Source organism: Eublepharis macularius, chromosome 19 (assembly GCF_028583425.1).
Source record: "Eublepharis macularius isolate TG4126 chromosome 19, MPM_Emac_v1.0, whole genome shotgun sequence".
In the NCBI taxonomy this organism is placed as follows: Eukaryota; Metazoa; Chordata; class Lepidosauria; order Squamata; family Eublepharidae; genus Eublepharis; species Eublepharis macularius.
In genome coordinates, this window is record NC_072808.1 from 21,344,300 (window position 1) to 21,453,989 (window position 109,690).

General features: G+C 48.2%; 4 protein-coding genes across 4 annotated transcripts; 2 read left to right on the forward strand and 2 right to left on the reverse strand.

The window, feature by feature from the left end:
• The first annotated feature begins 39,049 nt into the window (after positions 1–39,049).
• On the forward strand, positions 39,050–45,431 carry LOC129346121 (eukaryotic translation initiation factor 3 subunit G). The gene is made up of 11 exons (XM_055003412.1): positions 39,050–39,148; positions 39,821–39,870; positions 40,761–40,853; positions 40,943–41,031; positions 41,311–41,370; positions 42,498–42,602; positions 43,082–43,271; positions 43,358–43,465; positions 43,642–43,778; positions 43,898–44,004; positions 45,330–45,431. The coding sequence occupies exons 1-11, from the start codon at positions 39,129–39,131 to the stop codon at positions 45,343–45,345; spliced, it is 975 nt and encodes a 324-aa protein (XP_054859387.1). The 5' UTR covers positions 39,050–39,128; the 3' UTR covers positions 45,346–45,431.
• A 5,817-nt stretch (positions 45,432–51,248) lies between these two features.
• Positions 51,249–53,861, forward strand: LOC129346535 (kinetochore protein Spc24-like). Its single transcript, XM_055003877.1, has 3 exons — positions 51,249–51,340; positions 53,594–53,670; positions 53,755–53,861. The coding sequence occupies exons 1-3, from the start codon at positions 51,249–51,251 to the stop codon at positions 53,859–53,861; spliced, it is 276 nt and encodes a 91-aa protein (XP_054859852.1).
• A 351-nt stretch (positions 53,862–54,212) lies between these two features.
• Positions 54,213–79,304, reverse strand: KEAP1 (kelch like ECH associated protein 1). Its single transcript, XM_055003705.1, has 6 exons — positions 79,183–79,304; positions 68,437–69,098; positions 64,143–64,828; positions 59,139–59,344; positions 58,481–58,657; positions 54,213–55,163 (listed from the first exon to the last, which is right to left on the reverse strand). Exons 2-6 carry the CDS (start codon positions 68,977–68,979, stop codon positions 54,976–54,978), a joined length of 1,800 nt encoding a protein of 599 aa, XP_054859680.1. The 5' UTR covers positions 68,980–69,098; positions 79,183–79,304; the 3' UTR covers positions 54,213–54,975.
• Positions 79,305–88,357: 9,053 nt separating this feature from the next.
• Positions 88,358–103,713, reverse strand: LOC129345960 (interleukin-4 receptor subunit alpha-like). The gene is made up of 7 exons (XM_055003196.1): positions 103,580–103,713; positions 102,846–103,000; positions 96,617–96,767; positions 93,639–93,738; positions 92,472–92,547; positions 92,043–92,128; positions 88,358–91,848 (listed from the first exon to the last, which is right to left on the reverse strand). The coding sequence occupies exons 1-7, from the start codon at positions 103,680–103,682 to the stop codon at positions 90,876–90,878; spliced, it is 1,644 nt and encodes a 547-aa protein (XP_054859171.1). The 5' UTR covers positions 103,683–103,713; the 3' UTR covers positions 88,358–90,875.
• Between the last annotated feature and the right edge of the window lie 5,977 nt (positions 103,714–109,690).

Below are 109,690 nucleotides of genomic sequence, written 5' to 3' on the forward strand. Positions count from 1 at the left end.
TTGAAGCAGAACACAAGTTTCCAAGTTCTCTCAAGGAAAGATGCAATCAATTTTTTGCACCATTTAATCTAATAGTTACCTACAAAGAACCCTGACCTGGACAGCCCAGGCAAGTCTGATCTCATCAGACCTTAGAAGCTAAGCAGGGTCTATAATAGAACAAAAAAAAATATTAAATAAGAAAAGGAAGAAAAATGAGAAAGAAAAAAAAGAAGAAAAAGAAAACAAGCAGTGCTGAATGGAGGACATTCAAATTTATCTTGGACAATAAAAAACAATCTTTTTTTGCTGTATTATATGCCCACTCCTTATTCTTATATGTAATATTGTATGTTATGTATGTGGTTTAGATAGTGGGGTTTTTGTTGTTATTATGTGTGAAAAATTAATAATATTTTTTTAAAAAAGAAGCAAAGCAGGGTTAGCCTTGGTTAGTAATTGGATGAGAGACCTCCAAGGAAGACCAGGGTGGCAGAGGCAGGCAATGGCCAACCACCTCTGATAGTCTCTTGCCATGAAAACCCCACCAGGGGTCGCCACAGGTCACCTATGACTTGACAGCACTCTCCACCACTCTAACCTTCAAAGAACACACAAAGAGCCCTGCTGGATCAGACCATCGACTCCAGCATCCTGTCTCACACACAGGCCAACGAGTTCCTCTGGACAGCCAACAACAAAGTATAGAGGCTGCCTTCCCCTGAAGTTGCATTGCTGTTCAAAGGTTGACTGCCTCTGTATGTGGAGGTTTCCTTTAGAGTCACCATGGCTAGCAGCCATTGATACACAAATCTAATTCCCTTTTAAAATTTACACTCATGGCAGTGAATTCCACAATGTAACTACTTGTGAGTAAAGAAGTATTTAATAGTTTTGAATCTTTTGCCCATCAACTTCATCAGGTGCCCTTAAGTTCTAGTATTTTGGGAGAGGGAGAAATATCTGGTTTACAAGATCAAAACTACATGGAAGCGGAGGGAGGTATAAACATATCATTATTAATAATATATAGCCTTTTAGATGGGTGGTGGGTAGGGGGTAAAATTTTCACTGTTATTTTATAGATAGATAGATTTCTTTTTTAAGGGTTTTTGTAAGAATGTAGAAATTCTGTTTTTATAGGACTACTAATTTAAGAGAGAGTCACAAATTTATAAGCCCTACTAAATGTTGCACTGTTGCTAATTGTATTAGTTATTTAATCTGGCGTCTAGTATCTTTTGAAAAACTAAGCAATTGTTATACTGCTAGTATAACTAATCTATCAAGTTTAATAGGAACTGATCACTAATATTGTACTATCACAAAATTAATAATCTGTTATTTTTACTACATTCACCGTTTAATATGTTGTTTGTTTATGAAAAATTAATAAAAATAATTTTTAAAAAACTACATGGAAGCAAATCTCATCACATTTTCACATACAAAAACATACACATTCCTGACAATACCTTAGATAGAGTTTGAAAATAATTAATAATAATAATAATAATAATAATAATAATAATCGATTTATATACCGCCCTTCAGGACAACTTAATGCCCACTGAGAGCGGTTTACAAAGTATGTTATCATTATCCCCACAACAAAACACCCTGTGAGGTGGGTGGGGCTGAGAGAGCTCCAGAGAACTGTAACTAGCCCAAGGTCACCCAGCTGGATTCAAGTGGAGGAGTGGGGAATCAAACCCGGCTCTCCAGATTAGAGTCCTGCCGTTCTTACTGATCCAAGGTCACCCAGCTGGCTTCAAGTGGAGGAGTGGGGAATCGAACCTGGCTCTCCAGATTAGAGTCCTGCCGTTCTTACTGATCCAAGGTCACCCAGCTGGCTTCAAGTGGAGGAGTGGGGAATCGAACCCGGCTCTCCAGATTAGAGTCCTGCCGTTCTTACTGATCCAAGGTCACCCAGCTGAATTCAAGTGGAGGAGTGGGGAATCGAACCCGGCTCTCCAGATTAGAGTCCCGCACTCTTAACCACTACACCAAACATGAGGATAAGTATGTTTTTGTATGTGAAAATGTGATGAGATTTGCCTCCATGTAGTTTTGATCTTGTAAACCAGATTATTTATTTTTTGGATGACTGTCACTTTAAATCATACCGATGCTGCTTGTGTATTTAAGGCTGCAGATATGGGAGGGGTTCCTAATCATTTAGACCGTTTTGTAGTGCGTAGAGCTGTGAGCACTAGAGAATTTTGAACTTGCTTCACTGGGTGAGTTTCATTACTATGAGAGAACAGCTGCTTTTGATGTTCGGGTAATTGTAACAGGAAATTTACACTGCTTCATATTCATATATATTTTCATTTATAGAAAATAGAAAGTTTATTGCTTTGGTGGACAACACATCGGCCCCTGAGGAAGTGGGCATCTGAGGAACAAGCTGATCTATTCTTGCCGGCCGCTTGTAGGGCAAATAAAGGGGGGACCCCCGTGGGTTCGTCTTCATCTTTACTTCTCCACCTATAAGAACTTACGAGAACTTTACTCATTCACGGGTTTTTGCTGCTTGACTCATCTGTTCTTTGCTCCCTGCTACACCGAGCAGGGAGAGGTACGGCGTTACCCGACAGTGTTTCTTTACCTTCGTGTGGACTACGGGCCCTTGTTCTCCGGTGTGTTAGATACTTTGAATAGAGGACTGTGTCTATACTTGAAGACTTTGAGCAATACACTCTGTGAGATACAAGTGACGTTATACAGTCTATTCTCTGTATACTGAATGTAGAAAATGTGTAGAGTTGCTTGTTCACTTGTTATGAATTGAATAGACAATTTTGTATTGACACCACTGTATTTTGAGAGCTTCATTAATCTGTTTTGAATTTTGTTACATAGTTTGGTGGGTTTCATTCCCGGGAACTGAGTTTGTGGTACAAATCAAGAACAGAGCAGGAGTCAATGCTTGCCCCCTGCCTTCACCCAGCTGGCATCAGGAACGCAGCAGGTGACAATACCCACCCCCTGCCTTCACCCAACTGGGAATAGGAGCAGATCAGGCGGCAATGCCCACTCCTGCCTTCACCCAGCTGGGATCAGAAGCAGAGCAGGTGGCAATGCACACCCTGCCCACCTTCACCCAGCTGGGATCAGAAGCGGAGCAGGTAGCAATGCCCACCCCCAGCCTTCACCCAGCTGGGATCAGAAGCGGAGCAGGTAGCATTGCCTACCCCCTGCCTTCACCCAACTGGGATCAGGAGAGGAGCAAGTGGCAATGCCAGCCCAACCCCAGCTAGGATCAGGAGTGGAGCAGGTGACAATGCCTTCCCCCCCCTTCACCCAGCTGGGATCAGGAGCACAGCAGGTGGCATTGCCTACCCCCCCTTCACCCAGCTGGGATCGGGAGTGGAGCAGGTGGCAATGCCCACCCCCTGCCTTCACCCAGCTGGGATCGGGAGTGGAGCAGGTGGCAATGCCCACCCCCTGCCTTCACCCAACTGGGATCAGGAGAGGAGCAAGTGGCAATGCCTGCCCAACCCCAGCTAGGATCAGGAGTGGAGCAGGTGACAATGCCTTCCCCCCCTTCACCCAGCTGGGATCAGGAGCACAGCAGGTGGCATTGCCTACCCCCCCCTTCACCCAGCTGGGATCGGGAGTGGAGCAGGTGGCAATGCCTGCCCCCCTTCACCCAGCTGGGATCAGGAACAGAGCAGGTGGCAATAACCACCTGCCCTTCACCCAGGTGGGATTAGGACCGGAGCAGTTGGCAATGCCCACCCACCTCCTGTTCAACCTGCCGGAATCAGGAGCAGAGCAGGTGGCAATGCCCCTCCACTTCACCCAGCCGGAATCAGGTGCAGAGTAGGAGGCAATGCCTATCCCTTCTTCACCCAACCGGGATCAGGAGTGGAGCAAGTGGCAAGGCCCACCCCTTCATTCGGTCGGGATCAGATGCAGAGGAGGTGGCCAAGTCCGCCTCTCTACCTTCATCCGGAGGAGCGATGGAGCAGGAGGGTATGCCCACCCACCCTCCCCTTTCTAGGGTCTGTTGTATTTTTCCCCACAACGGGCTTTGTTACTAGTAGTTTTATAAACCTCTATCATTCCCCCAATCCCAGTTGCCTTTTTTCCCAAACTGAAAAGTCTCTGCCTCTTCAGCCATACTCCAAAACCCCCACGATCCCCTGCAAAATCACACAAGAGTTGACAGCTGCTGTCTCCAGCCTCTTCAGGGACACTGCAAAGGATCCTGGGGAGCAACTCTCCTTGCCCGGGGTTCTTCAAAATCTTGCTGTATATACAGCCGCAAATCCTCTGCCAAGTATGCAACAGTGCACCAAACCTGAGCCTCAAAGAATCAAGACTATAGTTGCCCCAATGCAAGTGTTTCATTCTGACAGCTTTCAGTTCAATGCAGAGGAGCAGAAAAAATCCAGATAAAAGTGTGGTGGTCTGAGTAGGAGACTGAGGCCAAGATGACTTGGGTTCCACATTTCACAAAATTATTAATATATGCCAAGTGGTAAATTCAATATACGCTGACTGATAACTTCAATAAGATGTTAATGCTTTGTAGTAGTCCACATTTGGAATTGATAGGTTCATTGGTTCATTATCAATAAGGAATTCAAGCACAGGTAACCACTGATTGAAAATGTTATCATTATATCTTGCTGTTTCTAATTGTTGTATGATTTGCTAGCTTTTCTATTTTAAAGTACTCCCATAAGTGACTGTACCATGTTGTGGTTGTTGGATTTCTAGTTATAGCCCACCCTTCTTCAAAACCAGACTGGAGGCAGATTATGATTAAAAGGTAAGGTGCAAACACTGAGCCATTACTGACCCAAGGGGGAAGGTTGCATCACGACATTTTCTTGGCAGACTTTCTGTTACAGAGTGGTTTGCCATTGCCTTCCCCAGTCATCTACACTTTACCCCCAGGAAACTGGGTTCTCATTTTACCAACCTCGGAAGGATGGAAGGCTGAGCCAACCCTGAGCCGGTTATCTGAACCCAGCTTCCGCCAGGATCGAACTCAGGTCGTGAGCAGAGCTTGGACTGCAGTACTGCAGCTTACCACTCTGTGCCATGGGGCTCTTCAGATTATGATTACAAACCCAAGAAACCTAACAAACCTGTGGGATTCTCTAAGTTGTAAGTAAAATAATAATCACTACATCATCAAAAGTGGAATCAGCTGCCTAGGGAGGTGGTGAGCTCCCCCTCACTGACAGTTTTCAAGAAGAGGCTGGATGAATATTTGTCAGAGATGCTTTAGGCTGATCCTGCACTGGGCAGGGGGTTGGACTAGATGGTCTGTATGGCCCCTTCCAGCTCTGTGATTCTATGATTCTATCACCAGGCTCAGAGAAAACAAAGGCTTAAAGCTACAAGGTAGCATGTGGCAAAAACCACAAGTAGCATTATGGTAATGCTGCCCAATTTCCCAGACAGCATTAACCAAATTAGCCATAGACCAAAGGGTTAGAATATGGGGTGGGGGGAATGCTTACTGTCTTGCCAGAACTGCTGGCGGGTTGGGCCCCCAAGGGATTTCCTTTAAGTGCTCTAGCAAAGGGAGGTTTCCATTGCAGACGCCTGCTGCTCATTGTTTCTCCAGCTACGCAAGGGTTGTCAATAGAACACGGTCACCAAGATGGGAAACATAAAGATGTGCTTTGGGGGACACAACCACAGCCTCCAACCAACAGATTCCCAGCAACAGGCCCAGAGAAAGCAAGCACGCTTCCAGCTTAGAAAGAAAGCCAGAACAGGAGACGCACAGAGTTAAAGAACTGCAAGCCGAGTGGAATATTTAAAATACGCAATCGCTTTTAAGGGGCAGGCTTGGAACCGACGGGCAGAGGGCTTAAGACAAGCAAGGAAGCAACATTCCTCTTAAAGCTGAATTTAACCAAGGGGCATTCACTGCTGCAGGGTGCTCTTAGGCATCCATAGGTCAATTCTTTTAAAGAAAAGGAGACCCATCAAGACGTTCGCTTCTGGTGGGCCTCCAGTGCCTGAAGGGAATCCCCGGAACACCCTCAGGGTGCTCCTGCCCCTGCTTCCCATCACATCGCTCTGCCCAGACCCAGCAGCCTTGGCAAACAGAACTGCATCTGCTCACCTCCAGGGACGTCTCGCTTCTCTCACTCCTCCTTTCCCTCTGCAGTCCTCATCCCATTTACACGCTGACTCCTCGGGGTTGGGGCCCAGCTTGTTTACCTGCCTGTTCACGGTTGTCCAAAAACATGGACCCCAGAGCCAAGGCACCCGTGCCCAGGATAGCACAGTAAGGAGTGCCAATGCACCACAGAGACTCAGCTTCTGCCCAGGTATCAGCAGCTGAGATGTTTGGTATCCCTTCCTGGGCCCAGATTGGTGCTGGCCAGGTTCGAGGGGGCTCGGCTGGGCTGGTGAAGGCGTGGGCCCAGGAAGGCTTAGGGGTGTGCCTCGCCCCCTCCTTCCAGGGCTCTGCTTTGGGTCTTACAGGAAGCCCCAGCCAAGGGAGAACTTCACTCCCTCTGCTTCCAGCCATAGGATGGAGAAAACAGAGCTGGCACCCCAGACCATTTTCCTGGGAGCGTTGGTGGAGAGTGCCCTCAAGTCATAGCCGGCTTATGGCAACCCCAGTGGCGCTTTCATGGCAAGAGACTAAGAGAGGCGGTTTGCCACTGCCTGCCTCTGCAGCCCTGGTCTTTGTTGGAGGTCTCCCATCCAATTCCTAACCGAGGCCGGCCCTGCTTAGCTTCTGAGATCTGACCAGATCGGGCTGGCCTGGGCTATGCAGGTCCGGCCTTTCCCGGGAGTAAGGATCGCTGAATAACACGGGGCTTACTTTGGAGCAGACCCGCTCGGAACCGGTCCCTTGGCACCGGGCAGGGCCGCTTCCCGCCCTTACTGATGTCGCCTGCGCGGATCGCTTCCACCCTCCGCGCCCTCGGCGGCCAGGCGTCGGCTGGGGGCCGGGGGGGGGCATCACTGCCACGCCGGCGACGCGCCCCCCCCCCCCCGTGCCCAGCCGGGCCAGCCCTTCGCCTTCCCCGGAGCAGCCCTTGCGGCCGCCGCCGGGTTCGATGCGCTCCGCAGGGCGAGCCCCCAACGGCCGCCTTCCTGCCCGGCTGGGCTCGGGGCTGTCTGGGCCGAGCGGCGGGGAGGCGCTTACCTGCAGGCGCCGGCGGCGGATAATCCCCGAGTCGTCCATCGCTCCCCGGCGCGGGCAGGGCTCACCCCATCGACGCGCCGCGCCGCCCGCGAGGCCTGCCTGGGCTGGGCTGGGCTGGGCTGGGCCGGCCGCAGAGGCTGGAGCGCGGGGCGAGGCCGCCCAGGTGGGCTGCGCCGACCAGGCGCCCGACTGCGGCGGAGCCCGACCCGCTCGCCCGCCCGCCGACTCCTCCTTCCTCGCTCGCTGCCTCGCCCGCCCGAGGCGCGCCCGGCTCCGGCGGATGGGGCTGAGGGCGCCGGCGAGGCTCCGCTGCGCCCCCCTGGCGGACCGGCAGCCTGTGTGGCCGAGGCCGCAGCGGCTGGAAGGCGGCCCGCGAGGAGGAGGAGGAGGAGGAGGAAGAGGTCGAGGCCACCGCCCCGCCTGCCCCCCTCGCCGCGGGAAAGCGGCCGGTCGTGCTCAAGCGGCCGGCTGTGCGTCCTGGCCGCGCTCTCCCGCGCCTCGCAAGCACTGGGCACGGGCTACGGTTGCCAACCTCCAGACGGAGGCTGAAGCTCTCCCGGCATCGCCACTGTTCTCCAGGCGGCAGGGTTCCCATCCCCTGGAGGAAGTGGGTGCGTGGGAGGGAGTTCTGGGGCATTTGGTTCCCCCTCCACTTCCTCAGCCCCAGGCTCCAACCTCACAGCTCCAAATATTTCCCAAGCGGGAGTTGGCAACCTAGACCGGAAGCCACTGCTGTGCCGGTGGACCTGGTGCCCTTCGGGGGAGGCTACCAGGGCGGATCAAGGCACTGGGTTGCCCCACAGAAGGGGCGCCCTTCCCTTTCTGGACCCACCAGATTTGCATCCAGCTGCTGGAACTTGGACCCTGCCCATAGCATTACAGCCCCAGGTAGGGTTGCCAGCCTCCAGGTGATGGCTGGAGATCTCCTGGAATTACAATGGATCTCCAGGGGACAAAGATCCCTGGAGAAAATGGCCTGTGATGTTCCTTTCCTCCCCAAACCCACCCCTCCCCAGGCTCTACTCCACAAATCTCCAGGTATTTCCCAATCTGGAGATGGCAACCCTAGCCAGGAGGGATGTGGCCAATCCCCTCCAGGGCTCCTGCACTCTCGTCCTTGCACGGCATGCAGCCTCTGAGGCCTGTCTCAAGCAGTGGCTTGCGTATGTTTGCGTGTGTGAAGGTTGTGTCCTGCCATTTGCAAGGCAATCCTTCTCGCACCCTGTTCACAAGTTCATATGTTACAGTGAGCATACATACATTCCGCCTGGACATGCCATGCTTATAAGAAAGAGCCAAGGCACATACAGTTTGCAAATGAAACAAGAGACCTAGATAAATTTGGGAAAATAGCATGTTCAACCAAATGTACCCTGTACATGGAAAATATGTGCATTCACTTGTGAACAGGGCCCTTGAACACTTGATCGCTCTTTGTGTGCATTTTGAATAATTATCATGTTACATTGAATAGATGTAGAGCTGAATATGTGCTTTAAACCCCACATTCATCCCAAGTCCTGGTCCCTCATTTAATTTGTAAAGTGAAGGTTTGTTGACTCTTTCATATAAACAGGTGTGTGCACATATATGCAGGATGTACACACGTTCACTGTAATACGTAAACAGGGCTTTAGCATTATGAAGTGACTAGCAACAAAGCCTGTTGTGGGAAAAAAATACATGAGCTCTAGAAAGGGGAGGGAGGGAGGGCAGGCATTCTCTCTTCCTCTGTCACTGATCCCGGCTGGATGAAGGCAGCGGGCAGCGCCGGATCTAGGGTTGCCCACGCCTGGGGCAACCCTAGGCCGACCACCTCATGCTGCGTGCCAACGTCACTTCAGTGACATCATCACGCAGGGCGGAATGGCGGAGGCAGCATGCGGGGCTTGGAAGCCGCCCACGCCATTTGCCTCCCCGCAGGCGAATGGCGCGGGCGGCCTCGCAGCCCCCCGCGCTGCTTATGCCTGCCCCGCAGGACGGGGCGGCTGGCTTGCCGCGCACCCCCTGGCCGGCAGGACAGGCAAAAGGCAGCGCAGCCACCCGCGCCATTTGCCTGCCCCGCAGGACAGGGGGCGTCCCCTTGCCCCCTGTCCTGCCGGGCAGGCGAACGGCGCGGGCGGCCCCGCAGCCCCCTGCGCTGCCTTTTGCCTGACCCGCAGGACGGGGTGCGCAGCAAGCTAGCCGCCCCTGTCCTGCGGGGCAGGCAAAAGGCAGCACGGGGGGCTGTGAGGCTGCCTGCGCTGCTGCCTGCGCCCTCTGGCAGCTGGCAGCTGCTCCTGCCGCCCCCTCCCTGGTGGCGCCGGGGGCAGACTACCCCCCTGCCCCCCCTTGATCTGGCCCTGGCAGCGGGGCAGGCATGGCCACCTCCTCTGCACCTGATCCCGACCGAGTGAAGGGGTGGGCCTTGATGCCTGCTCTGCGCCTGATCCCAGCTGGGTAAAGGGTTGGCAAGCATTGCCACCTGCTCCACTCCTGATCCCGGTTGGGTGAAGAAGGGATAAGCATTGCCTCCTACTCTGCACCTGATTCCGGCTGGGTGAAATGGAGGGGCATTGCCTCCTGCTCTGCGCTCGATCCAAGCTGGGTGAAGGGGGTGGGTGGGCATTGTCACCTGTCACCTCATGCTCTGCTCCTGATCCTGGCCAGGGGAAGGGAGGTAGGCATTGTCACCTGCTCCTCGCCTGATCCCAGCTGGGTGAAGTTGGGGGCTGCATTACCTCCTGCTCTGCACCTGATCCAGGATCGGTGAAGGGGGATGCACATTGCCTCCTGCTCTGCTCCTGCTCCCTGCTGGGTGATGGGGGCAGGCATTGTCCCCTGCTCCTTGCCTGATCCTGGCCAGGTGAAAGGGGGTGGGCATTGCCATCTGCTTTGCTCCTGATCCGAGCTGGGTGAAGAGGGGATGGGCATTTCCATCTGCTCCGCTCCAGATCCCAGCTGGGTGAAGGCGGAGGGCAGGCATTGCCCCCTGCTCCGCCTCTGATCCCGGCCTGGGCTTCCTGCCGTGGCATGCTCTCTGGAGGTCTGGCTGCCTCATCTGGGCTTCCCTCCACAGCAGTGCCCTCTGGTGGCACACCAGGGTAGGAAGTGAGTTGTCTTGAATATGGTTAGCTTTTTATATAGCAGGATGGACACCTGTTCACACATTACAGTCAATGCACATACATCCTGCCTGTATGCACATTCATCAGTTTGTAAGAAAGAGCCAGTGCACATTCACTTGGGAATTAAAACACAGAACACAACTTAGATAAGTATGGGGCTTGTATCACACATTCATCTATACATGGACTGAGGGTAACATAAGAATTACTCAATACATGCATTTTTTAAAAATTAAGTGTACATTGTACACCGATTGTATGTGCAATCAATGTAATTTGTGAAGAGGGCTTTAATTTATAATTTATCTTAGCCGTTTCTGTTTAAATAAAGGATTGGCCCTAACATTACCTATTCAGTGGGTAGGTATGGTGTCTGTTTTTCCATTACGGGCACTGATACAGAATGGCCCTCAAGAGTGAAAGGAGAGCCCTGTTTCTCCCCAAAGAAGGCAGGTATTCCCTCCAGAGCAGACAGCTTGCATTGATCCCCGAACCAGAAGCATCCCTTCCATAAGAGGAGACACAAAGGGGCTGCTGACCCATGTCTGCTGCTAAGATGCCCTTGGAAAGGGTGTGTAATGTGACATCGTTGTGCTAGCATTTTTCTGGGGAGATGCCAGGTAATAGGTAGACGTGGTTAGGTGCTCTTGAGGCTTCTTGAAAAATGAACCTTAGGTGACGGATTTGGCATGACATTAAAGGTAATGGAGTGGGTGACAAGCTGATTAGATCCATCAACTTCTGGAAGTTGTTATTTATAGTCCACCTTTCTCGCTGGTACCCAAGGCAGATTACAAGTAGGATAAAGACTGTTCAGTCAGAAAGCAGATTACAAAATATAATAGCAACAATATTTAATTCTAACAGCAAAATAATGCAGTGGGGCTGGGATTGAAGAACTGGGGGCGGGGGAATAATGCTAGCAAAGATAACTGGCTAAGGCAACAAGACAATGTGGGGAAACTTTATCCCTAAGAATATTCACCTCTTGAGTTGATCCATTGCACCACAGCTCTGCTCCCTCTATGGGAATACCTCTTTGAAAAATCCCATTCTGCACATTTTGCAAAATGATAGAAGTGGGGGGGGGGGCTTAATGGCCTCAGGCAGGTCATTCCATAATGTGGGAGCTGCTACAGAGAATGCCCATAAATGGGCAGCTGTCGATTTTTCCTGTTTTCGGGGTGACACTTGGGAGAAGGCTATGCTCAAATGAGCAAGGCTGTTGCAGTGGAACATAGCAGGAGAGGCAGTCCTACAGCTGTGCAGGTCCAAGGCCATGGAGGGTTTTGTAGAGGATAATCGATCCGTAACTAATGGAATGTCTGCAGAATGGGTGTGGCACACATATTCCATTTAGTGCCAGACAGTACTCAAGTTGACATGTTTTGTATCAAGCTGAGTTTTTGAATTGTCTTTAGCGGGGCAGACCCACGTAGAGTATATTGCAGTAGTCTAGCCTTGAGATAACCACAGCATGGATCCATGTGGCCAGGTCAGTGGAATAAAGGTACGGGACCATCTTCCGAGCTAAGTGAAGTTGGTAAAATTCTTTTTTCAGCTGCATTAACTTGTTTCTCCAGCAAGAAAGCTGGACCCTCTAGGCTCTTAGCTGAGTCCGTAAGCATCAATTGGACCCCATCAAAAGGAGCGCCATGTCCTTTAAGACTTCAGTCTTCCCAACCAACATTACCTCCTTCTTGTCAGGATGCAGTTTCCGCTTGTTTACCCTTTAGCCATTGAAGCTTAGCAGTCAGGCATTGCTTCAATAGTGTCACCAGGCAATTTGGATAAATGTAGAGCTGGATGTTGTCAGCATATTGATGACACCGTATTCCAGAGCCACAGATGACTTCTCCTAAGGACTTTACATGGAAATTAAATAGCATGGGGGAGAAGACTGAGAGCCTAGAAAACTGATCCCCAACAGCTCTGTCCTGAGTTCTGGCCCTTTGATCCAAACCAAAGTACATCCTTTAATCCCTGCTTGCAAATGTCGCAATGGAACGGCAGAGTCCGCTATATCAAAGGCTGCTGATGTCTAGGAAAAGCAGCAGAGAGGCACAGCCTTTCTACATAGCCTTTCGTCTCCAGAGTAGCCATTGTGGTTTAGCAGTTCTATTTTGGGGGTATGGCTGATCTTTTTGAATGTTTTGCTGAATCTTTTTGAATGTCTATCAGTGCAAGAGTCAACCTTAGTTCCCCAAATGGACAAATTCTTAATTTGTCCATTTGGGGAACTAAGGTTGACTCTTGCACTGAAGATTGGAGTTCTTTACAAATATTAGAGATCATCAGGGCTTTTTTTCTGGGAAAAGAGGCGGTGGAACTCAGTGGGTTGCCCTCAGAGAAAATGGTCACATGGCTGGTGGCCCTGCCCCTGATCTCCTGACAGAGGGGAGTTTAAATTGCCCTCCATGCCACTGCGCAGAGGGCAATCTAAACTCCCCTCTGTCTGGAGACCAGGGGGCGGGGCCACCCGCCATGTGACCATTTTCAAGAGGTTCCGGAACTCCATTCCCCTGCGTTCCCCCTGAAAAAAAGCCCTGGAGATGAAAATGCAGTTGCACGCAGCCTCCTTAACAGATTATTCGGTCCATAAGTATATTCCTAGAGGATTACGTCTCCACAAACCTCCAGGCATGTTCGTGGAGGACAAGAGTTTTAAGACCAGCTGGGCCGCCATACTAACTAACTGCTCATTTGATCTTATGTTACTTTTGATAGAAACAGCAAACACAGAGGCAGAGAAATCGTCGGCTGATATCACCAAGTTTGAGGATTCTATTAAAGCGACAGTAACAACAGAGGAATTTGTACCACCCAGTTCCAAATGATCACTAAAGAGCACTGAAAGTGCATTATCCTACGAGTGTGGAAGAAGGCTAGGGCTGCAATCCGAGATCTTTTTAATGGGAGATGGATGCTAGGATGTCCCACCATGTGTCTCTCTAGGTAGTAAATATTGCAGAATGGCTTTGAACCACAGCTGTTCCATAAGTGCAACCAGATCCATTGTGCAACTTAACATCTTTTGAAAGAGTCTTACGAAGCCATTAGGACCCATTTACTCATAACACTAGCCTTGTTTCAGATTCCAGTTCAAGACGGATACAGCACACAGCCACTGAAAGGGAGAAGGAGTGAATTTCCATTGTCCCAAGGCAGGCATCATTATAGCTAAGCATGGGGAAATAGAAAAGAGTCCACTAGCACCTTTAAGACTAACTAACTTTACTGTAGCATAAGCTTTCGAAAGCCACAGCTCTCTTTGTCAGATGCAAGATTTGGGGAAAGGATCCTAGCAATGAAGATCCAGAGTTTTTGGAGAGGGAAGGGTTTCTAACTCTACAGCCGTGACCAAGACTTGGTTTAAATATCATGAAGTAAAAGCTCTATACCATAGGACTTTACACTCATGTAAAGTGGGCAGCAAAGCACCTATGTGTGCTTAGACGGCAAAGCAGTAGGAATGCTTGAAAACCCATTGGCTTGGCTCTCCTTCTGTTTGCCTGTGGTAAATGGAGCCAATTATCCATCTCTCCATTGATGACATGTGAGCCATTTGAGCCCGTTTGTCAAGTTACTTTTCCGGTATTCAGACAGAGCAACAGGCAATGCTTCAGACATGCATGTTGTCACAGGGCCTGATGGCATGCCTGCTTGTCTTCTCCAGGCCTTTTCCACTTGGCAATGATACGCAGATTAATCAGTCAGAAAGCAATTATAAGTAAGGACTCTTTTCAAAGACAAGTCTTTCCATTTAGTATTCATTTAACTCTACTAAGGGAGCTTTGACTCTTGAAAGCTTATTGTCATGTCTGTAGCCCTACATTCCTGCCATTGCTCTAGGTGTTAAACCATTGCTAATACTGTGCTTTGATTTCATTTTGCAAATGCTCTAACTGTGATGGTTACTTTCATTTCTCCCTCTTGCAGCCTGAGAACACAGCTGTCTGATCTCTTTTTCTTTGAGGCTCACAGAAGTGACCTTGCACTGTCTGAAATGTTACAGTTCACTCTCATGCATTCCCAGACCCTTTCCCATGCAAACCTGTGGTCTAGCTGGGAGGGGGGAAATGAGTGGGTATTTAGAGTTGTACTTTCCTCAAGTCTCTATTCCTATCAAGGAAGCATGTACTGTTGAGATGCTTTCTTTCCTCTGAGTAACTCTATGGAAATATATATGGAAAAGATTGGATTTCTGAATAAAACCATTTAACCAAGAGATTGGACTTCTTGTTGCAATGGTGCAGGGACCTGTCTACCATATCCTGCCATCCGTAGCCTGACACTTATACCCTGAAAATCTTGTTGGTCTTTAAGTGCTACAGGACTCAAATCTTTCTCTTCTACTGCAGACCAACCCGGCTAACCACCTGACTTTAACTCCACATTGCAATTGTTTTGCACTTGACACATTTTCACATAGCCTTGCAAAAAGCATAGTCCCCCCAACCTATGTCATTGAAAGACCTGGTAGAATCAATCTCTCAGTTGCTGCAAAGTTTTTTTTTAAATAAATTTTTATTGGATGGTTAACATAACATACATAACGTTATTACATCTTACTTATTAATTATCCCCTATATATATAGTGTATGCTCCCCACCCCCTCCCCTCCCCCTTTCCTCTATTGACTTCCAACAGCACTACAACCCCCCGTTTCTGTTACAAATAACTATCTCTTAATTGTCATTTTGAACTTAATGGTAAAGATTTACATTATATCTTATCTTACTTAAGAACACCCAAAAGTCCTTTAACATCCCATCTTTTTTCTAAGTATTTTTTCAATTTCCCCCAGTCCTCAAAAAATTCCTTTAGATCTTGCTCTCTCAGTTTCCTTGTTAATTTGTCCATTTCCGCCATTATATAACACTTTTTGTATCCACTCTTCAGTTTTCGGTATTTCTTCTTTCTTCCAATATTGTACATACAAAGTTCCTGCCACCGTTATCATATAGTACAGGATTACTCTATCCCTACTATTAATGTCCTCTAAATGCAAGGATAACAATAACATTTCTGGATTCTTAACTACATTCTTTTGGAGTATTAAAGACATTTCAGTACATATTTTAGACCAAAAGTCTCTAGCTTTATCATTTGCTGCAAAGTTGTAGAAGCTTCTGCAAGGAAAGAAAATGAAACTCCACTGCTGCGACAAAACAACAAAAACACAGCTACTACATGGCTGCCACTCAAGGTGGTCACCGAAGAAGTGAACGAATCGGACATTCAGTTTGCAGATGATTGCAGTTGTTGAGCAAGGTAAGCCCATTCAACTATCAAACATGTTGGCTGTGAAATTTGCAGCATTTCTGCACCGTAGGGCAATATCTTCAGGGCTGCAGATCTCAGGCACACATGATGAGCACACAGAGGTGATTTATGCAGGTTGGAGCACAGTTTTAAATGAGTCCGTGCAAACTTGCAAGGTAGTACTATCTATGTGGGCAGCTTTATATTTGTATCAGACCGTCTGGATGGTCCATGTGTGTTGGATCCAGTGCTGGATCCAGTGGCCCAGTGTGTTGTGTTCAGTGGCCCAGGACCTCTTTATCAGCAACATCAACCCAGAAAGCCAAGAACAAAACTTGCTTTATCTAATGTACATTATTGTCCTACAATGTCTTGATTGTTCCACCTATACTCAATGGAAACATAGAGACATGGTAAGTAAGAAAGAAATGGGAGTTCAGAGAGTTGAAGATGGTCTGAAAGAAGGACCCTTTCCCAGATATGCTTCAAAAACCTGTAAAGCTAGTTTGATGAAAGATGACACTGAGACAAAAGAAATGAAGTGTGTACATTACACGTAGTGCATCTACTATGCTGCTTTACGTTTTCTTAAAAAATATCTATGGCTCACCATGAGTTCTTTTGAAGCTTGGCCTTGCAAGGTCTATGCAAAGACTCTATTTTCATGAAAAAGGAGCAAAGATCTGCATGGATTAGACCAAGAGTCCACTGAGAATGTTCCTCAATTTAAACAAACCCTAGGAATAGAGACATAGCATGTCAGGGTAAAGAGTTCCAAGCTTGTCTTCTCTCCATCTCACTAATTTTCTGTATGCAGTGATATATTTGGAATGGAGGGCCATTCCCCACCTGTGTTTCAATGGGGTATGGCTTAGAACCAGTTTTATCATCGGTGAGAACTGGGCACTGGTGAAGCAGAATTGTTCTCCAGGTATTAATTGTTTTAGGAGTAAAAATAAAAATAATCCTCAACCCTTTTGCTTCTAGATTTCCATCCTCCTCCTGCCCTGCCCCCAATATTATGGATGATCCACAATCTGTTATTATGCTAAGGGTAACGTCATAAATGAGTGTGTGTGTCTGTGTGCGTGCACTTAAAGGAACTTGAAAGACTAATGTGTCTGGAGGGAAAGATGCCATAAAAGGAATGTAATAAAATGTTAATTTTTTGAAAAGCCCATCTCTGTCTTGTTCTCCTATCACAATAACCTGACATATGGTCAGAGCTTTGCTGCATTATTGATCCGTCCCTGATTCCTAGTCCACAGGGAAGCAAAGGCTGAGCTAAGAGGTCCCAGAACAGCCAGCCTTCCTGGCTAATCTGTCAAGCAATCTTACAGGAGAGGGGCAGCCTCAGAGGGAACTGAGCATTTTGTTTATCCTGTGTTACCGGCTCTCTCCAAAACGGTGTGCGTCTCCGTGTGGGGGTATCCACTTGACAGTTCGTGCCTTGGTAAAGAAGATAGATCAAGATGGGTAGCCGAGTTAGTCTGTCTGTAGCAGTAGAAAAGAGCAAGAGTCCAGTAGCACCTACAAGACTAACAAAATCAGTGGTAGGCTGTGCTTTCCTGAGCCACAGCTCACTTCTTCAGATACAGCTAGAATGAGAGTCCATCTCTCCTTATATCTTAGAGAGTGGAGTGATTGCAGAAGCCGAATGATAATAGCCAGTGAATGACAATGGCAGGTGTGATTGGATAGGGTGGGGGTATGCAGAGGGGTAGTGGGTGTGGAGAAATTAGCATTGATAATGAGACAGGAAATCAATGTCTTGATTCAGTCCAGGTGGATGCATTGTCTTGAACTTCCTTATTGGTTGCAATTCAGCAAATCTCCTTTTGAAATTCCTCTGCAGGATAACTGCTGCTTTTAGTAGCAGCAGCCTTCCAGGACATTCAGTTACTGACCTAAAAGACCTGTATCTGAAGAAGTGAGCTTGTGGCTCACAAAAGCTCATATCTGACTACAAATTTTGTTAGTCTCATAAGTGCTACTGGACTCTTGCTCTTTTTTATTGGTAAAGAAGAATTGAGGAGGGCATAGACTGAAGCACTGGCTTAAGGAATTAGCTGGCAGAAGTGAATGCAGGCAAGACAGGTTGGTGATGAGGAAACGCCCAAAACATAAGAAAGTATTCTACAATGACCAAGGGCTTGGGCAATTCGTGGAGGACTTTCATCCAGTTCTCTATGCCAGGCCACATTACGAAGTTTATCCCACTGGTAACACAGTTACTATGAGACATGGCAGGACAGAGGAAAAGCATGAAGCCAAAGCCCCATTAGACACATGGATCTTGGCCAGAGAATACCCATGGGAATAACAACAACAACAACAACAACAACATTCGATTTATATAGTCCCCTTTGGGACAACTTAATGCCCACTCAGAGCGCTTTACAAAGTATGTCATTATTATTATTATCTCGACAACAAAACACCTTGTGAGGTGGGTGGGGCTGAGAAAGCTCCAGAGAGCCATGACTAGCCCAAGGTCACCCAGCTGGCTTCAAGGGGAGGAGTGGGGAATCAAACCCGGCTCTTCAGATTAGAGTCCCGCACTCTTAACCTCCTTTACATTGGAAGGGTTAGAGCCTTTCCATCTTTCACAAAATGTGGAGCAACAATTATGCCTCATCGAATTATTTTCTTGTCAGGACAGAGTCTTAGGTACCATCCCAATATTGTCTTATACCAAAGCTTTAAGTGCAAGAATCCAAAAATGAAATTGTACTGAACTACTTTGAAATCAGATAATCTGATAACACAGTTTACCTGGAAATATGTCTGCATCAAGCATTAAGATATGGTATAGCTATTGTTAACCCAGGTCTCTGTGGTTAACAACAGGTTAACAAAGGGTATAAGTGTGTGGACATTGGGACTTTCTCATTTTAGAGTAGCTTTTTTTTATCTCCTTCTGCCTTTCTGCTTCTGGTCCCCTGCACACACATTAGCTTTGGCTCCACATCTAAGCTATGCTATTATCTTTTGGACAGGATGGGCTGTTCAACCTAATATTGTGAATAGGAAATCAATCAATTTCAGAACTGTCCTCGATTGGGATGTGCTGGACAAGTGAGTGAATGACTGGTCTGGGGTGGTGGAGCTGTCGGCTGCTGAGGGCAAGGTGGCTGTCCCTCCCACAACCAGTAAATCATAGAATCATGGAACTGGACGGGTCCTCCAGGGTCATCTAGTCCAACCCCCTGCACAGTGCAAGAAATTCACAACTACCCCCCCACACATACCCAGTGACCCCTTGCCAGGCCTGCCTAGGGGATTCTCCATTGGCGTGCAGGCAGCCCCTACAAATTTTGCAGCCGAGGCAACCGCCCCTCTCGCCCCACTCCCCACCCCCACACTACACCACTCCTCCCATCTCCTAATACTGCCTCTGCTTTGTCATTCAAAAAGAGTCCAGTAGCCGCTTTAAGACTAACCCACTTTATTGTAGCATAAGCTTTCGAGAACCAGTTGCATCTGATGAAGAGAACTGTGATTCTCGCAAGCTTATGCGACAATAAAGTGGGTTAGTCTTAAAGCTGCTACTGGACTCTTTTCTATTTTGCTACTACAGACTAACACGGCTAACTCCTCTGGATCTATGACCCCAAATAATAATATCCATAATTTATAATATAGTGAATTCCGAGTATTCAAAAGCACTTCACAAGCGTACTTCCCAGAGCTCTGGAGGACAGGAAAGGGCGATACCTGCAGGGCCGGTTCAAGGTATTTTGCTGCCTCAAGCAAGGTACACTCATTCTGGGCTCATGCAAGGTGTGCCACTGACAGTACGAGCCTGGGGTGGGGGGATGCCTGCTAGCGCCCTCCATGTCACTTGGGTAGCCCACCAGCCCTGATTAAACCTACATTGCAGATGGACGCCTAATGATTTCTGGGAAAGAGCAACTACGGAGTTCTTGGCTGGGGCGAGATGTGAACTGAATCAGAACTCACATACTTGGCCACTATCCCTTATCACGCTCCTGCACAGGGTGTCATAACATCCAGAATATTCCGCTTCCTGCCTGCAGCAACATCTTGCAAATGGGAGAATTCAAGGGCAGTGGTAGGAGGGGAGAAATGCCATCGCCGCCTGGTGCTTCTTCTACCCACTTTGATTTTTTTGTGCTTTGCCCCACAAAAATCAAGCCGGTAAGCCCCTAGCTAATGGAGGCGGAAGGGACCTCGCCATGTTTGCAAAACCAGCTTTGATGAAATATTCATGCAGGTGATTTATGACTGAAGTCTGAAGGGCAGGCAGGATAGACTCCATAGCGGAAGAGAGGGAGTTTGGCCTGTGACCTGCCATTAAGCAACAGGGGAAGGCAAGCAGGCAAGGCTGCAGCCAGACGGCCAGACTCGAGAGTGTACAGCTGGGCATCGTTCTCCGACGATGGAGGCTGCACAGTCACCACTGCAGCTGCTCCACTTTCCCGGGATGGCGTGCATTTGGAATTCTGAAAGCATGTAGGGTAGAAATTAAATTTTTAGTAGAGCACATAAAGTCTAGACTACCACTCCGTTCTATCAAGAGGATATGAAGATGGGTACTAATGGATGGCTGTGCAATGAAGCTTGGTCGGTGTTAGCACAGCAAACCCCATTGACTTAAGCTGCAATCCAAAGCACGTTTACTTGGGGATGAGCTCCACCAGAATATCAGAAGAGCCCTGCTGCCAGGATCAGATCAGGAGTCCCTCTGTTCCAGCATCTTGTCTCACACCTGGTCAACCAGTTACTCTGAAGGGCCGGCAACGGGCATAAAATCTGAGGCCTTCCACTGAAGTTGCCTGCTGGCCCTGGTATTAAGAGGTTCACTGCTTCTGGATGAGGAGCTTCCCTTTAGTCACCATGGCTAGTAGCAGCTGACAGATCTCTCCTCCATGAATCTGTCTAATCCTCTCTTAAAGCCCAGCAGTACTTAGGAAACCTGTGTAGGCTGTCCATTGGCCAGGAAAGTTGCAAAAATAAGCTGTACGTTAGATGTAGAGGTGCTAGGGAAGAGTTTAAGAACTAGATACACAAATCTCTGCCAGGAAAATCTGCTTCTGAGCACATACAAAGTGCTTTCCCCTATCCCTGATGAACCACTGGAACTGACCCTTCAGCTGTCTTCAGAAATTAACCCATGGAGTTTGACAAACAGTAACGAAATGTTTGGCACACACCAAAAATGCTACGCAAATAAGGGAGAATGGTCAGATATGGTCAGCCAGGGGGGTGAGAGACTGGAGGTTGCTCTTTCTAAATTGCTCTCTAAATTGCTAAGATGTCTGTTCCGCATCTTATTCTAAATCCTGCCAGCTCCAAGCCTTCCACCTGTGCATGCGGCCCATCTCTCTCTGTAAACTCCTCTTTCTGCTGTTGGGCAAAAGCATCGTGGACAGCAGCCTCACATGGACATATGAATATCACCTGCCTTCTGCAGTCACTCCATGGGCGACCTATCAGTTGCCATGCTCAGTTCAAGGTATTGGTTATCACATACAAAGCTCTTCACGGCCTTGCTCTGGCATACCAATGGGACTACCTCCCTCCCTATGCTCCTCCATGGAAGCTTTGCTCCTCCGAACAGAGTCTCCTGCAGGTGCCACCCAGCACATGGGCGAAATCAACAGCAACCCGTACATGGACTTTCTCTGCGGTGGCCCCTACCCTGTGGAACGGCCTGCCTGAGGATGTCAGGAGGACCCCCCCCCCTCCCAGCTTTCCACAAATGATGTAAAATGGAACTATTCAAAAAGGCTTTTGTATTGTAGGGAGATGCTTCGCTAATGAGTTAGGGACCATAGACTTCACCACTAGGTTGCATTATGTACTATCTGTTGCTTTAAATATGTGCTCCTATGTCAGCCCTAAACTTGCTTATGCTCTGTTTCAATATTTTTTCAACTCTATATTGGATTCTTGCTAATGTTATGGCTTTGTAAACTTGTGTTTATTTACCCTATGGCATTGTTTATGAAATTGTCCTTGATACTGACTGTACTAATCTCACACTGTGTAATCTGCCTTGAGTCGCAGTGAGAAAGGCGGACCGTAAATGACATAAATAATAAATAAATAATAATAATGCATCTTGAGCTCCCAGACGTGTGTATGCAGTGCTGCAGTATATGCTCAGCAACTGCATGTAACATCCATAGTAACCCTGTATATCCAGAGAGCAAACCATGTAGCCTAGGTGTGAATTGACCAAGACTGATTTAGGGGAGTTCTCTTTCTCTCCACACAAGACCTTTGGAATCATGGCCAGAGTAAATAAAATGAGAGTAAATTCTATCAGTACATTTTTATCCCAACCCTTCTTCTAAAGAGCCTTGTAGATGGCTTTATTTTGTCTTCACAACAACCCTGTGAAGTAGATTTGAGAGTGTGACTAGCCCCAAATCACTTGGTGCTCTTCATGGCAGAGTTGGGGTTTGGATGCAGATCTCCCATATCCTGGTCAGACATTCTAACCCCTATACAACACTGCCTATCAGGGCTCATTTTGAGGGGGAACGAGCAGGAACGCAGTTCCAGTAGTTCTCTAAAGAGGTCACATGTAAGGTGGCCCCGTCCACTTGATTTTTGGTCATTTGGGGCCCATTTTGGCCTGGATTGGGCCCAAAATGGCCAGGATTGGGCCTAAAACAGCCAGGATTGGTCCCAAAACAGCCAACATCAGGCCTCTGATGGGTGGTGGATCACTCTTCCATCAGCAGCGGCCCAATTCTGACCATTTTGGGGCCCCTTTCAGCCATTTTCAGCCCCTTTTTGCCATTTTGGGCCCAATTTCGGCCCTGGATGGCCAGGATTGGGTCCAAAACAGCCAGGATAGGTGAGGTCAGGGGGTATGGCATATGCAAATCAGTTATGCTAATGACACACTTCCGGTGATGGCAAGGGGTGTGGCATATGCTAATGAGTTATGCTAATGAGTTCCTGCAGCTCTTTTTCTACAAAATGACCCCTGCTGCCTATCAATGTAAAACATAACCCTGTAGAAAGTAACCTTGGCTGCAGGCAAACATGTCTTTCTTTTGAGAGGCTGAGCTCAGCATTCTCAGACCACCCGCTGAAATATCAACACTGGTCTTTGTTGGAGATCCAATTACTAACCAAAGTTGACCCTGCTTAGCTTCTGCAATCTGATGAGATCAGGCTCTCCGAGCAAAAATATAGTCATGTGCTAAGTGCAAGCTGATGTAAAGTAGGTACCCCAAATGTTGGCTGTATGGTGTTTTCTAATTCCCAAACATATACTGTAATTATATGCAAGTGCCAACAAGATGCCACCGACTTACGACAACCCTAGCAAGGGGCTTTCAAGGCAAGTAAAAGCCTTCCTCTGCAGAGTCTTCCTTGACAGTCTCTTATCCAAGTACTGACCCTGCTTAGACTCTGATATTTGACAAGATCAGGCTTAATTAAGCATGCAATAAAACGTGAGTGCATCTCAGCAGATAAAAACTATCCCTGCTTCAGTCCCCCAAAGACAAGATGGATGCCGTTTAGCCAGTGACTTTCCACCCCGTCAAAGCAAATCAAAGACCGTGTCACAGTCAGGCATCAGCCAAACGTTTCTTTAAAAATAATAGCAACAAAAGCACAGGAGAGGGACAGGGTGACATCATTTCCGACCAATCCCAGATCTTTCTTCTCAATCGATCTGAGTATTACGTTTCTAAAACACACACTAATTTCCAGTAGAAACTCAAACGTGAACAGGATTACATGTCTAACAAAGGGGCTAACCTGAAACTCTAGGCAGGTGGTTTATCTAACATCACTTGTACAAAGGAAAGCTTCATTGGATGGGGTTACTGATTTTGGGGAAGAGTTTTTTATTTGAATAAGGGAACACTATTTATTTTTGATGAAGATCATCGATGGATGTTAGCTGTTCAGGATTTCAATAAGAAAGTGGCTGCCATTTTCCTTGTAGCAAGACAATAATAATTCTAGCATTATACCACAAGGATTTATTCTCACACAAGTGGAGGAAATGGGACCCATTCCAACTGACATGTGGTTACACATGTGGTTATAGCCACAGGCAGGGCCGTATTAACCCATGGCCGGGCCCCTAGGCTTTCAGGTATTTCCAGCCTCCTCTGGCACTTCCATCTTTCACCCCACTACAGCTGACAGCCTGACCCTGACTCCCTCAACGGGACATTTCCAGGTTCCTGGACTCCCCTGGTGGGGATTGTGAGCTGGCACTTACTCTGGCTTCCTTCTTTGCATGCGTGCTCCCGGCTCGCATGACGATGTCACTTCCAGGAGTGACATCATCATGCAGGAGTCAAAGGGCACCCCAGGTCAAAGGGGGCCCTTGTCCTCGCTGGTGTGGGCTGCTCTCGCCACAACTGCAGCCTGCTCTTGCCACCACCACAATGGCACGTTTTTGTTTGGCAAAAGGGGCTGTGGCAGTGGCAGCGAGAGTGAGTGGTGGCGGCAGCGGCAGTGAGAGCAGGCGGTGGAGGCAGTGGCGAGAGCAGGCTACGACGATGGCAAGAGAGGCCTGCTTTTCCCACCGCCGTGGCCCACTCTCGCTGCTGTCGCCACCTCCTGTTTTTGCAGCGTGGGAACACCTCCCCCCGCCCAGAGAAAGCGCCCCCTCCTGGCCAACTAAAGTGGGCATGGGGGGGAAGGGTGGGATCAGGGGGTCCCCCACTCCGGGCAGGAGAATGGGAACCCTATCCTGGTATGGTAGGTACTAGACCGCAGTACATAGCCCTATATCCGTTTTGAGGGTCTCCTGAAGAATTCTATTCACAATTTTTAAAACATTTTTATTGGGCAATTAGAATTCTTCAGGAAAGCACATTTTGGGGGATATAATTGTTCAATACTGTAATATTTTGAAATGAATAAAATTGTTATTATTTATTAAAAATCTATACCATATGGAGAATTGTTTTAATATAAGAGACAATTTGTTTCACTTCAATAAGGAAGCAGTTCATTATCTTATTAATAGAGGTTATATAAGAGAATCAATTATCATTTATGTGTGGGTGTGCCTCAGCAAAAAAAATTGACAGGCCCCTAGTCCCTGTGGGGCCCCTAGGCTTCAGCCCAGTCAGCCTTGTGAATAATATGGCCCTGGCCTCAGGAGATAAAGTGTCAGGGGTCCCAAGCCAGGGACTGTGCAGGAGAGCATAGAGCAAAGGTGCTTGGCTCTTATCCCACCATGGTAGCTTGGAGAAGGAGCCAGTCTGCTTTCTGCAGTGTGTCAATGACATCATTTTGATGAGTTGGGTCCAGGATTTTAAAGTCCGCAGGGGCCCAAGTGGGCTCATGAGGATGACGTGGGGAAGAGTGGCTCCTGCCTTCCCCTACTGCCATTTTACCAAGCTAAAAAGGCCATAGAGAGCCATTAAGAGACAGAGTTCTGTAGTGGTTAGTGTTTAACTAGGATTTGGGAGACTCAGGTTTGAATCCCCACTCTGGCATGGAAGCTTGCTGGGTGACCTTGGGCCAGTCATGCACTCTCAGCCTACCTACCTTACAGGGTTGCTGTGAGGATAAAATAGAGGAGAGGAGAACAATGTATGCTGCTTTGAGTCCACTGGGAAGAAAAGTGGGGAATAAATGATGTAAATAATTAAATGGCAGAAGTAATTAACCCATCTTGGGAGATCATGTGAAATATTCTGTGCATGTGCAAAAACAGGGCAGATTTGGCACACACGCACCACCCCATCTTGGATATTGCATGTCTGCAGAGAAAGCTAGTTCCCAGGATGCTAACAACAACAACAATAATATAATGTAGTTTGGCAGCCAGCCTGCCAGTCCTGCCTCTGGGTGTGGAGACAGCTCCCAAGGAGCATACCTCGTTCTCAGAACTGTTAATTGCCCTTAAGTGCTGAGCCAGGCCTGAAACCTGCCCCTTAGTGCTTGCTTGCTGTGGGCTCATAGTGTCTTAAAGAGGCAGAACCGTGGCCCAGAGTCTTTGCTGCAGCACTACTGAATCGCCTCCAGGTGGAACTTCAGGGGCTTATGGAGAATGTGGGGTTTTAGAAGGCTGGCATACTGCCAAGTGATTTGCTTGCAAGGTCTTACTTATTGGCGTCGAAGAAGCAGTCAGATATTGAATCTTTATCCATAGGCCTAGTCTGTATCTTGTTCTCCTCTGCAGGGACAGGGGGAGGCCTTCTTTGAAAACCGGTGGCTAGGACTTTGGAGCTCCTCTTTACTTCTTTACTCAGTGAGGGATTAAAAAGTGGAATTTGCTGTCATAAGATGATGTGATAGCCCTAGGCATAGTTGGTTTTAAAACAAGATTAGAAGAGCCTGATCTCGTCAGATCTCAGAAGCTAAGCAGGGTCAGCCTTGGTTAGTAATTGGATGGGAGACCTCCAAAAAAGACCAGGGTTGCAGAGGCAGGCAATGGCAAACCATCTCTGTTAGTCTCTTGCCATGAAAACCCCAACACTGGCTGCCCTACATCAGCTTTGACTTGAGGGCACTCTCTATCCCCACTAGGGTTGCCAGCTTCAGGTGGTAGCTAGACAGCTCCCGGAATTACAACTGATCTCCAGGCTAAAGAGATCATTTCCTCTGGAGAAAATGGCTGCTATGAATTCTATGGAATTATACCCTGTTGAGGTCCCTCCCCAAACCCTGCCCTCTCCAGGGTCTATCCCCAAATCTCCAGGAATTTTCCAACCTGGACCTGGCAACCCTAATCCTCACACTAGCCATGGTGACTAAATGTAAACTTCTGAATACCAGTGCCAGGAAGCAACATCAGGGGAGATACCTGGACCTATATGCCAAGTTTGGCCAGTTTGAGCCAGTTTGGGAGACCCAGTTTGATGTAGTGGTTAAGAGCATGGGACTCTAATCTGGAGAGCTGGGTTTGATTCCCCACTCCTCCACTTGAAGCCAGCTGGGTGACCTTAGGTCAGTCACAGCTTCCAGCTGTCTCAGCCCCACCCACCTCACAGGGTGTTTTGTTGTGGGGATAATAATGACATACTTTGTAAACTGCTCTGAGTGGACATTAAGTTGTCCTGAAGGGTAGTATATAAATCGAATGATGATGTTGTTGTTATTTGGCCTTCCGGAGTAACTGGTTGGCCACTGTTTGAAAAAGTTGCCAGACTGCTGGGTGGACCATTGCTTGGATCCAGCAGGCCTCTTCTTATGTTCTGAACTCCACCTCTGCTATGGTACAGTGTCCAACAACTACCGTTGTGTTGCTGCCAAACAAGTTTACACATAGCAGCCATTTTAAAGCTGGTGAGTGCCAGTATATCACATTCAAAATGGCAGCTAAAAAGAGTCTAAAAGCATCTGAAAGGAGGCAAGCCGTCATGGCAAGACTGAGAGGACGGATTAGGCTCCAAACTTGCTGCAGGCCTTCAGGGCTTGCAACTGGCGTGTGCAGAATCCTGTTATCTTCCTCCTTCAGAAAGCAGGCCCTGCCATTTCTCCAGACCTCATCAAAGGAGTGCTATGACACTGTAAGTGTTGCTATGGAGGCAAAAATATAATGCTGGAGCCCAAGCTTTCCATGGCCATCACAGGATTTTCCTCACACATTTTTGTCCAAGATTCAAACACATGAGACCTAGTTGTCATGGAAATTCAAAACCATGGGTCTCTGCCTGAGGAGTAGATTTGAGAACACTGACTTCTCATTGCCAAGGAGACAAGAGGAAATGTGTCTCTGTTTGCAGGCAGCCTCTTGTCCCCCAGGGAAAAGACAGTAATAGGCTCGCCAAAGACATCTGAGACCACAGATCTATTGTCACTGCAGAGCCTCAAGCTGGTATTATGTCTCATATAAACTACAAACCGCTCACCCTGAGGTTGTATCACTCATGTCAGTGGGTATAAGACATTTGACAATGGCAGCCGTAGCATCTCTGAGTTCTGAGCCCTGCTGCTTATTCACGCTGGCCAGCGCCATCCAAGCAGCTAAAAACAACACAGAATTAATACAAAAAGGCACATAGATAGGAAAACCAGAACGAGAAAAACAGCGCCACCCTAAGCACACTGATACCCTTCTAAATCTAGGCATATTTAACCATGTTTTTATTTTAAATTTTTATTTAAAAGCAAAGAAAAACAATAAACAACAAAGACAATAAACAATGGATAAAATAATATAAGCAAGATATATAACAATACATAAAAATAATACAAATATAACAGCCTATTATAATACAAAACTATTTCTCCTCTCCAACCCCTTACTTACTTACACTCAACATTTATAATCAAAGTTTTAAAATGTTAATTTTACAGTTGGTCTACTTTAACAATAGCCATTCTTAGTTTTTCTTAATTTTCAGCTATGTAATCAAAAGGTCTTTCCATTTTTTCTGAAATTCTAAGATTGGTCTATTATGTATGTAAGAAGTTAATTTGGCCACAGACGCATATTCAAACCATTTGTTCAACCACTCAGTCACATCTGGGCAAGATTCTGTCTTCCATTTTGCTGCATATACTACTCTCGCCACTGTCATCGTATATTTTAAAAGTTTAATAACATATTTTTGGGATTCAGTTCAAAGCAAAACTTTTAATATCTTTTGCATTTTTTGTCCAATATTTTCTTGCCTTCTTACATGTCCACCACATATGATAAAATGCTGCATCCATATATTGACATTGAAGAGAATGAAAGAGATCACCTTGGATAATGTCTAATAAATCAATCTAGGCTTTCTCAGAGGGATCCTTCTTGTGAGAGAGAGTGAGGCTATCTCCTCAGGTCACCATAAAGTGAGCTCTGATTCCTGAAGGTTCATTTATTTTTATTTTACTTATTTACTATATGTAAAGCCCACTTTTCTCACTGAGACTCAAAGGGGATTACACAGCGTAAACAGATGCAATCAATATTGGTGGTAGCGGAGAGTGCCCTCAAGTCATAGCTGGTGGGGTTTTCATGGCAAGAGACTAACAGAGGTGGTTTGCCATTGCCTGTCTCTGTAACCCTGGTATTCGTTGGAGGTCTCCCATTCAATTACTAACCAAGGCCGAACCTGCTTAGCTTCTGAGATCTGACAAGATTAGGCTCACCTGGAATATCCAGGTCAGGGTGCAATCAATATTATGAGACCTCTAATAAGCAATGCACTAGTAGTAGGATTACAGAGACCTCATCAAGCGTTGTGTATTAGATGTGATACAGACAGGGCTTTTTTTCAGCAGGAACGCGGTGGAACGGAGTTCCGGAACCTCTTGAAAATGGTCACATGGCCGGTGGGCCCGCCTCCTGATCTCCAGACAGAGGGGAGTTTAGGGGGCGGGCCCACCGGCCATGTGACCATTTTCTCCAAGGGCAACCCACTGAGTTCCACCTCCTCTTTTCCCAGAAAAAAAGCCCTGGATACAGAGTGCAGATACAATGCAGGAAAATGCTATCACACCAGTAGAAAATAATTAAAATAACAAGAGGGTAATATATATGTGGCAAACAGATAATACATCCAATAGACAGTGGTTTAGTCCACAGTCCCTTTCCCTTTATAAAGTGCCAGCTGGAACCATTCTGTTGTAGGATAGCCCTATTACCTTTACAGAAAAGCCCACCTCCTAAAAGAAACATTTGTTAGTCTTTCAGGGGCCACTGGACTTCTGCTTTATTTTGCTACAATAGTCTATTGCCCCTCTGGAATCACCATTAAAGACAGCTGCCTCTGGGAGCTGCAGCAACCTGATCCATGGGGCGCAATACGCCAAGAGTTTTCCCTGTTAAGCCTCATTGAAATGAATGGGAGGCTCACATGAACACAGGGTGGGTTATGTGCCATTTTCCTTACTGGGAGGTGGCTTCTGTCTGGAGTTTCCACAGCAGCACAAAAATGTGTGAACCAACTATGCATGTTCACATAAATCATGTGATACATATTTCTAAGGGAACCATGTTGAGGGGGGACATGATTGCTCTCTTTAAATATATGAAAGGCTGTCATTTGGAGGAGGGCAGGGAGCTGTTCCAGTTGGCAGCAGAGGGTAGGACCCGAAGCAATGGGCTTAAATTACATGCACAAAGGTACCGGCTGGATATTAGGAACAACTTTTTCACGGTCAGAGTAGTTCAAAAGTGGAATCAGCTGCCTAGGGAGGTGGTGAGCTCCCCCTCACTGGCAGTTTTCAAGAAGAGGCTGGATGAATACTTGTCAGAGATGCTTTAGGCTGATCCTGCACTGGGCAGGGGGTTGGACTAGATGGTCTGGATGGCCCCTTCCAACTCTATGATTCTGTGATTCTATGTTGGAATGTTTCCTGAAATTTAAATATTACCTGCCTCTGAAAACCTAGAATATCAGTGAAGCTGCCTGGTGGATAATGTGTGTGTGTGTGTGGGGGTGTCTAATAACATTATAATAACATTCGATTTATATACCACCCTTCAGGATGACTTAACACCCACTCAGAGCGGTTTACAAAGTGTGTCATTATTATCCCCACAACAAAACACCCTGTGAGGTGGGTGGGGCTGAGAGAGCTCTGAGAGAACTGTGATTGACCCAAGGTCACCCAGCTGGCTTCAAGCGGAGGAGTGGGGAATCAAACTCAGCTCTCCAGATTAGAGTCCCATGCTCTTAACCACTACACCAACCTGGCTCTACAGGGAGGGCCCAGGGGAGAGACCTCCCACTGAGCATGGACACTAGATTGCCAGCTCCATTTGGGGGCATTCCTGGAGAAGAGTGCTGAGCTTCAGTAAAAAAATGCAAAATGCACTTTGCAAGATTAATAGTGCAATCCTAAGAAGAATTACTCCAGTCTAAGACCATTGATTTCAATGGGCTTAGTCTGGAGTAAGTCCATTTAGGATTGCACTGAATATCATACAAATGTGTTGATTTGTAAAACAGAGATCACAGAATTCAGATCTTCATGTTGATGCATTTTGATTATCCAGGAGCAACAATTTTATTTTCTAAAAATGAACAATATAAAGAGCTTTGTTATTATGCCACACACTGGACCGTAGCTAACTCTTTCTCTTTTGGGGGGAGAAATCCACAGACCCCTTAGTAGGCAGGAATCAGATGCATAAGCCAAAGGAAACCACCAGTGGGGGCAACTGCTAGCAGCTGCCACGCCAGTCCTGAAGGTGCATTGAGAGCCACCAGTGGTCTGTAGCAGCACATTGGATGAGGGCCACACACTGATAAATGCACACAAAAGAAATGATTTCTTCTATACTGCCCTCCAAAATTTAAAAAAAAATCTAAAAATAGATTTCTGCCAAGTGCCAGTTTTATACTTTAAGGGAAAAACACAAGTGTACATTTCCAGAGAAGCATGAATCTCCTTGGCAACCACGCATCCCTGTGGGTTTGGAACTTGGCAAACAGCAGCTTTGAGAATACAGACCACTAAGGATCAAAGACGCAAGAACTACAGAGGCTGACCACTGCACGGGCCTCCAGCAAGGAAGACCCAGGCTCTGGGCTTGCAGCCATTCAATTTCTTTCTTGCCTCCATACACAAGAGCCAGAAGATGGTGGAGATCAATACAGCAAATGGGAATTACCCGGGTGAGAAGAGTAGACCTAATGCAGGCCGTTTAAGGAAATCAATTGGCATTGATAGGTCCAAGAGGCACAGCCAGCTGGAGCCAGCTGCCCAGAACAAATCTCCAGTGATAAAATCTCAGCATGCAGGCAGGGCGCAAGCCAGCTCTTTGTGGCGGCATGTTGTGCAGCTCCAGGGCAAGGTGCCCGTCTCGCCATTGCTGAGGATGCTTTCTGCCTTTGGGCGCCATGCATTTAGAATCACGGAGGCTAAGCAGAACTCTCAGTGGAACTGTGGATGCCTGTGGTGGCAAGCTGCCCTGCATGGTGCTCTTAGGCTAACAAATCTGTGGCAAAGTCTTTCTTGCAAGCGTGCCATGAGTCAAGCCCAGTGTATGAGATGGCACTTACTGTGCTACATGTGCATTGCCTCCGGTTCATGCCTTAGTGCGGGCTTGTCTTGAGCAGGCTGAACTCCAGAACAGGTAGCAGCTTCGAAGCACAGAAGGGAGCAGAAGAATGTAGCTAAACAGAGGTAATTTATTCTAGTTTGCACAGTGGATTTCATCTGCGGCGTTTGGGTTTCCTTGGTATAGAATTGAGGCATATAGGGGTTCCCAGGCCTATGGAACCTTTAGGCACATTTAGAATGTTGCAGAAAGGTATTGTGCGCTGCCACAAAGTGGCCATCTTGGGGAGGAAAGCCAATAAAAGGTCACTGGGTCCGAGCCAGACATAGCTGTTTCCAAATGAGAGTTTCCCTGGAGACATGAAAGGGAGGTCTCCTTGTGTTCCAGAGAGGTGAAGGAAAGCCAGGACTGGCAATTTGGGGAAGAAGGAAGTGGGTGGCACCATCCTTCCAATGGACGTCATGCTGGAAATCACTAGCATTTGCTATATGGCAGACCTGGCCAGATTTTAGATAACAGGAAGGGTGGGCCACGTCTTTGGCTTGCTAGCCCTATGGCATCCATATACCCCATCTCTCCTAAGGTACGCTGACCTAGGTATTTGCTTGTTTCCAAATTTCAACCACTTGTTGAAAGATTGAAAACCAGATAGAAAAGCCTGGAAGACTGACAGCAGGGTTCCCACAAAGTTGGGTGGTGGCTTATGTTTGGGGGCAGGGGGGAGAAGACAAAGTATAATAAAGCCCAGGCATTTAGATTCAGCATATTTATTGTTTCCAAATTCACATCAGCAATGGCAGAATGAATGCCTGCCTGCCCGCCCTCCTCTTTCTAGATCCCGTTGTCTTTCCTCCCACAATGGGCTTTGTTGCTAGTCCTATTATATAAAAGGCAAGCCGTATTAATGACAACTCACCTCTTATTCTGGTGCACCTCCAAAGGGCGCTGTTGCAGCGGAAAGCCCAAGCAAGGCAGCCCGTCCCTCCAGAGAGCGCACCGCAGTGGGAAGCCCAAGCCGGGATCAGGCACGGAGCAGGAGGCAATGCCCACCCACCCCCTTCACCTAGCTGGGATCAGAAAGAAAGAAAGAAAGAAAGAAAGAAAGAAAGAAAGAAAGAAAGAAAGAAAGAAAGAAAGAAAGAAGTTCTGAATCAGAAAAAAAATAAAGGAAGAAAGAAAAAGATTCCAGATTGCAAAAAGATAACACAACAAAGAGGAGAAGGTAAGTCAGGAGACAGTAGAATTGAAGCAAAACCTGCTGAAGATGAAAGAGAAGCACCAACATGGGCAACCTCAGAAGAGAGAAACGGGCCAGAATTCGGGGGAGAAAACTAGTATTAGAATATATGCAAAACACAATACCTGTTGTTCCCATGGAAACCACACTTGCAGACCTTTTCTTAAATACAACCAAAAACTGATTCTGTCCCACAATGTTTGTCATTCAAGTGCAAACCCTACACTGGCTAATAACTCTTTCACTTTCTGTCCCAAATGACATAGTGCAGAAAATTCCTTACGAAAAGTCCCAGCATTTGTACATTGTTCTAGTTTTAACAAGCCTTCAGACGCAGGGAACTGCTTTGTCTTGCAAAGGCAAAGGCAAGACATTGGCCTGCCGGGGAGCGCTCGTCCCGCTCTTTGACTCTCCTTAGTCGCTGTCCATGGTGACTAAACTGTTGCTCTATTTTCCTGAAGGAGCTCTCCAGCGAGAGGCAGCCATTCACTCGCACTAGTTTGCCTGCTTCTCCTTGAAGTGGCGGCTACTGCAACCGACTAGCAGGGCCAGCACAAGGCGAGAGTGCCTGGCCTGCCCCCAGCTAACAGAGCCACGGGAGAGGGCTGGCTTCCCTTCCTGAGCCTGTGCTGCCCCCAACTGCCTCCAAGCCAGTGGCAATTCGAAAAGAAATGTGTACATTCCAGTTGCACGTCCAGAACCCTCAGTTGCTGTTTCTCAGCATTCATGAAATCCTTTCTCCTTTGTTCACCTTATTGGCTGGGCTATCAATATCTTGTTCAGGCCACAATTTTCTATTTCTTCTATTTTTTCTGTGTATGTTTCTGAGCATCGTCTTCGTTTCCTGGCAAGACCCTCCCCCTCCGTTGGGCTTCCCTTTTACAACATGGCTCCTATTGAGCGTTGCATTATTGTTCCCTTCTACCTGCCCAGTTCCTCCCTCTCCATCTGCCAATGCTATTTCTGCTTCTTCAACTTTTGACCACCTGTCTCCAAACACTGGGCACAGCCACACTGCCTGGCTACATCCCAAAAACGGTGAACTCCACACTTGGCAAACTTGCATTCGGTCTAAATATCATTTGCCTCCTGTAACTTAAGGTCATGCTTTGCTCTTCCAATCATGCTCACAAAAGGATCGCTCACCCTTCTTTCTCTCATGCACAAAGATTGCGAGGGGCTGTGTTGGTCTGTGGACCAATTTTCAAAACAAAAATTACATAAGACTTTTTATTTTGACCAACCAAAATGTAACACAATCACACAACAGAGAGCAAACTTTGGAGCACTCTCACATTCTTCCTCAGCCCAGAGTGCCAAACAAAAAGGGAGAGAGGTTTCTTGGGCCTGGTGACAAAGACAGCCACCACCTTCACGTCCCCTGCCACTGTTTAGTTTTCTCCCCAGAGCTCCGGCTAATTTCTGTCTTCTGAGGTTGTGCTTCTCTTTCATCTTCGACAGCTTGTGCTTCAATTCTACTGACTCCTGACTCACCTTCTCCTTTTTGTTGCTTTATATTTTTGCAGCCTGGAATCTTTTTCTTTCTTCCTTTATCTCTTTAATCTGAAACGGCTTTCAATTATTTCAACTCTCATTTTTGGCTGGATGTGGTTCTGAACGGTTTTCATTTGGGATTTGCAGCTGTGGTTTCCAGTTATTTATACTTATTATTCTAAGTCACCTTGCAAATATTTATATAGCGATTTTATATATATATTCACTTATAAGTAGCCCACCTTTCTCACTGAGAGTCAAGGTGGACCTTGCAATGTAAATCATAAATTTAAAACAAAGTGTTAATACATAAGCATTAAACATGACATAGTAAACAATGCCAAACCTAGAATCATAGGGTTGGGAGGGACCTCCAGGGTCATCTAGTCCAACCCCCTGCACAATGCAAGAAATCCATGACTATCTCCCCTCCTCACGCCCCCAGTGACCCCTGCTCCATGCCCAGAAGATGGCAAAACACTGTCAGGATCTCAAGCCAAACTGGCCTGGGGAAAATTGATTCCTGACCCCAGCATGGTGATCGGCATTGCCCTGGGCATATAAGAAGGGGCCATAAGAACTAAGGACTAAGCCTAGTATTACATCAGTAGAAACACAGTGCATTTTCCTGGGTCAGTCTGCTGCCATTTTCTTTTGTAAAAATGCCCTCCCAAACAATTCTGTTTTCCATCAATTGCAAAATGTGAGCCTGGCCTCATCATGTCATGTGAGCCTGGCCTCATCAGTCAGGCCACTCCTCAAGTCACAACAGAGGAAGTATGTGTATGGACAGATGTTGATCTTGCCCATCTGTAGGGTGGCACCTGTAGGAGAACCTGCTCAGATGAGCAAACTTGTTGCAGCAAGACAAAAGTGAAGAGATGGTCTTGCAGATATGAAGGTCCAAGGCCATGGAAGGATATATATGTGACGGCCAGTACCCTGAACAGAGCTCAGCAACAGACCAGCAGCCCAAGGAATTGACTGCAGAAAGGGTATAATGTGCATGCTGTAGCTGGCACTGAGCTGCGTCTGTTATCAAACACACCTGAAGAATATGCTCCTTTCTTCAGTTTTGACATACTTGTGGGGGGGGGGGGAGCAGGGCAGCCGCACACAGCAACAGAGGGGCAGAGGGCCACCACATATAAGCTAGCCCCTGAAGTAGTGCCTTTAACAATATGTGCACTGGACGACACTTTTAAGTTGGTGGTGCAACTTAAGTTGGTGTGCTCCCTTGGTGCTGGTGTCCATGCCTACCGGCTTGGATGCAATCAATGTCAGAGGGGCTTTAAAATTCAAGGTGGGGCTTGGGTGCAACATGTAGGATGCGGCATAGAAATGGCCCAATTTCTCTCCCTGCTCATGTTCCAGATTCATTTGTGAAATCCACCTTACCACCAGCAGCAGCAGCAGCATCTGTCTCCCCCCTCCATGTTGAAAGTGAAGAGAGGAGACTATTCTTCATCAGGTATGCGTGGTGGCAGAGATGCAGCTCAATTATTGTAAGGTTTTTAGGGTGCCATTGGATCCGGATCTTGCTCAGCAAAAAAAAAGAGAGAGAGAAGTATCTTAATATGGGGTTGGGGTAAGGTTACCAGTTTGGGAAATTCCAGATATTTGGGCGTGGAATTCAGGGAGGCTAGAGTTTGGGGAAGGGAGAGGGCTCAGTGGGGGGGTGTTATGCCGTAGAAGCCTTGCGTTGAAGCTGCTGTTTCCCCCAGGGGAAGTGCAGTCTGAAGGTCAGTTGCCATTCTGAGAGAATTCCTGCAGCCTCCATCTGGCGGGGGGTGGGTGGGGGGTGGGCAAGCTAGGTTTTGGGGTGAGGGCGGTAATTGCACACTTTGAGCTTGGTTGTGTGAAGGCACAACTATGCATTGCGTTGAATCCACATTTAACAGCCATCTCATCTGCTACAAGCCACATGTGAGGAAGCAAGGCCATTCTGGACTGGGGCAGAGAGTTTATTTCCCAGCTCTGCCTTGGGAAAGTCCTGGAGGTTTGTGGGCAGAACCTGGGGAAAGCTAAGTTGGGTGAGGGGAGTTGGCTTGCTGGGAATGTGATACCACTGAGACTGCCCTCTGAAGCTGCCCTTTTCGCCAGGAGAACAGATCCCTATTGTCTGGAGATTAGCTGTACTTCCCGGAGAGCTCCCGGTCCCACCTGGAGGTTGGCAACCTAGTCTGGCATCATCTTTTGCTCTTCCTTACATATCGCTTAGCTCCCTGCCATGCGAGGCTGCGGCTTTCTTCCTATCAAACATAATTTTAACAGGCATGATCAGGCATCTGACGAAGAGAACTTGATTCTCGAAAGCTTATGCTATAATAAAATTGGTTAGTCTTAAAGGTGCTACTGGACTCTTTTTGATTTTGCTACTACAGACTAACACGGCTAACTCCTCTGGAGAAGTGAGGTAGGCTCTGGTTGTTTTCTTCCTAACAAAAAGAAAACCCGAATTAAAAGCAAGCACAGCGCAGCTGCCCTATGCCAATGGGAAACAGTGGCTGATTCCGCACATTGGATAACGCACTTTCAATGCACTTTATCAATAGTTTGAGGTGGATTTTTTGTTCCGCACACAAAAAAATCCGTTCCAAACGATCTATAAAGAGGATTGGAAGTGCATTAACCAACATGTGCGGAATCACTGGCACTGGCACACTGCACGGAGCCCCCTAACGTCTGCACAAGGTAAAAGCAACACTGTCCTTGCTTGGAAGGAACTCGCCCCAAGCATGCGCGCCTGCGCTCTGCAGCGAGTAGACGGATAAGGAGAGGGAGGCGGCGCATGCGGACAAAGAAGAGGCGGTCCTTCAGAAGCAGAAAACTGACAGCGAGGGAGAGCGTGCTGGAGGTTGAGGATTACGTGACCGAAGCAACCAATCAGCGCCTCCGGAATTTGCGTGGTGCCCAATAAAGGAAGAGGGTGCCCGACTCGGGATAGGTAAGGGTTCTTCCTCCTCCCCCTGCTGTGTCATTGGGGGCGGCTGGATTCGATTCCCGCTTTGGCCTGGATTACGGCGGGGCATACTAAGGGCTCCAGGCGGTTATTGTGTAGCTGCTAATTCCAACTGATCTCCATGCCACAGAAAGATTTCCAGAGCATCTGAAAAAAAGAGCTGTGACTCTCAAAAGCTTACACTCTGAAAATCTGGGCAGTCTCTTCTGTTGTCACTGGACTGAATTCAAATGTGAATAAAAGATAAAACCAGTGTTACCGTTTCCTAAGTTTCATTTGCATACACATTTGATACATTTGCATAAACACCTGTCAGCCAATGTGCTGACAGACCAGAAAATTAAGATTTTTTTTTGCCACAGCACACAAATGCATCTAGATTGATCCGCAGAGAATGCAATCTTCTAGTTTAGTGGGAGGCAGATCCTGTAGAAAGCCAGGGTTTGGGATAGGCTTGCCAACCTCCAGGTGGTATTTGGAGATCTCCCAGAATTACAACTGATCCCCAGAAGACAGATCAGTTCCCTTGGAGAAAACAGCTGCTTTGGACATAGACTCTATGGGATTATAACCTGCTGAGCTCCTGCCCCTCCTCAAACCTTGCTTTCCCTTAGCTCCACCCCCGCCCCCAAATCTCAAGGTATTTCCCTCCCTGGAGCTGGTAACCCTGGTTCAACTTTGGGAGGGCCAGGGGAGAGTTCTCACTGAGCGCCAACAAAGCCATATAGGTTCCAGGTGTTTGCACCTCAGCCCCCTTCCGGAGGGCTGCCACTTGGATCTACCTCTAAATCTCCAGGAATTTCCCAACCTGGAGTTTGCATTTGCAACCCCCCCCCCGGCCTGATCCTGACCTCAGCATCCCTCCTTTCCTTGCTGCGCTGCTGGAAAGGCTCCTGCTTTCCCTCCCTCTGCCATTAAGCAAGACGTCTGGAGGGGAATCCTCTACAGCCTTCTGCTGCAACATCTCAAGAAAAAGGATCACCTCCTCCCTGCACTCCCCCCCCCACACCAGATTTACTTTAGCAACACGAAACAAGTCGGCCAACTTGTCCCGCACCATAAACATTCCATTTCATTGTGCATTTGTTTTCTCTGTCTACCTACAACAAAGAACATTAGTGCAGGGCAGAGCCGCCAACCCATAACGACTGGGATGCCTTACAGAAACATGGATGGCGCTTACAGGAAATATGACACAACATGTTGAAAGATCAAGATGGGTAGCCATGTTAGTCTGTCTGTAGCAGAAGAAAAGAGCAAGAGTCCAGTAGCACCTATAAAACTAACAAAATTGGTGGTAGGGTAGGTACTTTTGTGAGTCACAGCTCACTTCTTCAGATATCAAATTTTGCTAGTCTTAAAGGTGCTACTGGACTCTTGCTCTTTTATTTTTATTTATGTCATTTATAGTCCGCCTTTCTCACTGAGACTCAAGGCGGATTACATAGTGTGAGATCAGTACAATCAGTAGCAAGGACAAGGGTAGACATTTCCATACAGTGTCAAGGACATTTCCATAAACGACTGGTCATAGGGTAAATAAATACAAGTTTACAGACACGTAACATTAGCAAGGATCCAATGCAGGGTTGAAGGACTGCTGAAACAGGACATAATCCATTCTAGGATTGACATTTGACAACATGAAGCACAAGCAGTATATACAAGTACACATTCAAAGCAACAGATAATATGTAAAGCAACATAATGTTGGAACCCATGGTTCCCAACGCATTGGTGAAACATCCGAGACCCCCTCCCTACAATACCGCCCTCCTGTACTTCATGTTGAAAGTGTGGGGTGATGCTTGGAATGTCTTCCTCTCCCTTTCCTCCCACAAGCGAATTGTCACGGATATGGCTAGAAATATAGGATATGCGCCTGCGCAGTCCTCATCTCCCTCCAAGAGCCGCCGGCGGAGGAAACGCGCTTGAATTTGATCCCTCGGAGACGCCGTCCGTGAGCGGAGGGGTGGCTTTCCCAGCGTTCCCCGCGGCAGGGAAGTCTCCTGCCCGACGCGGCTGGGCTCCTGCGGCGGGCGACGATGCCGACCGGCGACTACGAGTGAGGGAGGGGCGGTGCTCGTGGGAAGGGGCGCGCGCGAGGGACGCGTGTCGGGGCTGGGCCCGGCGGGGCAGGACGGAGAGAGGAAGGGGGCGATGCCCTGGGTGGGGGGCGGTGGGCGTGCCTTACGGGGGAACTGGGGATTTCCCCAATGATGATTTTAATAGCTAACCTAATCCTGTCAAAAGGAGGCAGGGGCACCGTAGGCTCGGGTTCGGGAATTCCTGAAGGTTTGGGGTGGATCCTGGGAGGGAGGGGCGGGGATCCGATCTCCGCTGCCTGGAGGTAGATTGTGATTCCGGAAGGTCTCCAGCCACCCCCCCCCCCTGGAGGTTGGCAACCGCAATGACCCGTGGCAAGCTTTGCAGCACAGCCGCCCTGACGAGTGTGGGCAGCGGGCTGTTCTTAGGCCATCTTCCCCTGCGCAAATGCAGCACTGGAGGATTTTCTGGGAAGGCTTCCATGTCCAGCCGCGTCACTGGCTGAAGGGCTGGGTGTGAAGAGACGCCCCGTTGGGCAGGGAGGGAGGAGGGCGGCCTGGCAGCTCGGCTGGCTGGGCCTTCTCCAGGCAAAGGCGGTTCCCTGCGTGTGACACTCCCGCCTCAAGGGGACGAGCCTTCTTTCGGGGTGGTTTGTTTTCTGTGGGCTGTTGACCTCCTGCCTCTCTTGCAGCTCCAAGCCCAGCTGGGCAGACCAAGTGGAAGAGGAAGGGGGAGACGATGGTGAGAAAGTGCTTTTTGTGTGTGTGTGTGCGCACGCTAAGCTATAGAACAACCATATCCCTTTGAGGCCTTTCCCCAAGCTCCCACCCCGTTTGCCCTGCAAAAACTCCCCAAAGATCATCTTCCACCTCATCGCTTGCTATTGGTGCACATTTCTGGCCAGGAACAGTGTATTGGCTGACATTACCTTTTGGAGGGCCAAATCCTGCATCCAGGAGAACGCGTTCTAAACTGGGGTGGGTGGGTTGCTAGCCCCTTCGTTGCTTGTTCCCTGTCTGCTTCTGCAGTTTTCTGCCACAGGGCATGGGAACTGACGTCCCTCTGTTCTGGGACACATGCAGCAGCTGTGGGGACCATATTCCCCACAGCTGTGTATTCAATGCCTAGCCCATTCTGGTGCTTTCAGGCTATTTTTGCAGTGCTGTTAATAGGCAGGCAGCTGCAGTCTTCCCATCCATCATGTTTTCCAGGCTGACCTGCCAAACCACACTGAGGTACCCTAAAGAATTCTCCTCCTAAGACACAAGTCTGACCCCCAACATCACAAAAAAGAGAAGCAAGACAAGAACTGCAAAAAAGTTACTTCCGTGTGCCCCACCCCTGGAGGGCTCTTTTTCCTCCCAGGATCATTTGGAGAGGGATTTGGGTCCTGATTAGAGTACTAGATTTAGAGGGACGAGACGAGGCTTCAGATCCCAGTTCAAGCATGGACTGAACTGGTTTGCCCAATGCCCTGCCACTTCTGTGCCTGACGAGGACATTTATTCATATCCTGTTTACTCATTCTGGAAACTGGAATACTGGTAGCTAAAGGAAAGCTGAGCGTTATCGAACCCGTAGTCGACTTTTTTGGGGTGCTGCAGCTGATGCTCCCTTGCTTCCCCACACAGACAAGTGCATCACCAGTGAACTGCTGAAGGACATTCCCCTGACTGAGGTGCTGAGCGGAGGGCTAAGCGCTGAGCCAGAGCTGGTGAAAGGAGGTAAGAACCGGTTGTGTCTTGGGAGGGGGCTGAGCCCTGGGAGGGGTGGAGACTGTCCTCACCTGCCGCTTCCCCCTCTGCATTCACAGAACCTCTTCCATCCCCCAAGGAGCTTATTAATGGCAACATCAAAACTGTGACTGAGTACAGAGAAGAGGAAGATGGCCGCAAGGTGAAGGTGAGTGAACTGGTTCTTTGTGCTTTTGAAAGCGCTGGGCTTCCCATGCTTTCCCTACAGCCCCCCGGGGTGCTTACGTTCTTCAGAAAGAGGGAGGTGGTTCTAGCAAAGGCAAGTGGGTTCGGGGCGGACATTGTAGGGGTGGGGTCACAGCCTCCATGAGGATAGCCTGGCCTTGAACAGTGATGAGCGTTTTCCTGGAGCCCATCCCAGGAGGGTTTTGTTTCCACTCAGTTCCCACCCAAAACACAGTGTGACCAAGTTGCTGTCGTTTGGCAGATCATTCGCACATTTCGAATTGAGACCCGGAAGGCGTCCAAGGCCGTGGCAAGGCGAAAGGTGAGTGGGGGAAGCAAGAGTGGCGTGCAAGGATCTTGCTGCGTATTTTCAGCCCCACCTATATAGTATAAGCTTGAATGACAGGTAAACTCTTTGGGCTCCACCAGACCAGCAGTCAGTCAGCTAAATATTAAACAGGTGGTCCGTACACACCAATACCTGCTGAGGGGGGAGCCCCCAGTAGTATCTGTGCTTGTTTAAAACGTGTTTCTTGAGCATCTGTGTTGTTTTTCAAGTGCACTTGAAACTCTTCTGCAAACCCTACCTGCCTGCTTTGTGGAGTTATTTCATTTCTAAATGAAGATATTAATTTACTTCTGATCTTAAGACTTTGGGAACTAGTGGAGCCTTGTGACTGGCAGAAGAAAGTTTCATGCATGAACTGGAAACTTACTTGGTGTCATAGCAGCTGATGTGCTATAAGCTGCCCTTCCTCCTGGCTTCTGTCAAAGCTGTCAAAAGAGTTTATTGTCTATAGCCATAGGCCGTCACAATTCACCAAACATTGACTAATAAACAATTAAGTCCCTCATCACAGCTTATCTTGGCTTCTGTGCAAGCTACTGAAGGTCTAGCTCAGTGGACGGGAATAGCCTTCAAGATTCAGTTCTAATATAAAAGAGGAACTTCATTGATATTGCAAAGTATGGAAGAGTTTCCAAAAGAGAGGGGAGGAATAGATCCTCTTTTAGCAGCGTCTTCTGGGGGGTGCAGAATGGGGCTTGGTGTACTGACCTGCTGGGAGGTACTGAGTTTGTGTCCATAATGAACAGTGTCCATTTCTGATCCTGGTAGCAAGTAATCGTAGCACGGTGTCAACTCTGTTCTGCCTGTGCTGGACTTCAGACTGTTTTTGATAGGGAATCGTGTACAGTTTCATTAACGTGAAACTTTTCTGTTACTTTCCCCACATTGTGGGACACTAGACATCCCTTCCTGGTAGACTGTTGCATCGCCCTGCCTGGTGTTTTCTCTCTGTTTTTTGCCTGGGACTCTCCTTTGTGAGCTCCTAATCGCTCATGCTGCATTTGGGATCTGCTGGCCAAGGGCTTCGGAGTTCAGCTCTGAGGTCCTTCCAGCCTTTCGATGCCAAAGGCTGCGCTCACTTCTTTTGTTCTGTTCCTTAGAACTGGAAGAAGTTTGGCAACTCAGAATTTGATGCTCCTGGCCCAAATGTGGCCACTACCACTGTGAGCGACGATGTCTTCATGACTTTCATCACCAGCAAGGAGGTGAGTGCCGGAGTGGAGGGAATGGAGGATTTTATTTATTCGCTTGCAAACTTCATTTATTGTCTGGCTTTCTTGCTGAGAAGGGAGCTGTGATTCTTGAAAGCTTACACTATGAAAATCTTGTTGATCTCTAAGGTGCTACTGGACTCTAATCCTGCTGCCTTACTGCAGATCAGCATGGCTGCCCATCTCAAATTATAATACATACAGTCCTTAAAAATGAATTACAAAGCTAGAGAATGCAGAAGGAATAATGCATGAGCTGGTATTTTGGAGAGAGCCGTGTATTGCGAGGCACAAGATCCTCAGCCATCTTTTTTGCATCACAGGGCAGAGGCCAAGCTCTCTGTTCTTCCCTTTGCAGCAGAGAGGCACACCCCTCGGACTTAGCTGGCAGGCTTGGCCAAAGTTTGGCTGTGTGACCACTGGGTGGTTGGAAAACGGGCTGTGGATCACTCACTCGATCTCTCTTTTGCCAGGACTTGAACTGCCAAGAGGAGGAGGACCCCATGAACAAGCTCAAAGGGGGGAAGATCGTGTCCTGCCGCATCTGCAAGGGTGACCACTGGACTACTCGCTGCCCTTACAAGGACACGCTTGGACCCATGCAGAAGGAGCTGGCAGAGCAGCTGGGGCTGTCCACAGGCGAGAAGGAGAAGCTGCCAGGAGGTGAGCGAGGACTGTGGAAGGGGGCTGGGGTGGGAAGGAAGACAGGCCTCCGCCCCTCTCTAAAGCCATCCCTCTTCTCTCCACAGAGCCAGAGCCAGTGCAAGCCCAGCAGAGCAAGACTGGGAAATATGTGCCTCCCAGCCTGAGAGATGGAGCTGTCCGGAGAGGGGAGTCGATGCAGCTCAACAGGAGAGGTGGGTTGCCTCTGAGCAGGAGCTGTGGCTGACTCCACTGTCTCCAGGTAGAGCTCCTGTTGACCAGAATTTCCTATTCTTGTTGGCCAGAAGTTGAGTCTCCCCTTTTCCTTTGCTGTGCAAGCCTGAGTTTGCTTGGAAACAAACTGCGATCTCCTCTCCTCCCACCCCCTTAGCTGACGACAATGCCACCATCCGGGTCACCAATCTGTCTGAGGACACGCGAGAGACTGACCTTCAGGAGCTCTTCCGTCCTTTCGGGTCCATCTCCCGCATCTACCTGGCCAAGGACAAAGCCACTGGCCAATCCAAGGTGAGGCGCAGGAGGGGCTGAGGATTGGGTGAGGCATGTGCTGGGGAAAGACCAAGGACAAGCAGTGTTTTCTCCGTCCTTCCTGCTGCTTCTCACCCTCCCGGTCTGTTCCGTTTCAGGGCTTTGCCTTCATCAGCTTCCACCGCCGCGAGGATGCAGCCAGAGCTATTCAAGGGGTGTCTGGTTTTGGCTACGATCACCTGATCCTGAATGTCGAATGGGCCAAGTAAGTAGCGTGAAGAAACCAGGGCCCTCTTTCCAAACATGCAATGTCTATGAGCAGGATTGGATCCTTAACTCCTGTTCCCTTCTTGCTAGCCACCGTGCGGCTGAGGAAGGGGGAGGGGCGTTCTGCTGATTTACACACACAAACACACACACACACGGCTCTGCAATGAGAGGATGTGACAGAGTTCTCAGGGGCCAGACCCCGCTGCAAGGAAACCTCCCTGTCACAGTTTCCCACCTGTCCCACTGCGCCTGTCCCTGGTGTACTATGGTACACTGGCAAGAATTTAAAAGGGTTCGAACAGAGAGAATCTGGTCTTCCAAAAAATCCACCTGAGCCTGGATTGGTAACTGAGGGGTAATGAGGTAAACTGACAGGATTGAAGTGGTTTAGCTTACTCAGAGAGAAACAAGCAACTGAGGAAAATTGTCAACAATTAGCCAAGAAATGTGGGATGTTAGGTTTCAAACAGTGCATGCCAAAGGAAAGCTTTCTCCCGGGCAGCTTTATAATATATCAGCATCTGCTACGAAGGTCATTAATGTGTAACCCTCACTTCCCTGGGCCTGGGAACTAAACCAGAGATCTGAGATCTCCACAGATCTTTAATTCACGCTCTTGTCAAACCAGCCCTTCTCTCTCCCTCCTGACATATAAATTGAGCTGTGGGTATGGTGCGAGCCTAGCTTCCTTCCTGACATGCTAGCTTTCTGTATGCAGGAAATTATTCTGTATAAAGGATCATTCAAGTCCAAAATGCTGTGATCAAAACAAGAAATTTACCATCTTAATGAGAGCAAAGCCTCAGGTTGCACTTGACTACCACAGTGAAATGTTCTAAGAATCCTGGTGGAGATTGGAAGGAGCTTTGGCATGTCTGCCTGTTCCAGGATTTTGAGGGCCCTCCGGGGTCGAGGCACGCTCAGTAAATCCCTGTGCCGTGAAAGGGAGGCAGCCTTTCTCGGTGCCTGTGGCTGTTCTGGGTGCTGCTTACCACGTGTAGTGGTGGGCAGCTGTTGAGGAGAGTGGCTAGGATCCTGGTGGATGCCTAACATGGCTGGTTGAGAAGAGCAGCAGACTTTGAGCCTCTTTGAGAAAAGCAGTTTATAAGTGAGTAAAATAAAGAGAAAGCAGGTACAGTGGAGTCCAGCTCCTAGGAATGTAGTAGTGGAAGCACTGCATTCTTCCAGCTTTTGTCCCCAATCAGAAAGCTGCTTTGCTGTCTTCCAGTGTGATCCTCCAAGTTCTGTACTGGATGCTGTGTAGGTTGTAGGATATCCCTGCCTGTCGACATGCTAATGGTCCCCCTCTTTCCCCTCCAGGCCTTCCACCAACTGAGCCCTGCTGCCTTGCCTCAATCCTCGGAAATGACCTTCCATTTTAGCTGGACACGTTGGTTTCTAATAAAGGTTCCGCTCAGTTTCTTCTGTGGCTTCTCATTGTGTCCAAGCTGACCTCTTACTGGGGTGGGTTGCCCTTGAGAGATGGCCTCCCACCTTTGACCTGGGGAACTCCTCCCCAGCCCTTCTGGTCCACTGACCTTCTGTCAGGTTTTTTTGTGCGTGTCATGAAATGTCATGTTTGCAGTGTTAGCTTTTTGCAAATAATAGGCCATGTTTCCTGGCTTCCTGTTCAACAGTGAAGTTAACAGTAATATCCAGAACTGATGCCAAGGTCCAGCTGAGGAAGAAGGAAGCTGCCATCATCTGAAGCAAGGATGCCAAGATGATTTAGTGCCAAATGCTTGCTGGCAAAGGATCATCTTCACCAGCTGCTCTGAAGTTGTGTGTGGGGGGTGGGGGGAGCTGTATAGACTTTTCTGTTGCCATCAAGAACACACTTTTCTCCTGGACAGCAAAGCAGATAATGGTAAACAAGAATATCCAAAGCAGGCATCAGTCTACAGCACCTTAAGAGTGCCCGCAGACACTGAGCTGCGCATGTACAAAGATAGTAAAGAGTCCAGTAGCATCTTTAAGACTAACCAACTTTATTGTAGCATAAGCTTTCCAGAACCACAGCTTTCTTTGTCAGATGCATGGAGGGTATGAAGAAACTGGCCAGAGATATATAGGTGATGATGGGAGGAGATGGTGCAGAGACTGAGGACCATGTAAATCAGTTGCAAAATGATTTACATTTATATGGGCCTCACTCCCTGCACCCTCTCCCCCCTCCCCTCACCACCTATGTAGCTCTGTCCAGTTTCTTCATGCATCTGACGAAGAGTGCTGTGGTTTTCAAAAGCTTGTGCTATAATAAAGTTGGTCAGTCTTAAAGGTGCTACTAGACTCTTACTATTCTGCAAGTACAGACTAACACTCCTTCTGATCCTTGTACAGAAAATCTCTGTAGGGAAGTGTCAGGCTATGGATGACGGGCTATGGCAGACAGATCCCTGTACCATTGAGGCAAGAATCCAGGCTCTTGGTTAAAAGGTTTTATTCAGAAATCAAATCATTTCCACAGATATGTCCATATGGTTACTCAGAAGCAAGGTAAGCTACTAAGCAGTACGGATCAATTTGACAGGAATGGCAACCTGTGGGAAAACCCTCTTAACTCGCACATTTGCTCCTTCCCCCTCCCATCAGCCAAATAGGACTTTTGGCGCAAACGTGTCCTGAGAACGTCTTACACAGGGCTCATTTTGAGGGGGAACACACCGGAACGCTGTTCTGGTAGTTCCCCCAAGTCAGGTGCCCCCGCCCACCTGACTTTAAAACATTTTGGGCTGTTTAGACCTTGATTGTTGCCAAAATGGCCACAATTGGGGTCGAAACGGATTGGATCGGGTCGGTGCTGGGCACCGACCCGATCCCGGCCATTGTGGCCCTGATCTGGGCAGCAACGGGCCTAAAATGGCCATTTTGGGCCCGTTTCAGCCAGGATTGGGGCCAAAATGGCCCAGATCGGGTCAGTGCCGGGTGGGGGGAAGCTATCCGGTCCCTGCCCTTTCGGCCCCGATCCTGGCCGAAACAGGTCCAAAATGGCCATTTGGGGCCTGTTTCGGCCTGGATCGGGGCCGAAAGAGCCCAGATCGGGTTGGTGCTGAGCGGGGAAAGCCTCCCCTGCCCGGCACCGATGCAGTCCCAGCTGTTTCAGTCCCGAAACAGGACCAGTCTCAGCCGTTTCAGCCCCGATCTTGGCCGAAATGGGTCCAAAATGGCCATTTGGGGCACTTTTGGGCCTGAATCTGGGTCAAAACAGCCTGGACCGGGTCAGTGCTGGGCAGGGGACGGTTCCCCTGTTTGGCTTCGACCAGATCCGGTCCTTTTTGGCCCTGATCCTGGCCCAAAAGCCGAAAATGGCCACTTTCGGCCCTTTGGGCCATTTTCTGCCAGGATCAGGGCCAGAACTGCTGGGATCTGGTTGGTGCCAGGTGGGGGAACCCTCCCCTGCCCAGCACTGATCTGGTCCAGGCTGGTTTGGTCGTGATCTGGGCCCTAACGGGGCCCAAATGGCCATTTTTGGCAGTTGGGGGCCTTTTTTGGCCGGGATCAGGACCAAAACTGCCCAGATTGGGTCAGTGCCTGGCAGGGGACCCCTCCTGGCTGTCCTTACTTCCCCTGTCAGGGCTCTTAGTCTCCCACTGGAGGGTGGGGCTGGCTGGCTTCCACCTGCTTCTGATCCTCTGGGGCAAGGGAGCTGCTCCACCTCCCTGTGGCTGTGTTGCCTCTTCCTCCCCTCTACTATTGGTCCATCCTGGCTCAGGGTGTCCGTTGGGGTGGCTGAATTATGAAAAGGAGATCTGAGGAGTGCAGTAAAGTACACTGGCTGGGACTGACAAACAAACCACTCTTCCTTTGAAAAGGTAAAAGCCAGCAGTGAGTCAAATCTGTCTCTGACACACATGAGTCTCTCAGAAGGCAGAGAGTTCTTTTGAGGGTAACTGAAGTTGGAACAACAGTAAAAAAATTGTTGAAAATGACTAAAAATACAAATTAAAAACACTGGAATAAAGTTTAATCGTTTTGTTGTCTTTACCAGGAAGTTCTTGTGACCCCCACACACCTAACAAACACAGTCTAACTAATAAAGGTGACAGCAACTCTGTGCAGTTACTCAGAAGAAAACCTCACTAAAATCTGCAGAGTTTATTTCTAAGTAAAGGATTGAAGTTTAAGTCTGCAAAAGAAACTTAAATAAAAAATTTAAGACACCCATCATGTCTGGCAACAAACTTTGTTCCCCTCCCGCCCCCATTTTGCTTAATATCCAGCCCGCAAAAAATTTCTATGGGGCCTACAAACTGTTATTTTGTACAATGTGAGTCCTCCCTCCGATGCAGCCATTTTCTCCAGGACAACTGATCTCTGTAGCCTGGAGATCAGCTGGAATGCTGGGAGATCTCCAGACCCCACCTGGGGTTGGGAACCCTACTTGTGCTGCTCCCGAGTTTTAATCACAGCAAACAAGCACCCAATTCACCCACCCAGTTCAGCGGGGATTCAGTCTATGGCATCGAATCTGTTAATGAAAGAAAAATTGTCAATTGTGTGGTTCTCACCAGTTGGACTCTACCACTATAGATAGTGTTTAACCTACCTCACAGGCTGGTTGTTGTGAGGATAAAATGGAAGAACGAAGGGTGTTGTAAGCTTCTTTAGTTCCTCACTGGTGAGAAAAAGCAGGGTATAAATAAATGCTAACTACATCTTGGGCCACTCTTTTTCTGCCTAACCCCTAGAGATGACGTATGCTACCCTGTGCTCCTGGGGAAGAGGGCCTACGAGCCTCGCTGAGGAGAGCAGGACTCAGGTTTGTGAGCCATCTCCCTCTGTCCCCTTCGTGCTTCTATCTGCTGGCCAATTGGCTGCCACTGGCCGCTGGAGAAAACATGGGCCCTTGAGGACTGGGGGCTCATTGTCATGTCTGGCCATTTTTGGCAGTTTGGGGCCTTGACCTGTTGTTCTGAACCAATGTTTCATGCTATAACCTGATGTCCTATTGCCAATACCATAACTGGTTTGCTTTCACAGGCTTATTGAAGTTGCAGGTGTCTTATCTAACGGACTGTAGAAGCTCTCAGCACTTTTGACCTTGTACACTGCTCACTCCCATGCGCTGCTGTGTTTCAACTTTGATCTGCTTTCTCAGTGTCTAGACTTGATAGTGCAAATATGTGAGACGTTCTCAGGACATGTTCGCGCCAAAAGCCCTGTGTTGCTGAAGGGAGGGGGGAGGAGTAAATGTGTAAGTTAAGAGGAAGGGTTTTCCCACGTGTTACCATTCCTGTCAACCTGTTTCTTACCACTTAGAAGCTAGCCTTGCTTCTGAGTAATCCTATCTGTGGAAATGATTTGATTTCTGAATAAAACCTTTTAACCAAGAGCCTGAATTCTTGCTGCAATGGTACAGGGATCTATCTGCCATAGCCCATCATCCATAGCTTGACACTCATGCTCTGCCTCCCTGCCTCCTTCCCACCTTCCTGGCTTCTAGCAGCCAGCTTTGGAAGAAGGGAACTTTCCAAAAAGAAAGGCAAATGTCCCCTTTTTAATATGGTGAGATTTTTTATTCTGGATGTCCTTTATGCAGGAGCAGTAGCACTGAATCCCACTCCGCTTTTGGGTCTTGGCACAGCCCAGTCTGCCTTCTCCATGTAGCATTGGAGGAGGCCAGGGAGCCATAGGGGCAAGCAAACTGCAGCCACCGACACCACACTCTTCCCATTACCTTCCTCCATATGAAAAAAAGGAGCTGTGTGGGGGGGGGGGCAGAGGGATGATGTCACTTCTGGAAGTGATGTCATTGCATCGGGGCCAGGAGAGGGCACGTGCTTTGCACACGCAAACTTTCCTCTCCCCTGTGTCCAGTATTTTTGCAGAAACCATTCAGGAGCCCTACCAGGAATTTCCCAAACCAGAGTTGGCAACCCTGCGTGCCTCTGCTGGGCTGTTTCGACATAGGAAAATGTGTGTCATGGGGAGGCTAGCACTGCTTCTCCATGCCTGTTGTGTGTGTCCAGGAAGAACAAAACACCAATCTCAGGCATGTGATGCAAAGTCCTTGTGCTGTTCCCCATGGAAGAGGAGGGCTTTGCAACATGTAGGTGGAGCATCACCTGCCTTCAGTCCTGGCAGGACGCCTGGGCACAAATCTTGACTATAGCTTGTGGGGTGTCTGAATGCACCTTGGGAGGGTGGCCTCAGCTCTGTGCTGTGCCCTCCCCGCTGAGCCCCAAACTCTACTCCCCCTGGTTGGCACCTCAGTTGTTTTCATGATACATGTAACGGGGGTGGGTGGGGGTGGGGGACAGAGGTGATGGTTTGGGCATGACCTTTTTTTATGCGTGTAGTTGAAAGGCGAGTTGCTCAAAGAAGCCCCTTGTGGTTCTCTTCCATCAGCCTGGCATGGCTTCCTGCAATGGCCAGCCTCGGTAGGCAAATGCAGGATCTGGAAAAGGTGAGCCAGGCATTGCTGCAGGAGATGGCCAAAGCCAAGGTGGGTGAGATCCTGAAGTGAAACCTGGAGAAACAGGAGCAGATGATTGATCAGCTCCTACAGACCAAAAAGACCACCACGCAGCTGAACTACGCTTCCCAGCTAACATAGCGTCTCCCTACACTTGAGCATCCTCGTGTAAGATGCCTCATGTACAGAGACTCAAGGTTAGCCCCAGGCATTGCTGCGCAGGAGCCGGAGTGCTGTTGGGTCTTCCACGGAACGGTAGAGCAGGTGGGAGGGCTGCTAGGTCTCCGCAATAACTTCCTCCTCAGTAGGTGGGCATGGGAAATATGAAGGAAAAGACGCAGCTGTGTTGATGGTGTGATGTCATTTCCAAGGTGAATCCTATGATAAGAGTTTCAACTGATTCCTGGAGTGGCATGGCATTGCTTCTCCTCCCCTTCCCCTGGAAATGATGTCATGCCATTGTGACAGGTGAGTCACTGGCTGAGCTATGCCTGTGTGAACACATGCAGAAGCAGAAGATTTAAGTGGTGGCTGATTGTTTTTTAACTAAAACATTTTTACACTGTCTTTCTACCAACTTAGGATCACTAAGGCAGTGATTCAAGTAAGAAACTTGGGGCTTTCTTTAGGGTTGATCAGACAGTCTGGGGTTGGGGGCAGTTACCCTGAGGTTTTTATTTTGAAATAGCCACTTCTGTCCAAGCAGACAAGGAGAGCCTGAGTATTTCAGCCACATAACCCTGTCCTCCGCCTTTGAGTTTGGGTGGGGTGCTGTGTGCCTGTAGTTTTATGGTGCAGCCAGAGGTAAAGTTCCTTAATGTTCAATGAATACAGAGTTGAAGAAGGAGCTGGAAGAAGTGAGGGAAGAAATCGAGCGCCTGGAGAAAAAGGATAATGATGCGTCCATGTCTGCACTGTGAGTCTCCACTTGCCCTTTGGATTTCTGGGCACAGGCTTGGGGGAAAGGGTGCAGTCGCATGACTTATCCCAAGCAGCTCCATGTGTCATGTCTGTACCCCTACGTCCATGCCATTGTTCTATCTGTTGAACCATTGCTAATGCTGTACCTTCATTTCATTTTGCAAATGCTCTAACCATCACTTTCATTTCTCCCTCTCACAACCTGAGAACGCAGCTGTCTTATCTGTTCTTTCTTTGAGGCTCACAGAAGCGACCTTGTAATCTCAATGAACTTTATCCCTGACCTTCCCTCCTCAAAAGGATATACAGTCATTTTAGCAGTTGAGGACTTATTTTCTAAGCAAGCCCATTTCATTCCATGTACTACTATCCGCACAGCTAAAAAATGAACCAGCCTGTTCATGAAACATGCGGTCCAGATTGCATTAATTTCCTACCAAGGTGATCTCGGATCAAGGGGTACAGTTTGTTGCCAACTTCTGGCGGGAGCTTCTCAAAGTTGCTGGGATTGAACAAGGTTTAAGCTCCGCCCATCATCCTCAGACCGACGGACAAACCGAACGCGCAAATCAGAACAATTTTTAGATGCTACATTAACTATCAACAACATAACTGGATCGATTTCATTTATTTTGCCGAATATGTATTCAACAATTCGATCCAAAGCTCTACAGGAGTTTCCCCTTTCAAGATTGCCCAAGGAAATGAGGGGAACACTGTGCCTTTTGCTACAACCCCTGATTCTGAAAAACCTGGAGATTTGGGGGAATGGTGGATCAACTTCCCAATGGGAAGTGATACAAGATACTTTAAAGAAAGCTAAAGAGAACTATAAAAAAATTGCTGACAGGAAATGTTCTGAACAATGGAAGCTGCAACCTGGAGATTTTGTGTACATCTCCACAAAAAACATTAAGGGAGAACCCAGTAAAAAATGGGTTAAAATACCTAGGACCTTTTCCTGTAAAAAGAGTAATAAATGATGTTACCGTAGAAGTAGAGCTGCCAAAGAATTTAAAACAAATCCACCCAACGTTTCACTTCAGCCTTTTGAAAAAAGCTCCTCCACCAGTTTGAATGGCATCCAGAAAAGGGAGTTCCTCATCCAACACTAGTGGATGACCAGATCCACTATGAAGTGGAAGAAATTCTAGACTCTAAAATCTAACATAATAAACTTCATTATTTAATCAGGTGGAAAGACTCTGATGAAACTTTCAGAGAATGGGTGGAGCAATCTCATGTAAATACTCCAAGACTAATTTCAAAATTTCACAAACGTTATCCTGACAAACCTGGCCCCTGATGGGGAGGTCGATTTTTGGGCAGCTGGAAATGTCATATCTGTACTCCTACATCCATGCCATTGTTCTATGTGTTGAACCATTGCTAGTGCTGTACCTTGATTTCATTTTGCAAATGCTCTAACCATCACTTTCGTTTCTCTCACAGCCTGAGAATGCAGCCGTCTTTTCTTTCTTTGACACTCACAGAAGTCGCCTTGTACTGTCTGAAATGTCACAGTTTACTTTCATGCATTCCCAGACCCTTTCCCGCGCAAACCTGTGGTCTAGCTGGGAGGGGGGAAGTGAGTGGGTATTTAGAGTTGTACTTTCCTCAAGTCTCTATTCCTATCAAGGAAGTATGTACTGCTGAGATGCTTTTGTGCCTCTGAGTAAATCTATGGAAATATATATGGAAAAGATTGGATTTCTGAATAAAGCCATTTAACCAAGAGCCTGGACTTCTTGTTGCAATGGTGCAGGGACCTGTCTATCATATCCTGTCATCCATAGCCTGACATCATGCTTTGTCAGGAAGTCTGCTGGCCCTGCCAGTGTCAAGGATCTCTGCTCTTCTTTCTCTCTAGTTAAAGGCATCTTCTCAAAGTGTGTGCGCTATAGGGAAAATGCCTGTGTTTATACATATAGAGGGGTGCAAATGTGGTAGTGATGCATAGAGGGTTGTAGCAATGTTTTCAGCTACCCACAGACTCTGATCCTGTGCATTTTTGTACCCTTCGGTGCCACTGCCATTACAGTCAAGTTTCTGAAATGTGGTCGCGAGTGTCGAGATCAAGTGTCTTGGATGAGTTTGTTCATTCAGTTTCTGGAGTCTCCTCTTCAGTGGTCTCCAGAGAAGCCGCTGCCCAAGACCGTGGTGGGGAGCTGCTGCCAAAGCAAGCAGGAAATCCTGGGCTGAGGGGAATGGTCGTTTCTGTCTTACGCCTTTGACTTTTGTCTTGCAGGTATCTGTCACAACTTTATTATCGGATATGCCCCATTGATTGGGACTACTCCTGTGAAGCCACGCTGATCAAAGGAAGTATCCTTCCACTCTCATTAAAGGGGGCTTCTTTGCAGGCAAGCGGAAACAGCTTTTTTTCCTTTAACCCTTTTCTTCCCTCAGTCCATCATGGACCAGATATTGCTCAGCGTATCAATGTCGACAGCAGTCAACACTCCCGCTGCTTCGTCGGCGACTACCTGTGGAGCCTGGTGCCGACAACCTGGTGAATGAGGTGCAGGTGGCAAAACCACAGTGACCACCCAGTGGATGTGCTTAAGCCCCTGCCTGAAACATCTATTCTTTTATTCAGGGCTTTTTTCCTGGGAAAAGAGGTGGTGGAACTCAGTGGGTTGCCCTCGGAGAAATGGTCACATGGCTGGTGGCCCCGCCCCCTGATCTCCAGAGGGGAATCTCAACTCCCCTGTCTGGAGATCAGGGGGCGGGGCCACCAGCCATGTGACCGTTTTCAAGAGGTTCCGGAACTCTGTTCCACCGCATTCCCGCTGAAAAAAAGCCTTGCTTTTATTTACGATGTATTCTGAAGAGCTTTGTTGGAACAACTAAATTTTGAAAGACTTTAGTACTAATCACAATTTTTTTTATTCACGTGAAAAGTGTAATTCAAAACCCGGTTCATTTCAAATCCTGGTTGGTGTGAGTTCTCCCCCCACCCCCCACCCCAAAAAACCCAAGCAAGGCTTGCCCAGGCTGGTACCTGCAGTTTCCCTCTAGGGACTGATCAAAAAAACAGCTTAGCCAGGGCCACACCTGAGCTTTCCTGTTCCCGTTGATACTGTTACTTACCTGCAGGACATCAGTCACATAAGAACATCCTGTAAGAGCTCTCCCTCCTACTCTGAGCATTCCCTCTATGTATTTATACGGAGAAGGGTATTGGAGTCTATGCTCAAAATGTCTGTCCAACACAGCTTTCAAAGAGGGGTGCTGCCCCCTCCCTGCTGATACGTCAGAAGCAGCCCCCCCCTCAATAGACGAACGCTTGCCGGTTCATTAACTGCAGAAGACCGCAACAATAATGTGCAGCGAGCATGAGCATTAATGCTCTCCTTCTGGTTAGGTCTCGGGTTGTTTCTTCATGGCTTGATGCACTGTCCCTCCCACAGTCCAGAACTAGGCCTGTTCAACAGGCAGAGGCAACAAGGATCAGCAGCTATAACGATCCTGACAAACAGTACACAGAATAAGAGTTATTCATTGCAAGGGTCACCTCCCAGGCAGTTTTAAATAGGTTTGGAAGTTTCACTCTTCCTTGGCACTCTTCCTCGATTCTGGCAGAGGAGGATTTAGCAGCAGCTGCGTCTTAATACTGACTCCCTTCCATCATTTCCCCTCTTCCTGGTTGCTTTTACAGTCACAGTTCTTGTCCATCTGCTTACGGCAGGGCTCCATGGTGATGGCCACCCCCACGCCACTGCGCCCTGAGGTCATGTGCGTCACCTCAGCCCAAGTATCAGTGGTGGGGTCGTAACATTCGACGCTAGCCAGGAAAGTCTCACCATCGTAGCCACCTGCAGGAGGAGCAAACCAGCAATTAACATGGTCACGATCCTGAGAGCCCACGTACACAACCCTCAGGCAACACTAAGTTAGATCGTGAAGAAGCATGAATACCCCAGAAGGTCCTGTTCAATGCTGCCAATAGGTTTTCTACCTTCAACTTTCATTTTTCCAATCAGCCAGATAACAGAAATTATCTAAGTCCATTAAGATAAATTAAGTACAGTGGCTTGCAAGCTGTGGGTGTACTTGCAATTTTTTGACCTTTAAAATTCCATAAATTTGCCAAATAGCACTATTTTATGTGCTGCCTTAAGTTTCAAATGATGCACTTACGTTATCTCACTAAATGAAGCTGAGGTTTGATAGGAAATTGTGTGTGTTATGTGCCGTCAAGTCACCTCCAACCTATGACGACCCGATGAATGAGAAACCTCCAAAACTTCCCATCATTAACAGACTTGCTCAGATCCTGCAAACTGGAGGACGTGGCTTCTTTTACTGAGTCAAGCCATCAGAACTGAACATATTTCACTTTCCCTTCTAATTGCTGAAAACAGAAAAAAACATTTTTCCTCTCATGGTTTCAAAATGTCTAGAAGTTTTGAGTCTCTGGGTAGGACCCAAATTAGGGGGCAAAAAGAAATGCTGTAAAAATAATACAAAACCAGTCAAACTCCATGTTTATACCTTTGAAGCTTTCCCCTATGCTTCCCTAATGGTTGGGAATCTACTTCCCACCAATTTCATTGGGTGCTTCATAGTTACATCACACTCTACATTCTCTGCCTCGCATAATTTTACAAACCTCTATCATGCCCCCTCTTAGCCATCTCTTTTCCAAACGAAAAAGTCCCAAACTCTTCAGCCTTTCTTCATAGGAAAGGTGCGCCAACTGCTTGATCACCTTGGTAGTTCTCTCCTCAAGTCACTCATGTGTAGGTAATCCACCGTGATTTGGGTATATCCATCAGGTTTAGGGGTGACAAGTCCCCTTACCCTCCTGGCAGGAGGCTAGAGACCTGGAACCTATCTGCGTCGCTCTCCTTGCACGTGCTCCTGGCCCGTGTGATGTCACTTCTGGGAAGTTATGTCATTGCTCAGGCCACGTGCCACCCTGGGAGCGCTCCCGTGCTCCATAGCGATACAATTCAGGTCTGATTTGGGCCAAATCAGGCCTGAATCCAGCCTGATTTGGGCTGCTGCGGTACACAGGAGTGCACCCCAGAAGATGCGTTCCCCCCTGGCCAGCCAGGTAAGCAGGGGCAGGGGCTGGGGGCTGGGAGTGGGGATCCCCCATCTCCAGCAACCCTAACCAGGCTTAAACCAATGGACTAGATTTTATTAGATTGGTCTGCAGAAAAATCCAAAATAGACAGTCTTTTCTCACTCTGATTTGCAGCAGATTCAAAACAAAAGAACTTCCTAGGCCATAAAGATGAACAGGTAATTTTCTACCCAGGATATGGTGAGAGCTGCCTCCCAGGTCTTTTAAAGCCAGTTAAGCCAAGAGGGCTATTAACAGCTATTAGCTTCAACAGCTTGTGCTTAACCAGGATTTACCTGCTCACCTGGATATAGAATAGAAATGGAATGGAGGCAGTTATTGTGGATTAGGGATACAATCCCAGACATGCATGCCCCAATTAAACTCACTGGAATTGATTTCTGAATAAATATGCATAGAGTCGGGCTGAATGTGTGACGAAAAATTTGTTTAGTATATTTGCTCTTAAATGTTCACTCCAGCTGTAAGATGACTTGATACACAAGAAAAGGATGTTGGCCTCAGTCAGAACAGCCAGATCCATGCCAAACAGTAGCAACTTCAGGACAAGGACTTCCAGAGGGGTAGCCGTGTTGTAGGAAAATTAAACAGAAGCCCAACAGTACTTTAAAGACTTAACAAAATCTGTTCCACTATAAGCTTTTAAGAGTCAGAACTCCTGTTATTGGACTCCAGAACAAGAACATGTTGTCTTTTAAGTATACCCACCACGTTAACAAAGAAGACAGAGCACAATATTATGGATTGCACATCCATGATTTTTCCAAAGAGAAATTTGTGAGAGTTTTGGCAACTGTAACCTTGTACCCAAGATTTACCTCCACCAGCAAAAGCTGGCCAAGTCAGCTCTATGCCGAGTAAAAAAAAGTCCGACTCCTGAACATTTCCAGGCTGCTCAAACCAAGCATATGTAAAAATGTTGCTTATGGGACAAGTGCACAGTATTACATCTGGGCCACAAAAATGAGAAGCACAAATACTGGACGGGGGATACACTTCTGGGCAGTAGTATATGTGAAAGGGATCTTGGGGTAAGAGTGGACTGTAAACTGAATATGAGCAGTCAGTGTGATGCGGTGGCAAAAAAGACTAATTCAATCCTGGGTTGTATCAAAGGGGCCATAGTGTCGAAATCACAGGAGGTCATAGCCCCTCTCTATACAGCCTTGGTCAGGCTGCACCTAGAGTATTGTGTGCAGTTCTGGAGGCCTCACTTCAAAAAGGATGTGGACAAAATCGAGAGGGTGCAGGGGAGAGCGACAAGAATGATCAGGGGTCTGGAGACTGAGCCCTACGAGGAAGGGCTGAGGGCCTTGGGAATGTTTAGTTTGGAGAAGAGGAGGTTGAGGGGGGACATGATTGCTCTCTTTAAATATCTGAAAGGCTGTCATTTGGAGGAGGGCAAAGAGCTGTTCCAGTTGGCAGCGGAGGGTAGGACGCGAAGCAATGGGCTAAAACTACATGCACAAAGGTACCGGCTAGATATTAGGAAAAACTTTTTCACGGTCAGAGTAGTTCAAAAGTGGAATCAGCTGCCTAGGGAGGTGGTGAGCTCCCCGACTGGCAGTTTTCAAGAAGAGGCTGGATGAATACTTGTCAGAGATGCTTTAGGCTGATCCTGCACTGGGCAGGGGGTTGGACTAGAAGGTCTCTATGGCCCCTTCCAACTCTATGATTCTATGAATGTTCAGAAGTGCATGATGATGATAATGATGAAGTCCTGTACATACAGTGTACTTGTGTGCAGGGGCAACATGCTCAGAGGGGTTGTGAGAACAAATGCACTGGCCCTATCCCCTGAAGAAATGGTCCTGGGGAAAGGCTCATGTCTACCCAGCTTGTACACGTTTCCCACTGTAGCCATGTACAGTGAAAGCTTGAGTTGGGGAGGGAAGGGGGTCAGCACACACTCAGCTGCAAGTTTGGTTCTTTGTATGGGACTAGCACACTTCTGCACATCATGCGTGTCAACGGCCAGAGTTAGCTGCCACTAACTTGCTGCCATCTCTTCTTCCGGCTGTGCCCCCTCTCCAGCCTTACCCAGCACGTAGATCTTGCCCTGGTGCACAGTGACCCCCAGAGCACTCCGCCGATGAATCATGGATGCCACAAAGGACCAGGTGCCCGTCTCCACATCGTAACGCTCCATGCTGTTCAGCTGGTCCGTGCCATCATAGCCTCCCATGGCGTAGATACAGTTATTCAGGGCGCAAACCCCTGTGTAATAACAGAGCAGTATTATACTCGTGCTGGTCTCTCTAGGGCAACACCCACAGATGTGTGCCCAGGACATCCCATTTCAAACCTCAACTGCAAAGTCTTTGGAATCGTTGGTGTGTGGGTGGCTTTTCTGGGGCCCTCAAGATTCCTGCTGTTTAGTGGCATAAAGCAGTTAAAGAGACAGAATGCACTGTCTGATGGCCTTACTAGCATATAATCTTTGGTACTGAGAAAACCTGCCATTCAGAAAAATGGCCATGGAAGTGGCCGACAGTTCCCTGGCTCTCCCCTATGCTGCATCTGGGGCTTCAGCCATCTATTTCCCTATTTCAACTCGGTCCAGAATTCCAGTCCAGAAATCAAACTTGGGAGAGAGAACGTGCCTGCAGCTAGGTGTACTCTGGTCTCTGTGCAACCAGCAGGGAAAGCAGCCGCCACAAGCGAAGGCTGATCCTTGGCCACATTTCCCATCACTCACCTGCTCCACTTCGGATGCTTCTCATCGGAGTGATCATCTCCCACTCGTCCCGCTCTGGGTAGTAGCATTCTGCCGACCTGAGGCGGCACGTGCCATCATAGCCTCCCACTGCATACAAGAGGCGGTTCAGTACGGCCACCCCTACGCCAATCCGGCGCGTTCGCATGGGTGCCACTAACTGCCATTCATCACGTTCCGGGTCATACCTGGAGGAAAAGGAGGAGCCACCATAGGGCCAAGCTTAAAATATGCATGGCAAGAAGTCAGGTGAACAGGCCAGAAAAGGGGTCAGCACTTGGAGGCCCCCCCCCCTTGAATACTGCCATGAAACCACAAAGAAGGCTGCATGGAGGGAGTGCAGGTTGGATCTGTGGTTAAACCCTCCACCATCTGGCCCCACCTCTAAGGGACCATTGATAATGACAAGAGTTATGACTAGAGAGTTACAGATTACACCTGTTCAGCTTCAACCAGGAACACCACAGATCAACAGGGCTGCAGAACAGGAAAAAGCAGGCACAAAGAAGCCACAGAACCTGTTGCCAGCGCCTCCTCCCGAGGGCCACCAAATAACACAAGCAATGGAAGCAGATGTGCACAGTATTTTTGTATCAAGCTTTAGCAAAAAGAAACACTGCTAACAACCAGCACTCGAAACCCAGTTCGTGTTTTAAAACAAAATCCTCGATTGCAAAATGCCCAGAAAAAACTGCTGTAGTGTAAAGTTTACAATTTTGCGTACTCCATTATATTTTCCACGGGCTCAGGAGAATCCCTCAATTTCCTCAGGGCCTGCCTTAGGATTGCAGTTCAGTTCCACTTCAATTTCCATTGCTTTGAACCTTACAATATTCCACCCCTCCATTTGCTCCTTTGGGAGATATACTTGATTCTACCTTACAATTATATTCAGGGCTCACTGTGTATCCTGCATGCTTACAATGACACCACTCAGACCTGGAACCCGGTCGTTAGAGCACACTCTCGCTCTAGAAAAGAAAGAGCCACATGTGTTTGTCTTCAGAATCATCTGGGTGGGTGAGGCACACCTGGGGTCAAAGACAAGAACATGCACTTTCGACCAGCTAAGGGGAATCTGCTGAATCCTGTTTACTGGCAGAATTTTCAAACTATCTTATCGTTCCTATGTAGGATAAAGTAACAAGAGTGCAGCGTTCCAGAGATCTGCGTTTTGCTCAAAATCTAAAGCAGCGGTGAGGAAGGAACGTGCAGAGAAAAGGTGAGCTATGACCGTTTGCCCTGCGCAGGAGGGAGGAGAAAAGTGTAACGTGGTGGAGCTGTTGCGTTGCTCCAGAGGTGGCTTGGGAAGAACTTCCAGCAGGTGCTCAGTTCTCACCACTAACCGCCATTCGCTACCTGCTGTCACCAATGCAGAATCTTAAGGAAAGCTAAACAGTATTGACAACCAGCACACACCTCACAAAACAAAAGGAAGCTGTGCTGATCTGCGTAACGCGGAGGTTTCTGTTTACATACGGAGTATGCACAGAGTTCTAGAATGCCAAGCTCCACAAGACTTAACAGTCTAGGAAGATTAGGGTGGGGGTAAGGGACAATGACCAGGAGTTATTGAGTGATTCCACACATGTTGGATAATGCACTTCCAATCCTTTTTATAGATCATTTGGAATGGATTTTGTTGCATGTGGAACAAATAATCCACCTCAAACGATTGATAAAGTGCATTGAAAGTGCATTATCCAACGTGTGCGGAATCAGCCATTTGTCTGATAACAATCCCTTTTGCCTTATGAGGAACATGGGGTGGCAAGTGCCCTTTGCTCCTCCCTGGATTTCCTTCAGGGTTGGCAAGTGGCTTGGAGGGTCCACTTTTCATCCCATCCAGGGCTCTAGGCCAACTATCCCTTTTATTTTTTCAAAATTGGTCTCCAGCACTTGATAGATCTGGAGATATCGGGCAAAATGCGCAAGCTTTATTCTGCCCCATCACCTCATGAGAAATCAACCCACTCCCCTCTTGTGCTGTTTTTGCCAATGGGAGAAGTTGTGGCTACGAGTGACACGCTTGCTCCATCTCTCCCCAACAAACTGCACAGTCTGCAAAAAGAGGTGAGATAATCGTGAAAAGACACTTCCTCTGATCCTCCTCCAACTTTCTGCAATAATCGCCGGAGGAAAACACAAAGCAACTGGCAGGCCATGCAAGAGGTCAAGGCTTGATTTGCCTACTAGGCAAGCCAGGCTGTCCAAATGTAGTAAGCTAAGGAAACTACAGGCCGGTCAGTCTGACTTCTGTTGCTGGGAAGATATTAGAACAGATTTTAAAGGGATCAATCTGTAAGCATCTGAAGGACCACTCAGTGATCCGGGGAAGTCAAAATGGTTTTGTTCCAAAGAGATCTTGCCAGACCAACCTGGTTTCCTTCTTTGATCGAGTGACCAGCTTACTGGATCGGGGGAACTCTGTTGACGTGATTTATCTGGATTTCAGTAAAGCTTTTGATAAGGTCCCCCATGACATTCTGATGGGCAAACTGGAAGACTGTGGAGTAGACTATAAGACAGTTCAGTGGATAGGGAACTGGTTGGAGGACCGCACTCAAAGCGTGGTGGTCAACGGCGTTTCATCAGATTGGAGGGAGGTGTCCAGTGGGGTGCCACAGGGCTCAGTTTTGGGCCCGGTACTTTTCAATATTTTTATCAGTGATCTGGATGAAGGAGTGGAAGGGCTGCTCATTAAATTTGCTGATGATACCAAATTGGGAGGTGTAGCAAACACCCAAGAAGATAGAATTAAAATTCAACAAGACCTGAATACTCTGGAGAAGTGGGCAGCTGTGAATAGGATGCAATTCAACAAAGACAAGTGCACAGTATTACATCTGGGCCACAAAAATGAGAAGCACAAATACTGGATGGGTGATACACTTCTGGGCAGTAGTATATGTGAAAGGGATCTTGGGGTAAGAGTGGACTGTAAACTGAGTATGAGCAGTCAGTGTGATGCAGTGGCAGAAAAGGCTAATTTAATCTTGGGTTGTATCAAAGGGGCCATAGCGTCGAAATCGCAGGAGGTCATAGCCCCTCTCTATACTGCCTTGGTCAGGCCACACTTGGAGTATTGTGTGCAGTTCTGGAGGCCTCACTTCAAAAAGGATGTGGACAAAATCGAGAGGGTGCAGAGGAGAGCGACAAGAATGATCAGGGGTCTGGAGACTGAGCCCTACGAGGAAAGGCTGAGGGCCTTGGGAATGTTTAGTTTGGAGAAGAGGAGGTTGAGGGGGGGACATGATTGCTCTCTTTAAATATCTGAAAGGCTGTCATTTGGAGGAGGGCAGGGAGCTGTTCCAGTTGGCAGCGGAGGGTAGGACGCGAAGCAATGGGCTAAAACTACATGCAGAAAGGTACCGGCTGGATATTAGGAAAAACTTTTTCACGGTCAGAGTAGTTCAAAAGTGGAATCAGCTGCCTAGGGAGGTGGTGAGCTCCCCCTCAGTGGCAGTTTTCAAGAAGAGGCTGGATGAATACTTGTCAGAGATGCTTTAGGCTGATCCTGCACTGGGCAGGGGGTTGGACTAGATGGTCTGTATGGCCCCTTCCAACTCTATGATTCTATGATTCTATGATATGGCAACTTTGCTTCCCCTTCAGTTCCAGATGGAGCGGATTGCTCCTCTACCCTTCCCTTAGTGGCTTCCCTGCCTCACAAATAACAGTTCTGTTTCCTTTTCTCACTCACAAGAATTGTGGCTTTTCAGGGAAGGAAGTTCAGACAACTTCATTACAAAGGCAAGCAGGGAACAGTGGAAGGGGCTTCCTGGGAGCGGCTGCCTTCCCAGCGCCCCCACAGAATGCAGGTAATTCCACCCCCCATTCCTAAACACAAAACCGCGGATGCTCTCTGCATCAGAGCCACTTGGAGCCCACTGGAAGTTCGGAACAGCAACTCAAGAGAGTAAACTCAGGTTTGAGTTGAATCCAAATACGCTATTAAATATTCTACCAAGTAATATTACAAAAGAACAGGGAGAACTCTTCCAGTATATCGTGACAGCTGCGAGAGCGATATAGACAGCAAAATGGAAGAAAAAGTGGAAAGATTTCTTTGATTACCTAGCTCAAAACTACGAAAAACGAAGAGTAGTGAATACGGAAATAAAGTAATCATAACACAGAGACCTTAAAAATGTTCAATATAAACTATGGAAGCTAACTAATTAAAAAACTATTGAAGTTTAGGTATAAGCAATCAAGAGGGAGAAGGGAGAAGAGAACCAATACATAAGCAAGTTGTGTTACATATTCTGAATATACTTTTCTGTTGTCGCTTAAATGTAGCTCAAATGGAGTGCTTTGTATTCTGTATAAGTTTCTATGCACTTTCTATTGTTATTTCTAATTTTTTTCCAAATAACCCCCCTTTTTTTTAAAGAAAGTAAATAAAAAAAAACCTACTAAGCATCCGTCCACTATGCAGGTCAGGAGAACGAGTAAAAACCTGACCGCCTTTTTGAGAAGAGGAAGAGGCTCCGGGAGATTAATTTAATGGGAGTCTACTGTTGTGTCCCATCTGCTGAGATACTCTGGAAAGTTAAGACTTGGAAACAGCAAGGAAGCTTTGCATTAGTTTGGGAGGAGAGAGACAAGAATACATTACACGCCCTCGTCATGCCTGGCGTTCATGTATGGAGCAATTTTAATGTGCTCCAAAAGGTGTTCCACATATCTGTCTTGGGGTCAGCATTATGTGCCATTCTGAATCAGCCCCATCATCTGCCCCATAAGGTGCAGTCTGAAAAAGATATCAATATACCTACTCTGCATTCTCCTGCCTTCTGGGTCCAGCAAGGCAACAAGTGGGCAAAGCTAATGGGTCCATGGCTTGAGCACAATTCTAGGACCCCCTTAGCAACCTCAGCCATTTGGCCCTTTCAAAATGTGATCCCACAAACCAGTCCAAAGGCTAGAATTTGGGGGCTCAAGTCAGGAATCCCCTCCCAGCACGCACGATTGGCCCCTCACCTCTCCACGCTGTTATGATGAATGCACCCATGAGAACCACCCACTGCGTAGATCAAGCCATCGATCACACCGATGCCAATCCGGTTCCGGGGTACGCTCATAGCAGCACAGGGGGACCACTGGTTGTTCATAGGGTTGTAGCAGTCTATGGCATTCGAGTCCATGTTGCCGTCTTGAGAGTTGTTCCTCCCACCCACCGCATAGAACAGTCCACCCACCACACAGCCAGCCAGGCCACTGCGGGGCACTTGCAAGTCAGCGAGTCGGATCCAGGAGCCATCGGAAGGGTTGTAGGCCTCCAGGTAACTGAGGGACTGGCGGTAGTAGCCCCCTGCAGAGTAGATAAGCTGGCCGACTTTGGGCGCCCGGCAGGGGGCATCTTTGGTGGGCTTGTGCAGAGTGAGGTCCTGGAAGATCTTGGCCAGGTAGTCCTTGCAGCGGGAATCCGACTGGAGGATCTCGCACTTCTGCAGCTGCATTTGGAGGAAATGCGGGGTGAGCGAGTGGCAGCGCACGGCCTTGAGCAGGGCCTGGACGTAGAGGCGCCGGTTCTCACAGTCATATTTCACCCAGTTGATGCAGGCGTGGAAGACTTCGGACTCGCAGCGCACGTTCAGCTCATCCCGACTAATGAGCGTCACCAGCTGGCAATGGGAGAGATTGAAGAACTCGTCCTGTTTCGACACCTGCGAAGGGGGAACAATTGTGAGCGTGTCCACAGCCCCGCCAAAAGTCTGCAGTGGGGAGAAAACCCCAACCTGGCAAGTTTGCGGCAAGCATTTCTACATCAAGGGAGTGAACTCCCCCGTTATCAGAAGAATGTTGTTTGGTTAAGCCAAGATGTATCTATCACTTCAACAACAGGGGGCTCCGCCGAGTAAATGCTACACCATAGAAAGAAAAACCTCAACGGTCTACAGAAATAGTTACATGTAAATTTTTATAAAGTTTTTTTTGTAATTTTTATAAAGTTCAGTCCTTAATACAAAGTGCTAAAGTGCTGATAAATAATCCATAATAAATATACCATTCAATAAATATCCAATAAATAATTCAATAAAGATACATGCAATCCCGAACAGAAAGTCCAACCGGTTTAGTTTCTCCTATCAGAGAAGCTCCTTCTGGAGCTTTTACACTTGAGATGTTGTATGGAACGTCTCTTGTCCGCTGGATCTGTTGTGCAGATGTTAACGTCCTTCTGGAGCAGTGGGCCGTCGGCTTGGAGACGGGAACCTAAACTGCTGGGGCAATTCATACAAGATATTCATGAGCCTTTGAAAAAGCATTTGCCGAAATGGGGATATCAGGCTCTTCCGCCCAATTTTTGGCCTTTGGCTGTAACCACTGGACCATGCTGCCTTGTGAAGAAGCACTTTGTATTATGCACTGAACTTTATAAAAATTACAAAATTTACATATAACTATTTCTGTAGATCTTCAAGGTTTTTCTTTCTATGATTTGGTTAAGCCAAGCAAAGAGGCAACGGAAAGGAGGCCTTCCTGGTAGGCAGCTCAGCCTTCAGGTGGACACCCTCGTATTTCCCCTTAGAAAAGAGCAAGAATCCAGCGGCACCTATAAGTCTAACAAAATTTGTGGTAGGGTATGAGCTTTCGTGAGCTACAGCTCACTTCTTCAGATAAAGCTAGAACATGAGTCCATCTGTCTATATCTTGGAGAATGGAGTGATTGCAGAAGCCGAATGACAATTATTCTACTGACCAGCAACAAAGGGCTCTAGAAAGGGGAGGGTGGGTGGGTGGGCATTCCCTCCTCCTCTGTCACTTATCCCGGCTGGATGAAAACGGCGGTGGGGGTGGGCGGGCATGGCCACCACCTCAGTGCCTGATCTGAGCCAAGTGAAGGGGCAGGCCTTGCCACCTGCTCTGTGCCTCATGCTAGCCAGGTGAAGCGGGGGTGGGCATTGCCACCTGCTCCTCTCCTGATCCCGGCTGGGTGAAGAAGGGACTAGCATTGCTGCTTGCTCCGCACGATTCCAGCAGGTTAAATGGGGGGGTTAAATGGCATTGCCTCCTGCTCTGCACCTAATCCACGCCACGTAAAGGGGGCGGGCATTGCCTAATGCTCCGCTCCTGATCCCAGCCAGGTGTAGGGAGTGGGCATTGTCATCTTCTCCTCACCTGATCCTGGCCAGGTGAAGGGAGGCAGGCATTGCCCACCAGCGCCACTCCTGATATCAGCCGGGTGAAGGCGAGGGCGAGCATTGCCACCAGCTCCGTGCCTGATCCCAGCTGCATGAATGCGGGGGTGGGCATTGCCACCTGCTTCACTCCTGATCCCAGCTCGGTGATGGCAGGGTGTGGGCATTGCCACCTGCTCCGCTCCTGATCTCAGCAGAGGGGGAGCAGGCATTGCCACCTGCTTTGCTCCTGATCCGAGCTGGGTGAAGAGGGAATAGGCATTGCCACCTTCTCCGCTCCTGAGCCCAGCCAGGGCTTCCTGCCATGGCATGCTCTCTGGAGGCCTGGCTCCCTCATCTGGGCTCCCCTCCACAGCAGCGCCCTCTGGTGGTTCCCCAGGGTAGGAAGCGAGTTGTCTTGAATACACTGAGCCTTTTATATAGTAGGATAATGAAGTTCAAGACTGTACATCCACCTGGACCGAACTGAGACCTAGACTTCTTGTGTCATTACCAATGCTGATTTCTCCATGCCTAATCCAATCACACCTGCTATTGTCATTCACCAGCGATTGTCATTCACCAGCAACTGTTATTCGGCTTCAGAAATCACTCCACTTTCCAAGATATAAGGAAAGATGGACTCCCATTCTAGCTATATCTGAAGAAGTGAGCTGTGGCTCACGAAAGCACACACCCGACCACTAATTTTGTTAGTCTTATGGGTGCTACTCTTGTTCTCTTCTACTGCTACAGACAGACTAACATGGCTACCCATCTTGACATCCCCCTTCAAGCTGTTTTCAAAAACAGGAAATATAGAGGGCTTCCCTGGAAGTCAAGAAATCAATATGGTTTAAATCGTGGCAGAGCTGAAAAGAAACCTGTAGCTTTGGACTGACCAGAGCTAAACTCTTGAGCTGTTGTCTGATGTGGTGCCAAGTATTCTTGATTAGGAATCCTGGACTTCTGGTTCGTTGGGGAATGGTTGGCTACGATGCCATTTTAGGGTCAAGCTAAACATGCACGTTTTTAAAGGGTTCTCCACAGCCGCACAACAGCTGTGGGGAAAGGCTGTTAAAAAATAAAGGAGAGCCCAAATGGCTCCAGAACACTACTGGAGGGGGGGAGAGAAGGGCTCCTGCCTCCCCTCTCAAGCCATTTCCCAAAAAGGTGAGGGGGAGGGTCTTTGTTTTTGCGGTTCCATGTGGAGTATTCTGTGCACGTGGAGCAGTAGAAACAAGGAAATGACACCCCCTCATACTATTTTGACACAGGGAAATGACTTGCGGGGGGAGGAGCTCTCCCCCCCCCCCAATGTTGGCATTCTGAGGCCCTTTGGGCTTGCCTTAATTTTTTTAACAGCCATTCTCTACAGCTGCTGTGGGGCTGCGGGAAACTCCAGTTGGGTCTGGCGAAGGCAGACCCAACTCTTTAAAAACCTGCATATTTAGTTTGACCCTCAATCTGCTACATGCTGGACAATAACAATCGTGGCCTATCAAAAAGGGATGTGGCAGAAATTACTAACGTACGTGAATTCTGAAGACTCAAAAAACCGTCCCTTTCCTTACTCATAAGTTCCTGTGTGGCTTTTCAGAAAAACACGCAGGCTCTCTCAGTGGAGACCACTCCCATCGTCTCCTCTGAGCCCTGGTGGCCTGTCCATCTCCTATCACCCGCCACACAATGCAGAGACTTTGATCTTTGAGAAAATGAGATGCTCCCCCCAAGACACTCTGAAGTGTATTCAAGTGCACTGAATGGAGGGAGGGACACTGACCATCAAGAAAAGCGGGGCGAGGGAGGGGGACTCTCTCTCAAAAGTGTGAGTACTTGGGAGAGACACGCAGGACTCGGTACTTCTGTTTTTTCACACAGAGACACAAAAGAATTCAGGTTAGCAGCCAGGCTAGTGGGCAGAGAAGTTCAAGCTTTTCTCCCAGCAGTAATCTGGGGCATAACATGGCTAGCTTGATTTAATGGATCCCTTCCGTTCTTCTTCCTCGTCCGTAAATCCAGTCTGAGCTTGTGCAACACCCCCCCCCCAAATGCCACAAGTTCTCAGCCTTCTCCCCAGCAACACGGCCAGAGGACAGAGGCAGCCCCCAACCCATTCCCTTTGCCGCCCCCTCCCGCTGGCACCCACTCACCTCCTCGAAGTGCATGTAGATATACTCTCGCGCCCGCTGGTGCAACTCGGTACAGTCGATCTGCTCCGCAAAGTTGGCAATGCCGATGGCATTGCTGGGATCCAGCTGCTGCACCAGAAAGTCGCAGCAGGCTTTGACCACGCTGTCAATCTGGTACATGACCGCTCCGTTCATGACGTGCAGGACACACTTCTCGCCTACCGAGATGGAGGCGGTGTAGGCGAACTCGATGAGGCGCTCCATCACTTTGGGGTGGATGCCCTCAATGGGCACCACTTGCATGCCTTGTTCCCGGCATTCCATGGTGAACATGGCCTTGAAGACGGGGCTGGAGGAGGCCAGCACCACCTTATGGGCCTGGAAGTCGGCCGGGGGAAGGTTCTGGTACTTGACCCGCAAGGTCACATCGCACAGCTGCCGGCTCAGGCGCAGCTGGTTCATGATGCTGAACGCTTGCTTGGTGTGGTCCTCCAACGTGTAGCTGAAGGTGCGGTTGCCGTTTTCCGAGGGAGTCACCTCCGCCTTGCACTCTGGGGAGTACATCACAGAAGATGCTGCTCTCTCATCACACGAAGGAACAGAGAGAGAAAAGCAAGGCTAGCGCCTACGGCCCGGCTGGGGAGTGTTCTACAGAGTCCCGATAGGCAGCCATGTTTCTACACCTGGACAGAGAGGGAGACTTCCGGTTAGCATCAAATTATTCAAGTTGCTCTGTACACCGGCACACAGCCAGGACGCCGATCCAGCACTTGTTCTGGTTTTAAGGAAAGGACGAGTCTGAAAGACTCCACGGTACTTAAAGCTTAGCTTGCCAGCAGTATCAGTGACGCATGACATCCCTTCCTGGGCCCACATAACTGACAGGTGGGCCCCAAGCTTGGATGCAGCTGGTGGTGGCACAGTGGGGTTGCCAGCTTCAGGGTGGGAAATTCTTGGAAATCTGAGTAGAGCTTGGAGAGGATGGGATTGGGGGCAGCGAGGGACCTTAGCAGTTTAAGGCCACAGAGTCCACCCTCCAGTGCAGCTATTTTCTCCAGGGAAACTGATCTCTGTAGTATGGAGATCAGTTGCAATTCCAGGAGATCTTCAGGCTGCACATGGAAGTTGGTAACCCTTTAGTAAAGGCCAGGGAGGGGAGGGGAGGGGAGTACCTTGCTTGTGGCAGCAAAATACCTTCAACCAGCCTTGAAAAGACACTGCCAGAGATGTGAAAGCGTAAGGGTGTGTGTATGTGTGTGTTTCCTTTTCCCTAAAGATTTCCCCCTAGTTTCTCTGCTGAAAAAACTGAGAAACTTTGGGGAGCACTGGGGAAAAAAAACTTTTAAAAATTATTCTCTTTTTTCGAATGAGAGAAATGCTTTTTTTAAGATAAAGGTTCGCTCACTTAAAATATATTAACAGGAACATTTTTATGTAAGACAATTTACAGCATTAGATCATAATTCCAATGTCTGCTGCAGACATACGCAACTTATTGTTTGCATATGAATAATTTTAGAAACGATATGCTAAATAATTTGTTTGATAATATTTAGTAGAGTTCCCTGTTTTCAGTATCATCAAATTTAACCTGATATCCAGAGGCATTCAATAAACTATATCCATGGGCTATTTTATAAACAATAAAATAGGGTAAGGATTACACACATCTGAAAACAAGCAGAAATCTGATCTGAGCCTGCAGGTTCAAAAAGGTTGGGGACCCTGGACGCAGGACAATACGATAAATAGCTGGGGCATACCTTATTGTGTTGTTCATTGAATGTCCCAGCAGTTGAGCATATTGACATACACCATGTAATCCACCTTGAATCTCAGTGAGAAAGGCGGACTATAAATGACGTAATTAAATAAAACAAAAAAAATGAAATCCAGCCCTCAAGTCAGAGTTGACTTATGGCGACCCCTGGTGGGGTTTTCATGACTAACAGAGGTGGTTTGCCCTTGCCTGCCTCTGCAACCCTGGTCTTTGTTAGAGGTCTCCCATCCAATTACTAACCAAGGCCGATCCTGCTTAGCTTCTGAGATCTGATGAGATCAGTCTTACCTGCGCTATTCAGGTCAGGGCAGGTAAATAAAATAATATTATTTAAATAAACAAAAAGAACAAAAACACTGCTCAGCACTGCACTACAACTTCAAGCCATAGTCAACAACACAAAAAATAAAAAAAATAGCTGCAACAGGACAGCCCTTCCATGCGCAGAGAACGGGAGCACACCATGTGCAGACAGCAATACCCCTCCTTCCTGAATGTGCACCACACAGATGCAATCCTCTAAGCGGGCAAGCAAGCGCCTAAAGTGCTATGTCTGCTTGACCAAATGACCTCCTGAACCAAACCAGAAGCAAAATGGTTCCTTTAACACACACAAACACACACATTCCTCCTCTGTAGACTGAACTGCAACACCTTTTGGAGCACAGTCGTTCCTCATCTGACCGCTGCTCACCTGCTTTCATCCTGGATCGCTCCCACCAAGATGCGCACAACAGAAAAATTCTGACACTGTTGCTTTTGATCATACTTGGGATAAGGGGGCTGGAGCGCATTTGGCCTGAATGTGCTGCAGCTCAGGAAAGAGAGGTTAAGACACTTGACAGACCAGAGACTATCAGCAAGAACCCAGGGAGGCTAGATTGGGCGTCCCGTTGACTCTCTCTAACCTGCACTTACTTTGTTCACCTCTTCCTACACCAACGTGTTTCTTGAGTGGGAGAGATGTCATCTTGGAAACAGCTCCAAACCCAACAAATGGGATTGAGGGAGATCCCACCCCTCCCTGGAATTTAATACTGACACCCCAATATTTCCATTTTTAAACACAGTTCTCTCTGTGGGCCTCTCAAAAAGCCACTCACAAGTTCAGGCAGGAAGAAAGTTGCTAGAAAAACTTACTGCAAAACAGAATAACCAGAACCACACAAGACATGGTGGCTGTGTGGGTTTTACAGGATCTGTTGTATATTCAGGCCGTTTCCTGCCCACGGAGTGGCACAGCACGTGTTATGGTCCCCTGGGAAGGATGCGCCCCGTTATAGTCTCAGCAGAGCACACTTACTTGTCTTTGCTTCACACGGCCCCAACTTTCCTCATTTCTCCTAAACTTCTTCTTGGAGATTCTGGTCAGCTATCATTGTGCCAATTTGTTAACCATCAATCTTTCCTGAATGTCTTTCAACCCTCTCTATCTTATGATACCAAGTCAGTCAACAGCCCTTCAAAGGCAGGCCATGTGACCCTCACTGACAGGCTGGAGAGGCTCAATGGCCCTCTACTATATAAAAGGCCAAGCGTATTCCAGATAACTCACTTCCTACCCTGGGGCACCACCAGAGGGCGCTGCTGTGGACGGAAGCCCAGATGAGGCAGCCAGACCTCCAGATAGCGTGCCGTGGCGGGAAGCCCAGGCTAGGATCAGGAGCAGAGCAGGTGGCAATGCCCGCTCCCCGCCTTCACCTAGCTGGGATCAGGAGTGGAGGAGGTGGCAATGCCTACCCCCCGCCTTCACCCAGCTGGGGTCAGCAGCGGAGCAGGTGGCAATGCCTATCCCCAGCCTTCACCCAGCTGGGATCAGGAACCGAGCGGGTGGCAATGCCCTCCCTCCACCTTCACCCAGCTGGGATCAGGAGCAGAGCAGGTGGCAATGCCCACCCCCCATTCAGCTGGACGGGATCAGGCACCGAGCAGCTTGCAATGCCTGCTCCCCCCTTCACTCAGCCAGGATCAGGTGCAGAGAAGGTGGCCATGCCAACCCTTCATCCAGCTAGGATCAGTGACGGAGGAGAAGTGAATGCCTGCCCGCCTGACCTCCCCTTTCTAGAGCCCACTGTATTTCCCCCCACAACAGGCTTTGTTGCTAGTGAGCCATAAAAGGCTCACCCTTTGGAGCCAAGAATGGAAAATATGCTGCAAGTGAAGTGTAATGCAGCTGTGTGCATTATCTCACAACAAGCAGCCTCATCCACATGGGAGTACAAAAGCCTGGGGGGTGGGCACAGAAAGTGACACAAACGCACACACGCACGCGCGCACGCGGAGAAAAGGCATCACAGGGAAACAGAACAATGGGAGGTGGGAAGCAGTGGAATGGGAGGCCTAGAACCCGCTACGCCAAGGGGTCCTGCTTGTCTTTGCTGAACCAGGGACAGAGGGGGTGATGAAATAGGAAGTTGACATAACTTAAATTGCAAACCTTGATTTTTAAAACTGGAAATCAAACCATTGGCTCTTGAGAGCAGGGTTGCCAGCTCCAGGTTGAAAAATTCCTGGAGATTTGGGAGGTAGAGCACGACAAGGGCTGGGTTTGGGGAGCAGGGGTCCCTCAGTAAGGTATAATGCCATAGAGTCCAGCCTTTAAAGCCACCATTTTCTTCAGGGGAACTGATCTCTGTCACTAGCTGTTACTCCAGAAGATCTTCAGCTACCACATGGAGGGTGGCAAGCCTACCTGAGAGCAACACCAGTTTTGAGGTGCCGGAGACATGAGCTTATTTTCAAAGTAGTCACTCCTGTCACATCAAGTACACTTTTCTAGAAAGTGAAGCACCCCAAAATTAATCTATCCAGGATTCTGGCCCAGCAAGCCCAGAGCTTTTTGCTTGAGATCGACACTACAACTTAAGGTTCTTCTAGACAACTGCTTTGCCACTGGGCGACACTACCTGCCCCTCAGCCTCACCAGATTCTACTTTCTCTGTATTTTCTTAAGGGAGATTCTTTGCCAAATGCCAATGTGGGGGTAAGGTGCAGGAACAGGGTGTTGTAAGGCAGCAACCAGCTATTGGGTACTCCCTTTGGTCAAACCCAAACCAAGGTAACAGCTGGAACCGATAAAGCCCAAGAAAAGAACAGGACACTCTCAAGGCCCAGAAGAACATGCAGAGGCCAAACTCAAATCTGAAGTAAAACTTCAGCTGCAAAGCGCTCCCTGCCCAGAGTTCCACCTTTCCTAGTTCTGCCAAGCGCTTTGGGAAAGTGGGTAGAGCATAATGGCCCAGAAGGGCTGTCATGTATGCCAGCATGCCTGCCAACATTGTGTTATGCATTTTGTGCTGATCATAACGGTCTGCTAAGGTTGTATTCTGTATAAATCATCTGAGAGATGATTGGCTATGCAGATTTTAAAAAATATTCCTTTGGCAGCAGTGCCACCAAAGCGCCCAGAGTGTCAGCGTCTGACTGAAGTAGGGTTGCCCGGCAATGGAGTGTTGGGGGCGGGGGGGGGGGGGTAGCATCCCAGGAGAAAAATTAAAAAAGAAAAATGAGGCTTTGTCTACTTACAGGAAGTTCTTATGATAGAGTTCTAGCAATTCCTAGAGCCACCCTTTCCAGAACTCTATGGTAAGAACTTCCTGTAAATAGACAAAGCCTAATTTTTCTGTTTATTTTTTCTCCTGCTGCCACTTCCAGCAGCAACGGGCAACATGACCTGGGAGGCAGGGCATGGAGGAATCCTGCGCACACGCACAAAAATATTTGAAAAACAAGATATTCCCATTAAAAGCCATCCTAGTAAACAGAGCTTCTGCCTGAAATGTTGAAGAGTTATGCACAACCTCACCCCCTGACATTTTAGGGTTGGCTTCGCCTCCTGTTCATTTGGTGGCTGCGCCCAGCACCATTCCAAAGGTGCCCAGGAAGCCCTGCCATAGATCAACATCATGTGCTGCAAACCAACCAACCAACACCATGTGCTGCAAACCAACTAGCTCTTAAAGCCAGTGTTGTTTTCTGGCAGCCTCCCAATTTTCCGTTTACCTGTGCCTCACTGCTTTGCCCCGCTGTTCCACAAACCAGCTTCCCCCTGATCTTTTCGAAAAGAGTGCAGTCTAAACAAGGAGAGAACTTTATCCTACTGTATAAAAGGCAAGCCATGTTGCTGACGACTCACTTTTTATCCTGGCGCAGGCGCACTCTGGCCTCAACGCTGCTGCGAAGCGTCTACTTACCACCAGGAGTGCTCAGGCCGTTGATTCACCTGGTGGCCTTGCAGCGGCAAGTGGGCACTTCACAGCAGCCCCCAGGTCAGAGTGGGAGGGTGCTGAGGGGAAGAACAGCGGAATATAAATTAATCTTGACACAGGCACATTGCTGGGAGGGGCCTGCTGAATCAACGGCCTCAGCACTCCTCCTTGAGCATCACCTGGGGTCACTGATGAGAAGACAGAAACCCCAGCGGCACTGGACACCTGTCCCTGTTTGCCTGGAAGGAGTCCCCGCTGGATCCCGTGGAGCTTATTCTCCCCTCCCTAAAGAAGCCTGACTGCAAGCCTGAAGGCAGCTTCCCCAGAGTAAGCTCTATTCAATAGTGTGGGCCTTACGTCCGAGTAGACCTTCTTGGGAGTAGGTGTTTACCTTCCTGAACCAGTCTTTACCCATGGACGACTTTATGTTGCATTGTCAAGAGTACGATGCTCTGACGATGTGAAAGTTCAAAATGTCCATGGACCTGAGCACAAGTTAGTTCCCAATTCCGACAACATCTTTACAAAAAACATTGTATCCAAAGAAATCTTTCAGCATTGATGACTGATCGTTATGTTTCATAAAAAATGTTAAAAAATGAGCAACAACACTTTTCTACAGCCCGTTGTATTTTGTCACATGACGGGCTTGGCTGCTAGTTTAAAAATAATAATCACTACTTGCTATAGCAATTACCTTTTTTTCCAAAAGCCCTCTAGTGGTGCGGTGGGGAAACTGCAAGTACAGTGGCCGCTGTTAGAAGAAAGGTTGTGGAAAGCTCCCATAGGAAACCTCCGCCGCCATTGCGCAAGGCCTGGCGTAGGCACGGTGATAAATATTGTCAATCGCAACCCACTCCAAAAACTCCCAACATTGTGAAGTCACCGAGGCTGCGTTCAACACACCTCCTCGCCGGGACGTTTCCCCTCCTTTCCCTAACTGAAAACATTCCCAGGATTTGGGAACTTTCTCGTCATCCACAGATCAGGGAATTTCCGAGTCCTGGGAATATGCACTTACTTGATCAAACAAACGCTGGGTTGGCCACAGCCTGGACTGAGGACATTCTGTTCAGAAGGGAGCAAAACCCAAACAACCAGTTCTTCTGAACGAGCTGCAGAGGACGGAAAGCTTTTGTCCTTCCGCTTGGGTTACGCTAGTATAAAATTGGGACCAAATTGGAAAACAGCCCTATTCCCTTGGACCTGGCTCTAAGGCACACAAACCCTCCTCAGACAGGAGACAATTTCCCAGCTTAGGCCCTACATATTTGAGCTCTAGGTGCCAGATTATACCTGGGAAACCCTTAAGTCTTCGGCTTAGTATCTGTTCCCCAGTTATTTGGAACAGAAAACGTAATATGCACAATTACAGAAAATTAAAGAGGATTTCTTGTCTATAGCTTATATTAAGCATTATGAATGTAATACGAACAATCCACTTGTAAGACTCAGGGGCTAGTCCAGCCTCCTCCTTCTCCTCCACTCTCAGCTACTGTTAAACTTCTGGGTTCTGGAAGCAGACTCAAGTATTCATCAGGGAACTTCCCCCTTCCCCCTACTTTTGCTTATTTTACAAAGTCCTATTTTTTTCTGCATGTGCAGGGAATCACCTCAAGCTCCCCCTTGTTTGTGGGGTGCATCTTTTATAACTGGCGCAGGTCTGGGAAGGGCAGCCACTCTAGTGAAAAGAGGCTTCCTCACTCTTAACCACTTGGCATAGTGGTTAAGAGCGGCAAGACTATAATCTGGAGAGCTGGGTTTGATTCCCCACTTTTCCACTTGAAGCCATCTGGGTGACCTTGGGTCAATCACAGCTCTCTCAGACCTCTCTCAGTCCCACCCACCTCACAGGGGGATTGGCGTGAGGGTAATAATAACACTTTGTAAACCGCTCTGAGTGGGTGTTGTCCTGAAGGGCAGTATATAAATCGAACGTTATTATTAAAACTGTGCATTACCTCTTAGGAAGAATTCACGTGTCCACCTGCTAACAATGCACAAACCTAAAAAGGTGCATTCGGAACCATTTACCAGGGAGCAAATCCAGTGAAGGGGATGGGACTTGTTTCTGAGTAAACACGATTAAGGCAGAGTTGTGGGGCAGTGCTGCAAGCCTCCGGAGCCAGATTCCCACCTCTCACTTCATGGGAACATAATCTGCTCCCTCCCTGAGGCAGGCATCATTGGGATGCAGAAAGCCACACAGGGCAGGATGCGTAGGGCCTCTTTCGGACAGAAGCACAACAAAGCTATAGCTTCTGGATGTCAAGGGACTGGGGCTGTTGTGCAGTCACACAACACAAACGTTTCCAGTCTGAGCTTGGCCAACTGCAGGGGAGGGGAGGAAGAAGTGTGCAGACTCAGCAAGAAAAGACAAGAAACTGTTCAAAAGTTTCCAGGGAACCTTGCCAACCCCCCAGTTCTTGCCTACGAACTCCTGCTGCTGCTGCTGCTGGGTGTTCGATTCCGGCAGAAGCAGGGGAAAGCCGAAAGGCCTTCAGTTTGGGCTGGGGATTTCCCCCCACCTTGGCACATGTTTGGAGCTCAATCAGGCCTGCCAGCCCTTACCAGGAAGCAACTAAACAAAACAAGCGGGAACTCACCCACCCCCCGTAACTATCTAACTAAGAATGTAAATCACAGTGCAATAGCGAATAGTAAATAGACAATATCCTTAACAGCGGCAGGTTGAAATTACAATCTCAGAAGTACAACCACCACAAAAAGGGTATTTTACATCATCATCCTACCAATATTTTATAAAGTGACATGTGCAATGCTAAGGATTAGATACTCCCAAAGTAATGAAAATAATGTACAATCAAAGATATTATTTTTGTTTTTGTTTGCTGATTACCACAACTCTCTTTTTCGATTGCTTAGGCAACAACTAAAAGCAGCTCAGAAATGTCTGTCCATCCATTCAGAGCCAAGGAGGAACTGGCAAGATCTGTCCCAAACAGCAATTCGCCACCTTTCCACAGCCTGGTCACAACTGCAAAGGGTGGGATTCGGCTCCGTAGCCTGGCGTACGCTTGGAAGGCAGGAAGCCCCAGGTTCAATGCTCAGCCTCTCCAGTAAAAAGGAGCAGGTAGGAGGTGCTGTGAAAGGCCTCTCTGCCCGAGACCCTGGAGAGCAGCGGCCAGTCTGAGCAGGCAATATTGATCTCTCGATGGATGAACTCTCTGCAGGGAGCTACACCAGGGGCAGGAGGGGTCCGGAAAGTTTAATGGGAAAGTGACCACTAAATCTCTACCTGATCAATCCATAGCGGCCAAGCTGAAGGGCTCTGAGGTGCTGCATTAGCGTCACATCTGCTTGTTTGCAGTTGCTTGGGGGTCTGGTGCGTTGCTGTTCGGGGGCACGAAAGTGAACTGGGGCCCTGGCTTCTAAAAGGTCTTAAAGGTGCTACTGGACTCTTTTTGATTTTGCTACTACAGACTAACACAGCTTACTCCTCTGGATCTATGGCTTCTAACAAGAAGCCATTTCCCTGCCGTGTCAACATTATTAATGAAAACTTTGCTGACACATCTCAGAGCAGCTCCGCTAGGGAAGCTTTGACTCTGTGATCCACTCTGAGCCTGCTCTGCAGGAAGAGTGGAATATAAATAGAATAAATAAATAAAAATAAGCTGTCCCAAAATACATGGTTAGCCGTCTCCGGTGATTTTAAAGGAGGCTTCGCAGGTGTCCGCCTTTTACCAACTGGTTTGGGTTCGGTCTGGTTGAACTAAACTGGGCCAGCTGGAGGTCGGAGGCTGCTGGAGTCTGACTCAGTTCCATCTGGGGTGTTTAGTTATTATGCTTTAGGGGTTAGATCAGGATGGGCAGCTGTGTTAGTCTGTCTGTAGCAACAGAAAAGATATCTGACTTAGGTATCTGAAGAAGTGAGCTGTGGCTCAGGAAAGCTCATGCCCAACCACCAATGTTGTTAGTCTTACAGGTGCTATTGGACTCTTCTCTTTTCTAATGCTTTTGGGGGCCTTACGGTTTTCAGTTAGTTCCATGTATAGCAAACCAGTCCTTTAAATTAAACCCAAATAAATAAAAAATTAATTGCTTACAAAGGACACAAAGCCACCATTTCTTTAAGCGTTTGACAGACAGCACGCGCAAGACGCGCTCGCCTCGTGGGCGCGGGGGGGGGGCAGCCCGGGCTCCAGGTGGGGGCGGGAGAGGCGAGGGTGCGCAGGATCGGGCCGCCTTCGGCCGCTGGAGGGCCGCGCCGAGGAATCCCGCCCTCTCCTCCAGCGCTTGCCCAGGAAAACTTGGCTAGGCCAGCCTCCACGTCCCCGGCCCCCTTCCCTTGCCAGGTCCGTGCCAGGCTCGCTTGCATCATCAGCCCCGCCGGTGCCCCCTGGAAATGCTGCCAGGGCTCTCGAGGGAGGCGTCTCCGCCCGCTCCTCCCCGGGCAGCAGCGCCAGCGCCTCCCGGACCCGAGCCACCAATCCCAGCCTGCCAAGGCCGCCTTCCAGGAAAAGCACATCCCCAAGATCCGGGCTCACACGCCCCGCAGACGACACGCATCTCCAGAAGCACGTGTGCATGCACCCCCCCCAGCCGCCCCCGCCGCGGAACAAAGGCGCGCGCCCGTCCAGGCCCCCCGCTGAACCCCCTACGCGCCCCCGGAACGCGGCCCGAGCGCGCCTGCCTCGCCCCCGCCGCCGAGCGCGCCCCTTCCCCGCTCCGAGGGCCCCCCGGGACCCAGGCCGAGGCGGAGGCCCCCCCTGGGCGTGCGCAGAGCGCGGCCGGGCCGGGCCAGGCGCCGCTCACCGGTCTCCGGCTGTCCCCGCGGCGTCCCGCCAGCATCGCGCCGAGCGCCGCCCGCGCCGCTTCTCCGCCCGGGTCCCTCCATGGCGCAGGCAGGCAGGCAGGCGCTGCTGTTGCCGCGGCGGGCGGGGAGGAGGCGGCGGCGGCGGAGGAGGAGGAGGGCCGGCAGTCACCATGACTAAGCAGCCGGGCCCGCCGCGCCGCTTCAGAATAAGAGTCCCGCGCCTGGTCCGGCTCCAGCGGGGGGCGGCCCCTGCGCTCGCCCGGCCTTGGCTGCGCGCCTCCTGGCACGCCTGCCCGAAGCCGGCCTTCCTCCGCCGAGGGCGCGCAGAAGCTCCGGGCTACCCCCGGCCTCCTCCTCACTCTCCCCCCAGGCAAGAATGAACGACGTGGGCAGTTATCGCCCTTTCTTGTTTAATTTTTTTAATTTAATTCCATTACACAGAAACTTCCTTAAGCAAAGAGCCCAGTAGCACCTTTAAGACTAACCAACTTTATTGTAGCATAAGCTTTTGAGAACCACAGCTCTCTTTGTCACATGCCTCTGAAGAAGAGAGCTGTGGTTCTCGAAAGCTTATGCTACAATAAAGTTGGTTAGTCTTAAAGATGCTACTGGACAACTACAACCACAGCTTGCAACTTGCAATTACAGACTAACATGGCTAACTCCTCTGGATCTATTACTAAAAAAAGAAAACCAAACAATAACAGGCTTCTGCTCCTCGATCTATGCTCAGCGTTTGATACCGTAGACCATGCCCTCCTGTTGAGGCATTTGGAGCAGAAGGGTATCCTTGGACTGGTTTAAATCATTCCTGTGGAACAGACTCAAAGGGTTGTTGGAGCCCGTCTATCTCCAGAGTGGGAATTATCTTGCAGGGTTCCACAGGGTACAATCTTATTATACTGCTGTTATTCAACCTCAAAGTAAAGAAATCGTTCCTAGCTATGGAATTGGATGCCATCAATATGCAGATGACACTCAGCTCCATATTTTGATGGATCAAGATGGACAGCTGTGTTAGTCTGTCTGTAGCAGTAGAAAAGAGCAAGAGTCCAGTAGCACCTATAAGATCAGCAAAACTTGTGGTAGGGTATGAGCATTTGAGTCACAGCTTACTTCTTCAGATTCTTCAGATATCTGAAGTGAGCTGTGGCTCACAAAAAGCTCCTACCCTACCACAAATTTTGTTGGTCTTACAGGTGCTACTGGACTCTTGCTCTTTTTCTACAACTCTGCATCTTATTATCCCTTGGTACCAGTAGAGGTACAAAGTTGCTGCTTGACAGGTGTCAACTGGCTGAAAGCAAACAAATTGAAATTGAACCCAGAGAAGATGAAAGTGATGCTGGTTGGAAAAGCAGCAATCTTGAAGGACGTTGTGTTTCCAAACTTCAATGGGGTTCAGTTGACCCTGGCTGACTTACTTAAGAGCCTAGGGGTTATACTAGGTCCAGCACTGCTGCTAGAGAAGCAAGTAAATGCTGCTGCAAAAAAGGCCTTCTCCAATTCAGACTAGCCTGGAAGATGGCCCGTCCCTTGACATGGTCAGTCTGGCCACCTGGATTCATGGTGCAGTAACAGTGAGACTAGACTACTGTAATGCACTTTACATAGGTCTCCCCTCAAAGTCAACTCGGAAACTCCAGCAGGTGCAAAATGCTGCAACTCATTTACTTCTAAGAACTAGACAGAGCATGCATATCACTCCCATTCTGCAGTCATCCCATGGGCTACCCATCAATTACCAGGCTCAATTCAAGGTTGTGACTATATTCAAAATCCTTCATGGCTTTGTCCCATTTCTCTGCAACTGCCTCTCCCCCTATGTTCCGCCACGGCAGCTTCGCTCATCTGGAAAGGGCCTTCTGCAGATACCACCCCACAGTCAGGCTAAATCAACACCTGCCCATATAGGTGCTTTCTCTGTGATAGCCCCCACCTTGTGGAATGGCCTGCCTGGGGAAATCAGGAAAGTTCTGCCCTGGCTTCCAGCAAACGATGCAAGCCTGAATTATTCAGGAGGGCTTTCTACTTAGATTGTAGGGCTGTGTCATAAGAAATAGCTCAAAGAGATATCTTGGTTAAGGGACAGCGACTAATATAGACTAAGCTATACTGTCTGATGACGTAGATATTGGGTAACTACGTGTTGCTAAAGATGTTATGTTAATTACGTTTTCATCTCAATGTTCAGCTTTATGTTTGTACTCAATTTTTCTGCTAGCATACACTACTGAATCCATTTTCATTGAATGTCCTGTTGATCCTACTGTTTTCACTTGCAGTTGGGTCTCCGTGAGGAACATGGAATAATAATAAAATAGCTGCTTGCACCGTTCTCCACTTCTCCAGTTTATCCTCACAACAATCTTGAGCTATAGGTTGGGCTGAGAGTGTGTGACTGGCGCATTTCAAAGGATCAAGTTGGAGGTGATATGGAAGATCTCAACCTGAGGCCATCCTGAGTTCACAATACGAACTATGATAGATGATGGTCTCATTCAGTGGAAGGCAGGTTCATGGGCTATATCTCAAGTACATTTTAATCTATATAGTTTAATCTATAGTTTTGATAGTTTAATCTCTCTCTGTGTGTATTTGCTGTGAAGCTGCCTCCAACCTGTGGCAACCCTGTGAAAGAAAGACCTCCAAAACGTCCTATCATTAACAGACTTGCTCAGATCCTGCAAACTGGAGGATGTGGCTTCTTTAATTGAGTCAAGCCATCTCATTTTAGGTCTTCCTACTGCCTCCCACCTTTCCTAGCATTATTGACTTTTCCAGAGACTCTTGTCTTCCCATGATGTGTTCTGTCAGTTTTGTCATTTTAGCTTCTAGGGAGAATTCAGGCTTGATTTGATCTAGCACCCACTTATTTGTCTTTTTGGCTGTCCATGGTATCCACAAACTCTCCTCCAGCACCACATATCAAATGAATCAGTTTTCTTCCTGTCAGCTTTCTTCACTGTCCAACTTTCACATCCATACATGGCAATGGGGAATACCGTAGTTTGTGTTATCTTGATCTTGGTCCCCAGACAGACATCCTTATCTTTAAGGATCTTTTCTAGCTCCCTCAAGGATGTTCTTCCAAGTCTCGGTCATCTTCTGATTTCTTGGTCGCAGTCTCCTTTTTGGTTGGTGATTGATCCAAAGTACAGGAAATCATTTAGCAATTTCGGTTTCTTTATTGTCAACATTAAAATTGTGTAATTCCTCAGTAGTCATTACTTTTCTCTTCTTGATGTCCTGCTTTGGCACTTTCTTCTTTAATCTTCATCAGTAGTCGTTTCAAATCTTCACTAGTTTCTACTGGAAATGTGTTGTCAGCTGCATATCTTAAATTGTTAATGTTCCTTCTATCAATTTTCACTCCCCCTTCTAAATCTAATCCAGCTTTCCTTATGGTATGTTCTGCATATAAGGAGATAATATGCATCCTTGTCCGACACCTTTGTCAATTGGGAACCATTCTCTTTCCCCATATTCTAACTGTAGTCCAGAGTACAGGTTGCTCATCAAACCAATCAGATGTTGTGGCACCCCCATTTCATTTAATGCTATCCAGAGCTTTTCATGATCCACACAGTCATAAGCTTTGCTGTAATCTATAAAACAGGGGCTGATTTTCTTCTGAAATTCTCTCGTGTGCTCCATTAACTGTATGATTTCTAGTGCCTCTTCCTTTTCTGAACATTTCTCATTCCATATATGGTAAGAGTCTTTGTTGTAGAATCTTGAGCATCAGTTTCTCACATGGGAAATTAATGTGATGGTCCAACAGTTGCTGCAATCTTTGGCAACTCCTTTTTTAGTACTGGAATGCACACTGAACATTTCCAGTCTGTGGGCCACTGTTTTCTCTGTTTGTTGACATAAGATTTTGATGGATTCAGTTTCTGTAACTTGAAATGGCTGTATTGATATTCCATCTACGCCAAGGGATTTGTTTTTCCAATTGCTTTCAGTTAAACTTTCTTGTCACTTTCTAAAATCTTAGGCTCTTCATCAAAGGACTCTTCTTTGAAGGAATCTGTCGTGCTTTCATTTCTGTATAGCTCTTCCGTGTATCGTTTCCATCTTTTATTTTGTTCTGACTGGATACTGCATTTCCATGTTGTTCTTTCATCATCCCCAGCCGTGGTTCGAATTTCCTTTCGATTTCCTGCATCTTGTGGAACAGGTCTCTTGTTCTTCCTTGTTTTGTTGTTCTCTTCTGTTTCTCAGCTCTGGTTATTATAACAGTTCTCTTTATCTCAACGTGTAAGTCGCTGAAAAGCTGCATTTAGAATTCTGACCATATTTCTGTCACTTTTTACTTTTGCTTCTCGTCTGTCTTCAGGACAAGAGTTTCATTAGTTGTCCATCTAGCCTTCTCCTTTCTTTTGGCTATAGGAATAGTCTTTGCAAAGTCTTCTTTAATGTCTCTGGTTTTAGCCCACAACTCTTAGTTCCTGATCAATTAAACTTAATAATACAAATCTGTTCTTTAAACTGTCTTTAAATTCTTCAGAAATGTTGTTTAGATTACTAGCAACAAAGCCCGCTATAGGAAAAAATACAACAGGCTCTAGAAAGGGGAGGGCGGGCAGGCAGGCATTCCCTCCTCCTCTGTCATTGATCCCGGTTAGATGAAGGCAGAGGGGGTGGACATGGCCACCTCCTCTGCACCTGATCCCGACTAAGTGAATGGGGGGCAGGCATTGCCACCTACATCTGATCTGGGCCAAGTGAACAGGCGGGCCTTGCCACCTGCTCCGTGCCTGATGCCAGCTCGGTAAAGTGAGGGTGGGCATTGCCACCTGCTCTGCTCCTGATCCTGTCTGGGTGAAGAAGGGACGTGCATTGCTTCCTTTTCCGTGCCGCATTCTGGCAGGTTAAATGGGGGGCAGACACTGCCTCCTGCTCTGCACCTGATCCAGGCCAGGTGAAAGGGGGTGGGCCTTGCCTCATGCTCCGCTCCTGATCCCAGCCAGGTGTAGGGGGTGGGCATTGTCACCTTCTCCTCACCTGATCCCGGCCAGGTGAAGGGAGGCCAGCATTGCCACCTGCTCCACTCCTGATACCAGCTGGGTGAAGGCAGGGGATGAGCATTGCCACCTGCTCCTTGCCTGATCCCGGCTGGGTGAAGGGGGTGGGCATTGTTACCTTCACCTCACCTGATCCTGACTGTGTGAAGGGGGGGCATTGCCACCTGCTCCACTCCTGGTCCTGGCCGGGTGAAGAGGGTGGGCATTGTCACCTGCTTCTTGCCTGGTCACCTGCTCCTTGCCTGATCCTGGCTGGGTTGTGGGCACTGCCTCCTGATCCATGGCTGATCACAGGTCGGTGAAGGGGGGCAGGCATTTCCACATGCTCTGCTCCTGATCCCAGCTGGTGGGGGGGCACTGCCACCTACTCCACTCCTGATCCCAGCTGTGTGAAGGTGGGGGGGGGGCGAGCATTGCTACCTGCTCTGCTCCTGATCTCGGCCTACACTTCCCGCCGCAGCACACTTTCTGGAGGTCTGGCTGACTTATCTGGGCTTCCCTCCACAGCAGCACCCTCTGGTGGCACACCAGGGTAGGAAGTGAGTTGTCTTGAATATGCTTAGCCTTTTATACAGAAGGATATTTCAACACTGATTCTTTTAGTATTTTTCTTCAGCTTTATTCTACATTGGTGATCTGTACCACAGTCAGCTCCCAGTCTTGTTTTAGCAGAGAGAACAGAGCTTCTCCATTTTCTGCTTCTGATCATGTAATCTATTTGATTCCTGTATTGGCTCATTGGTTATTTCCACGTATACAATTGTCTGTTTGGTTGCCTGAAGCATACATTTGCAATGAACAAATTATTGGCTTCACAACATTCTGTGGGTTGCTCTCCTGCTTCATTTTGTGATCCTACTCCAAATTTTCCAACAGTATTTGATTCTGTTTTGTTTCCTTCTTTTGCATTCCAGTCACCTATGATTATCGGTGCATCTTGATTAGGTGTATGATCAATTTCTTCCTGGATACTTGCATAAAAGCTTTTAATTTCTACCTCTTCAGCATCTGGAGTTGGGTGTTAACTTGAATGAAGATTATGTTGATATGTTTTCTATGAAGTCTTATTGATGTTGTATTGTCGAAGGCTTTCACGGCCGGAGAATGATGGTTGTTGTGGGTTTTCCGGGCTGTATTGCCGTGGTCTTGGCATTGTAGTTCCTGATGGTTTCGCCAGCAGCTGTGGCTGGCATCTTCAGAGGTGTAGCACCAAAGTGACTGTGACACTGAGAGATCTCTGTCTTTTGGTGCTACACCTCTGAAGATGCCAGCCACAGCTGCTGGCGAAACCATCAGGAACTACAATGCCAAGACCACGGCAATACAGCCCGGAAAACCCACAACAACCATCTTATTGATGTCATTCCATCAGACTTTGCATTATAGCTCCTGCTGGCTTGTATTTTGTCTTGCCTCGCTATAAGAGCAACAGCGTTTCTTCTGAGTTGGTCATTTTCAGAGTAAAACACTTTGTAATTTTCTGACTGAAAATGTCCTAATCCAGTCCACTTGAGTTCACTCAGAGTCAGTATTACAATGTTTAAATGTTCCATTTCACATTTTATGATTTTGACCTTACCTGGATTCATACTTCTCATATTCCATGTTCCTATTATATGTATCACACTGCTTCGGATGTCCCTTTTGCATCTATTCACATCAGCAACTGAATGTCCTTTCAGCTTCAGTCCCATCATTAAGAACAGGGCTACTCATACTTGGTCCTCTGCTCTTCCTCAGTAGCCAATTGAGCACCTTCTGACTTGGGGTCCTGTCTACCAGCACTGTATCTTCTTTTGTTTTGGGTTGTTTTCAAGGTAAGAAATTATCAGAAGTGGCTTACCGCTGCAGCCTTCTTTGCAGTACTAACCAGGGCTAGCTGAAGTGTCACTGCCCTTGTCTACGAAAGATTCTCTGCCAGTGTCACCTTCCACTATAGCTGTTGCCTAGTAGCTACCCTTCAAGTATTCATCCACCCCTTTCTTAAAAGGGGGGAGGGCTGAAACCCCCTGCCCCAAATCATAGAATCAGACCTTGTAGTTTTAAGAAACAAACAACAACTGCACTTATATACCGCTCTTCTAGACAGATTAGTGCCTCACTCAGAGTGATGATGTTAGTGTTATTATTATCCCAATACAGCTGGGGAGCTGGCGCTGAGAGGAGTGGCTTACCCAAGGCCACCTACTGAGCCCATGGCAGTAGTGGGATTCGAACCAGTAGAGTGCTGATTTACAGCCGAACTATTTAACTACTGTGCTACAGCAAATGCGTTCAGTGGCTGTTGCTAGGCAATCACAACAGTATTGCCAGTCTTCAAGCACTGGTTTCTGTCAGTAAAAGCTGGGGGAGGGGGGGCAAAAGAAGCAGGGCCACATCCAGGGCTGTTTTGGCCTCTAAGGGAGACTTCATTAGGACCAGGCCCACCAGCAACCACCAAGTGACTTCAGCCAGGCCTGGCTGCTTGTATTCTCAATAGCAGCTAAGCCAGTGCAGTGTAGTGTTTGGCATTTCAGACTAAAATCTGGGTGACTGAGGTTCCAATACCCACTCTGCCAAGGAAGCTCACCTTGGGCCAGTTACATTCTCAGTATAGCTGATCATGTGCATCCCAGAGTGGGCCACAGTTTCCTGAGACATTTCATACCTCAGTGATGATTCCACAGAAAGTGAGTTCCTTTCTTGGAAGATCTGCGGGACCGCCTCTTCCATTACATCCGCTGCAGGGTGTTGCGCTCTGCAGACAAGCAACTCCTGGTGGTCCCCGGCCCGAAGGACATCCGTCTGGCCTCAACCAGGGCCAGGGCTTTTTCTGTCCTGGCCCCAGCCTGGTGGAACGCTCTCCCGCTGGAGATCAGGGCCCTGCAGGACCTGTTAGTTTCGCAGGGCCTGTAAAACGGAGATGTTCCGCCGGGCCTTCGGCTGAGTGCCAGCGGGTGTCCCCCTTCTTCCATCTAAGACCACCACTTCTTCTGGGGCTGCCCTCGGCCATCTGCTATGCCCGTATACGGACTCCCAATATTTGTTTAAATAGCCTACTCCTGGACTATTTTAATGATTTTTAAAATGATTTTATGTTTTTGTGATTTTAATATTGTTAGCCGCCCTGAGCCCATCTGTGGGGAGGGCGGAGTATAAATCGAATAAAATAAATAAATAATAAATCTAAAGGTCTGAACGAATCGCCAAAAAGTTTAATGGTTCTCTTAAGTTAAAGGTGAAAGAGTAACTCAAATTGATTGTTGGGAAGAACAATGGCTGTGTTTCATAGAATCCTAGAGTTGGAAGGGGCCATACAGACCATCTAGTCCAACCCCCTGCCCAGTGCAGGATCAGCCTAAAGCATCATTATGTATGGGAATTTATTTACTGATTTTCTGCATTTATAGACCCCCTTTACTGCTGAGACTCAAGGTGGCTGACAGAATTAGAAAGCAATGCAATAAGACTAATACAATACACACAACATTTAAGTTAACTATGAGACTTCATTTGGTGCAAAACGCTGCAGCTCGACTGTTATCAGGAGCGAGCAGGAGCATGAACATCACTCCCATCCTGCAGTCACTCCATTGGCTACCCATCAGTTACTGTGTTCAGTTCAAGGTATTGGTTATTACTTATAAAGCTCTTCATGGTCTGTCAGACCTACGGGACTGCCTCCCTCCCTGTGTTCCTCCACAGCAGCTTCGCTCATCTGAACAGGGTCTCCTGCATGTACCACCCTGCACAGCGAAATCAACAGCAGCCCATACACGGGCTTTCTCTGTGGTGGCCCCTACCCTGTGGAATGGGCTGCCTGGAGGTCAGGAGAGCCCCCACTCTTCTGGCTTTCCACAAACCATGCAAAACTGAATTATTCAAAAAGGCTTTTTACTCAGATAGGAAGACTGTATTGTAGGGAGGGGGGGTCTCAGATGCTTCGTTAATGAGTTAGGGACCACAGACTTCACCACTATGTGATTTTACATACCATCAGTTGTTTTAAATATGTGCCCCTTTGAGTTACCCGTGTTCATGTTGTCTAATGTCAGACCTAGAATTGCTTATGTTCTGTTTCAACACTTTTTCAGCTTTGTAAACTTGTATTTATTTACCTTATAAATGACATAATAAACAAATAATAAAGCTGTATTACAAAATATATTCAATGGAATAAAAAAGATAATGCGTCCAGTAAATGATACAAAGGGGACAAACTTTTCCAGACTTCAAAACTACAACCTTGTCCCCCTTTATAATGTCCCATTTGCAGAGCTTTTTGCCATCCCCACACTGGCTCCACCAAGCAGCCCAAGCACTGCTGGAGGGTGGGGTGGGGAGTGCGTAATGCTGCCATTCCAGAACGGAAGCCAAGGCCTGTTCTACAATAGCACTGCCTGCTCCAACCACCAAGTATGGATCTAGCTTGGGGGGGGGGGAGCTCCTCTGGTGGCCAGGCATTCAGCTACACACTCGGTGGTCATGCCCAACCATGCCAGGGCCTGGTGGACCCAAGGCAAGGCAGCTGCCCAACCACAGAAAGAGGTCCACATCTCTCCCCTCCCTGGGCAAGCCCCGTTACCCCCGTTGATAACAACTGTTATCAAACAAATGTTGGGTATTATAGTTCCTTTTAAACCTGAAACAATTTTACTTAACTTATGGTCAAGCTATGATATACCCACTATTATAAGGAAAAGGGTGGCTATGCTTTTAGCTGCAGCTAAAACAGCCATCGCTTTGAGGTGGAAGGACCCTAGACCCCCTACACTCCCCCTGTGGTTTAACAAAGTTTGGGACCAGTATTACATGGAGAAGGTAACATATCAAATCTGTTGTTCTGAATAGCCAATGATACAATCAGACTTTTGGGAAGACTGGCTTCCAGTACTAGATCATTTGATTACAGAAGACATTGGTCCCAGCAAAAAATATCCAATAGACCCTTTCTTATTGTAACCTTAATAGTGTGAAACTTTTGGTTCTCCAAATATGTACGTTTTATTGTAGGCTACATGTATGCACTTCAAATCTCTCTCTCTCTCTCTCTCTGTTTTTGTTTTACCAATTTACCTGTACTGTTACTGTATTGTTTTACCAATTTACCTGTACTGTTACTGCTTTCGGGAACCACAGATTTCTTTGTCAGATGCATCTGGCAGGGAGAGCTGTGGTTGTCGAAGGCCCATACTACATTGGAATTGGATGGTCTAGCTGTTTGGCTGCTACAAACTAACAGGGCAAACTCCTTTGAAGCCAACTGATACACACACCAAAAGGAGATGTTTACATATACTAGCAAAGGAATGTTTTGATTGCTCCCTCCCCCTCCCCCCCTAATTGCCGCCTCTCTTCTCTCTCCTGCTCTTCTGTGTTTGACCAGTCTCTGTATCAGGCATCTGACGAAGAGAACTTGATTCTCGAAAGCTTATGCTACAATAAAATTGGTTAGTCTTAAAGGTGCTACTGGACTCTTTTTGATTTTGTTAAAACTTGTTTACTTTTGTTTACTGTTGATAAATTTGTTAAATCAAAAAATTGTTGAAAAATAAAAAATCTATAAAAACACTTTATGTCACTCTTGGGTAGGACCAGGGAACGGGCTGGTCTTTTGGAGGTCCTCTGTTTGGCACGAAGGCTGAATTCGCTCTCCTAAAGTGATCAGACCCCCCCCCCGCCCCCATTCACCAACGATCCCTATGGTGGCGCACGACGCAAGCACTGATCTGAAGAGACACAGGGGAGGGGAGGGGATGCTCCCGGCTTCTTCTGGCCATCCAGTCAGCAGGGAGAACAGGAGCTCCTTTTAACAGAAGGAGACGGGGAACGACAACCGGGACTGACTGCCCACAAAGAACGTGCTGTACCTCTGAGCCATGAGCTACCTTTCCCTTCCCAACTTTCAGGGTTTGGTCTTTTTGGAGACAAGCCCTTTTGGTACAAGCAGAGTAAGTGCGCAGCAGCCTGATTATCCGGCTAAAGGTCTTCAATGCGACTAGAAAGGGCAATGCCTTGAAAGCAATCCCCACCAGGAACAGAGATACACGAACGAGGTCTACCTCTTCCCCTCTGTCCCTGTGTCCCAGGAGGGAACCCTGCAGAATTCCTGCCCTTTGGCCAGGAGGCGTTAAGAAAAGCTCTCAAGTTTGGCTCTGCCAGGGTGCAGGGAAGCCACAGCACTGACCACAAAAGAAAGCCAGCCACTGGAGCAGGGGCCCTCGGCTCATCCGTATGAAGCAAGAGGAAGTAGGGCATGCGAGGCAGAGCGGAAGAGGCTCTGGGATGGTGGCAGTTGCTGGACGCACATCCCCGGCTGGTGGCAGAGGGGCAAGATGCGTTCCATTCCCACTTGGCCTCCCCCTTCTCTCAACAACTCACTCACAGGCTCTCTAACAAATTTCCCAAGGAGAAATCCAGCGCCCAGCTGAGCCCAAGTGAGCCACTATGCCTGGCTCACACAGCCTGCCGGTGGGTTGCCCCCTGCTCTGCCAAGGAGGTCAGTATTCAGCCCTCAGCCATGCCTCTTCCCTTGAGTATGTCACCTCATACCCTGGGGGGAGAAGCCCTCTCTCCGCTGCTGGCCGGAATTCTCCTCCTTGGCCCCTGTGCCCAGGCTACAAGCAAAGGTCAGGGGCTCTTCCCCAGGCCTTCCCCAGCCTCTCTCTCTGTGTCCTGTGTCTTCAGCATTGGGCTTCCTGGTGAATGCTCCTGAGGACACCAAGGAAGGGCTTATAGGGGGAGCCCCCGCCAAAACAGCTGGGATCCTGGGAGGCTGCACTTGGGGCAAGGGCAGATCTAAAGGGTCGGTAGCCGGGCAAGCAGGAGTCAATGGTGCAAGGAACGCCTGGGGCCTCCTGGGGTGGTGCTTCCTGCCGAGGAGGGAAAAACAGCGCTGCTATTTCTTCACAGGAGGAAGGCCAGCTACCCTGTGGATAGGATTGGTCAACTCTGGAAAGATCCAGCGGGTGTTCCCACGGTTGGCTGAAGCTGGCTGGGGATGGACACACGAGGCTGCTGAGACTCTTGTAGCAAGAAGGCTGGGGTGTCGTAGCCCTGCTGCTACCTGGGGAATCGACCTGGGGACCAACTCCGTCTGTGAAAACTTCCCGGTATGACGCCCTGGACAGTTTCCGCGGGGAAAGCAACAATTTGTATTGTGTGGCAGAATGGCATTGGGTGTCACCTTGGCTCTGCTCAGGTGCAGGACTTGCTGCCTGGGCAGAGGCAGCAACTTCAGAGTTCCGATAGCCAGATTCGGAAGACCCCGCTGGGCTCTTTCCGGGTGTTCCGCCGAACGAGCAAAGGTCACCAAGCCCTTGTCCTGGAGCCCTGGCTGAGGGGTGCGCTTCCAGGACAGGCTTGGCAGGGCTTTCAACATCTCCTGCATGGCCCCCACCCCCCAGGATATCCAGAAAAATGTCTATGAAGGCATCCATGTGAGAGACGTGGTCTCCTTCTTCCTCCGTCAGGGCTTCAGGGCCTGTGTCTGCTGAGCGGCTGCAGATTGTAAGAGAAGGTTCAACGGAAGGTACTTCCGGAGTGAAGAACGGCCCCCATTTCCCTCCCAGCCTGCTCCCGGGAACCGCTGCGGCCACCTCCTTTGGCCAGCCAGGGAAATCGGCCTCGTCTTTAAGTGGAGAATCCTTGACGTTTCTGTTTGGGGGAGAAAAACAAAACAGAACCCCTGCTATTGAACCCCTGGACCGATCCAAAACAAAGGCTGAGCGGCCTGGTCCCATCTCTGGCCTCGCCTTCCCTGCCTGTCCATCTGAGTCCAGAGCAGAGGCTCACTGCCTGCTGAGCGAGAGGGAATGACGGTATAATAAAGGGCTCATTGCCAGACATACCGCTGCCGCTCCATGAAATTCTGTGACGGGGCACAGAGAGGTGCCTTGCCTTCATCCCCTGGGAACATCTTCGGCACTACCAGACACTGAAATACAATAATAACAACAGCATTCGATTTATATACCGCCCTTCAGGACAACTTAACATGTACTCAGAGTGGCTTACAAAGTATGTCATTATTATCCCCACAACAACAATCACCCTGTGAGGTGGGTGGGGCTGAGAGAGCTAGAAGCTGTGACTAACCCAAGGTCACCCAGCTGGCTTCAAGTGGAGGAGTGGGGAATCAAACCCGGTTCTCCAGATGAGAGTCCCGCACCCTTAACCACTACACCAAACTGGCTCTCAAAAAGAGGCATAAAGCAGGCGTTAAGGCACAGCAGCCCCCACAACAGCCCCCGGACCACTCCAAAGTGCAGCGCTCCTACCGGCTTTTTCCAAAATTCCTTGCCCAGATTGCTCTTGCCAGGGCTTGGGATGTCGTCCCACCATTCTCGCTTCAGCCTGCAAGGAAAGAAAGAGCCACTCTGCAACCTGTCCTCCATTTTGGCTCACAGACGGAGGCAAGAAAAACACCCCCTCCATATCAGGTGCAATAACCCTATGGGAGTGGCTATTTGTGCATGGGAGGAGAAGCATGTGCAAAAGCTCACTGCAGCAAAGGTGAGGCAACCTGGAGAGATCACTGGCTCTGCAGTGATTACCAGATCCCAGAAACTTAAAGAGGGCAGGGTCAGGCAGCCCGCCCGGCAGCTTCCATCAGAGAAGACACAGAGGTCAACACATTCAAAGGTGGGAGAAGACAGTAAAATTAGGAACAGCACACAGGCTAGGAAGCAACACATGAGGAGGCAGGAAAATTAGTAATAAACATGTGCTTATATACCGCTCTTCTAGACAGATTACTGCCGCAGTCAGAGCAGTGAACAAAGTCAGTGTCGTTATTATCCCCACAATACAGCTGAGGAGCCGGGCTGAAAGGAATGGCTCACCCAAAGCCACCTGCTGAGCTCATGGCAGTTGTGAGAGTCAAACCACCAGAGTGCTGATTTGCAACCCAGTCACTTAACCACTCTGCTACAGTAGCTATTATATCTGTGCTTATATACTGCTCCTCTAGCAGATGAGTGCCTCAGAGGAGTGACAAAGTCCGTATTATTATCCCCACAACACAACTGGGCTGAGAGGAGGGGCTTCCCCAAGGCCACCTGCTGAGCTCATGGCAGTGTGGGAGTCGAACCAACAGAGTGCTGATTTGCAGCCCAACCACTTAACCACTATGCTACAGCAACCTAAGATGCAGCGCTGAAAGCCAAGTCCTTACCTGGAATCATGGCTGCTTCTCACACTGGGCCTTCAGGAGCTACTGGCCCCACCTCACGATCAGACATCAAACTGGTGGAGAGAGCCCCTCAGCTGATAGCTTGAACTTGTCCATGAGTTGGCTGAGGGGGACATATGAGGGAGGGGCCAGCCCCACCTTGCGGGGATCTGTGAAGCATAATCCACTCCTGCCACCCTCCATTAAGGGAAGTCATCTTTTAGTAAGGGCAAAAGACTGCCCTGCAAAGCCTCACAGTCACAACATTTCCTACCTGGCCAAGCAGACGTAACCGATGGAGACCAGCACCATCACTAGGAAGCAGGCCAAGAGAACGCCCCACAAGAGACTGTCTCCATTTTCCGACTTGAAATCTAGAAAAGAAGCACTCTGATGTCAACGGAGGTCACACAGAACACGGGGCCCCGGGGGACACGGCGAACAGCAGCGGGGCAGCGCGTGGACTCAGTATGGACAGAGGCTCCGTTTTAATCCCAGACCTCAGCATCTCTGGGTAGAATTCTGCCAGAGAGGCTGGATGGTCTCTTGGGCTGGCCAAACACCAGGAAGATCCTTGTAGGTACAAGACTAGATGTTATCCAGCCACATGCGAGTGTTCTCAAGTCTACTTCTGCACGTATGTGGGACCAGGTGGCACTTGAGGAGAACTGACAGGTGGAAAAGGCCCCGATTCTCCTCCTACAGCAACCTACTTCCTCTCCTTTCTTCTCTCAGCTGGATTTACTTAAGAATATCAGAAGAGCCCTGTAGTACCTGATCAGTGAAGGTCCGTCTAGTCACACGTGCCATCTCACAACTAGGTATTTTGGAGAGGCAACAGACTGGGCACAGAGGCCGAGGCCTTCCTCTGCTGCTGCCTCCCATCTCTGGGATGCAGAAGTTCACTGCCCCTGAACATGGAGGCTCTCTTCAGCCACTGTGACTAGTAGCCATCGACAGACCGCTCCTCCCTGAATCTGTCTCACCCCCTTTGAAAGCCACCCGTGCTTGTAGCCGTCACTACCTCCGCCGGCAGTGAGAGCCTCAATTTAACTACTCCTTGAGTAAAGAAGCATTTCCTTTTGTCTGTTCAACATCTGTTGCCCCTAAACTTCATTGGGTGCCCAAGTTTTAGCATTGCAGGACAAAAAGCTCCATCGATCAACTTTCTTCACCCCACGCATAATTTTATAAACCTCTATCATGCCCACCCCCAGCCTCAGTTGTCTTTTTTGTCTAGAACTGAGAAGTCCCAGACACGCCAGCCTTCTCTCCTAGCAAAGGCGCTTCAAACCCTTAATTATTTTGGTTGCCCTCCTTTGTACTTTTGCCAGCTCTGCAATATCTTTTTTGAGATGCGGTGACCAAAACCGCACGCAGTCATGGCAACGAATCTGCACCATAGATGTATGCATTACAATACTGGCTGTTTTATTTTCATTCCCTTTCCTTACAGCCCCCACCACTTCTGTTTTAGAACTCAGATTTTGTATTTGTGTGTGAGTGCAGGGAATCCATTTTAAAGGGCAGCATCCACGGGCAGTCCCATGATGCATTCCAGCACTTTGCTGAGCCAGCGATGCGCACAGGCCTGTACAGGCTCCAAGGGAAATCTGCACTGTAGCAGAAAGGCCCACAATGGGGGCACCTTCACGGTAGAAACTCCCTCCTCGCAGCCCTTCACCTGTTGTCAGGCTGCAGGTGGCGGCCTTTCTCCCAGGCTTTTCATGGACTGTGGTGTTTCTAATTTCCATCCTTGATAGCTTTAATTGCACCAACGAAGTGACTTTTACGCTGGAGCCCCTTAGGCTGTTATGCCAATTTGAAATGGTGGTGATGGGGTTGGTGTTAGAAGAGGAACACTGAGTGCTGTCCCTTTCCTCAGATTTCAAAGGGGGACAAGCCAAAGCGTTAGAAAGCTAGAGAGGTCAGGGCATCTGTTTACTGCTCTGACTATCCTTTGATGCGTAGACTGCTATTCTCAGGACTTTCTACTTCTCTTCCTGACTGTCTCTTCGCCTTCTTTCCATCTTCCACCATGGATGCAGGACTTGTCCTGCCATCCATGTCCATCCTTAGATTAGATGAGTAGGCAGGATCTAACACTCCTCCTTTCCTAACAGAGTATGGCGTTCCTACAATAAAGAACTCTTATTTCCTTTCTTAATATAAACAAGTGTATTGTTTGTTATATTCTCTCCTACACTCACACCAGCTAGCACAACCAGCTCACTCCAGCATGATCACACTTTCACTGCAAACAATATACTGCTAATTGCCCAACTATGGAATCCTTTAATTAGGTTTTTGGGGCCAACATACAATTTATTTATCAGGATTATTATGCTTTGTGGTTGTCTTCATGCCGAAAGTGCCATCTAATTTTTTAACATGAAGGAAGGAAAGGGAGACAGAGAAAAGTGTAACAGGAAGAACCCCCACCCACACCATGGGATGTTAGTTCAGCTGAATTTCTGTAGGGGGTGAGGCATCAGGTGGCCATACAGTAGCAGTTTGGAAGCCGTCATCTCCTCAACCTGGGGGGCCAGGCAGCACAGAAGCAGGGAGATGGGGAGTCCCTCTTCCTGTTGGCCCCAGCAGTCCAATGAGCAAGTGAGCCATGCCTCTGCAATCACCCAGCAAAGGACGGGACAGGGCAACTTCTGCCTCACCCAGTTCCCCGCTTGGTGTGCTGCAGACTCCTGTCATGCTACACAAATCCCAGTATGCTGTTTTCCTAACCTAGCCCAGCCTTTCCAAGAAAGCTGGTTTTCACGGCACACATCTTATCTCCCTTGGCACTTCTTCCAGTTGTATAAAGTTGCTTCCCCCCTCACTGCCAGGCGCTCCCGTCTCAGAATTTGTCCCCCTTCTGAATTGCTTCTGTGTCAATGGTCCTCCCTGCTTTGGGGGGCATCTGGTAAGGAAAATCAGGGCAGCATCTTGTGGCACCTAAAAGCACAGCAAACTTATTGTGGGCCCACTTTGTCCAGAGCACCAAGTCATCTCTGGCTCACCAAAGTTTCTGTTGCAATAAATGCATCTGGCTTCAGGGTAACGCAGCAAGTTGCTGTTCTTTTGTTCCCAGCAGACTAGACCAGCAACCCCTCTGGAATCTGCCCTCCTCCAAGGAAGTGACTGGTGGATATATACAAATCAAAGAACTGAAGAACCGGGGTTGCAGTCTCAAGAAGAGGGAAGGCTTAGCCAGTGGCAGATGGGTGGCAGATGTGGACGGAGCACAGCACTCACCATTGGACCATTCGCAGGGGATACTCCACTCGCTCCACTCGCTTTTCCATTCTGGTATTATATATCGTACACTTGCACTGCACTTTCCCGGCAAGAGGGTGTCAGCAAAAATTTCATAGCGCTCCGCTTGCTCTGTAAGATTTTTCAGTATCTTGGGAGAAGGAAACATTATGGGACAATTTTCACGCTGCACGAGTTTCACACTTGACCTTAAGGAGACGAGAACTCTCCCAGCAACATACATTTATCTTTCCCCAACTTTCTAGGTCTTTTTTCATAAACTTTCTAAGCCATGCCAAGCCCATTTCTTCCAAGGACCCGTTTGCTTCCACCAAAGCTTCCCCTGTGGATTGCAGACACGGAAAGGTGTGTGCAGCTCTCCCATTTTTATTTTGTTCTTCACCCCATTCATTTTCACTTTCATTTTTGGTTTTAAAAGGACACCAATTTCTGGATGTGCTTTTCCTCAGTGAATGTACCCCTCTCGCCTAAGGGATCAGGAACATTGGGGAGAGCGCCCCCCCCCCAATTTATGGCCACCTGCTAAGTGGGCACAGGGGGCATCTGGCAACCTCAGAAAGGCAACGGGGCAGTGTGTGCACAGACTGGTGTTTGGCGCCTTCACTTTCCATTGGTGTGCATTGTACATAACCACAGTAACATAAACATTATATATACACAGAGTGACATCTACTTGCAGAAAAATACCTTAAAACTGGCCCTAGAGGGAAGGAGTCCACACAAACATGAAGCCAAAACACAGAGATGAAATCTTTCTAAACCCAGAAAAAAAAAGTAATTTCATGACATACTTGGCAATCTGGAAGATCCCTAGTATGTGCATGTCGCCATTGGTAGACAGTGCCAACAGAGTAGCGTATAGTCCTTATCCTTGTCTCTGAGCTATTTCTTATGACACATTTGGGAGGGCTTTCTACCCAGATGATAGGGCTGTGTCATAGGAAGTAGCTGGGTTTAGAAAGATTCATCTCTGTGCTTTGGCTTCATGCTTGTTTTCAATTTTCCTTTTCTTTTTTCTACTAAGTTTTATTTTAGTTTATACACTCAAAAGTCACCTAAATCATATATCCACTATCATTTATTTCTACATTTATCTACATAAAACACAAACTAGACATATGCATGTTAACACAAATCTAAACTAAAACCATTCAAATCATACATTTCACATATCTGTACAGAGTTGCCTTATATAGTCCTGATTTTTCACTTCTACTTCAATATTTCTATTCTATCTTTCCTGTCTATCTACAGTAATAATTTTGTTATATATATTGCTGATCTCTTTACCTATTCTAATTTAAACTTAAAATTCTTACTTATTCTTGATTTTTAGCTAAAGAGTCAAAAATACTTTCCATTTTGTATTTTTCTTGAAATTCTGAGGTCAGTCTATTAGGTATATAAGATGTTAATTTTGCCATTGTCGCGTAGTCGTGAAATTTACTCTTCAAATCTGGACCTTTTTCTGCTTTCCATTTTGCTGAGAAATTCACTCTTGCCGCCGTTACCGTATTCCCAACACTTTCCATTATACTCTTTATTCGTTTTTGCAATATTTTTGGGAGTAATATACCATCTAAAAACATTTTATACTAATTCTCCCTTAATTCTTGACATTCAGTAAATCTGATTTATTCAGTCCATAGATTTTCCCACTGGTTTTCAATTTTTCTGCTCCTGCCATACCCTATTGCATCTCTTTCACTGAGTGCCATGCTGTTCATTATTGTACTCTGCCCAGTGAACGTCCTAGCTGTTGAGCATATTGTATTTTCACTTGTACTGTGTAATCCACCTTGGATATCCGTGGGAAAGGTGGGATAACAACAACAGCAATAATTTGGACAATGTCTTCAGGTGCATTATTATTATTATTATTATTATTATTATTATTATATAACAGGATAGAATCTGTGCTATCTTGATATCCTACTATATAGAAGACTAAGCATATTCAAGACAACTCATTTCCTACCCTGGTGCGCCACTAGAGGGCGATGCTGTGGAATGAAGCCCAGATGAGGCAGCCAGACCTCCAGAGTGTGTGCCGCGGCAGGAAGCCCAGGATGGGATCAGGCGCGGAGCAGGTGGCAATGCCCGCCCTCCGCCTTTGCCCAGCTGGGATCATGAGCGGAGCAAGTGTCAACGCCCGCCCTTCACCCAGCTGGGATCAGGAGGGGAGCAAGTGGCAATGCCCACCCCCCACCTTCACCCAGCTGGGATCAAGAGCAGAGTGGATGGAAATGCCCATCCCCTGCCTTTACCCCACTGAGGTCAGGAGCGGAGCATGTGGCAACACCTTTCCCCCATCTTCACCCAGCTGGGATCAGGAGTGGAGCAGGTGGCAATGTCCATCCTCTGCCTTCACTCAGCTGGAATCAGGAGCAGATAAACCAACCAAAAGGTTCCCCCAGTACACAAGACCAAATAGCTCAGTGGTAAACCCACACCTGGAGGGAATACAAGGCTCAGTATCTATAAATATAAAGTGTATTCAAGTGCAAAATGACTAGTGCTTCTAAATTAATACTTATATACTACTAATAAATACATACAAATATAATATTCCAATATACATAATAATTATTACAAAAATACTTAATATTAATATCAGCTGTATGAATAGAGTTCATAGATTTTTTGATGTGTGAGTTGCCGCTGTGCCCGCCGCGTTGTCTCCCCCTTCTGCTGTCTTCCCGGGTGCTTCCGTGGGAGGGTTCCCTCAGCCTCAGAACAGGTGGGGGGGGGGGCGGTTGCGTCACCAAGGGCCCCCTCCTGCCCACTGGGTTGTGAACTTCTGCAATCTCTCTGACCAACTCACACCCAACTTCTCCTCCCCGGCCTCATGGGGAACTCCTCCCTTTATGGCACCCATCCGCCCCTCTCCCCGAGGGCTTGCCAATCGCCCCTCATCTCCCATTACCTGCCTGTTCCTCCCCTTTGCCACACCTGCGAGTCCCCTCCCTGGTTGGCTCGGCTCCCATCCCTCATGTCCCATTTCCCCCCTCCCCTCTACCTCTGCCACTCCTACAGCTCCTCTGAGGGGCTCCCCGCCTCCTGGTGGGGCCCCCCGGCCCGTAGGTGAGTGGGGTGGGGGCGGGTGTCTGGCCCCCAGCAGGTTTGGTGGGAGGGGGGCCGGTCTGGCCCAGTCCGGGGCCAGTGGAGCCGGTTCCGGACAGATGTTAAAAGTCAATGTCCTTTCTTATTTTCTTACTAAAGAGTAATTTAAGCCAAAGAGAAATCTTCAATCAGGCTGGAATTCCACAGGTAAGTGTTCCAGTATGTATATTCTTAAAGCATCCTCACTCATGTAGGAAAGGACACAAAAGACCTCCTGTCTATAATATGGTGGAAATTCCAGAGGTAAATCCTATAATAGTCCATTTGCAAAAATATTTTCTTTCCAATGTTTCACAGAGAATGTTCTCAAAGCTTCAAATTTTCTCACACAATCTCTTCTTTAACTTAACAGGTAGAGACAGAATGGAAGCAGAAGGACCCAAAGGAACCTATAGCCCGACACGTGGCCAGCTAGATATTCCAACTTCTTTCATACGTAGTAGATCATCAATTAAAGGACTGATTGTGTGAGAAAATTAAATTACTCTTTAGTAAGAAAATAAGAAAGGACATTGACTTAAAAAATCTATGACCTCTATTCATACAGCTGATATTAAGTATTTTTGTAATAATTATTTATGTATATTGGAATATTATATTTGTATGTATTAATTAGCAGTATATAAGTATTTATTTAAAGCACTAGTCACTTTGCACTTGAATACACTTTATATTTATAGATACTGAGCCCTGTATTCCCTCCAGTCCACTGAGCTATTTGGAATCAGGAACAGAGCAGGTGGCAATGCCCGCCTGCCTTTTACCCAGCTGGGATCAGGAGCAGAACAGGAGGCAATGCCTGCCCCCCGCATTTACCCAGCTGGGATCAGGAACAGAGGTGGCAATGCCTACCCCACTCCCCGCCTTCAACCAGTTGGGATCAGGAGCGAAGTAGGTGGCAATGCCCACCCACCCTTTACTCAACTGGGATCAGGAGCAGAGCAGGTGGCAATGCCTGACCCCCGCCTTCACTCAGCTGGGATCAAGAGCGGAGCAGGCAGCCCGCCTGCCCTTTACTCAACCGGGATCAGGAGCAGAGCAGGTGGCAATGCCCACCCCTGCCTTCACCCAGCTGGGATCAAGAGCAGAGCAGGTGGCAATGCCCACCCCCCGCCTTCACCCAGCTGGGATCAAGAGCGGAGCAGGTGGCAATGCCCACCCCCACCTTCACCCAGCTGGGATCAGGAGTGGAGGCAGTGGCAATGCCTGCCTTCCGCCCTCACCCAGCTGGGATCAGGCACAGAGCAGGTGGCAATCCCCCCCCTCCCCGCCTTCATCCGGCTGGGATCAGTGATGAAGGAGGGAATGCCCATCTGCCTGCCCTCCCCTTTCTAGAGCCTGTTTTATTTTTTCCCATAATGGGATTTGTTGCTAATATAATAATAATAATCAATTTATATCCTGCCCTTCAGGACAACTGAACGCCCATTCAGAGCAATTTACAAAGTGTATTATTATTATCCTCACGACAATCACTCCATGAGGTGGGTGAGCCTGAGAGAACTCTGAGAGAGCTGCGACTGATCCAAGGTCACCCAGCTGGCTTCGAGTGGAGGGGTGGGGAATCAACCTGGCTCTCCAGATTAGAGTCCTGCTGCTCTAAACCAACTAGGTATAAAATGAGGCTAAGCAATTGTCTGAGGGCCAGGATGGCGAAGGGCTTAGAGGACCAGGTTCATATTCCCCCTGGAAGCTTCATGGTGTGTCCATGGGCAAGGCATCCTCATGCAGTCTCATCAACCTCACAGGGTAGTTGTATGTTTATTTTCGTGTTGTTAGAATAAAATGGTGTGTGTGAGAACAATGTAAACCAGTCCTGAGCACCTTGAAGAAAGGGTGGGAAAAAATGTACAAAATTAATGAATACATCTTTGAACTCTTGGAGAGGATGGAACTGTGAAATGAATACCGCAGGAAGACAAGAGAAATCAGAGAGAAACTGGAGACACACCCACGACCGAACCCTTCCTTGTCTCTAGGGCACTTTGAAGAACTGCTTCAGCTGAGCAGCCAAAGGAGGTCCTCACAGACCTAATGATAACAGGACGAGGTGTCAGTAGCAGCTAACAAGCTGAGAGCTCTTTAAAAACTCAGGGGGGAAATTCTGAACTTTTATCTAAAATCTTCAAGTTATCAGTCGCTGAAATCTCCCTTAAAGACTGGAAGGCAGCCAGTGTAATAGCAAAACTTTAAGAAAGATTCCAGAGGAAAAAATACAGGCCTGTCAGCGTAATTCCTGTCCCAGGCAAATTGATAAAAGGTGATATTCAAAGCAAGGGTGATTAAATATCTCTTGCTGGGAAGGAAGTGCCTTGGCTTCGGCAAAGAGAAGCTCTGCCTCCCCAGTTCTTCCACAGTATGTGAGTCAACACGCAGAAAGGGTTGATTAAGAGGTCTAAGATAAATGAGAAGTTACAGAATAAGAGGATGGGTCCTCCTTGGATAAGGACCTGGTTAAAGCACATGCAAGGCAGGGAAGGAATAAGTTCTCATGACCAAGGCAGCTAGAGAGTGGGGTCGTCTAAGAATCCGCACTGGAATTGGGGGGCCCAGTGAAGAACCCAAGCGATTTATTTATTTATTTGATATTCAGCCTGTCCTCCCTGCAAGCAGGCTCAGAGTGGATTACAACGTAATTAATTATTATTATTAAAACATTTTATTTATTTATATACCGCCCTTCAGGACAACTTGTCTGCCAGATCACTCTTTCAAGGCCAGCGAGTATCAACAAGTATTAGTAACAAAAAATGGAACCTGTGCGTTCGGAGATTGCTGGAAACAGTATTGTTCCTGGAGTATCGGGCTAGAGACAGAAATCAGGCCTAGGTGGATCCCACACCCGTCCGTCTGATCTAGCAAGGCAATTTATGTTCTTAGAACTTAGAATGTCACGTGGAATTGAAGTTTGCTGCACACGAGCCTCCGAATCACTCAGCTCAGCTCAGGGAAGCAGAAGCTTTGCTCCACTGGAAGTTCGTGCAAAAGGGAGCAGATCGCTAAGGTAGTAAACCAAAAGCCAAATTCATGGGTTATTCCAGAGGAAGAGAGAGAAATACAGAACAGGTGCAAGTGGGCTACCTACCGGTTCCGTTTGTCCTTCGGATGAAATACGGATTTGATAGACTACTCCGGGGATCTTTAAAGGATTAGATGAGTTGTAGTCCTTTCTCCAGGTCAGGATAAAGGAACGCCTCTCACTCTTTGAGACAGTGAGGTTTTTGAGGGCCGTTGGCTTCACTGCTCTCAGGGAAGAAACAAGAGAAGAAAAGGCGCTGAGAAAAGGAGAAATGAGAGCCAGAGAGCAGGGGGTGTCCTGCAAGGGAGCTTCAGAAGGAAGAGCAAACACCTGGCAGGAAGACAAGCCGCTGCCTGGATGCCTTCTCACAGCCACTGGCAGCATGGGGGAGATGCTACCTAGTTCTCTCCCCTCCCCTCCTTCTTCTGTGGATGCTCACACCCTTTCCCAATCACAGCCTGTTCCTCTGCCCCGGAAACAGGGCTGTATTTACCCATGGCCGGGCCCCTAGGCTTTCAGGTATTTTGGCTCCACGCTGGCATGTCAATCTTTCACCCCACTACATCTGGCAGCCTGACCCTGGGATGGTAGGTACTAGACTACAGAACATAGTCCTAGATCCATTTTGAGGATCTCCTGAAGAATCCTATTCAGATATACTTATGAGATCAGGCTGTCAGCTCCAGGTTGGGGAATTCCTGGAGATTTGACGAGTGGAGCATGGAGAGGACAGGAGGAGCCGCAGCAGGGGGCTGGCAACCTGGAGGCTGGCAACCCAAGAGAGAGAAATCAGGCCTTACCAATGTCATCAAGGTAAACTGTGAGGTTCCGGGATGCATAGTTCCGCCTGCTCTCCAATGAGAAAGTATACTTGGTCACAATGAACTGCTCCTTCAGAATCATGCAAACACAGCTGGGGGAGGCAGACCCGAGGCTTCTCCTGTTCTTGAGATTACACACTGACCTCCTGGAAAGCATGAAAAGGCACCTTCCTAGTATGCTGGTCTGTGCTCAGCCTCTCAGCAGAATGCAGTCCCTGTAGGACCGGATTCCGCTTGCTTGTGACAACAGCCCTTTTTTGTCCCTCGGAAAGTCTTCTTTCAAGATGTAGAAGATGGAAGTGACAACTGCCTTCCTAGCACAATTGGTCCAAGAAGAAAGAGCCCGGTAGCAGCTGTGGTTCCCGAAAGCTTATGCTACAATTAAGTTGGTTAGTCTTCAAGGTGCTACTGGACTCTTTACTATTTTGCGACTACAGACTAACACAGCTAACTCCTCTGGATCTAGGTCCAATAAGAGATATCATCAGAATCATTTTGGATTTTTTTTTTGCAGTGATAGGAAAGGGAGCTTGCAGAGACATTGTGTATGAGAATCCTTGCCTAGCCTCCTTTAATATCTGACCTTCTAGGTGAAATTTCATCATTTCTGGCATGAACGTGGGATGCAGGCCCCCAGTTAACACACTTCAACATGTCACAAAAACACACAGGGTACTTACTGTCCAGTACTGTTGCTATAATGGAGCAGGAACTCCTCGGTACAGTTGGTAGTGTTGTTCACAGCCCAGTGACAGACCACCTTGGTGGCAAAGTCTGTGTGACACTTTAGCTCAGGAACCTCTGAAGCCCCAACTAGGAAGGAACAGGAGAGCTCACTGAATGGATCGATCCCCAATGGAGCGCATCTCGGCTCCCCTTTCCCTCACACCGACGCAGTGTTACTTGGTCAAACTCTGAGGGCGTCAAATCCTCCCATCCCACGCTCCCCAAGGCCAGGGCCACAGACCCTGCGGCACACAGGGCTGAGACAAGTGCCTGGGCAAGTGGCCTGGGGTGGCGAAGGCAAGGCCCACTGTCTGACACAGCCACAGCAACATTTCCCCCCTACAGGAAGCACTGCTGAGCAAGAAAAAGGCGGCCTGAAGGAGCAGTGCAGGGAAGCCCAGCAAGAGAGTCAGCAGAATTACAGGCTCTCTCTGGAATCGCAGCTTAGGCCCAAACGACACCGCCTCTCATCTTCTGGGCACACGGGCACCAAAGCCTAACAGTCAGTGCCATGGGAAGCGTGCTTGGAGAATTCTGTGCCCCTGATTGGCAACCAGGGCCCTCTTTTGAGTGTTTGAAGGGCTGTACCATGGACTCAACAAAAGTCAGGCACCACCCAAGACCCACTTGCATGCTTCTGCAGGGCAGAAAGCAGGGGGCAGAGGTGTTGTGCAGAACGCAGGTGGTCTTGTGGCCCAAACACCGCAATCTAGTATTTTCCATGTTGCCCTCCCACCTTTTTTCAGACTGCTTTGGCGTTGCATGGACTTTTGGCACAGCCAGGCCCCGCTGGGCAGCCTAATGCACTGTTGACTGATGCCATATGGTAAAAGGGATGCACTGAAGTTATAATGCTTTATTACTAACCTAATGTATTTTCTCCATAGCCATATTGGAAGTGGTATTTTTTAAGACCCAGAACGAATGTCATGTTTGACTGTGCCCATTCATCCATGCCAATATTAATTTTGATGTTTATATGCTTAGTGGCCAGTTATTGTAATCAGAAGCCTGGTGTAACTCAATTTCCTGTTGCTAGTATTCTAGTGGACTCTCAAACGTTCCCAGGTGGCTGTCTGTTTACAACTTTGAACCTTTCTTCCGGACTATGATATGTCTTCTCTCTTCGTGGCGTGATAGCAGAAATATGCAGAGCCTGACAATGGGCCTCTCCTGCTATCTTAGAGAAATATGCAAGTCTCAGCTAGAACTGACCTTGGAGTGTCCAGATGCCAGCTTTTGCTACTTTACCCAGACGCTGGGAATATATTATTGTGTACCTGATATCTAGTCATTTATTTATGGCTAGTTATCAGGTATAGACTTGTGCGCCAAAACCTTAACAGTCACTGGCGCGCGGGAAAATCAAGTGTAACATTGATTGTTTGTCCTACCTGGTCACTTCTGCCAAGCTCCGTGATGGAGTTCAGACCTGAACTGTATATATTCTAATAAAGCTTTTTCTGCTGGAACCACCGTGTGTTCACCGTGGAGGGGCTGAGGGATCTACCTGCCAGGAACTGACAGGGACTTTAATCTGGAGAACCGAGTTTGATTCCCCACTCCTCCACTTGAAGCCAGCTGGGTAACCTTGGGTCAGTCACAGCTCTCTCAGAGCTCTCTCAGCCCCACCCACCTCACAGGGTGTTTTTTGTTGTAGGGATAATAACATACTTTGTAAACTGCTCTGAGTAGGCGTTAAGTTGTCCTGAAGGGTGGTATATAAATCAAATGTTACTATTATTATTATTATTTTAAAATAACATACCCCCTACTGTTTGTTCTACTGAAGGATTTTAGTGGTGGGAATATAGTGCTAATATAGGAAGTGCATCCAGAATAAGTACAAAAGGACCCTTGTATAGAGAATACCTACATTTGAAACTCACAAAAATCCATCTCATGTTTTGAAACATTATACTATTTAAAAAACGAACACTAGAACAGTAAAGCCTCTCCGTGCTGCTTTCTTTTAAGAACATTTTAGGAAGCGGGGTAGGGAACAAGGAACATTATCTGTAGAGAAGCTCTATAGCTCCACGCCCCCCACCCTCTGGCTTTCTGGAATCAGACTTAATAGGCACATTGCCTCCTTCCCAGTACCTGTAAGCAGGGCTTTTTTTTCTGTGCAGAAAGGTGGGGGAACTCTCACCTGGGGCATCTCCTGGGAGGAGGTGGAGGCCCTGGTCACCACATGTGCTCGTGTGCAGTGGGAAAGTGCAATGATGTCACTTCCAGGAAGTGATGCTATCACACAGGCTTGGCTGCCCTGGGAATGCTCCCATGCTCCATGGGAGGGAGGGGGGACTCAGCCATGATCACGCCAAATTCGGCCTTAATTGGGCCACCATTGGTATAGAATGGGCTGCTGTAGAGTGGGGGAGCATTCCCCTGCCCAGTAGCAGCCAGATCTGGGCAGTTTCAAACCAAAATTGGGCCAAAACGACCAAGATCGGGCCCAAATCGGCCTGGAATGGGCTGCTGCCACACAGCAGCCCTATCCTGGCCATTTTGGACCCAATCCTGGCTGTTTAGGGCCCAAATTTGGCCCAAAATGGCCAAAAGGGGCCCAATGTGGCCAGGATCGGGCCGCTGCTGGGTGGGGGAGTGTTCCCCCTCCCAGCAGAGGCCCGATATTGGCTGTTTCGGGACGATCCTGGCATGAAAGGCACAAAATGGCCAGAATCTGGCCTGAAATGGCCTGGATTGGGCTGCTGCCAGATGGGGGAGTGTTCCCCTGCCTGGAAGTGGCATGATCTGGGCTGTTTTGGCCCCAATTCTGGCCCAAACAGGCCCAATCTGGGCCAAAATGCATCCAAAATGGCCGTTTTGGACCCAGATCGGGCCGGAAATGGCCAGGATCAGGTCAGTACTGGGCAGGGGAAGGTTCCCCAATCTGACACCAACCCAATCTGGGCAGTTTCGGCCCTGATCTGAGCCGTTTCAGCCCTGATCCTGGCCGAAATGGGCCCAAAATGGCCATTTTGGGCCCGTTTCGGCCCAGATGGGTGCCAAAACAGGCAGGATTGGTTCGGTGCTGGGTGGGGGAGGGTTCCTCCGCCCAGCACCAACCCAATCCGGGCAGTTTTGCCCCTTGCGGAACAGCGCACACCAGCGGGTGGCAGGATGACAGCTTCTCCCCTAGCGCCACCCTCTGTCCCCAACCGTGGAGAAAAGAGACAAGCCACTGTAAGGCCATCCCTCGTATCCCCACATCGGTGAGGCGGTGGGTCAAAAGATCGTGATCGACCGTATCAAATGCTGATGAGAGATCTAATAATATCAGCAGTGCCGATGTTTTTTCCTGTGAACATGACTGCTTGTTACTTTTTATTACTTTTTATAATTTATTACTTGTTTCTTTTATAATTTATTATATTTAGATATTTTTGGCCTGCGTTTCTCCCCAATGACGACCCAATATTGCTTCTCTTGGCCTCCATTTTCTCCTCACAACTACCCTATGAGGTAGGCCAGGCTGAGAGCGAGTGACTGGCCTAAGGGACCAAGGGAACTTCCACGGCAGAGCACGGATTCATCTCCTAAATTCTAGTCCAAGACTCTAACCATTACACCGTGCTGGATTTTTACATTTTTTATGATGGTAATTAACTGCACAATGACGATAACGAAAAGAAAAGCAGTAACAAAATGTTCCCACACCCCTGGAACTGATTAAGCATTTGTTGAAGATTCCACCCTGACGCCCCAGTGAAAAGGAAGAGACTCACTGCGCAAAGCCTGTTACAAAGTGGGTCTTTCGTAGAAGCACATCTGTCAGTCCATACACCAACGTTTTAAATGAAAACACACACCAGGTTTGGAAAAGTGACAAACCAAAATGCAGAAAGCACTGAAATCCAACAGAATGACTGGATTCTGAGTAAGCAAATAATGGCAAGTCCAGACTAAATGGCTCATGTTGACACAGCCGACATCCTCCCGTTCTCTGCATATTTCAAAAGAACTGAGATACTAACTTCCCTCTTCGTCTTCAGTAGAAAAAAAACAGCTTCCAAGAACTGTGAGATCATTTCTGTGAAACTGTGAAGCAACTGTTTTTGAGATTTACAAGATTCCTACAGGGAGACAAAGGATCCCCTCCTCCCCAGGGCCTCGAAGTCCCTCATGTTTCTTTAAAATTTTATCCTGAAGTCTCGAAGTATGTCAAGCTGTACACTTCCCAAACATACAACTAAGCACAGCCACACCTTTATTAATTCATTTATAGTGCAGTTTTCTCACTGACACTCAAGGCGGCTCACACAGAGTGAGTCAGTACAATCCATTTCAAAGACATTTCAATAAAAAATGTTGTGGTGGAATGTGCCCTCAAGTCATAGCTGACGTGTGACAACCCCTGATGGGGTTTTTGTGGCAAGAGATGAACAGGGGTGGTTTGCCATTGCCTGGCTCTGCCACCCTGGTCTTCACTGGAGGTCTCCCATCCAATTACTAACCAAGGCCAACCCTGCTTAGCTTCTGAGATCTGATGAGATCAGGCTCACCTGAGCTATCCAGGTCAGGACAGTAAACAACGTAATAGGTATTAAATCAGAGAATCATAGCGTTGCAAGGGATCTCCAGGGTAATAAGGGTACATAAATACATATTTGCAAAGATTTAAAACCAGCAGAAATCCAATACAGAGATGAACAAATGCTAAAACAGAGCAAAAGCAATTCTAAGACTGACATGTTAAACAACATAGAAATCATCCAGGAGACTCATACTTACAGCAACAGACAGTACATAGAGGTAAGCCTATAGTCCTTATCCCTTTATAGTCTTTGAGACCACTTCCTTACAGGATGGTCCTCCCATTTGAGTAAAAAGCCCTCTTGAATCATTCAGTTTTGCATAGTTTGTGGAAAGCTGGGAGAGTGGGGGCTTTCCTGACCTCCTCAGGTCGGCTGTTCCATAGTGTGGGGGCCACCACAGAGAATGCACATGTTGGGGCATCTGTTGATTCCGCCCCTGTGCAAGGTGGCGCCTTCTGCAGAAGGCCCTGTTCAAAAGAGAGAAGTGGCTGTGGTGGAACACAGAGAGAGAGGGGCAGCCCTATAGATACGATGCAGTAAAGCTGTGAAGAGCTTTATATGTTATATCCAGTATCTGGAATTGAGCCTGGTAACTGAGAGGGAGTCAATGGAGTAACTGCAGAATGGGAGTCACATTCATTCTCCTCCTAGCTCCCGATAATAACCGAGTCACAGCATTCTGCACCAACTTGAATCTCCAAGTTAACTTAGAACGGAGACCTATGCACAGTGCATTACAGTAGTCAAGTCTCAGTATCACCATGGCACAGATCCCGGAAGCCAGGTTGGCTGTGTCAAGGTAGGGGATCATCCTCCAGCCTAG

Bases quoted from the DNA above. Each gene is read 5' to 3' on its own strand.
- KEAP1 (XM_055003705.1), bottom strand. From the start codon at position 68,979: ATGTACTCCCCAGAGTGCAAGGCGGAGGTGACTCCCTCGGAAAACGGC. The intron at 64,829-68,436 runs GTGAGTGGGTGC...CCCCCTTCGCAG, and splicing joins TCTACATGCACTTCGAGGAG to GTGTCGAAACAGGACGAGTT. The intron at 55,164-58,480 runs GTAAGGCTGGAG...CTCCTCCTGCAG, and splicing joins GGGCAAGATCTACGTGCTGG to GTGGCTACGATGGTGAGACT.
- LOC129346535 (XM_055003877.1), top strand. From the start codon at position 51,249: ATGAATACAGAGTTGAAGAAGGAGCTGGAAGAAGTGAGGGAAGAAATC. The intron at 51,341-53,593 runs GTGAGTCTCCAC...TTTGTCTTGCAG, and splicing joins GATGCGTCCATGTCTGCACT to GTATCTGTCACAACTTTATT. The intron at 53,671-53,754 runs GTATCCTTCCAC...TTCTTCCCTCAG, and splicing joins AGCCACGCTGATCAAAGGAA to TCCATCATGGACCAGATATT.
- LOC129345960 (XM_055003196.1), bottom strand. From the start codon at position 103,682: ATGATTCTGAAGGAGCAGTTCATTGTGACCAAGTATACTTTCTCATTG. The intron at 96,768-102,845 runs GTAGGTAGCCCA...CCTTCTCCCAAG, and splicing joins CCGAAGGACAAACGGAACCG to ATACTGAAAAATCTTACAGA. The intron at 91,849-92,042 runs GTATGTCTGGCA...TCCCCCAAACAG, and splicing joins AATTTCATGGAGCGGCAGCG to AAACGTCAAGGATTCTCCAC.
- LOC129346121 (XM_055003412.1), top strand. From the start codon at position 39,129: ATGCCGACCGGCGACTACGA. The intron at 39,149-39,820 runs GTGAGGGAGGGG...CCTCTCTTGCAG, and splicing joins ATGCCGACCGGCGACTACGA to CTCCAAGCCCAGCTGGGCAG. The intron at 43,272-43,357 runs GTGAGCGAGGAC...TTCTCTCCACAG, and splicing joins GAAGGAGAAGCTGCCAGGAG to AGCCAGAGCCAGTGCAAGCC.